Below are 144,179 nucleotides of genomic sequence, written 5' to 3' on the forward strand. Positions count from 1 at the left end.
TAGTAGGGGGTACAAACGGGCGAGAGAGGGACAGGTCCCAAGTCTCTGATGGAGAGGTCGAGTGGGCGCTGAGAGCTTGGTTGCTGCTCAGCTATGTATGATATGATGCGTGGAGTGTTGAATCAATCCATCCCCCTAGTGAGGTACCCCACCTTCCCTTTTATAGACCAAGGGGAAGCAGGGTTTACAAATGGGAGAAAGAAGAAAATCCAGAGGCCAAGTGTAACACCCAAAAATTCTTACTACAAATTAGCAATTAATTCTTATCCTATAATACATTTTCTAGGTATTTTTAACTTAGGCCAAATAATAAATAATGGATAAATAAAATAAACTATAAGGTTTAGAAACTTGTTTGTTCCATTCATGCCGGAGCATATGGTTTTGATTGAGTGTAGGGTTAGATGAATTGAAGTTGAATTCAAATCACATATGAATTTGACTTAAAACTGAAAATAGAGGAAATAGATTTGGAAAATGATTTGATTTTGAAAAATTCATCTTCTTCCATTTTGGCACAACACCAGGAATCGGCCCAGTCCCCAATTTTTCTTTCCTTCCCACGCAGGCCCACTGGCAGCCCAGCAGCGCCCTTTCTTCCTCTTTTCTTTTTTTTTGGCGCCTGGCTTGTTTGCACAAGCCCACTCGACAGCCTGCCCCACGCTGGAGCGCAACGGCACCGCCTGTGGCCAGCCTACCGCACAGGCCTTCTCCCTTTTCCTCGCACCGGCTCGCAAACTGCACCACGCACCCACCACGCGCGGCCCAGCTTGGCGCCCGGCCCGCTCGGCTTTTCCCGTAGCAAAGCGCCCGCTCGTCCGCTCTCTCCCTCTCTCACTGTGCTCTGGCCCCACCTGTTAGCGCCTTTCTTCTTCTTTCCTTTCGTCTTCCTCAGCCTTTCATTCTTCACCGCTCGGCGTTTTCCTTTTCTCCGGTCACCGCCGATGGCAAGCCATCCACGCCGTCGCCCGCTTATGGAAAGCAGCCAATCCACCCGCTTCCCTTCCTATTTCTAGTCGCCGTCCGCCCTATATAACCTCAAGCTGAGCCCTACCTCCTCTCCCATCCTCTGCTCGTAGCCTAGAACCACCGCCGTCGTAGCTTCCCCTCTCCCGCGCCTTGAAGCTCGACGCCGACGCGACTCCGAGCTCCGCCGTCCTTTCCCGCAGCCGAAGGTACCCTTGTCTCATCGATTTGGTCACGGATTCCATGGATTGAGCCTCACCCGCATGCTCTTTCTCTCTCCAGAGCTCCGCCGCCGTTGACCAAGCATCTAGAGTCGTCCCGAACGTCGAGATCACCTTCATAGAACTCGCGGTGAGCTCCTTGACCGTACCCGTGCCTTCTATTCGCGATTTTACGCCCTAGAACGCCGTACCGGCGAACCCTAGCCATCGCCGGCCATGGCGCCACCATCGGGTCCTTCTTCCCTGGTGCCCCGTTGCCACTATACACGTCTACGCCGTTAGATCTGGACAGACGGCCCAGATTACCCCGTACCGGTTCGGTCCACCATGGGCTGTGGACTCGATCCACAGGGCTGCGTCAGCGCCCACGTCAGCGCGCCCATGCATGCGTGGTGCACCGCGCCTACCAAAAGCCGCCACATGGCCACCCAGTCAGCAATCGCAGTCAACCGCGGTCAGCCACGCGCATTTTGTAGAAAACCCCCCTGTTTTCTCAAAATCAACCCGCAGTCCATTCTAATTCAAAATAATTATTTTTTAGTCCCATATTTACTCAATCTAGACCCTGTACTTTCCAGATTTAATGCCTGCAGTCCTATAACCGTGATAATTTATATTTTTAATTGTTTTAATTCAAAAATAGGTTTAGTTTATTTACAGAAATGTCATTACATCTTATTTCATGCATAACTTTCGCGTTTTAAGTCCGATTTGAGTGATTCTTTCGCTCACGTGTTCGTAGCAATGCGTAGAATAGATTTGTAAGCTTTTCAACTTATGTTTTTGCTGTTTGGTGTACTGTTCTAATGGAAGTCTATCTTGTATGCATGAAATGATTGGTATGATGCTTGATTGACGATTGGATCATGATTAGAGGGTGAGCCATTTGAGGTGACTGCGGACCCCCAGCAGGATCAGCAGTACTCTTAGGACGACTTTGAGGAAGGCAAGTATACCAAAGGCCCCTTGTTACCTATGAACTATTACCACTTACATTCCTACATGTGTTTAATTTGAAATGCCTTTAAGGACTTTACCTAGATGAATACTTGTACCACATATCCTTGATACCTGGGATTGTTGGGTAGGCATTTTGGATAGATGCTGCAGCGCTTAACATGAAATAATTGTTAAACATGATTAAAGGCTATATGCAATGTGATAAAATGGAGTTTTTTTAGCAATAGATAGGGGGCTGGAGTACGGGGTTGAGTACTCTAGTGCCTCTCCATAAGGACTTAATCTTGAAGCGACAACCCAGGAAGGACCGTACAACCCCGAGTGTCACATGGCTCTGACTTTAACCTGTTAACTAGATTGTACTAGCTCATATGTAGCTCCAGTAAGGGGTAAGAGGGTATCTTTCCTTTTTCTGTTAGGGTGTGCACCATGCTACGATGCCCACGCGTGCCATTCCTTTGTAGCTACGACCTGTTAGTGCAACTAGCTAAGGGTTTCATAGTGAAACTCTGCCACACTTCTTGGGAAGAGGTGTAGTGGGTCTCGCGAACCCCGGCATTGGGAATCACGGCTCGGTGGGTAAAGATGTATAATTTCTGCAGAAATAATTAACCTGTTATAACAGCTATGCTCACGGATACGAGCGGTCTGGATCCTTCGAGATTAGTGGTTACTGTGGATGATGGATGGTTGGGAATTGAGATAAACTTGATGATACTTTAATACCACTTGGGAATTGGGACTGTTCATTAAAGTAGTGATTCAGGATGCTAAAATTTGATTAACTAAAATTGCGAACCGCAGTCAAACAGTGTCAAGCCTTTTTGAGCCTCATAGATCCCTTTGATATACTTGCTAAGCATGGTGAGCTTACACTTGCTTTACATCCAATGAAAATCCTGGATGGGTAACAGATAATGGATATGAAGAGTTTCCGGAGGATGTCCAGGACTACTAGGGAGACGTTCACTAGTTGGAGTCCCTGTGGCAGTTGGGCTAGTTATTCCGCTGTGATTGTAATAATATTGCCTTTGAGCAAACTTTGTATTTACTTTATGATGAGATATGCGATGTAATAAGTACTTTACTTTGATACTATTGCAATTTGTGATATATGTGTGAGTTTGGACATCCTGGGTGCACATATATGGGTACTTGGTTTTGCTATGCAAAATTGGGTGCGACACCAAGGAGGTCCTTCACAGATGTCGGGTCTTCCTTTTCCTCTGAGCGAGCCCTGCTGACACGGCAGACGGCGCCAGGGATAGCTCCATGCTAGGTGCATGTCCGCTGATCTAATAGGGCCACGCTGGGCGTCTGTCCGCTGATGATGCCATGCTATGGCTTTGTCAGCAAGTGGTCACGTCCCATCCCGCCCCGGAGGGCGACGCGACGGACTAGGGTGTTGATCCGTGACCCTACGGGGAGCCGACGGGGCAGTGACCGCACGTCCGTTGTTGTAGATGAGGCGAGTCTCCTCCTGAACCGTAGTGGTTGTCGTATGCTTCCATCAAGATCCACACGCCGAGGGAAAATGATGGTGCCCACAATACTATAAGACAAATGTCGGCGCTTACAACACTGTTTGGGCTCTGCAATGTCTGGAAGGGCTTAAAGCGCCCGTCTTGTCATATCCTGACGGTACTTTCCTGCAGGCGTGCAGGGTATGGTCCTCGGTATTGCGGTTGACTTGAGTGTCCTGCCTTACCTGCGCGTGTAGTTATGAAGGAGCAGCGCGCAGATGTCGGGCAAAGCGGAGCCAGCCCCCCGACGTCGGGCGAGGCGGAGCCAGCCCCCGGACGTCGGGCGAGGCGGAGTCTACCCTCGGGGGTCGGGCGAGGCGGAGCCAGTCCTCGGAGGTCGGGTGAGACGGAGCCAGCCCCAAGACGTCGGGCGATGCGAAGTCTGCCCTCGGACGTCGGGCGAGGCGGAGTCTGCCCTCAGACGTCGGGCGAGGCGGAGCCGGCCCCAAGACGTCGGGCGAGGCGGAGTCTGTCCTTGGGGGTCGGGCGAAGCGGAGCCAGTCCTCGGGGGTGGGGCGGGACAGAGTCTCCCCTCAGACGTCGGGCGAGGCGGAGCCCACCCTCGAGGGTCGGACGAGGCAGGGTCCCACGGTCTCGGTGACCAGACGAGAAGTGACCCGGCAAATAGTGTAATCGCGCTCTTGACCGCGCCGATGAACCAGAGTTGACGGTCATTAGCTCTTTCTCTTTGGGTACCCTAATATTGGTCCCCGACACCTTGTGCGAAAGCTACGAACATTGAAATTAAAGTTCTTTTTGCATTAGTAAAGCCTCCACTTAGTTGTTCTAGTGTATAGCAGACGTGCTAAGAAATGGTACCAATGGTTGCTTGCCATCATAATCATCATCATCATCATTTATTTATTAGCATCTTACTTACAAGATTCATTGATCTGATCTGGCGCAAGCATATATAATATAGAGCCCCGAACCATTTACATATATACAAGGGGCCGGGTGATCAGATTCACAAAATACACCTCCCCCTTCAGTAATTAAATTCCTAATATCAAAATCCCCCACCGAGTCAGTTAAGCAAGTGTCTACCACTCAAATAAAACTATATATATACTATACAATAATGATCCCGGCTAGGCTGAGATGATGCCTTGTGTCTGAACATTTCCCTAGCTACCAGCAGTGTGTATCGGACCCTAGTTAAGCTTCTTGTGCTGATGCCTTGAGTCACAGAAAAACAAGTCTTGTAAAACAAAAAAAAGAGACTTGCCCATCTTACAAAAGAGCGGCATGCACTCAAGAACAAGTAGCACAACACGGCAGGCACAGCTAGCTCGGAGCACGTGTTAGAGAAGCCGTCAGCAGATACCCTCCTAGTAGTATATATATAGAGAGGGGAGGAATGGAGCAGCTAAATAGACATCATCGATGTCCCGAAACAGCAAGCAGCACTAGAGAGCTGAGAGTTGAGAGCGGCCATGAGCTTCGAGGCAGCCGTGCTATGGTGGGAGGACTGGCAGCTGCGGCTGCTCGTCCTGGCCAGCCTCTTCTTCCAGTACTTCCTCTTCGCCGCCGCCATCGTCCGCAAGCTCCGCGTCCCGTACTGCTTCAGGGCCCTCATCTGGCTGGCCTACCAGGGCGGCGACGTCGTGGCGATCTACGCCCTGGCCACCCTCTTCAACCAGCACAAGGGGGAGGCGCTGGCCAGAAACCCGGCGAGCGCCCACCTGGACACGCTGTGGGCGCCCGTCCTGCTGCTGCACCTCGGCGGCCAGCACGGCATTACAGCCTACAGCATCGAGGAGAACTGGAGACGGTACCTTTTGCTTGCGGTGTGTCAGGTTAGTGCAGTGCAGCAGCCATATATGTTACATTCACGATCATCTGTTGTGTGGACGGTTCAAATTAAGTTGAAAAAGTTATATATATATATATATATATATATATATATATATATATATATATATATATATATATACACACGGGATACGGGAGCTAGCCCTAAAAACACTCGGCAACCTCTTTGCCTGAGTGTTGCACTCGGCAACCGACACCCGGCAAAGATTTTAACGGCAAACGTTCTTTGCCGAGTGTTTTTTGTCGGGCACTCGGCAAAGACTTTGCCTAGTGCCCAAAAAAACACTCGGCAAAGATTTTTCGAAAAAAAAACAAGCACCACCGGCCGCCACCACCTGCCGTCGCCCACCACCGAGCTGCCTCCCGCCGCCACCACCGAGCTGCCTCCCGCCGCCACGCCACCACCGAGCTGCCTCCCGCCACCACCAAGCCCGCCACGCCACCACGCCCGAGCTGCCGGTGCCGAAGCTGGGCCCGCCTCGACCACGACCACCTCGCGGCCGGCCATCGCGCCCACCACCACGAAGCCCGCGCCCACCACCACGGAGTCCGTCGCCTCTCGCGGGGGGGCCCGACGCGAGGCTTCGCCCCGCGAGTCCCCGCCGGATCCGGGGAAGAGGGGCGGGGTGGCGGCCGGAGAAAGGGAGATGAGGGGCGGGGCGGGGCGGCAGCCAGAGAGGGAGGCGGGGCGGTGCAGGAAAGGAGGAGGGGCCGGGCGCGCGGATTTGGAGAGAGGGAGGTGGGGCGGTGCGGGAAAGGAGGAGGGAGGCGGGGCGGTGTGGGAAAGGAGGACGGCCGGGGTGTTATAGCAAAATTTCTTTGCCGAGTGTTCTAGATCTGAGCACTCGGTAAAGTTTTTTTTATTTTTTTTCTTCTCCTTCTTTTCTAGAAAAAAGATTTTATTTCTTTGCCGAGTGTTTTTTTTCACACTCGGCAAACCCCCTCTTTGCCGAGTGTTTTTTTTTTTACACTCGGCAAACCCCCTCTTTGCCGAGTGTTTTTAGCGCATCACTCGGCTAAGAACTTGGTCGCCGAGTGCCCGAGGAAATACACTCGGCAAATTTGAGGATTCCGGTAGTGCCCAGCTACAAAATAAGTTATTCTGTAGCCACCTCCATTTACGATAATTTTATATACTAATTTACGATAATATCAATACATATTTACGATACTTGGGTTACTGTAACACATGTGGATATTTACCATAACGCTATAGTAAACCACTTAGTAAGGAGTTACTATAATCTCGTAAATTAATATAGTAATTATCGTAACTCAAAGTGGCTATAGAATAAGTTATTTTGTAGCCAGCTACAGGTAATAGTTCTATATAAGTAAGGAGTTACTATAATCTCGTAAATTAATATAGTAATTATCGTAACTCAAAGTGGCTATAGAATAAGTTATTTTGTAGCCAGCTACAGGTAATAGTTGGCTACAAAATAACTTATTCTATAGCCACTTTGAGTTACCTGTAGCCAACTATTACCTGTAGCTAGCTACTGAATATACTCTCCCTATATATATATATATATATATATATATATATATATATATATATATATAGCCGAATTAGTATTTTACTCTAAATATCTAGTGGCTAAATAAAGGTATTTTGCATTGGATAATTCAAGTGTACTGGTCACTGAAACTGGACAAACTTCATTATATTATTCTTTAGCTTGCCTCATTTTTATTGCTCACTAATAAAACATAGTTTAAAGGAGTAGTCAAATGTTTTCTTCAGAGGCCACAATTCTTCCACTTGCCAGGATATAAGTACTCCCTTTGTCCATCAATGTAAGGTGTATTTGCTTAGATAATATTAAATTTTACATTTTTTTTCTAATAACTAGTTAAGTTATTATGTGCTTTGTTTCAAAAAAAAGTGATTATGTGCTTTGCTCCAATAGAATAATATCCAAAAAATACTTTATGACAATGTTTATCTTGTAGCTATTGACAATATGGTGAAAGAGAAACCCATGGTCAAAATTTACTGTTGCTGACTTTGTCATTCTAAATATGATAGATTTAATTGTGCATCGACCAAGATTAGGCATTAAAAATTTAGTGCACAAGCCTCGTCATTTTGGAAACATATGAACAGAGATATCATCAGTTCAAACACTTCTTTTCTTTGTGAGACTTATCCTTTTAGTTTTGTGCATCCTTTTATTGTTTATTTGTGATTTGTTAGAATTTATTTTTCACAGGTAAGTGTATAGGTGTGCATACTGCATATACAGATATATGAATGAATCTTAAATATTACTCCCACTATTGCAAATTATAAGTTGTTTTAGATTTTCTAGGTACATAACTTTTGTTGTGTATCTAGACATAGCATATATCTTGGTGCATAACAAAACTACCAAGCTCTGACTTATAATTTGGAACGAACGATGGTTGTAACACATACTAAACTTTGAGGTCATGTACACACAAAATAGTGACCGTGCACAAGAGGTGGATGTTAAGAGAACCATTTATTGGAGTTTTTTTACTTATTATTTTTATAATACTAATAGTGAGTTTATAAGTAGAGGTATTTAGATTAACTTTCTATAATGGCGGCCATAGAGGCAATTTATAAGTAGGTATCGGGGTACTTTGGGTTAACTTTTTCATAATGAAATTGGAGGGTAATATATAATTAATAGTTATGGGGGTATCACGGATTAACTTTGTTTATAATGGCAATGGTGGTTTCTTTTTATTTTCAATGTGGTAATTCTGGGCCTTGTTGATCAAAGATACTTTGAATCTTAAATTACATGCATGCATTATTAAAGAAAGAAAAGAAAGAAGCATATTCATAACCGGAGGAAGTATATTGACTCACATTTGCCCATGTCTCAGGCCGCACTTTCAAATAAGAACCCAGTAATACCACATTTATATGGTAATCTATCCGGTTCAGTTTATCAGTCATAATTTGATATAGCATGGTTTTTCAAATTATGTTTTACCATTTATTTACTTTATATTATAATGTTTATGTTTGTAATTTAAGATTATTGGATAGTAAATTTGCTTACAAAACTAAATGTATCAAGTTTATATTACAAATTTACAACAGTTAAAAATTGTTAACTAAGCAATTAGTAAAATATCTCGTAAAGTTCGAACCTAGGTACATGTGTGCGCCTTATAAACATGGGCGGATCCAAGGGTATTCTCCAGTATTCCTGGGAATACCCAACTATTTTGGTACACCTTTATGTATATATGTATGTATACTTGTATATACATATGTATAATGCAATATTCTATAATACTTTTGCTCATTCTAGCCCAAAACAGCTGAAAAAACGGCCTTTCAGCCTGGCTTCCGCAGTCTCCACTGACCACTTTCCACTTGTCAAGGCTCCATGTTGTTCACCTTTTTGTTTATGCAGCTGCAATTTTCAACCAAAAATATAGATTCTAGAAAGCATTTTTTTAATGTGGAAGTAGGAATACCCAAGTTTAGAATTCTGGCTCCGCCACTGCTTATAAAGTCGCCTGCACGAAGTATAATAATCTGAAAATTTTTAGAATATAATAAGTGTTGACTAAAGATCAAGTTTTAATCTCAAGCTAATGCGCGCTTTGTTATATATTAGAAAAAAATGTAAAAGACAGGATAGTCGGAGGAAGCATACATATGACTCGCATTATTTGCCCATGCATGAGTGTCCCAGATCACCTGGCCGTCTACGTTTTCCGCATGTCATGGTGGTCAGGCGACATGATCCTGCTGCGAGCAGCGATCCTGCTCTTCGTCCCCGGCATCCTCAAGTGGAGAAGCCATGCACTACTGGAGGCCGCAGCTTTGCCGAGTGTTTTTACACTCGGCAAAAAGCTCTTTGCACTCGGCAAAGGCTTTGCCGAGTGTAGCACTCGGCAAAGTCCGCTCGGCAAAATTTTTCTCAACAAAGGGTCTTTGCCGAGTGCTTTTTATTGGGGCACTCGGCAAAATAAAAAACAATTTTGCCGAGTGCTTGGGGCGGCACTCGGTAAAATATTTTCGGCCGTTGCGCGTCGGCCATTAACAGTTATTTTGCCGAGGGCCTGACCCAGCACTCGGCAAAAAAAATATATTTTTTTAAAAATTACTTTGCCGAGTGCCCAAGTTCAGGCACTCGGCAAAGTTTTTTTAATTTTTTTTTAAAAAAAAACTTTGCCGAGTGCCCCTACCCAGGCACTCGGTAAAGTTTTTTTTATTTTTTTTTTAAAAAATACTTTGCCGAGTGCTCCAGCCCAGACACTCGGCAAAGTTTTTTTATTTTTTTTAAATAATTTCTTTGCCGAGTGTCCCTGTTTAGGCACTCGGCAAAGAATTTCTGGATTTTTTTTAAAAAAATACTTTGCCGAGTGCCCCAGCCCAGGCACTCGGCAAATAATTTCTGGATTTTTTTTAAAAAAACTTTGTGTGCCTTGCCCATGGCACTCGACAAAGACCCCGAAACTTGCAATTTTTTTTATATTCCATTATAACAGACAATATATATATATATATATATATATATATATATATATATATATATATATATATATATATATATATATATACACACACACACACATCAATCATCGCATCTATATCACCAACATGCATTATATATCACAAGCACACGCATATTTAATAAATCCATCGAAAATCCATCACAAATGCACCAAAGTTCAACATCACAAGTTTATTATTACAAGTTCAACATCACAAAGTTCAACATCTCTACTGCGGCGACGGAACTGCAGGTGTGGCCCCCTGGACAGCGGTGAAGGACCGTACTGCGGCGAAGGGTTGACGTGATCAGCCACCGGTGACACGCTAGCGGAATTGTTTGAACCCGCCGACGGAGGCTGCACAAAAGAGAAGAGATTACATATGTTAGACTCAAAATTGAAAATTTCGGCAGCACCTCCCCTGCACGGGGAGGTTTCCAACCTGCAAGAAACAACGGCACGAAGGCCGACAATCCCAACGGCACGAAGGCCGAAAATCACAACGGCACGAAGGCCGACAATCCCAACGGCACGAATGCATTAAACTTTCATACTCACAGGAGTGAAGTGTCGAACCGGAGCTAGAGCTGGCAACTGCACTTGGACACCCGATGCTTGCCCAATGGTTTGCATGATCTGATATATGTCCGCCATCTGCTTCTTCGTGGCCTCCAGCTCTGCGGTCAGGTGCGCTTGCGTCTCCCTTGTCTCTGCCAGCTTGGGCTGCAGTGTTTCAATCACATATTTCAGTATTGCAAATCTGATCAATGTGTGTAACGTTCAATGTACGACGAGTGAAACCGGAATTACCTGAAGTTCGTCGACCCACGACAGTGTTGGAGTAGGCCGTGCACGTATGGGAAGGCTTCTGGCCGTGCTCCGTTCCCTCACGTCGGAGAGAGAGAGTGCAGAGCTCGAGGAGTCGGCGTCGTCTGCAATCCACAACCGCCCGTGCTTCCTGCCTTGCCCCAGCCTCACGATCACCTCTGTCTCAAGGGGCTCAGTGCTCAGATTGTGATATGAGCCACGGAGTGCCCTAACCGCCTCCGTGTAGTCTCTGACCTTAGCGTGGACGCTTAAGTCAGAGTAAGCCTGGGCAGGGGCATCTGGGTTGAAGACGACACCGGATTTCACCGGGCCCATGTGGGACACAGCCCATGCCCCAAACTCCGACACCGGCATGTCCGGGTGTGCCACCTCCTGCGAGAAAGACGGCAAGATGATTAGAAATTAGGCAAAATTGAGCGTTAGAATAGATAAATGACATCTCGTACAAGTGCCCGCTTGAATGCGGGGTGGTTGCGGCTGCCTTGGTGGTGAGTTGGAGCGGTCCTCAGTGCCCGCTTCCGCTTGCCTTGCTCGTGCTTTGCGATGTACGCCGAGTCAAGGTACCTGTCCACGATCCTCGACCATGCCGATCTATGCGACATGCACCACGAGGCCGGCACCTACACATCATCAAGTGTTTGACATATAAGAAGATCAATTCTGAACCTACTAAATCTTAAAACGAATTAATATTATTCACCTACCTGAAGGTACTGCTCCTTGGTCAGCGCCACATTTCTTGCGCCGGTTTTGTTGAGGGGCTCTTTCTTGATGGACCTGTAGTAGTCGACGTGGGCCTAGAGTCGTGCCTCGTGAATCATGTTGCCGACGTACTTCTTACAGGCTCTGTGTGCCGTCTGATCCGCCAGGGTCTCTGTACCTTCTTCGGCCTTGAAGTACCTCTGCATACAAACATGATGTATCCGTTCATTATTTCAATAAAAGACTTAAGCAATAGAGGAGATGTATTGAGCTATGTTGTGAGACACTTACCCAAAAGTCCGCCAAAACCCGCTCCTGCTTGTTGTCCTGCTCGTCATCCGAGCCGAGCTTGTACCTATCCCATGACCAGGCCGGCTCCGACCTCCCCTCTTTCAAGTCCACAAGGCCGGGGAAGTGTTTCCTGCACAGACATCCCAGGACGGTAGCGGGGGTGCGTGGGGGGTCAAGAGCACCCGACAGAACTAGCCAGCCCCTGCATAAGTGATTACGAAAAATTATCAGTTTCTCTTTTGATTTTCAACGTAACAAATGAAGTACTAGTGATAACATCTATAGTTACTTACCTTCTTCCCACAGGACGAACCAGTGGGCGTCGGTCAGGAAGCGGAACCGGAGGAAGGCTTGTGGGACCTCGCAGGTAGGGAGCCGAGAAAGTAGAACTGTCCTCCGTCTGCTGAGTCCCCTCGTCCCCCGACGGAGTGTCTGTGGTCGTGCCCATGGCCGCCACGTGGTCCTCCGGGGTAGGACATGGGTCCTCTGGCTGGTCGAGAGCCGGGGGAGGAGGCAGGTCCCTCCTGGGGTGACCCCGGCCCCTCCCCCTCCCCCTCCCCCTCCCCGTGCTGGGACGACCCGGGCCTGCTCTCGCCGCTAGGGGCGAAGACGTCCCCTCGCCTCCATCATGAGGGCGTAGCCTCTGGTACACCGAGAGCACCTGCCTCGGTGAACGGTTGCCCACCATCTTTGTTCTGTCACCTACAATGTACAAAGAATGAACAACAAGCATTAGTACATACATGTCAAATAGTTCAAAATGAATAAACATAACAAAATTTAATAAAAAACATAGTATTACATGGTTTAGGAATAATCTTCATGATTGGGGTCATAGGTCTCATCATCACTGTCAAAATTGTCCAAATGGGCAATACTATTCGAAGGTTCTGTGTCTTCTTCATTGTCTTTGCCTAAATGGAATCGCTCAAGCATTTGAATGTCCTTCGGATTTAGCACTACATCTCCAGGGTCCTCGTCATCAACCGTTTCATTGTCTACTTCCATGGCGGTCGTCACACCGGGTAAGACTATCTCAAAGCTCCCTTATAGCCCATCTGCTTGATAGAACTCTCCATCATATGTGTTTGTGTCGAAGGTGTAATCTTCATCATTTGGAACAGGTAGTTTACCGTGCGAAGATACCTGGTGCACAATAGACCAACCCTTAAGATGGTCTTTGTCTTGGCACGCGTATGGCGTATGATACACCTGCACGGCCTGTTGAGCCACAATATAGACATATTTTCCTTTATAGACGGAATCATGCCTAATCTTGACTAGCCTAAGATGAGGGGTCCGTCTCGTTCATGCAGGATCAAACCAGTGGCACTTGAATATGATAGGAGTAAGAGGTACTCGGCCCTCATATTCAAGTTCATAGATCTCCTCAATTATTCCATAGTATTCGACGCCATTAGTGCCCGGCGTAAAAACTTGGTTGTTGGTGGTTTTCTGACCGGGCCGAGTCTGCTCATGTCTTGACGTGTGGAAGCGATATCCGTTCACGTCATAATCGGTATATGACTTCACCCTTAACTTGAAGCCGTTTGCAACCTGTCTCAACTCGTCACTCATGGACGCATTGGTTTGCGCCTGCAAACTCAAGCATGATACATCGTTATACTATTGGAACGTACAAGCTACTAAGGAATATCGACGAACGTATGACCTTTTGTTTGAACCAAGAAATGAAACCAGGCCTCCCAGCTCCCGCACCCTCTGAAAGAAGGGTATCATGTTCGTGCAGGGTAGGATCCCTTGATTGATGCCACTCTTGACGAACAAATTCCCTGTACCAAAGAGAATCAATGGGGTTCGATACAGAATAGTGACGTCGTATTAAAACAAGTTCGTTGAGAACTTACTTAATGAATGGCGCAACCTCGACAAGGTTGGTGAACACATATAGCGTGATTCTACGCCACTCTTCTAGATCCAATCTCTTAGGGGTCGATCCACTTGCGCTGCCTAGTTGGCATTTGAAAAGGCTGAGGGTCGATTCAACTTCGCCAGCATTGTAACGAGGGGGTAGATTATGCTTGCTAGGAAGGTTCGGCTTGTAGTAGGATGTCGTGAAGTTTGCAACCTCCTCCCGAATGCTTGCCTCTGCAATGGAAGCCTTAATTCTGGCTTTATTTGTACATTTCTTGCGAAGAGACGTTAGACATCGCTTGATTGGATAGCACCAACGGGCCTGCACGGGCCCCCCCAACCGTGCCTCGGTCGGGAGGTGCACAATCAGATGCTGCATCGGCAAGAAGAAGCCGGGTGGAAAGATCTTCTCAAGCTCACAGACCAACTCAGGTGCCATAGTTTCCAATTCTGTAATGACGGTCGAAGATAGCTCCTTGGCACAAAGCTGGCGAAAGAAGTAGCTCAACTTTGCCAACACTAGCCAGACATGCTCAGGGACATAGCCTCGAACCATCGACGGAAGTATGCGCTCAATCCATATGTGGTAGTCATGACTCTTCATCCCGTTGACTCGCAGAGTCTCTAAGTTCACTCCCCTGCTCAGATTCGCTGCATACCCATCAGGGTACATTAAATTCTTGATCCATCGAAGTACTTCCCTCCTTTGATCGATTTTCAAGACATAGGGGGGCCTAGGCCTTCTCCACTGCTTTCCTGTTGCAGGAGGCCGCATCTCTAGGTTTGGCCTATCGCACAACGTCGCTAGGTCCACTCTAGCCTCAGGGTTGTCCTTAGACTTGTCAGTGTCCATGAGCGTTGCCTAAAGTGCCTCGGCGATATTCTTTTCAGTGTGCATGACATTAATGTTATGGGCAGTAGGAGGTCATCGAAATAGGGGAGCCTCGTCAAGCTGGACTTATGAGTCCACATATGTTGCTCACCATATCCCACGAAACCACCATCTTCGTTGGGCATGAGAGCATCTATCTGAGCACGAACCTCCGTCCCAGTCCTCAAGTGCGGTCTAGGGTCCATCGCTTTGACACCTTTCGTAAAGCTCTTGACGTCTTCTCTGAATGGATGGTCAAGAGGGAGGAATTGACGATGTTTGTCGAACGACGAATACTTGTCACCCTTCTTCAACCATATGAACCTCACAGCTTCCTTGCATATTGGGCATGGGAACTTCCCCTGAACACACCAGGCGCACATTAACCCGTATGCCAAGAAGTCGTGCAGGGAGTAGTGGTACCAGACGTGCATTTTAAAGCTAGTCTTCGTAGCTCGGTCGTATGTCCACACCTCGTGATCACATGTGGAGATGTCTGGGTTTTTGGCATCCGACGTCACAACTTGCTCGAAACCTTTACAATTTTTTACCATAGCCTCCACATGTGATAACACGACGCCTCGACAAGTTTCGTGATTTTCGGACTTCGTTTGTATTTTATATAATTTAAAATCACATTTTCAGCAAGTACCTCGACATGTTACGTCAACGAGATGCTCGAGATTTCATGTGACTTCCTGGATACGGCCTAAACATACCCTAAATATCATGAGTATCAATTTTTGGATGACCAAAGTCCATTATTCCATGTACCTGCAGTTCAAATTTAAAATATCCCAAAAAATTAGACGAAACAAAATAAACTAATGAAATATATCAAAAAAGTCAAAATTGCCCCAAATTTTAAAATAGAGTTTGAAATACTGTCACAAGGCCACAGAAAAAAATTTAGGCCCAAAATCAAAAAAAAATTACCGAGTGCCATGGGGGGCTTTGCCGAGTGCCGGCCCAGGAGGCACTCGGCAAAGTTGATTTTCAAAAATAATAATAAAAAATTGCCAAGTGCCAAAAAAAAGTTTTAAAAAATTAAAAAAAAAATTGCCGAGTGCCCAACGCTTACACTCGGCAAAATAAGTTTTTAAAAATAATAAAAAAAAATTTGCCGAGTGCCATCCGTTAGGCACTCAGCAAAATCTGACGGCAGGTGGCCGCCGTCACGTGCCGACCACCTTTTGCCGAGTGGGACTTTTGCCGAGTGCCGCGGCACTCGGCAAAGCCCAGATTTGCCGAGAGCCAGCACTCGGCAAAGCCAACTTTACCGAGTGCTTTATTTTGCCGAGTGCGGCACTCGGCAAAATATTTCTATATCGAGTGCCCCGATAAAAAGCACTCGACAAAATCTCAGACACTCGGCAAAGTACAGTTTCCCAGTAGTGATAGGGCTCTCAAGAACGCGACCGTGACGAGCATCATGAACTCCTCCGATCCACGGCTGGAACGAACCGTCGACGAAGACGACGGGCTGCAGAAGGGACATCTACTCGCAGGAGAAGTATGTGCTGGCCGCAGCAAAGTCCGTCGCCAAGTTCGAGTCCCAGCCTCTGGAGCTCTTCGAGGACGAGGTGGCCGACCAGCCGTACCACCTATTCGTGGACCTCGGCCACCCCTACTCCATCCGGCTGCGGAACCTGCAGCTCGTGGCGCCGCGCAACGCGAGAGCCGACGTGCACGGCCTGGTGCGCTCGTCCCTGTCCAAGGCGTTCAACCGCCTCTACACCAAGCACATGGCGAGCTTCGGCGGCCTGCTGCGCGCCGCCGTCGCGCTGGTGACGTTCGTGGTCATCGGCCTGTTCCAGAGGAGCCACCGCGGTGTGTACGACCGCGCCGACGTCGTCGTCACCTACGTGCTGCTCTGCTGCACCGCCGCGCTGGAGTTCGTCTCGGCGTGCCTGGTGCTGGGGTCGGGCCTGCCGCGGCCTGACGACCAGCTCGCGCAGTACAACCTCGTCGGCTACCTCGCCCGCAACGAGAAGCACCCGCGGTTCTGGGCGCTGGCGCGCCTGCTGGGCGCCAGGCTCCAGCTGGACCGGCTCTGGTGCACGGCGCCGACCCAGCCGTCCCTCGGCACCACCAGGCTCGTCTACGACCACGTCATTGGCGGGTGGAAGGATTACATAGCGAAATCTGAGTACAACGCCGCCGGCGAATGGAAGAAGACAACAAGCGATGTGGGAGCCTACCGGCGGTTCAACGACAGCCGCGGCCAGCGGACACTGGACAGGGAGGGATGCCGCGGCCGGAGGGCCATCGATGAGAGCATGCGGTCATGCGGATGCCCTTCGACGACAGCGTCCTGCGCTCTGGCACCTCGCCACGGAGTTCTGCTACTTCGACCACGTGGACACCGGCCACGACGCCACCCAAAACAGCAGGATGGTGTCCAACTACATGGCGTACCTGCTGGTCGTCGAGCCGGAGATGCTGATCACCGGCGCCAGGCGCAGGCTCTTCGGGGTCGCCTACGCCGAGCTCAGGAAAATGCTCAAGCCGCCGCCGGAGGATGAGCTAGAGGTAGAGCTAGAGCCGACGGAGAAGAAGGCGCCTCCACCAAGGTCCAAGAACGAGATTGTGCGGAAGGTGATCCAGGAAGTGAAGAGCACCATGGGTCTCGGTTCAGAAAATGTTGTTTACATGGCCTGGGCGGTCGCCCACGAGCTCAAGGAATTCGCCAAGAAGAAGAAACAGGAGTTCATCAGTGAACTGAAGGAGAGGGAGGACGAGAGGAAACTACCGGAAACCGACACTTTGCCGAGTGCCGAAGGCTTTACCGAGTGTATTTTATCGGGCACTCGGCAAAGACGGTCTTTACCGAGTGCCAAATAAAATACACAGGGCAAAAAAAAAACACTCGATAAAGATGGCTTTGCCGAGTGTTTTTTTCTGGCACTCGGCAAAGATGTATTTTGCCGAGTGCTATTTTTCTGGCACACGGCAAAATGCGTCTTTGCCGAGTGCCTTTTTTTCTGGCACTCGGCAAACATGTATTTTGCCGAGTGTCATTTTTTTTGGCCATCGGCAAATTATTTTTTCAAAGCAATTTTTGAGGCCCTAAATGAATTCAAATTAAAAACTTTTCAACTACAAAGTTGTATAGCTTCTCAAGATCTACAAAGTTTATTTTGATCATTTCTTCATTTGACAAAGCGACAATAACGTTGTTCATAAAATCTACATCTCTCTCATATCTCTCGTATTAGTTTCATGAAAGTAGAAGAGAGATATATAAGATTTGTGAACAATGTTACTACCACTATGTCGGATGAACAAATGATCAAAATAAACTTTGTAGATCTTGAGAAGTTATGAAAATTTGTAGCTGGCAACATTTTGATTTGAAATCATCTTGTCATGCAAAAACGACGTTTGAATTTGAAAATTTTAAAAGTTGAATTTTTCAAAAGACTTCGGATGGAAAAACTTCCTAAATGAAAATTGTAGATCTCCAAAAGTTATGAAATTATTTAGTTGACAACTTTTTGATTTGAAATTATCTTATCATGCAAAACTACGTTTGAATCTCTCAAATTTGAAATTTGAATTTTTCAAACAACCTCGGATGGAAAAACTTCCTAAATGAAAATTGTACATCTCGAAAAGTTATGAAACTTTGTAGTTGACCACTTTTTGATTTGAATTCGTTTAGGGCCTCAAACAAGCAATTTACTCTCGGTTTAGTATAATATATGAGGATAGATAACGAAATCCAAACACAAGTGACAGTGTAGTGTAGTGGTAGAGCAATGCAGCGACTTCGATGGAGGCAGGCGCACGCTGGCCGGTGGCGGCCTCGCCTGAAAAAAAATTCAGGATTTTTTGCTATTATTTTTGGGTTTTTTCGCATTTTTATTTTGCCGAGTGTAAATCTTTGTCGAGTGCTTTTCCGGCACTCGGCGAAGTCTTTGCCGAGTGTCCGACAAAAAACACTCGGCAAAGTCTATTTGCCGACTAAAATTCGCCGAGTGTCGTTTGCCGAGTGTTGATACTCGACAAACCCTTTGCCGAGTGTTTTGTAGGCTTTGCTGAGTGCCCCTGGCACTCGGCAAACCTCCTTATTCCCGTAGTGAAGGAAGTCATGAGGGTCCTGCGCTGTGCCAAGGAGAAGGCAGATGAAATCATTCAAGTTAATAAGAACAAGGCACAAAATTTCGTTGAGATCAACATGGCAGAGCAACTCATGGCGGCCATGAAAAATGCCAAAGAGAAGGCAGAGAAGTTCATCGACGAGGTGAAAAAGGCGGAGGAGAAGATCAAACAAACCAAGGAGAAGAAGAAGATCACGGACCTCTTGAACTTTGCCAACAAGAAGGCAGACATGTTCATCAGCAAGAAGGAAAAAAAAAAAACCGCGGACGAGGCAGCATGTGGCAGGTCCAGGACCATGGAGGAAGAGCAGGCGATGGTGGTCGCGGTCGAGGAATTCTCCAAGCAGGCAGGGGAGGTCATCCGGCAGGAGGAAGAGGAGGATCGGAGGCTCGGGGACCTCATGCAAATGAATCTTATAACCAACAGGGCCGAGCTGCTAATGATTCGAGGCAGGGAGAACGCGGATGACAGGATGTGGGCGGTGATCCAGGGCGTGTGGGTGGAGATGCTCTGCTTCTCCGCCGGCCGCTGCCGAGGGTACCTGCACGCCAAGAGCCTGGGCAACGGCGGCGAGTACCTCTCCTACGTCTGGCTCCTCCAGTCCTACATGGGGATGGAGACCATGCCGGAGAGGATGCAGAGGCCGGAGCTGCCAGCGGTTGGGGACACCGGAGCCCTGGTAAAGACACCAACGGATGAGGAGATGGACGAAGAACCGGCACAGGGAAGAAGAACCACCGCCCCAACGCCACCGGCAAGCTCAAGACCAGGTGCCACAACGGCAGAGCCAAGCGCCGGAACGGCACAGGCACAGCATCGTCTGGTGGCGACGCCCATGCCAGCGTCGGTGATGACATCGTTTGACGGCCGGGCGGACAAACGGCGCGCCGATGAGCCGTGGAGATTGCATCTTCTCATGTCTTCTTGTTTCTGCATGAATTTCGTTTCCTCAGTGTGTTTTGTTTCTGGGATGTGTGCTAAGTGTCGTCGTTGGTGTGGCTAATCCAGCTCCTGCCACTAATCTTGTTTTGTAAAACGAATAAAGCTATACAGGGTCCGTTGGTTTTGCTTGTACAAGTTACATTCAATGCAGTATATATGCGATATATGTCTATCTGGGTGACGCGTTACCTAAAAGCTCCAAATGTTTTCATTACTATAGTACATTTTTTCTCCATTGATGTCAATTCTTGTACTTTTGTCCTAGGATTCAGAAAGAAACACTAGACATTACAATCTGTATAATTTAGAATATTGACAGTACAATTTAGTTTTGCTTTGGATCACAGTTTAGAATGCAGGTTTTACCTACGCCAGCACAAAACTCAATTTATATTAAACTAATAAAATTCATAGCAAAATTAAATTAACACCGCCTGTCACTACTTGTATTTGCAATCGCACTGTGCACATAAACAGCAGCGGCTTAAGAAAACAAATAAAACATGTTTCAATATTGAATTTTGCTATATTTCTGTCAACAGATTTCTTTGCTTTGTATCTGTTGAATTTTGGACCACTGATTTTTTTTTTTTTTTTTTTTTTGCCTCTTGGACCGCTGATTTGCTTCGAGCTCCGTGCTGTCTATTTCGGTGTTATTGGGTCTGGCACTGAGAGCGCACCCGCTAGCAGCGAATGGACGCACAGACAGCAAACGAAGCGGTGTTCCTCGAGCTCGTCGGGTGGGAGGGGCGATTCTTGTGGTCATTTCCCCCCTCCGCCCCGTGGAGCTTCGTCGGAGTCTCTCCCTCGCCGATTTGGGAGGCTCGCTCGCGGCCGCCATTGCTAGAGATCGGCAGGTACCTTCGTACGGCGCCCGCTTCCCCTTGATTTGAGCTCGGTAATTTGGTTCAGTAGATCTGGTTCTGTAGTTGTTTGATTGATTGTTCTAGGATTTGATGGTATGTTTGATGTATTTGTGGTTCGAGTCCAGGGAGGATGAAGTCGCTTGCTTTCGCCTCACCTGGACGGGCGTCGTCTCGCCGGAGATTTTGTCTTTTGTGTGTTGGATTTGCGTTGTGTGCTGTCGGTTCTTCGCGGCCAACGACGAGCGACCAGGCGCTGATTGGAGCGGTGTTTATTACCGATGCGGGGATGATGTCAGGCGAGGTGGAGGAGGGTGATGTGTGGGATGTCTTGTACGCATGACGAAGGAGATGGGGCGGGGTTGGCAATGGCCATCGCCGGAAGCAAGCCGATGGTTGTCACTCCATCGCTAGGCGCGTGTGTGGATGTGGTGTGCACTTTCAGTTATTGCGTGTGTTCCTGCTGCCAGTTTCAGTTCACTTCTTCTCGAGGTGGTCGGTGGCTCAGCTTCCTTGGGATCTTGCAGCTTGGGGGAAGCAAAGCAAGCAGCCAGGGAGGGAGGGAAGGAGAGAGAGGAACCAGACATTCCAATGTTTGTTTGATTTTTAGCAAGTAATGATGGTATTGACATGATTTTTCAACTTCTGTATTTGGTCCAAAAAGTGAAGTAGGATAGGCTCAACAACTGTAAATGTGATTCAGCTACTGCAAATGTGATTCCTCAACTGTAAGTGTGTCATTGTCAGCGTTGTGGGAGCTTGATGAGGAAATAGTTATTGCTGCTATGGATATGCAGTGCCCTGTGGATGCGAGCTACTGAGTGGAGGATCGGATGGTGTAGGAGCATATCCAATCTACCACAAGTTCAGTTACTGCAGCAGCAAATACATGGTGCTTGTGATTTTTTTCCTTGGTGCTTGTAAGGTGCTTGTGATCTTTTTGCCTGTGTGGTGCTTGTGATCTGCTTGAAATCTCAGTTGTATAGTGTTTATTCCTATATCATTCTCTTTTTGACTGAAGGCTGAAATCCAGGTGGGGAGAATCGCCCACCTGGGTTTCATTTCATTGTTCGGCTTAGTTCAGAGAATCACCAGCAGCTTTTTGTTCCCAGTTCAGTCTTCATTTGATCGTGCTGCTAATCTTCTGTGTTTTCTTCTGGCTGATCATGCTCTTTTAGCAGCTTGCGCTCGTGTCTGTTTTATCTTGGTCTGTCATTTTTACAAGTTGAGCAATATCAGTAGTAGCAGCCATTGAGCAATACAACCGAACTCTTGCTTTTCAGATTGGCAAAGTGCAGTCCACTTCCAGGTAGCAGTTTGCGAATTAAATCTTTGTGCAACGTCCCTTTCTTGCTACATATTCATCTAGTATTTAATTCTTGCAAGCCAGTATCTGTGCTTAGATAGTCTAGTTGCTCAGTTAATCTTGTGTAGTGGTCATCTGGTTTAGTATTGACTGTCTTTCAAATCTTGTGGCTATTCTGGTGCTTTTAGTTTTAGTTTCAGGTAGCACTTTTGGCCTGTCCAGCAGTAGTAGCTTTAGCTTATAGTGTTCTGCTAGTTTCCTGTCTGCAGTTCAGTAGTTTTTCAGTTTCCCTGCAGACTCTGCTTTCCGGACAATTCATTTTATTTTGTCTCAATTTAGCTCAGTCAGTCTTTTTTGGTGCTGCGGGTTTTTCTATAGGTGAACAATTCTTGATTAGTATCTGGTCTGGCTAGAACAGTACTGCAGCAGTGAGCTAAATTTTTAGACTGTTTTTAGCCATGGTTTTCGTTCTTTTTGCTTCATATTACCTTAGATTGGTGTTTCAGACTGACGTGAATATACATTTTTTGTTAGCTCATACTAGTGCTATCCCTGTCTGAATATTCATTTTCTGTGAGGTTTTCTTTTTCTTTTTTCTTTTTTTTTTCGTTTGCCATTAGGTGTGCTTTTCAAAGTTTTCTTTGGGCTTTCTTTTTGTCCTTTTGATGTTTATGACTTATATGAGCACTGTAATGTGCAGATCTGCTTTTCTTTTTCTTTTTTAAATTTTTTTTCTTTTTCTTTTGCCATTAGCTTTATTTTCCAGAGTTGTGATTGTCTATTTAGTTGAGTTGATCATTTATTTTGTAGCTGTATTTTTTAGATTTGTATTGCTGTGATGTGCAGATGTGCTTTTATTTTTCTTTTATTCTTTTTCTTTTTATTTTCTGAGTTGTTTGCTAGAAGTCTTTGCTAGGTGCCTGCTGCTACTGGAAATCGATTGAGTGTGAGTGTGAGTGTGTGTGTGTGTGTGGGGGGGGGGGGGGGGGGGGGGTGGGGGTTCTGTGTGTGTGTGTTTTGTGTCTGTTTGTGTGGGTGTGTGCGTCTTTGTGTGGGTACATGTGTTTTCTAGGGCTGCTGTTGTTTTTGTTTGTGATTTGCATACAGCTAGAGGTAATTGTAAGTATGTACCTGTTTTCTGAAACATGGTTGATTATTTGTCTTTGTGGTTGCGTTTCTCTCTCTCTGTGTGTGTGTCTTTGTCTGATTGATTTATGCCTGGTGAAATGCAGATGTACGATATCTTCCAGCTTCTCCCAGCCAAGATTTGAGGTTGGAGTCTTCTCTGCTATCGTGCAGATGTATTTGATTGTGACTGGTTTCCATGTGGTGAGATTGCTTCTAACTGATTATCAATGGTTGCTTAACATGTGTATGTGTTTGGGTGTGTGTGTTTTTGGGTCTGTGTGAGTGTGAGTGTGAGTGTGAGTGTGTGTGTGTGTTTTGGAATTGCAACGTGTTTCATTTCTGTTCCTAATGTGTCATCTGACATATTCTTTTTGGCAGCACGCCAGGCTCCTCCTCCGGCTCCTGTTCAGGATGGTGGTGGCTCCATGCTTGGAGGAATCGGGTCCACCATTGCTCAAGGTAGGTATTCAAAGCTTGTTCTTTTCAGAATAGCTTCAGATATAAACATTATCGTAATCCTCGAATTAATTTTGAACGAACACTTTGTTTTAGGTATGGCATTTTGGTACTGGTAGTGCCATGGCACACAGGGCTGTTGATGCTGTATTGGGTCCCCGGACCATTCAGCATGAGACTGTTTTTGTCTTAGAGGCTGCTGCTGCTGCCCCTGCTGCTCCAGCGATGAACACTGTGCTTGCAGCATCCATTCTAAGGCCTTCCAAGATGTATGTTTTGCTTGCTACCTATTGCTGCTTAGTTTTTCTCAGTTTGGTGCATCAATCATTTTTGGTTACTCACTTCTGTGATGTGGCAGTAAAGGTTATATTTAGTTGTGGAAGAGCTGCATGTTGTCATTCATTCACATTTTGTTTTATATCCCTTCTACCATGGTGAAAACCTCCATTTTAAATAAAGGGTCTAAATTGGGTAAAGTGTGAAGTGACTGATATAAAACGTGTTCAGTTATTCAGTTAAATATTTTTGTTACTGTTAGGTGTACATTTTTTAGATGATGTTTGGTCTAATGTGAGTGTGCCATTGCTTAGTGACTGTCATTTTCGTCCGAGACACTGAAGCTTTCAGTAGCAAGTGGTTCCTTTTTATTCCTCTTTTTTTTACTAAGTCTGCTAATTACTTGTCATTGAAGCTAGGCTCTCATTCAAAATTAAATAGCAAGGATGTCATCGTTTGTGGGTGTTTGTGTGTGTCTCAGTGTCTGGGTACATGTGTTTTCATGGCGTTGCTGGTGTGTATCTTTGTGTGCTCTCTCTCTCCCTCTGTTTGTGTGTGTGTCTGTTTGTCTTGTATCTGAACAAATTTGTATTGTGCACAAACACCTTTTCTTGCTGTAGTTTTTAGGCAAGTTCTGTTATAAGCTTAAATTGTGCCGTTGTTCATGATTTGGTATACATCCTTTTGATCTAGGTTCCTGATTTTGTTTGGCAGTACCTCCGCCCTGAGAACATCAGGCTGATCAAGCTGATGAAATGCTTTTCTCGTGGTTTCAAGGATCAGGTAAACTCTTCTATTTTATTTCTACTTTCTCTATACTTGATCATGGTACCTGTATTCTTTGCTAGTAAAGTGCAGAGATGAAGTTTAAATTGACTTTGCCACATTTGTTAGTTTCTTTGTGTTTTAACTTTAACCATTGACATGATTCAGTCAGGAAATCTTGTGCCAAACGAGTCGTATAATTCTATTATGTTTTCTAGCAGCAATCTGAAGATCAATTCTACAATGTGCTATCTGTTTTATCCTACTCTGACTGATTTATGCCTGCACCGAGTCCTATAATGCAGGTTTACGACATCTTCCAGCTTCTCCCAGACAAGATTCAGGGTGGAGTCTCTCTGTCGTCGTTCATGTTCTCGGTGCAGTCGAGCACCAGCACGTCACCGTGGCGCCGGGCCTCCACCGCCACCAGCGTGGCGTCCATCGGGTCGGTCACGTTGAAGACGAAGTGGATGTCCACAAGCGCCACGCCCGCGGGCGCCGCCGGCGCCGGCTGCAGCGTGTAGGCCATCCGTATGATGTCCCGCCGCTCCCGCCGGCTCGGCATGGTCAGCACGCCCACGAGCAGGCTGAGCTCCGGCGGCCGCGGCGTCGGCGACGGCGGAGGCCGGAGTAGTAGCCGCCGTCGTCGGTGCCCGCGCCGCAGCAGAGCACGCTGAGGCCCTTGGAACGGGCGTGGGAGGCGCCGAGGCTCGGGGGCGCCAGCAGCAGCAGCAGAGCGAGGAGGCCCAGCGGCACCAGGAGGTACGGCGTGCAGAGCGACGCGGTGTGGAGCCCGTGCGACGAAGTGGTTGACTGTTATTTGGGGTTTGGATCTTTTGTGCTAATGCTAACGGGTTTTGCAAATCTGACAGAATTTTGTATTGCAAAACTGTCATTTTTTTGTTGTCTGGCGTGTTAGCTGTTGATTTGTCAAAAATTTGACAGACTTGTGTTTGAAAAATCTGTCGCCAGACGTGTAGACACACCCTTCAATATTTTTAGTTGACCAAAAGCAGCATCAAGCCTTGCCTGCAAAAGAAAAAAAAAAGGACGTACCCAGTGCAGAGAGCTCCTGCTCTGTGTGGGGTCTGGGGAAGGGTGTTAGTGGCAAGCCTTACCCTCGTCTGTGCAATGCGAGAAGACCGCAACTCGAAACCGGAACCTTCTAATCACAGTAAGACTCTACTGCTTGCACCAGGTAAAAAAATAAAAATTCTGGCATCGAAGATCTGCTGCAGCTCATGTTAGCAAGGCTGTTAATTAAAGTGGCCAGTCCTCATTTTGGGCGCACAAAGATTTTAGTAGTGAATCTTAAACCATATTGTTCCAAAATCATAGAAAACTGCATGCTGAATGCCTGTTCCATTTTTTCTGTATATCCAGCAATTAGTTTGACAGGATGTGTTCAACATTTTTCATGAAATGTTCATTGGCTACTTATGTGCATACTCCATTAGCAATACCACCATATATGCATATATATGTAACTTAATGCCACCATTAAAGCTATGGCATATATTCAAAAAAGAGATAGAAAATTGCGTGTGCTTTATAGCAATTTATATGAATATTACATATAGCAATTTCAGATGAGTTAAAACTTAGATATCTACGTAAAGCAATTTCAGATGAGTTATAACTTATGTGAATAACTAGTAGCAACTTGGATCCTTAATTTAGTGTTTATATACATGAGGCTACTCTGAATGGTTCATAGACATTGATCACAGTACCACCTAAGATTCTAAATATAACCAAGACATTTAAAATTGGTTTCCCATATTACAGTACCACCTAAGATTCTAAATATATCCAAGACATTTCAAATTGGTTCCCCGAATTCTCTTTAAAATAGGATCTCAAGTTTACACCAACTTGATCCAATTGCACTAAAAAATATTGAAAAACCTTCCCACAAAACAAACTATTCAGTTTGAAATTTGCTTTCAACACAAAATGATTTTGTTCCACAAAAAGGGAGAAAAGGTGACAGAGAGAAAAGAACAAAGAATTCTGCTGCTGTGTCAAAACTTTCTACTGCTAATGATTAAAGTGGTCTGTGTTTTATTTACAGTGGGCTTTTCGACACTACTGCACAAAAAGGAATATCAACAATATATGTAGAAAAAAGCAGGCAGAGGAAGAAAACACAAGGATATGAACATTTTAGCTAGATTACCAAAAACCAAATCAACCAAAGAATGCATAGAAAAAAAGGGTTGGAACGATGTGCAACAACAATTGCTTCTTCGCAAAGCCAGCTTTTATGTTCAGAGAACTGCTCATTCGGGTCAGATAATCGCAGAGGCATGACTCAGCTTTCCCTAGGTCGCCTGTAATCAGATTGTCAGAGAGTTGAGGCACTTAACTTCCTTTTAGGAATCTTCTTTTGTCTCTGTTTGGGGAACCTATCCAGTACCAGCATCAATCCGACATTGCTCCCACACAGACCGATGGGATACCTGCCATTATACCAAGCATTGGTGAAATGCAGAAAAAGTAACACCCAAAGATCAGACAATGGAGCAAGATTTGGCAACTTACCTTATGCGATTTGATTTCCTTCGCCAGCAAAAGATAGACATGACCCACTGGATGGCACATAAAACAAACAAGGCAGCAATAAATAAGTTGGTGCCAATGAAACAAATCCTGTACAACACTAATCTTTGCTAGATGCTAACAATCAAATGGTGCGATATTAGTTACATTTAATGTCTCTAGTCCAAGCTCAGAGAAATGGAAGCATGTAATAACTTCACTAAAGTAAATATCCATAACACAATTTGCACAGCAGAACAAGACAACACGCTGGGACCAATACACGTAAATTAAGCGTAGTGTGGTCAAAAGTCAAAACTCATGCTTTTTAGTCAATCATTCATCATTTATAAGTTATAATCCAATCCTGGTGGATGACTACCATGTGGACATTGTAAGATCACATGTTTTCCTTTGTTTCCAACACATTTGGTAGCAGACTGGCAGCTGGCACATTAAAATAAAGGCAATTGAAGAACCTAGTTTCAAATTGATTCCCTGTTCTCAACCAATCCAGGTTGCCCTTTCTTCTGGTTCTGGAGTGTGACAGAAAAACACACATGACCAAGACCTCTAGTTAAGGTACGATGAACACTTGGAATAGTGTGCAACAGATATAATCAAATAACAATAATTAGTAATCAAAGTCAACAGCATAAGTTATTTCCATATTTATATATATGTGCAGTTGAGGGGCATTATCTTGAATATTTCAGGAAGACTTGTAATAAAAAATCAGGAAGATTCCTTGTTAAGAGATACAGAAGGGAGAAGTATTTCGCAAGAGAATTAAGTGAAAGGATGATGAACCATCCATTCACCATTACACAATCTTTCTGCTGCAGCACATCACATCTTTAAGGAATAAACAAAGACCTTAAGTAATTGTGTTAACTCCCTACAGCTACCATGGTAATAAAGATGAACATTATAAATGTTTAGATTTATTCAGAGTTGCAGAATGGCATGCACATGTAACTGGAGAATATCTTTTACTAAAAGAAGTACATTTGTAGTATAGCAGTTTTTGCATCCCAAGAAAACAACGGATTGTCAACGGCATGAATAACCACAGGTTCACAACCCACAAGTTCATTATAAACAACTAACTTTCCCAGCACTATCATAGAATTTAGATATATAAATGTGGGTACATACTGATACTGCCATTTTATTGAACAGAATACATACAGTAGCGATCTGTATCTCTACCTGTGGCACTCGCTAATGTTTTAAGAGGGCAATTATTTTAGAATAATAATGTATAAAAAGTTTAAAACATATAAGCTCCAGATGAGAATCATGGACACTTGAAGACAAGATCAACAAAAACGTGAGCAGTCCATTTTTTTCAGTTTAATCTCCACATAAAACAAGGTATTAGGTATATTGCTTTCAGGGGAGGAAAAAATGGGTATCATGCATATTTCTGCATTTCAATAAAATAGTGCATCCGTTCCAATTCTAACAGCGACAAATCCATTAAATGAGACAATCAATAATTACCAAAAACTCAAATAAGGACAAGTCACTGCCAAAATTCAGGGAATACAAATGAGCACCCATTATGATTTCACATGTTATCAAGCAATAGTGTGTTGCGGATAACTCATTGATTAGAGTCCTGCATATTATGTTATCCTTTCTAGTGCATGTCTAAATTACATCACATATTCCTCCAAGCAAACAGTACATTGGGAACGCAATAACTTGTCAACTCAGTAGAACTATAATGAAGCAACCAAACAGAGAGACACTAAAACACAATACCCCCCACATATTTACCTTGATCACTGTCACAATGAAGATCCTAGCGAAGGATGACTGCCTCTTCACCACCTTCCTCTGTGCCATCACAACTGGTTGTAGCCTTGGCTGTGCCTGCTTGAGCGGAACAGCAGGGAATGGCGCTGCGTCCCTGCAGAGTTGCTGAGCAATCTCCCTGAGCAGAACAACCTGCGCCTTCTCATCTCCCATGGACATGATGGCATGCCGCATGGACTCTCGATCAGCCTCCAACGCGAGCAACCTGGCCTTGAGTTTCTGTATCTCGTCGTCCTCCGCCCAGCCCCCAGGTCCAGCACGAGCGCAGCCCCCCACCTCGCCCTCCCTCGTCGTCGTCCCAAAGTAGCAGCAGTCCTCGGGCGCCATGACGGGCACGCCATGCACCGCGTCGACAGTGTACACCCGGTCAGCCTCCTCGTCGTCCTGGTCCGGCGCGTCCCGGTCCGTGAAGAGAGGGAACTCGTCGGCCAACGCGATCCGGCAGTCGTACGGGACGCCGCCGTCGCCACCGCCGGAGAGCGCGCGGGCGTGGCGCGAGGAACAGCGGCGGCGCGGCGAGCCGAACATGACGACCGCCTTGTCGGAGTCCGGGCTGGGAATTCTGTTGAGCAGGTGGTGGGTGCGCGGGCTTCCCACGTCGGCCACGGGATGGTCGAGGCACTGGACGGAACGGCAGCCGTTGCCGTCGTCGTCGTCGTCGGAGCCGTCGGAGCAGGGGCAGGGGTGGTCGGCCGCGGTCGGGGAGGCAGGGAGCGACGACGGGAACGGGGAAGGGAAGCCGAGGTGGAGCAGGCGCGCCTGGTACGCCCTGAGCCTGGCGGTGAGGGACCGGACGGCGGCGTCGCGGCGGTCGAGCGCGTCGTGCAGCGCGGCGGCCTCGGCGGCGTCGTGCGCGAACCGCTCCTCCGCGTAGCGCCGGTACTGCCGCGCCTCCATTATGGCCTCCGACTTCTCCCGCTGCAGGCGCAGGATCATGGACATGGCCTCGGCTGCGGCGCCAGCCGCGGCGCCGCGCTCGGCCTCCAGCTCCGCCTGCAGGTCCGCGACCCCGCGCCGGTGCCGCGCCAGCTGCTCGCGGAGCGCGGACGCCTCGTCGCCGCTGCCGCCGGGCGCGGCTGCTACCGAGGCGGCGGAGGATACCGCCAGCGCGGAGTCGGCGGGCGGGGCACGCTTGGAGAGGGCGACGCGCCGTGGGGGCCCGGCGCCGCCGCAGAGCGGGCACGCGTCGACGGGGCCAACGCCGCCGCCGCAGGGGTCCTCCCCTGCCATGAAGCGGCGGGAGAGGGGGGAGACGCGCGCTTCCGCTGGGGGAGGCGCGCGCGCAGCCTAGGGTGGGCTCGCGGGAGGCGAGGAGGCGGGGGTTGCCGTAGTCAAGGCGTGGGAGAGGCGCGGCGTGAAAGGCGGCGGCAGGGGAGACGGGGCTCTGTTTTCAGGATAGTTTGGGCTGACCGGTGCTGGTCAACAACAGCCTTGTTTAAACTATCTGGTTTCTTCTCTCTTCGGGCAATTGCAAAGGCTCTCTCCGATCAATCCGGACCAAAAAAAAAAACGAGAGCCGAAAACTTAACCCAGGCCTGGTTTAGATTCCATGAAAGTTCCAAGTTTTTTTACTCTTTCTTCATCACATCAATTTTTAGACGCATGCATGAAGTATTAAATGTAGGTAAAAAAATAACTAATTGCACAGTTTGGTTGTAAATCACGATACGAATCTTTTGAGCCTAGTTAGTCCATGATCGGAAAAAGTTCGTCAAATACAAACGAAACGTGCTACAGTGTCCAGATTGCAAAAATTTGCAATCTAAACAAGGCCCCAACTGACCGGAAAGTAGCCAAAACCTAAATATTCGGTCCTAGCTTCGGTTCCAGTTCCCAGAAATCGAAATTATTACGGTTAATTCGGTTCCAGCACTCAGTTAACCAAATTGATCTGAAATAACCGAACTATGTAAAGATCCCTAGAATACAGGCTTGAACATTAGTCTATGCTTGAATATTTGATAGAACAATAACATATATGTGTTGTACTGTTATTTTATGCTGCATTGCTGTTTAAATTGTCCCTTTTGACTCCATGAAAATCAGGCAAAATGCAGCCGAAATTTGCAATTGAATGAGTTGTTTCTTGGTTCCTGAAAAAAATCAGTTCCATCGGTTAAAACCGAAACCGAACCTAATTACCCGAAACCGAAATTCCTCGGTTCCGTATTTTTAAAATAACCGATCGGTCCCTTCTTCTCAGGTAACCGAATTAGCTAAAGAACCGAACTGATCGGTTTCGGTTAACCGAACGCCCAGACTTACTCTCCGATCAGGTGGGAGCGGAACGGGTTGGGAAGGGCGGCGTTCTCGGGCTCGGCGGCGAGTGGGTGTGGATAGCAGGGGGAGAGTCCCGGGCGATATTTGCAAGCGCCGCAGCAGCCCGGTCGCTGGCGTGGCGAGTGACACGGCGGACGCGGAACGCGCGCGGCTGTGACGCTAGCTGACGGGCATGCCTGCCCACGCAGCCTGGCGGCGGGGGTCACAACCCAGGAGAGGAGAGGAGGGGTTCCCGCCTTCTCGGATCCGCGCAAACCGAGGCCCTGTTTAGTTTTCAAAAATTTTCACTCCAAGGTGTCACATCGAATCTTGCGGCAGTATTAAATGTAGACAAAAAAAAAACTAATTGCACAGTTCTCGGCAAAATCGCGAGACGAATCTTTTAAGCCTAATTAGTCCATGAAAAGCCTTAAGTGCTACGGTACCCACATGTGCTAATGACCAATTAATTAGTCTCATTAGATTCGTCTCGTAGTTTTCTGATGGGTTCTTTAATTTGCTTTTTATTAGTATCAAAAATCCCTCACAACAGATACATCGATGTGACAACAAAAAAAAAATTTGATTTCGCGAACTGAAAAACACACCCTGACACGGGACCGTGGTGGGTTGGCGTGGCGTGCTGCTGCTGCTGCGTACGGGCGCCGGCGCCGGCCAGACCGCTCGCTGGTTGGCCCGATGCCCCGATGTCCAGCCTACGTTCTCGTGATGAATCCAGAATCCGTGTGACGAGGGACGAGGGACACGAGTACACGACAACATGTGTGCTCGTTCAAACTCTCGTCTCGTCTCTTGCACAGAAGTAAATGCTGCCGTGTGGTGTGGGGCCTCGAGAGTGAAATGACTGAGGTTGAGGCGCAGCGGACGGATGGGCGCCACGGAGCACGGCCGACTAGCCACGGTGTACGGGGACGGGTTTAAATTTTAAAAACTCCCGGCGGGTCGTCGTCATCTTTTGCGAATGGACGCTCGGTGGGCATGTTAGGTTTTCCGTCGAGAGGTGACATGCGTTAATTAATTAACTAAGAGCGCGTTTGGTTTCTGTGGGAAACTTGTCTCATCTTACCAAAGATTTGGCTTGCCAGCATAGGCTCCCAAGTAACTCGCCGCTCAACCAAACGTTTGGTTCTCTTGCAATTCCTCACCAGGTAAGGCGAGGCGAGATATAGCTGAGGATCCAAACGTGTTCTAATATTTTTTTATCGTCACTGACCATGGTTTTAATTGATTTTGCCTACCAAAATAAACTAAGATGGCCAGATGAGAGAGTTGCCAAAGCTGAAATTTGGCACTCAACCAAATAAAGAGGTCAATTTTAGCGGACACAACCATAATTTGCCTTTGCATCGTTTGTCGTACACAGGTAACTTGCTTGTTTTAGAGAGTGGGAGTTACTACATTCTAGTGCTAAGCTCTGAGAGATTGATGAAGCGGTACACTAGGTGGTTGGTTCCCAAGTGGGTGTGCTTGTTATTCTAGTAGGTTGACGCCTCCTCGACGGCTTTGAAGCTTGTGGACTCTGTCGAAGAACTACGCACCGAAAATGTGGTAGGTGCTCCGGTGGTGATTTGCGAGAGGCTCTTGTGCTCATCCCTACCAGTGAAGTCAAATAGCAACTCCAGTAGATATCAAAGCATTGAGCAGTTCTTTGGTTCTATTCTGCTCAAAAAATCAAGCATTCATGTTACCGAGATTGGGTTGGAAGTTTGGTATAGGAGTTGTGAACATTGAGCTCACCTCAACATGGATTAGGGGTGACTAGCAAATCATCGATACCACGGGCTAAATTCTTGCGTCTTCATTGTGGTATCCCTTGAGCTCAAGCTCAATTCATTGTTACTTTTTGTTGTTTATCTTCCTAGACTTGAATTGCTTGCTTGTCATCCTAGGTTTTAAACCTCACTAGTTAGGAAGTAGTATATATGGTTCTAACTTAGTTTGTTTAGTGCTTTGTCATCGTTTATTCACCCCACCCCTCCAGCCAGTTCCTTAGGTCCTACAGTCATTGGTGCCAACCCATGATCTTCATAATTACTAATTTATGGCGATTTTTATGGTAATGCTATAATTGTTGAATATTTTTTAAAAAGGAAATTCTTGTATCATCCAAAATACTTTGGTATTATGAACATGGCATTTATTGTCATGATCTATTCTATTTTTCAAACCAAGAAATTACTATATTAATAATGATTTTGACATTTAAAAAAAATCTCATTATGTTTGATGCATTCGTGTGTCACCCTTTGAAATATTTATTTTTTATGTGAAGAAACACAAACAAAACAATATGTTTTCACAAATCTTTGAAATCTCGATCAGTTCAATAGTAATGAATTTCATTACAGAAAATATGATTTTCTGAATTATAGTACATAATTTGTTTGCTACACTCATGCAGTTGCATTTGAGTTTTTAGTGAATTCATAGTGATATACTCTCTCTATGTCGCAAAATAAATATATTTCTAGCTATATATCTAGATAAACATTTGTCTTGATGCATAGCTAGAAACGTACTCCTTCCATTCTAAATTATAAGACGTTTCAACCTTTCTAGATACATAAATTTTACTATATACTTAAATATATACTATGTCTAAATATATATAAAAATAATATGCGTAGAAAAGTCAAAACGTCTTATGTAATTGAAAAGCAAGGGAGCATTTATTTTGGGATGGGTGTAGCATTCCCTATGTTGGAACTCAAAAGTCGGAAAGGACACTACAAATTTCGTGAAAGTGAAATAAAATATTTTCGTACACGTTCACGGGCTGAGTTGGGCCACGGCCTCCGCAAGGCCTGCTCGGGGGCATGCGTGCAAGCCCCGCTGACTGCTAGTTGTGGGCTGATGGCTGTCCTGCTATGTTAGACCGAGAAAACCCATCGAGACCCTGACCATTCTTTTATGTAATTTATCTATATCTATTATATTTTGAGTTAAATGCACGAGAGTTCCATAGGATGCTTCGATGCGGTCCATCAACTATAAAAGTAAAGTTTTAGGTCCATAAACTTTTAAAGTTGTACACTATATGATGAGGACATGACATCCATACATATGACCATGTTTGGCGCATGGTACGGAGGGGTAGGAGGCCAGTAAGGGTGTCAAGTCAAGAAGGAGGCCCGAGGCTAATTCGGTTCGAGTCCCCGAGGTAGAGGCCCAAAGCAACTCAAGTTCGAGTCTACCTCGGCCTTCAGGAACAGTCTGCCTTAAACTGGTCACCCAAGACGCATCGGGACTCCGTTTTCGACGATCCACGTATGGTTGGAAAGCCAATTTGATAAGGAAGCCAATCCAAGTGGTCTCACGTCAAAAGCCCGTCAGAATCAATGGCAATCGTCGAAATAAGTCAGTGTCCAGAATCTGCCAGGGTACTGCGACACCGTCTTTTGGTCCGTTGGACCGTGTATCGTGTTTGGGCCCATTAGGGGGCGCATCCAGGGTAGGCGACGACCCTAAGACCTTTATAATCATACGCCGCCGCCATCATTAGGTTTTGGGGTTTTGCTTAGATTATTCTATCAAGAACAGTTTCGTCGTTCATCGGTTTGTGAGACCCCAACTTCGTGAGAATAATCATTCATCTGCAATTTGGTTGTGTTCTTTCTTGTTCTTGCTTGTGTTCTTCGTTGCGCAGGCAGTGATTAGCCTTCTTGGCGAGGTCAACCTGGTCCGTGACTCGGTTGATAACCAGAGGAGTTGTGGTCCTAAGATTGCAGGGTTAGATCTTTTGATTTAAAGCGGGATCGGTATGTCATTCTCCGCCACAACGATAGTTACCTCTACCTGACGGAAGATCGGGATCCCCGTCCCCATTAAGGGGGCTCGTAGTACCGTGCTTGCTCGCATCGCCGGACCTCACGGACTTCGACCACGTCATGGTGGTCAGCGCACGGTTCCACGCGTGTGGTGGCCTCCCTCAAGCACGCCGTGCGTCGGTGCATGGGTACCCAGACGCCGACTCCATTCTCTACATGAGCACATCTGTACGTATAGGTATATCCAAAGCCATGGTCCTCGGCGTGTACGCGTAGTATGGGCGGTGGCTAAGGAGCTAGCTTCTGGCGCGCTCGGGCGTGCGCATCAACACCATTAGGCTGAACACCATCGCGATGCCACCACTAGTGGCTACTCCGCTCGCTCGTGAGGTTGCACCCAAGTGTCGACAATTAATGAGCAGCTGAAGCACGTGTCTAGTGGAAACGGGCATGAGGACCGCAAGCTCTACGTCACTCAAGACCTGCTCGATGAAATACGGAAGAGGGCTAAGGGAGAGAGAAAAAAGGGAGAGACATGAGAGAGAAGACGTACACGTGGCACGCCACATCAGCATAAGATGCATATGTCGATGGATATGGACCTATAGTGATGAGGACATGACACCCATGCATATGACCATGTTTGACGCATGGTATGGAGGGGTATGAGGCCAGCAAGGGTGTCCAAGTCAAGAAGGAGGCCCAAGGCTAATTCGGTTCGAGTCCCCGAGGTGGAGGCCTAAAGCAACTCAAGTTCGAGTCTGCCTCGGCCTCCAGGACCAGTCTGCCTTAAACTGGTCACCTAGGACGCATCCGGACTCTGTTTTTGACGATCCACATATAGTTGGAAAGCTAATTTGATAAGGAAGTAAATCCAAGTGGTCTCACATCAAAAGCCCTTCAGAATCAATGGCAATCATCGAAACAAGTCAGCGTCCAGAATCTGCAAGGGTGCTGCGACACCGTCTTTTGGTCCATTGGACCGTGTATCGTGTTTCGGCCCATTAGGGGGTGCGTCCAGGATAGGTGATGACCCTAAGACCTTTATAATCATACGTTGCCGCTGTCATTAGGTTTTGGGGTTTTTCTTAGATTGTTCTGTCAAGAACAGTTTCGCTGTTCATTGGTTTGTGAGACCCCAACTTCGTGAGAATAATCATTCATCTGCAGTTTGATTTTGTTCTTTCTTGTTCTCGCTTGTGTTCTTCATTGCGTAGGCAGGGATTAGCCTTCTTGGTGAGGTCAACCTGGTCCGTGACTCGGTTGATAACCAGAGGAGCTGTGGTGCTAAGATTGCAGGGTTCGATCTTTCGATCTGAAGCCGGATCGGTGTGTCATTCTCCACCACAACGATAGTTACCTCTATCTCAACTGATTCACGGACCAGGTTGACCTCACCAAGAAGGCTAATCCCTGCCTATGCAACAAATAACACAAGCAAGAACAAGAAAGAACACAACCAAATTGCAGATGAATGATTATTCTCACGAAGTTGGGGTCTCACAAATCGATGAACGGCGAAACTGTTCTTGACAGAATAATCTAAGCAAAACCCTAAAACATAATGACGGCAGCGGCATATGATTATAAAGGTCTTAGGGTCGTCGCCTACCCTGGACGTGCCCCCTAATGGGCCCAAACACGATACACGGTCCAATGGACTAAAAGACGGTGTCGCAACACCCAGGCAGATTCTGAACGCTGAATTGTTTTGACGATTGCTATTGATTCTGAAGGGCTTTTGATGTGAGACCACTTGGATTGGCTTCCTTATCAAATTAGCTTTCCAACCATATGTGGATCGTCGAAAACGGAGTCTGGATGCGTCCTGGGTGACCAGTTTAATGCAGACTTATCCTGGAGGCCGAGGCAGACTCGAACTTGAGTTGCTTTGGGCCTCCACCTCGGGGACTCGAACCGAATTAGCCTCGGGCCTCCTTCTTGACTTGGACACCATTGCTGACCTCCTACCCCTCCATACCATGCGCCAAACATGGTCATATGCATGGGTGTCATGTCCTCATCTGGTTGACCTCGCCAAGAAGGCTAATTCCTGCCTGCGCAACGAAGAACACAAGCAAGAACAAGAAAGAAAGCAACTAAATTGCAGATGAATGATTAATCTCACAAAGTTGGGGTCTCACAAACTGATGAACGACAAAACTATTCTTGACAGATTAATCTAAGCAAAACCTCAAAACCTAATGATGGCGGCGGTGTGTGATTATAAAGGTCTTAGGGTCGTCGCCTACCCTGGACGCGCTCCCTAATGGGCCCAAACACGATACATGGTCCAACGGACCAAAAGACAGTGTCGCAGCACCCTGGTAGATTCTGCATGCTGACTTGTTTCGACGATTGCTGTTGAATCTGAAGGGCTTTTGACGTGAGACCACTTGGATTGGCTTCCTTATCAAATTAGCTTTCCAACCATATGTGGATCGTTGAAAACGAAGTCCGAATGCGTCCTGGGTGACCAGTTTAAGGCAAACTGGTCCTGGAGGCTAAGGCAGACTCGAACTTGAGTTGCTTTGGGCCTCCAGCTCAGGGACTCGAACCAAATTAGCCTCGGGCCTCCTTCTTGACTTGGACACCATTGCTGCCCTCCTACTCCTCCATACCATGCACCAAACATGGTCATATGCATGGGTGTCATGTCCTCATCTGGTTGACCTCGCCAAGAAGGCTAATCCCTACCTGCGCAACGAAGAACACAAGCAAGAATAGAAAAGAAAGCAACCAAATTACAGATGAATGATTAATCTCACAAAGTTGGGGTCTCATAAACCGATGAACGGCGAAACTGTTCTTGACAGATTAATCTAAGCAAAACCCCAAAACCTAATGACAGTGGTGGTGTATGATTATAAAGGTCTTGGGGTCATCGCCTACCCTGGATGTGCCCCCTAATGGGCCCAAACACGATACACAGTCCGATGGACCAAAAGACAGTGTCGTAGCACCCTAGTAGATTCTGGATGCTGATTTGTTTCGATGATTACCATTGATTCTGAAGGGCTTTTGACGTGAGACCACTTGGATTGACTTCCTTATCAAATTGGCTTTCCAACCTTATGTGGATTGTCGAAAACGGAGTCCGGATGTGTCCTGGGTGACCAGTTTAAGGCAGACTGGTCCTGGAGACCGAGACAGACTCGAACTTGAGTTGCTTTGGGCCTCCACCTCGGGGACTCGAACCGAATTAGCCTTGGGCCTCCTTCTTGACTTGGACACCCTTACTGGCCTCCTACCTATCCATACCATGCGCCAAACATGGTCATATGCATGGGTGTCATGTCCTCATCATTCTACTCTTGCATTGTCAAGTAGAATATTTGTCGGAAATAATTTGGTCAAGAAGTATTGGAAGGCAAGGAAGGCGACAAATATATCTGTGCAGATTGTCTCTATGCGTGAGGGGCCAACTTGATTTGCATTGTGGCTGGAGAATATTTTACTATATATTTGGATATCTGCCTACATTAGTATTAATTAGCTATATTTTAATTCATAGGTTGGGCTGAGTCACGTACGTGTTAGGCACTGGTTACGTCGTGGTCTGAGTCCAAGTTGCATCATGTGCCTGCGTGCACTTATATGGCCTAGGCTGGCTGTGTAAAGGGGGACTGGATTTTATTTGTGGAGTTATTCCTCGTCGAGCCGCCGCTCGGAAAACCCTAGATGGTGTTCCCATCAGGTTCTTTGTCTTGAAAATTATCTTTCAAATTCCTCACTACACCACAACACCGCTTCACCATCAGACATCTGACGCTAAAAATTATATTTGGCGATGGATGATCTGACGCTAAAGATAACTTAGAGACCATCTGACGCTAAATCCTTATTTAGCGATTTAGTGTCTGTCGCTATAGGTATTCATATTTAGCGTTGAACCGTCTGTCGCTAAAGCCAAATGTATCATCAATCTGTTTGTCGCTAAAGAAAATGGGCCCACGTTGAGCTCGCGTGCCCCACCTCTATCTAGCTCGCTCGTGAAGCAATTTCGCATTTAGCCCATCAGTGATTTGGCCCATCTCAGCCCATCTCGGAGCATACTCGCATTTCACCGTCTGATTGACTTTCAATGGCCGAGATACACGAAACGATGAATAAAACACAGCGCTATCTTCTTCTCAGTTGAAACCCTACTGCCCTCTCTTTCTCCCTCATGTAGTCCCCCACGAACTCCTGCTCCCCTGCTCTGGCGACGTAGGCAAGTACGGGATGAGCCCCCCATCCCCCCTCCGACGCCGTGAGCTTGCAGGCTGTGGCCCCTCTGGCGGCACACCACTCCGGTGGTGCGTGTAGGCTGGGGACGGCTCCCTGCCTATGCATTGCCGCTAGTTCCCTTCCCCTGCTCGTCTTCGTCCGCGCTGGTGGTGGTGGGGGGCATCTAACCCAGCGCTGCCGAACCCTCCTTTCACCCGGTTCCACCCCGTCGTAGTCCTCCTCCTCTCCTCCAGATCCTCCATAGACGGCCGCTGCTCCTCTCTCGCTCGAGCGGGCTTGGAGATCCGTCCGTCCCGGTGAGTAGCGATCTCTTCCTTCCTAGTAGTCCTGGCTCGCTTGAATGGGGGGGCAGATTCCTTTGTTGGAAGAACGAGATTGGTTCCGTTCTGGGTCAAATTTGGAACCTCCTTCCTCTCCATTTAGATTTATTGTTTCGGTGTGGATTTGTGTGGCACCATAGTGTTTGTTGCCACTAATGTTCCAATCCACCCATCCATGCGTGGCCCTATTAGAGATTGTAGTATTCCACAAAATATTTTTCGTGCCCAACTGAAAACCACCCCTCTTTGCTGCCCCTTTTGTTTTGTGACACATTCTACCAGGGATCATTTGCTGCGGAGGTTTTGCTTGGGAAGATGGCAAACATACGTGCACTTCTGGTCGGGTAAGATTTTAGATGATTGACGCTGCCGACGAATTTGTGCAAATTTTGATGCTTTTCGAGACATCTATTTGATGATGTGTAATGTTGATTGCCCATAGCTTGTGGGCAAGGAGTACCTTAGCAGAGGCGGGCAGATGTGCGTCCACGAGGTATATCATTGTAGACTTTACCTCAAGGGATTGTTCGGTTTTCTACTATTGTGTTAGTTGTTTGTCACTCCATGGACTTATGCTGCCACCAATTTTAACTCTAGGGTTAACTGATAAATTGTGAACTTGGACCAACACGTGTGTAGCTTACATGCTTTATTTACTTGCAACTGATAATTGTTGGAATATGGTTTTATTTATGAAGTATATTGTTTTTCTGAAGTATGATTTCTTTCCAGGCCATCACTTCTAGCATCTCTGGGCGCACATTACAAGGTAGGGCCAAAATACTAATCCTTTTCATCCATTAAAATTGCTAACTGCATACTTATGTGGCATCCTTATTGCAGATCCCCATGCCAGCCCGCTGGTTCTCATCTATAGGTATAACCACATGTCTATTTGGAATCAGGGTGCATGCATTGGTCTGTATTTTATAAACAGACCCGAGTGGGTTATAGCTGACCATGCTTGTTCTGCATATTCATATGTATCTATGCCACTTTATGACACTCTCGGTATGTTCACAACACAGAATGACTATACTATAGTTCTCTTGTTCATTTATGATTTGTCAAGTGATAGTTTTTGTGTATTGTACATTTGTACTTTCAGGCCCAGATGCTGTTCAATTCATCGTGAACCATGCAGTGGTGGAAGTAATATTTTGTGTGCCTCAAACTCTAAGCATTGTGAGCTTTAATCACTTCTCTCTTTCAACCTTCGACAATTAAACTGAAGTGGATACCCTTATTTCTCAATGTACCTGAACTTAAGGAAATTTTGATACAACTGCATGGCAGCCATTCTCATTGTCATTAATCTAGAATGGCCTAAGTCAGATTCGTGGATGCACTCAACTATAAGTATCCCATGTCCTTTTGGTTCCCTGTTTTCTTCTTGTTCTTTTTCCTTGCCTATGTGCTTCAAGAGTTTGGCCCTTAGAAAGTTGGTGTGATTTCACACCTAAGCCGCACATATGTACTTATGTTATTTGTATTATGTTCCTAGATTTTATACGTGGGATGCCATGATTTCTTTACCATCCTTTGTTGAGTGGAAGTTAGATCTGTGGTATGAATCCAAACTTACATGCTTTGTGAAATCTGGTTTCTTTATATACAAAATATGTCTATGGCAAAGGTGCACAACCTACCCACAACAGTACATAGGTCTGTTTCTCTGCTCACTAGCCAGGCATCTACAAATACAGAGTTTTTATAGCTTTCCCCTCAGTTATATAACACTTGAAAATATGAGATATATTACCTTTGTCTAGCCTGCAACTCCAATGGAATGCAAAACAGCTTTACGTGTACACTTATATTTGTCATCGCCTTTGTCCATGCCAGCTCTGTTCTGTATTGCATACATATGTGCTAATGCCCTTGACACAATTTATATTTTGGTTTAGGTTGGTTGGATCTGTGTTCCATTTCGAGAAATAAATTGATAAGGTAAGCCAACTAAATTAGGAAGTGACATGAACCTATGTTCTCCCATTCAGTTCATCTCAGATTTTAGGCTCTAAGTTAACCTTATATTGTACCGAAGATGGTATGCACACATGAGTATTTAATTCACTAAAATTTTATAAACCTGACAGATGCTTGGATCTGAAATTTTATAAACCCCAAGTGGAGGCTAGTTTGTCATACTGCGAGGTAATTGCATGTCCTCAGCCCTCCCTTGAAGCCTCCCCTTTCTTCTTGCGTGGATCTTTCTTCTTGCATGGATCTGATGACCTCCCCTTTGGCTGAATCAACATACTTTTTAGTGATTAAATAGGAAACCTGAAAAGAGAAGGCTGTGAAGATATAATTAGTGTTGCTCTTGGGTTTATTTTTCCACATGTTAATTAGCTTACCAACATGTTTATGCTTCCTTCAGTGATCAAAAGGCTTCCTTCTGTGGGATACTATTGCTTAGGAAATACTCTAGGTCACTTTGTGGTTCTTATACCTCAATCCTTGCTTATTGATAAACCTGAGAACATAAACTGGGAAAGTTAGGCAACAAATGTCCTCAGAAACATTGTTAGGCAACAATTTTGCTCCGACAAGTGGGATGTGGTGACTCGTGAAATGCTATGAAATTACTCTGAATATGGAGGCCAGGCTCTCTAATGAACCTGACACAATCTTCTACTTATATGAAAATTAACCATCTTCATCTTTGTTCAGGAATTGTGGTTCAGGTGCTACAGTTTACTGCACGTGAAGCTATGGTAAGTGTCCCTATGCTAATTAGGTGTCACATCATGTAATGTAACATCACATATAAATTGTAAAAGAACACATTTTACTGGTGTGCTTCTCCATATATGGTAAAAAGATAAGTCTGATTGGGATTAAGGTGATATTGCCTTGCTATGTTTTTGTTAATTTCAGTTAGCAACATTGCTGCTTTCCTTTCTCTAAGCCATAACGAATCACTGGTATGTCAAATGGATTATTGCTCTGGTGGTTTTGTTAAATCCTTAATTTTGTAAGAAAACAAGTTCCCATGAAACCAAAATCCTTAATTTTGTAAGAAAATCGTATCGGTAAGACGGTAAGCAAGAAAGTTGTGTCAATCATAAACTTGGAACTATTGCATTTCATCTTATGCGTATGATTAGAACTCTCGTGTTAGTGACATTCTTGAAGAAGACGCCACCATGGACTAACAAATGAAATTGCAAAATTGTGGGTGGGTCGTTAATGATGAATTTCTTATTTTGTATCTGACATTCATTTCTTTGTACTTAAGTTTGTTGTACCCCCTCCTCCCTGTAATACCACTCTCTCCTACTGTTTTAATTCACGAAAAAACCCCCTTCAGTTATGGGTTATAAATTATAATCTATTTCCTTTTTTGATACTTGTGCAAATCGATCATTTTTTACACATTACATTTGTTTTTCTCAGTTAAAAAGCTAATTGTTTTCCTAACTTGTCCATAGGTATGATACTTCCCATTTTTTAACACATTACAAGAATTGTTGTTTTTGTCCTTTGGAGAAGGTAATTGCAATGCTAGTTTATGTAGCTTGTCAACTGTATTCTCAGTGCTTTTATGTGCTTTCTTCACAGGATTTCTTACATGAGATGTCACATAAGGATGACAAAATTGATTCCTTAGTGAAAATGGGGTTTCCTGAAGACGAGGCTGCACTGGCTATTACTAGATGCGGTGTGCTCTCTAAACCTTTGTTCCATGCTCCTCTGTTTGCCTTTAGATTCCTGAGCAAAATAAACATCAATTTCCAACCTTGAGGTTCGTCTTAGGTGAACTATCCATACAAGTCTGCAATAAGATTTAGTTCTAATTTAATGGTCTGATAATGGAACTATGTTTGCAATACTGCAGGATAATTCCTATGGAGGGATAAACAAGGGAAGGTTCATGGATGGGAACAAAAAAAAGAGAAAGAGATATGGAGGTCAAGCACAGGGAAGTAGAGGCCCATTAGATGGTAGCGCTGATGAACCCATGCCGCTCCCAAATCCAATGGTTGGATTTAGCTTGCCAGATCAGTGGCCAAGACCAGTGAACAGAGATCTACCTTCACAAGCTATGGGTCCACCATACTTCTACTACGAGAATGTTGCTCTTGCTCCAAAAGGTGTCTGGACTATCATATCAAGATTCTTGTATGATATTCAGCCGGAGTTTGTGGACTCAAAGTACTTTTGTGCTGCTGCCAGGAAAAGAGGTTATATACACAATTTGCCACTTGAGAACAGGTCACCTCTCCTCCCTAAACCTCCAAGGACAATATCCGCAGCATTTCCTCGTACCAAGAGGTGGTGGCCATCATGGGACCCAAGACAACAGTTCAATTGCCTCCAGACTTGTGTGTCTAGTGCAAAACTGTTAGAGAAGATTCGTGTAACCCTTACAAACAGTTCAGATCCACCTCCTCCAAGAGTTCAGAAGTTGGTGTTGGAGGAGTGTAGGAAATGGAATCTCGCTTGGGTTGGCTTAAACAAGGTTGCTCCTCTAGAGCCTGATGAGATGGAGTTTCTACTCGGCTTTCCGAAGGATCACACCAGAGGTATCAGCAGGACAGAGAGGTATCGATCTCTAGGAAATTCATTTCAAGTTGATACTGTTGCTTACATACTTTCTTAAAAATGCATATGTACTTTTATGTAGGCCTTCATAACATATTTATACACTTTTGAATTTATAGCTTCTTCCCAGAGATTTCCACATAGATTTCCAGGCTGTCATATATACATAGATTTCCAGGCTGTCTATGTCCTCATCCTGATATATGTCCTAAACAATGTAGGCCAAGACTTGGGAGTTCCAAACCTGAAACAAAGACCGCCAATTGCAAAGCTCAGTAACTACATATCTACTTTTGCAACAGGTCAACACAAACCTGTTAGGCCTCTTGTTTGTGTATTATATAGGCCATGTACTATAAACTGTATTACTTTAGCTACAAGTAAAACAAGTAGTACCATCAGTACCATGTGTAATATAAATATGCATAAGCTCTTTGGAAACATCAGCATGTGTAATATACAATATATGTGTAGGCGCGCGATGGCGCGCGCCATTCACTAGTGTATGTTTGTTCTTAGTTGTGTAGTGACATTTGTATTATTGTGGACAATTGTTGATGGATTAATTTTTATTTTTTTAATCATTTAAAACTGTCTCGTTGGATTGTCTGTCGCTAAAACCATATGTACCATCGCACAGTCTGTCGCTAAAAAGTAGCAATGGACTATCTGTCGCTAAAAAGTAGCAATGGACAATCTGTCGCTATAAATATTCAGGGCAGCAGACTGTCTAACGCTAAAAGTACTGTCTGACGCTAAAGATTTTTAGCGATAGGACTTACAGCGTCTGTAGAAGTCTGACGCTATAACTTTTTAGCGTCAGATTGTCTATCGCTGTAGCCGCTTTTAGCGTCAGACCGTCCATCACTAATCTTGATGTTGTGGTGTAGTGCTTGTGGATCTGCGTGGAGTGCGTGATCATGCTGCTACGGCTTGAGTGCGTCGCTTGGAATTCTTGGAGTTCCCCATCTTCTGATCGTGGTTCATCGTGGCTGCGGGTGGAAGGATTATCCTAGGATTTGGATTACAACATCTCTTGTAAGCTGATCCCTTTATTATTAATAATACTGCTGCTCATGTTTGTTTGGCCAAAGGAATTATTTGGATTATTTGTGCTACTCAGTCGTTACTGTTATTGTCCAATTCATCATATATATGTATACGTACTTCTTGAGTTGAGTTCAGTATTGGTCTCTTGCTGCATCTTTTGTGATTGGGATTATATCGGCTCCGTGAGACATTACTGCTGGCTGTTAGGATTTGACTAATCTAGTCACGAGGCACACTTCTAATTTAATTGGTGTTGATATATCTGATTTGAGGATGACCTGCTTGTACTCTGTAACTTGCGGACTACCTGTGCTAGCTTCACTACTGGATTCAGGTTCTTTACCGAGTGCCTGAGGCACTCGGCAAAGGCCAAATTGCACTCGGCAAAGCCTTTACCGAGTGCGGCACTCGGCAAAGAACATACGGCAAAAAATTGATCGGCAAAGCCCTCTTTGCCGAGTGTCTTTCATCGAGCATTCAGCAAAGGCTTTGCCGAGAGCCCCGGAGGCACTCGGCAAAGAAAAGAGACCGTCACGGCGCCGGCCCCGTTGACAGTCGTTTTGCCGAGTGCAAACCCTGCAGGCGCTCGGCAAAGATTTTTAATTTTTTTTTAAAAAAATTTCTTTGCCGAGTGCCCTCTATTCGGCCCTTGGCAAAGATGTTTTATTTTTTTTTCTAAAAATTCTTTGCCGAGTGCCCCCTGACCGGCGCTCGGCAAAGTTTGAATTTTTTTTTTTAAAAATTTCTTTGCCGGAGTGCCCTCTAGCCGGCACTCGACAAAGATGTTTTATTTTTTTTCTAAAAATTCTTTGCCGAGTGCCCCCTGGTCGGCGCTCGGCAAAGTTTGAATTTTTTTTAAAAATTTCTTTGCCGAGTGCCCTCTGGCCGGCACTCAGCAAAGATGTTTTATTTTTTTTCTAAAAATTCTTTGCCAAGTGCCCCCTAGCCGGCGCTTGGCAAAGTTTGATTTTTTTTTAAAAAAATTTCTTTGTCGAGTGCTCTCTGGCCGGCACTCGGCAAAGTTTGAATTTTTTTTTAAAAAAATTCTTTGCCGAGTACCATGGTCATGGCACTCGGCAAAGCTAGAAAATGGTTTTCCGAGCTCCCATTTTTCCAGCTTTGCCGAGTGCTGTGACCATGGCACTGGGCAACGAGGTCCTTTGCCGAGTGCAACACTCGACAAAGTGACCCAAAACGACAATTTTTATTTTATTTTTACATTCCATCGTGACAAATAAATTCATACAAACATATATCACATATATATCTCATCCATCACATATATATCTCATTCATCACATATATATCTCATCCATCAGATATATATCTCATCCGTTCACACATCCATCCGCGCATATCACATCCATCACAATATATATCACATATATAATAATAAGTGCTCAAGTCCATCCAAATAAATCCACAAGTCCATCAAAGTCCATAAGTGCATCACAAGTATATCACAAGTCCATCACCAAGTGAACAACAAATGAAAAAAATACAACGTGCACTCATCTCGGCCATTACGATTGTGGTGAAGGTCCAGCTCCATTATTCGGAGGTGCATGAGGTGGATTATTCGAACCACCGTCAGATGGAGACTGCACAAAGAAGAAAAGATTACATGTGAGACAAGATTATTTGTATAGCTAATCTAGGAAGGTAGAGGCCATACAAGCAAAGCACAAGCGAAAGTAAAAAAACTTTCATACTCACAGGAGTAACTGCAGCTGCAGGACATGGAGGTGGAGGTGGAACCAACAGCCCAGCTGGCAGAGAGAAGCCCACATGTTGCCCAAGCCCTTGTAGGAACTCCGTAATGTCCATCAGCCTGTGCGCCTGGGCCTACCGCCCGGCCCGTTCGGCCTCCAGCTGGGCCGCCATCCTCTACTGCACGACCTCCAGCTCCTGACGTTGCCTTATTTCTTGTTCCAGCCGGACCTGCAATATTTCACTCCAATGTTTCAGTAATGCAAAGCTAATTAAGGTGTGTAAAGATCAATGTATGATGAGTAAAACAGGAATAACCTCGAGTACATCGACCCGGTGCTGTGCAGCGGTCAGTCGTGTACAAATGGCCGAGCTCTCGCTCGTGCTTCGTGCTCGGATCTAGGAGAGAGAGGGAGTAGAGGCCGTGTCGATGACGCCGTCACTAAGCCAGAACCACCCATGCTTCTTGCCTTGCCCCGCCCTCATGGCGGCCTCTCCATCGAAGTCCTGGGTGCTCGGATCATGGTCTGGCCCATGGAGCGACCTCGCCACCTCTGTGTACTCACTAATGCGGGAGTGGACGCTCGGGTTCGTGTATGCCTCGGGCGGGTCCTCCAGGTTGAAGGAGACGTCGGACGTCGCCTTGCCCTTGTGGGCCATACACCATGCCGGGAAGTCTGAGCAAGCCTGGCCACTATGTGACGTCGACTGCGAGAAAGACAGCACGATGATTAGAAATCAGGCAGAACTGTGCGTCACAATAGATAAATGAATTCGCGTACCCATGCTTGTTTGTATCCGGCGAGGCTGCGGCTGCCTTGATGGTGTGCTGGACCTTGCATCTGCAAACGATGGTCTCGGGCATCCCTGTGCATCTTGAGGTACTCCTCCGTGAACCACCTCTCCACCATCATAGCCCAGCACTCGGGATACGCTTGGCACCACCAGGGAATCATCTACACGTCATCAAGTATTGGACATATAAGAAGATCAAATTAAACCAACTTAATCTCAAAACAAATCAATATTGATGTTCTTCATTTACCTCAAGGTACTGCTCCCGGGTCAGCTGCATCTCTCTTGCGTCTTTCTTGGTTTTCCTCTCTCCAAGCTTCGACTCGTAGTAGGTTACGATGGCCTGGATGCGCACCTCATGATGCATGTCGGTGACGAGTTTTTTACAGGCTTTGGTAGTCACTTGCTCCACCCTGGCCTCAAATCCCTCTTCGCATCTGTAATAAATCTGCATACAAAAGCGATGTATCCATTCATTATTTCAAGAAAAGTCCAATGAATGCGACATATTGATCAATGTTGTGCGAGGGAGACTTACCCAAAACTCTGCCTTCACCCGCGCCGCCTTGTTGTGGTACTCCGCATCGGGGGCGATGGCGTAGTGGTCAAACAAGTAGGCCGGCTCCGTCTTTGATGCGTACGTGACAATGCTGGTGAAGTGTTTCCTACACAGAAGACCTAGGATGTCGTTGACTAGCCGTGCGCTACCACCCGACACAACCACCCAGTTCCTGCACAAGTGATTAAGAAAAATTATTAGTTTTTTTCATTATATTATATGAAGTAGTGGTGATAACATATAAAGTTACTTACTTTTGCCCTTCGGGGCGAATCACTGGGCGTTGGTGAGGAAGCGGAACCTGTGGGAGGCTCGCGGGACCTCGCAAGTAGACACTTGAAGAGGAGTCGGAGGAAGCAGAACCCGTGCCTGCCGCCTCCCACGACGTGGGAGGAGACTCGTCCTCGTGTGGCCCCTCCTCCTCGTCCATCTGCTGAACCAGCTCCTCGTCCTACTCATCCACGGGCGCCACCTCCTCCTCACGTGGCGTGGGAGGAGATGGCCCCTCCTACGGCTGGCAGTCCTCCTGCTCCTCCTGTTTGATCCCTCTGTCGCCCCCTCCGCCTCCTCCTACAACCGGCGTGGTCTTTGGTAAATCGAGTTCATGAACCTATGATGGTCACCCGCCATCTTTGTTCAATCACCTGCAATAAAAAAGAAAAACAAGACATAATTAGAAATAGGTGCAAAAATGAACAAAACATAATTACAAGTTGCACTTCCGAGTTGCCCTTGGAAAAGGCTGAGGTTCGATTCATTTTCGCCAGCATTGTAACAAGGGGGTGGATTATAAACGCTAGGAAGGTTCTCAGTGTAGTATTTCTCTATGAAGTTCGACACCTCCTCTAGAATGTATGTCTCTGCAATGGAAGCCTCAATTTTGGCTTTATTTCTACATTTTTTGTGAAGAGTCTTCAAACATCTCTTGATTGGATAGCACCAACGGTCCTGCATGGCCCCCCCATCCGTGCCTCATACGGGAGGTGCACAATCAAATGCTGCATCGGCAAGAAGAAGCCGGGTGGAAAGATCTTCTCCAACTTACATAGCAACACGGGTGCCGCTTTTTCCAAGTCATCAATGACGGTCCGAGAGAGCTCCTTGGCACAAAGCTAGCGGAATAAGTATCTCAACTCTGCCAGCACTTGCCAGACATGCTCCGGGACATAGCCTCGAACCATCGCCGGAAGAAGCCGCTCAATCCATATGTGGTAGTCGTGACTCTTCATCCCGTTGACTCGCAGAGTGCCTAAGTTCGCTCCCCTCTTTAGATTCGCTACATACCCAACAGGGAACATTAGCGTCTGGATCCATTCAAGTACTTCCCTCCTTTGGTCCTTTTTCAAGATGAAATTAGCCTTAGGCCTTCTCTAGGTCTTGCCACAACTAGGAGGCTGCATCTCTTGATTTGGTCTATTGCACAACGTTGCCAGGTCCACTCTAGACTTAGGGTTGTCCTTAGACTTTTTAGTGTCCATGAGTGTTGCCCAAAGTGCCTCGACGACATTCTTTTCAGTGTGCATTACATCAATGTTATGTGGCAGAAGAAGGTCATCGAAATAGGGGAGCCTCATCATGCCCGAGATATGAGTCCACATATGTTGCTCACCATATCCCACAAAATCACCTTCTTCATTGGGCACGAGAGCATCTATCTGAGCATGAACCTCGGCACCAGTCATCATCCGCAGTGCAGGGTTTGTCACTTTGACGCCTTTTGTAAAGTTCTTGATGTCTTGTCTAAATGGATGGTCAAGAGGTAGGAATTGACGATGTCTGTCGAACGACGAATACTTACCACCCTTCTGCAACCAAATGAACCTCCAACCTTCCTTGCATATTGGGCATGGGAACTTCCCGTGAACACACCAGGCGTAGAATATCCCATACGCCAGGAAGTCATGCAGGGAGCAGTGGTACCAAACATGCATTTTAAAGGTTGTCTTTGTAGCTCGATCGTATGTCCATACCCCTTCGTCCCAAGCATGGACCAATTCATCAAACATGGGCTCCATGAACACACTCATATTACTCCCTAGGTGTCCAAGAATTATCAACGACAAGAATACATTATGTTGTTGAAAGGAGACACCGGGGGGGGGGGGGAGATTAAGGGGGATAACGAAGATGGGCCAACATGTGTATGGGGCAGTCATCATTCCATAAGGATTGAACCCATCTATTGCCAGTGCAACACGTACATTACGAGCCTTATCTGCTTTGTCACGATGTTGGTCATTAAAGTGGATCCAAGCTTCACCATTGGATGGATGTACCATCTTGTCAGGATTATATCGTTTGCCATTTTTATGCCATGTCATCTGTTTTGCGGATTCCTCGGTCATGTATAGCCGTTGGATCCTCGGTAGGAACGGAAGGTACCGTAGGATTTTCACGAGGATAGTAAGTTGCCTCTTCTAGCCATCATCAGAGTCTACCTCTAGGTACCTGGAGGATTTACACTTTGGACAAAACTTTGCATGCTCGTGTTCTTTCCTAAATAGGACGCACCCCTTCAGACAAGCATGTATCTACTCATACGACATCTTAAGTGCACGAAGGAGTTTCTGTGACTCGTACATGCTCTTTGGCAGAATGTGGCCCTCCAGAAGCAGAGTGCTAATCACGGCCAACATCTTATCGAAGCCTTCTCGACTCAAGTTTAACTCGGACTTCAACCCCATTAAGAATCCAATGGCATCTAGTTGAGACACCATTGACCGATCGTGAAGGGGTTTCTGTGCCGAGTCCATCATGTCATAGAACGCCTGTGCGGCTGCCTCCATCTCCTCCTTCTCACGTCCCTCATCGAACTGTCCTTGGTGAAAGTCATGTAACATGTCTGCTACCCCAGCATCAGCATCAAAAGCCTCCACCCGTGGTCTCACCACCTCCTCTCTCATACGATGGGCTCCACCATGGTGGACCCACCGGGTGTAGTCCGGCGTAAATCCATTCTTCACAAGATGTTTACCCATTTCCACCTTGTTTACCCTTCTCCTGTTTCCACATTTGCTACAGGGATACAAAACTAGGCAATGTCCTTTAGCAGCCTTGCCAAATGCACTGTTCAAGAAAGCATTGGTCTTGTTCATCCATTCATTGGTGTAATCACTCTGACTTCTCCGGCCCGTGTACATCCACTGACGATCATCCATCCTCTAACATATGTATCACCGAGCAAAGTAACCATCAATTGCATCTACATGGTGTTCCTACTATCTAATAGGTGAGGATAGGTCCTAATCCCACCCGTGGATGAGTAGATGAGGTTAGTCTCCATGCTCTACTCCTATCCGAGACAGAATTTCGGTAGCACCTCCCCGCTGTTCTCCAGATACGCGTCCTGCCAAAGAAGAGTGCGTATCCGGAGAACAACAGGGAGGTGATGCCAAAACTCTATCTCGGATCGGAACAGGCCATGAAAACTAACCCATCTATGCATCCGCGGGCTGTCCAAAAAACGTGGACAATCCAAAACAGATATGGTCGTAGATATGCAAAGATCTGCATACCTCCAACCGTATCTCTTTCGAACGGGAGACGCCTAACTGGGTTACGCGATCTACGACCATGATATGGAAAGAGGGGTTATACCTAGGGTGGCGGTGGAGTCAGGCTAGCGAGGCCATGGCAGGTCGGTGCAGTGGTGAGGCGACGCGGTGCAGGCAGACCCGTAGCGGCGAGGAAGACGATTGGGGTCGCCGAGATACTCCGGCTCTTCTCTGCAAAAAAAAGAACATACGGCATGATGGACGACAACCACATATACATATGCATTCAATTCAACATATCATTGCCAAGTCACATTCATCCACCACCACCACCACCACCTATTACTACTACTACTACCACCACAACCACCTACTGTACTACTACTATCACCACCACAACCACCTACTACTACTACTCTACCGAACTCTACTTCTACTAAAACATACTACCACTGCTACTCTACTACTCACCTATGGTGTCGGGGGCTGGGAGGGCATTGGGGCGTCGGGGCTGGCCGAGGCACGTCGGGGACGGGGAGAGGATGGCTGCGGCGGTCGAGGGTGCGCCGAGGATGGCCGGGGTCGTGCCGAGAGGGCCGGGGCGTAGGCCGCGGGGTTGGAGCGGTGGGCATGGGGCGGGGGGCGCCGGTGGGCCGCGGTGTTCGGGGCGGCCGACGGAGGCACGCCGGTGTGGGCGGGCCGGCGGGCGAAGGCGGTGGGGGCACGTTGGCGGGGGCACGCCGCCGTGCGCGGGTGGTGGAGCGGCGGGGGCGCGTCGGCGGGGTGGGGCGGGCGGGGCGGGCGAAGGCGGTGGGGGCACGCTGGCGGGGGCGCATTGCCGTGCGCGGGCGGGGCGGGGCGGGACGGTGGGCCGGCTGGCGCGGCGCGGGGCGGGGCGGGACGGCGGTGCGCGTGTGTGCGTGTGTGGGAGGGAGGGAGGCCGGTTTGTCTAAGTGGATGGGCCGTTTGCCGAGTGCCCCGATCTGGCACTCGGCAGAGGAGGCCGGTTTGCCGAGTGCCAGATCGGGGCACTCGGCAAACGTGTTTTCCTTTTTTTTGAAATCTAAACCCTAAACCACACTGCATCATTTTTTAAAAAAAATACCACTTTGTCGAGTGCCAGGCGGAGAGGCACTCAGCAAACATTTTAAAAAAAATTCTCAACAAGTTTTTAAGCATGTGGAGATGTCCTGGTTTGTAAGCATCGTACGTGATAACGTGCACCAAACCTTCTCAAATTTTTATCACATCGTCCACATACGATATCATGATATCTCGACAAGTTTCATAATTTTCGGACTTCGTTTGCATTTTATAGAATTTAAAAACAATTCGTCCACAAGTTCGTGGTCATATTTCGGGAACAAGATGTTCGAAATTTCGGGTCCGTTCCTGGATACGGCCTCACACTACACTCAATACCATGAATATCATTTTTTAAATCATTAAATTCCATTATTCGATGCACGTGCAGTTCAAATTTGCGTTTTCCAAAAAAATCAATTAAATGAAATAAATTAACTAAATATAGTAAAAAGCCATAAAAATATTCCAAATTTTAACATGGAGTCTCATGTACTGTAGGAGGACTCGAGAAAAATTTTGGAGTTCAAAAGTAGAAAAAAATAGTTTGCCGTTATTCTTTGCCGAGTGTCAGGGTCTGGCACTCGGCAAAGAAGTGGTTTGCTGAGTGCCTACCCGCTGGCACTCGGCAAACCTAGACGGCAGGCAGTGGCCGTTACCTGACGCCGCTTTTTCCGAGCGCCAGGGTTTGCCGAGTGCCTGACACTCGGCAAAAAGGGCCTTTGCCGAGTGTCTGACACTCGGCAAAGCCTTCTTTGTCGAGTGTATATCGTTGCCGAGTGCGGCACTCGGCAAAATAGCTCTTTGCCGAGTGCCCGACTTTTAGCCCTCGGCAAAGAGAGTTGCACTCGGCAAAGGATCTGTTTCCCGTAGTGCTTAACAGAGATTGTTGCAGCGACCTGTTCATACAAAAATTCAGATTATATTAATTATTAATATTTTGGCACCGTGAAAGATTGAGCAAATTTTCGGGCATCGTAGGCGTGTCCTTATCACCCCTGCCCCACGCATCTTCATCTAGGGGGGCTGACCGGCGGAGGGAGGCCATGTTGTTGTACAGCACGTCAGGCACCTGTGGCGCGCCATGGTGTGCTGTGTGCAGTCACTCAGGGTGGCTGCCGAGTGCCGACCGCAGACTGTCGAACAAGAACATGGCTCATGAGAGGTGGTGAGGTCATGTCATGCACGGCGATGAAGAGAACGGAGGACGCCGTGCACTGCTGTCGTGTGTTATAACTCGTATACTACCCCGTAGTAGATTTGGACTAATAAAATTAATTACGTGTTCCACAAAATATCTTATGTTTTCATTGGCCTTAGTCAATACGTACTGCATGCCTGGGACGCATGCATTGTTGATGGAGGAGAAGACAATGAACTAGAGCTCTGGCTGAGCCAGGAACATCTCCTTGCTCAGTCAGTAGCTATTGTTGAGCGCTGAGATCACCTCCGCTGCGCACTCCAACATTGTTCGCTCCATCATCTTTAGCTTGTTCATGGCGTAGTTCACCACCTCGCAGGGGGTGTAGCCCGCGTCCAGGTCGAGCTCGGCGGCCATGGCGCGGCCGACGTTGTCCACTTGTCCTGCATGCCGACTGCCGGCAAGGATGACCTTGGCGCATTTTCAGAGGAACTCGCACTCGCTTGGGCGTTGCACGTCAACGCCATCGCGACACTGCTGCTGCTGCATTCAATCATGAGCCTGCATCCAGGTGTCGACGACAAGCAAACAAGCAGTTGAAGTCGCTGGTGGAAACGGAGCATGAGAATCGAGGCGTGCGCGAGCTCAAGGTCGCCCAGGACCTGCTCGATGAAATGTGTCCGAGAGACCGAGTGGGAGAGGGAAAAGAAGAGGGAAGACGCACATGTGGCACGACACGTTAGCATATGATGTATATGTGGAGGGGTATGGACCTATGGTGAATAACTTTAAAAGTTTATGGACATAGAAATTCACTTTTAGAGTTGATAGACCTAATTGAAACACCCATACAAGTTTATGGACCTCTGGTGCATTTAACTCTTATATTTTCAATCTCCACTGGCACATGCAATTATGTCTTTATTCAAGCTATTTACATCAACAAACCACATATATCATCATTAACATACTCTACATAAAGTGCTACATCATTCACTAACATGCATATTCTTCAATATAAGTAAATATAAGTAGTATGATTTCATCTGCGATTCTCGCAGCAACGAGCATGATATTCTTCTAGTATATATATTTTTTATGCAATTTCCTACTTATTTAATTTGTTTGGGAAAATAAAAAGGGATCGTACCTATATACGAGTTATACGTGAGTAACTATAATCACATAGAGTTAAACAACCTTGGAAGAATTCGCCACTCAACCAATTGTCCAAACCAGTCTACAGTTGCGCGCAGAGCGACTTCTCGCAATAGTCAGGGTATCAGAGACGTCTGTTGTGATCCAACGATTACCCCAACTAAACTCATCTAGCAGGCCGGTCCACTGGCCCATCTCAGCAGCCCAAACATCGCGTTCATCTTCAATCTTTCCCCTCAGCCATCGTCGCCGCCGCAGTGCTGATGGGTCAATGGTCCCTCGGCCCTCTGTTCTAAATTATAAATCCTTTTATAAAATTTATAGTTTTATCCATGCACCAAGATATATATAATATCTAGGTGAGTATACAGTTTTATAACGGTTCGCTCATAGCCACAATTTATTATATTATTCTTGTTCATTCATGCATGTGGTTTACGATGCATGAACGAATCGATCGAGGTGTTGCAAGGAGCCATCGTCAGTAAGTTGAAACAGGGTGGCCGTTCTGATGATCGGTGATGATGCTGTGTTCAGACGCCGGCGGCATCGTTTCTGTTCTTGGCGGCATGGACGCATGGTGCATCGCCGACCGCCCATTTGAAGGGTGTTCCAAGGCATGGGCAAGAGAAGAAATTAAAACACCTCTCGTAAAATGCATGAATGAAGGAAATAAAATACGAGACAACAGAATGAAACACCTCCTTTTCCTTTCATTTAGGGACCAATTGAATATCAAATATTATCACCCATGCATATATATACCAGTGGGCACTCAACTAGTTGAGACATTAATAGTTCCTTCCTCTTCAGATCATAAGGTGTGGTGTGCACTCAATGCTAGATGGTTGGATGTGCCGTTTCATCCTTTCCTTTCATTTAGGGGCAGAGATATAACAATGAAACAGAAAAACACGAGGCGAGATAGAATTCTTTTGCTAGCTCTCCAGTCCTCTAATCTTCTCAAAGCAGCTCTCTACGGACTGGATGATCTCTGCCGTGATACAATCACCGCCAGCCACCTTGTATTGTTCAAATTTCGCTTCATCACACTCCAGTGCAGCTTTCTTGCAAGCCCAGATGCTTCCTAGAAAAAAGTGAATCCGATGATGATTGATGAGATCAACCGTGGCCAGTTCAGCCATAAAAAAAAGAGCGGCTCTTTTCTTAAGGACTACATGTTAGTATTGCAACGTGGCAAAAGTGCTACTTCCTCCATCTCAAATTATAAGTCGTTTGACTTTTTTTACCTCAAGTTTGACCACTCGTCTTATTCAAAAAATTTGTGCAAATATAGTCATATTTAAGTCATTCTTGAAGAACTTGTATTAACAAAATATGCCACGATAAAAGAAGTGATATTTTGCACAAATTTTTGAATAAGACGAGTGGTCAAACTTGGTGTCAAAAAAGTCAAACGACTTACAATTTGGGATGGAGGAAGTACATTATATAATATGATATGAAGGGAGATTTTGCGAGACACTGCAAGAGCAAGAGGCCCCCTCGCGTCGTCTCCCACGGAGGCGACTCCAGGGCGCTCGCCCGGCCGGCCTAGCGCATCGCCTCCTCTCGCCAGCTCGGCCGCCGCCGCCGCGGCACCTCGCCTCCTCGTCGGTGGTGGCGGCGGCCAGGGGGAGGGGCTCAAAAAGGCTTCCTTCCCCGTTCTCCCCCTTCTCTCTCCTCTGCACTTGTCCTACCCGAACCCCAAATTTCTCGATCGGTGCATGTTTCTGCTAGATCCGTGCTTCTAGGGGCTGGATCCGTGCGGGGAGGGACCGGATCCATGCAGCTGCTGTAGGCGTCGGCCATGGGGCTTGGCCACGGGCCGCGCGGGCCTCGGCGTAGGAAACCACCGTAACGCTCGGGGGCCATGCGGGGCTGCCAGAGGCGCCGGCCGCGGGGGGCTTCAGTGCGACGCCTTGGCCGCGTGTGGTCGCGTAAGGGTCTCGGCACTGGGGCCACCGCGGCGCACAGGTGCCGTGCGGGGCCGCCCTCCGCCACCTGCGAGGCACACAGAGGTCGCGCGTGTGGCGGCGCGGCGCGTCTGGGAGGCCGTGCGGGCCTCAGCGTAGGAGGTCATCGCGAGGCATGGGCTCGGTGTTTTGCGGGGCCGCCTGCCGCTACCTGTGGGCGAGGCCAAGGCCTGTCTCTCTTCGTAGAGCTGACGCGAGGGCCGGAGATGCAGCACGTAGTTGGGTCCAGCCGCCAACCGTCGATGTCGCCGCTGCCGTGCCCCCGGCGGGGCAGCGCGGGGCCACTGGCCGCGAACTCGCCTGCCGTCTACGGGGGCTGTTGTTTGCAGCACGTAGGTGGTCGATTGGAATCTGGGTGAAAGCCCTGCCTGGCCTCTGCTCTAGGCTGGCGATGGTGTCGTAGCTTGCGTCACCTACCTTGTTGAAGGCGTTGTCAAAAATTCCATTCTGTCGTCCGCTCGCTCGCAGGCAAGGGACAACGATGGTGGCGTCCGTGGATGTCATCACCCTTCTTGAAGGCATCGTTGTTCTGCACCTACCACATTGCTTCACTCCATCCCTTGTTCCTCTTGCCGGATCTCTCCCTTGCTGTTCATGTGTGTGCCTCATGTTCTTCGCAAAGGTCTGTCCTACTGGAGTGCTTGGCCTAGTCACCTTCATTCGTCATTTGGTCTGAGGCGGACACTTTGCCATCGTTGTCCTCGCTCCCTTCTCTGGTAGATACTTTGTTGCCGAGTGTGTGCAGGCATCTCACCTTGCGGATGCTTTGCCGCCAAGGTTCTCGAGCGGATGCTTGGGCACTGTTGTTGTTGGTTCACCTTGCGGATGCTTTGCCGCCATCACTATCTTGGGCCCCCTCTCTGGCAGATACTTTGCTGCTGAGCTTGTGAGGGCCTCTTACCTTGCAGATGCTCTGTCGCTAAGGTTACTTTGATCCTCTCGAGCGGATACTTTGCCGCCGTTGTCGCTGGTTCTTCGACCTCTCTCGATGGATGCTTTGCCATCGTGGCCTGGTCCACTCTGTAGGCAGCTTTTGCGTTGATGTATCTTATCGCAGGTTATGGCTAGTAGGGTTGTGGGGTTGTGGGTTCTCCCCCTTCGCTGCTCTCTCTCTTTTTATGTGTTGGGTAATCTCTGGATTACCTAGGTTGGTTGTAACTTGTTAAACTCTACTTCTTAATGAAATACATGTCACAGGGACACGAAAAAAATAATATGATATGAAGCAGACCATCCAAATTGACATGTAGCAATATTTTAAGCAGGAAAATAACTGACAGAACTACATTTTGAGTTCAGAAGGAGAAATGTAATTCCAAAAAGCTAAAAAAATATATGAAAGAAACAGAATGGATTTGAGTGACAAATCTATAGCTTTCTACTATAGCTGTAGCTCCTATGTTTCATCATAGATGGCAGAACTGTTGCACCGGAAGTTTAGTAAATTACTCAAATTAAACAGCAAAACACCCCACATGAAGATTATTCACACTTGTTAACCTTGACGGTGGTGAGAGATGGGCATATTGAATCCTTTCTAAATCAAAATCCTATCTGTCAAATTACTACTTTGGCGAGAAGACAAAATCAACTACAGAAATAAGATTATTTTTGGAATGTTCGCGGTGCACCAAATCAAGTGCCAGTTTGTTGGAAAACAACCAAGTAAAAAGGCAATGCAATACTATTGTTTGGTATCATCATCCAGAGTATGAGCCACTTACCACTCATGTCGAGCAAGTTGAATGAAACAGGGATCTTCCCAATGCACCTAACCATTGTAATAGCAGCCCAAACTTTTTGGTGGTCTTCACGTGGCACACAGACAATGCAGAGCTTTGTTACAGGATAAACATACTTAACTGAAAATTTCCAGAGCTTATAAGTACTTTTATACTAAAAAGCCAGTAGTAAACACGGTATAGCAAATACTGATATAAGATTAAAAGGGTTTCAGGAGTAATTGCTGGTAGTACCTTGTAATGATCCAACAGATCCAGCTAGGCCACACTCCCCAAAGTTGAGCTGAATGCTCTCTCTTATAACTTTTGTTATATTAAATTGGGTGAGGATTACAGGGTCCCGTTCACCTCTACCTGCATCTATAAAGACCTCCACCACCATGTACCTATTCTTGAAATGGACCATGGTGACTACACACTTCCTTTACTGCAGAGCTCCAGCATCTAGATGAAAGATCAGTCAATACTTTTAAGAAATGTAAGTAACCGAAGCAACGTCTTATTGTCTAAATCCCATTTTCCAAGATAAAAAAGAATTTGGGGTGGGGGTGGGGACTGGGGAAGGCAGTAATGTAAAAAATCAATCATCTAGAAGGTATGCCTGAGAGAATGACACTTCACATCAAGGGTAGGGGCAAAGTGGGAATGGCTAACAGAGGCCAAGCTGTTGTCAAATCAAGAAACAATGACTGGCAGTTGTCATTAGTCATCACACTCAATTCAATATTAATGTGAGATATTGAACAACATGGGTAGTGCACATCCATTTAATATGTGAAAAATAATTCAGCTAAAGAAACTATGGAAAGGCTAATTGAGTTGCAAGCTATCCACTTGTATTACTGAGACAGTCAAGTAGTGAACAATTCCTAATGAAACTGACCAAACCTGCTCAAGCATTTGCTGGCTTTGTACCAACCCGACAAACCAAAGGTGTTCAAAATTTGTTTATTGGATATCCCTTTAAGACACTCATATCGAGAGATAAGATGCACTGGTCCAGTACGAAGTTTATCCCAACAAAAAATAATCCAGTCTCCAAACCTATTAACAGAAGAACACTAAAAAAAGGAAAAGGAAGCATGGAGATAGACAAATGTGTAAGCTGCTCATAGGGTATCCTTAAATCGTATGAGCATATATCTATCTGACGCGAACAAATAAATAAACCAAACCTATTAAGAGGATGAAATAGAACACTACTAATCCCCGAACAACATCGATAACAGTGAACATATTCAACTTGTTTATTCAGATTTAACAACCTGAACTCCCTGCAGTGGTTCAGGTGCAGAAAAAAAAACTCAGCCTGCAGACAACCCCTGCAGTTTTTGCGCTAGGAAGAAGACCTCTCACGTAGGCCGAGAAAACCCCCGAACCCCATACCCTGCCCTCACACAGGGGCCCGTAACCCTGTGAGTGGGCCGGAACCTTTTTACCTGTGCTTTGGGACACGAGACACGCGATGGGATTTTTTTTTCTGCACAAACTGCGCATTACCGCAGCTGTGCCCACGGAAAATAAACAAACCAAATAAGAAATGAAGCAGATACACCAAGTAAAGGATGTTAAGGGTATTAGTGTAATCTCCCTAGTCTAGGGTTTCTCTCATGTATTCCCATTGTATTCTATATATAGCCCCCTATTAGGCCTCAATATGATAATCCAGTTTAGCCTCCCTTTTTTGGTAACATGGTACCAAAGCTCTAGGTTTAAGATCCAGCCACCACCCTTCGTACTCGCTGCGCTTCCCCCGGGAGGATCAATCCCTACTCCCAGAGGCAGCATCGTCGATCTTTAATTTTTTCTCTCTCTATATAGTCAAGTCCAGTGCGTCATGCAGCAGCAGCAGCCGCCGTCGCATTCCGTCGTCTGGATGGATCTTCATCGCCGCCATCGCGGCCAAGGCTGGGAGTCCACCAATCGTGGACCCTGTCGTCTCCATGCCATCCGTTGCGGATCTTCTCCCTGTCACAGGGTTCATCGTCCGCGCGGTCCTCCATCCGCGCCGTCCACGCAGCCGTCGTCAAGTCTTCTCCGCTTGGGCGCGAGTCATTTGCGCGGGTCCCCATTGTTACCAAGTGAAGGATGTTAAGGGTATTAGTGTAATCTCCCTAGTCTAGTGTTTCTCTCATGTGTCCCCATTGTATTCTATATATAGCCCCCCTATTAGACTTCAATATGATAATCCAGTTTAGCCTTCCTTTTTTGTAACAAAGGATTGCAAAATTATTTCTGAAGGGAGTGCAGATCTATATAAGCTTATGTTGCTCTGTATGTTTCGTGCTAGGAGTGCAAAATTATTCCAAACACTCCTAATCTCAATCTTAATATAAGGTTAGAAACTCAGGGATACACTAATGACCTTCTCAAGTGAACTTGCCAACCATGAAGAAATAATAAAACACTGCTGGATGCATTAATGACCTTGACAGTGAAACATAAGTAACAGGAGTGCTTATCCATCGTACCAGTAAAACTATATTTATACTTCAACATGTGCACACAACCATGCTAATTTTTTGAGCAAGCAGAATACTAGTAATGCCTATTTTTGAGATTTGTTAATGGACAATATCGTGTAGAAGTAGCTACAAGGACACAAAATAAACTAAGATGTTAAAGCTTATAATTTTGAAAAGGAGAATGTGAGACACTATAAGGTACTCTCATTTTGAATTTTGTGCAGAAGTCAATACAAAGCACAGCAAGTAATACAGGACACTCACTAGACAGAGTAGGATAGTTTCAACTAATAGGCTGCAGTAGAGCACACTAGCAAAGGCCCAAATCTGAGCAGAGAACATAGAAGAGGTAGCACAAAACAGAGCACACTAGCAGAGGCCTAAAGCTGAGCAGAGAACATAGAAGCATACTTGTTTTGCAGTAGCTGCAGTAGAGGTAGCACATAGCAGGGCACACTAGCAGAGGCCTGCACAAAAGCTTTTTTAACTGTACCATCAACTGAATCAAACATACAATGTAACAGTAATCTAAAAAAATATAGGAAACAATATAAAATATATATGTAACAGAAAAATCATTACCAGCCCAGTGCTAATCTTCCACGCACAAAAATCAATAGCACCAAAAGGAAAAGCTACTTAGGAAAATAAAAGCTAGTAAAGAAAATAAACTGTACTGTGGATTGTTAATCCCCTATATTCTTGTAGTGACAACAAGCTATAAGATTGTTGTGACTGCTAGTGAGAATGACAGATTCTATGGATCAATAAGAATTCAACGTATGTGAGGTTCTATGGATCAATAAGAATTCAATCACTAGGGCTGCAAATTAATATATTTAGCAAATATACCATTACAGGGTATCAATTACTAAAATTCAAAGACAGATTCATTTTTCTCCCAGCTAGGCGTAATCATTTTCCTCGCAGCTAGGCATTTCTATTAACAGTTGGTGCACAGACCTACTACAGGAAACGGAACAACAACATTAGATATACGAGACTTAAACTAGACTGAAACTCAGCTTAAAAACAGATATGCGAGACATAGTACAGGAAATCGAACAACTACAGTCTTAAGGTAGACTTAAATTGTAGTAAAACTCAGCTTACCACCTCATCATTAAAAGAGCAAAATACAGTAATAGTAATAAACTCAACATGGCGCAGATTTAGTGAACCAGATCCCGAAAACAAAAGTTTTAGACTAAACAGTAATAAAAAATGAATAGTTCAGTTAAGCTACTCCCAAATCCTAGCCATGAACACTACCATCAATTGAGAACCCAACAGCAGCACCTAAATATGAAAAAAAAATCTACTACCAAGAGAATGGCAGTGCCTGTGAAGGATCCTGAAATATAGCATCAGGAACAAACACATGGAGGCCAAGACCGAACGTGAATGCAGTGGTCATAACTGTTGTTGCATACCGGTGGATATTTTTCACTAAGCCAAATACACAAAGTACCACCCTTTGCTTCTACGAAGATAACAGGCTAAAAAACATTACTTCAATGTATTACGAAATTTCACCCAACAGCTTAGCTGCTGACTCTAAAAACTAAACCAAGCGGGCTCTGAAATTAATCACAGTCAGACCAACAATGTCTCTACAGCAATCACAATGTCTGAAAAACTTAAACTATAGTCCTATCTGCACAGTCAGACCAACAACGTATCTACAGCAATCACAATCTCTGAAAAACTTAAACTATAGTCCTATCTAGTTTACGCAGCAACTATGAACCTATGTTGATTGGTAATGATTTAATAAAGAAACACTAGACACATTCAGATTTGAACGCCACCCATCACAGGTCATGGCTGTGAATTATCTGCTATCCTATTACTATCACATTATGACTATCATTACAAACCTTAAGGCCTTTGTTTTTCCTCTCTTTTTATACATGGAAACTGTCGAATGTGTCGCTCAGCTGTCTCCCCTGTTTTCATGTAAACACGAGTAAAACAATATGTTCTATGCTATCCATCTAGATTTGTTTGAGATATACTTAAATGGTCCTATTATAACCTTGTGTAGGTAGCATTCTAAATTAGTCATTCTAACAATTTATTTTCTCTGTATAAATTTCAAGGACATGTACAACAATGTTGTGACTAGTGTTCGAACAAACGATGGTAACACAGATTACTTCCCGATTAAAATTGGACTTCATCAAATGTCAGCCTTAAGCCCGTATCTCTTTGCCTTAGTAATGGATTAGGTTACCAGGAACATACAAGGGGGTATCCCTTGGTGTATGTTGTTCGCTGATGATGTAATGTTAGTGGACGAAAGCCAGACGAGAGTAAATAGGAAACTAGAGTTATGGCGGCAGACCCTTGAGTCTAAAGGTTTTAGATTGAGCAGAACTAAAACCGAAAACATGAGATGCGACTTTGGCGGAGTTGTACAGGAGGAGGGAGATGTGAGTTTGGAAGGTCAAGTTGTGCCTAAGAAGGATACCTTTCGGTATCTGGGATCGATGCTACAGAGGGATAGAGATATTGATGCGGACGTTAGCCATAGAATCAAAGCAGGGTGGATAAAGTGGCGACAAGCTTCTAGCATTCTCTGTGACAAGAGGGTACCAGAAAAGCTAAAAGGCAAGTTCTATAGAACGGTGATTAGACCAGCTATGTTGTATGGAGTAGAATATTGGCCTACAAAGATTCGACATGTTCAACAACGAGTGTTGCAGAAATGCGTATGTTGCGATGGATTTACGGTCACACAAGAATGGACCGAGTTCGGAACGATGATATACGTGATCGCCTAGAGGTAGCACCAATTGAAGAAAAGCTTGTCCAACATCGGTTGATGTGGTTTGGCCATGTCCAAAGAAGACCTTCAGAGGCACTAGTGCATTATGGAGTCCTAAGCCAAGCTAATAATATGAGGAGAGGTAGAGGAAGACCGAAATTGACATGGGGGGAGGCAATAAAAAGAGATTTGAAAGCTTGGGATATACCTAGAGATCTATGTTTGAATAGGAGTACTTGGAAAGCAGCTATTGAAGTGCCTGAACTGTGACTTGGGGCTTTTGGTGGGTTTCAACTCTACCTACCCCAACTTGCTTGGGACTAAAAGGCTATGTTGTTGTTGTTGTTAGGTGCATGCTGTTCGATTGATCTCCACTAGTTGGCCCAACAACCAATTGGACCCTTGATCCGCACCCTGATCCGGGGCGCCCAACCATTCCATGGTTGGTGGGTCCCTGTTGCACAGCGCCGTAAAAAGGGACGTGGGGGTAGGGGCACAAGGCATGAGGTTCACCGTAGTCGCCAGTGCCCCACCGAGGTTCCTAGCCCTAGTCCGATCTAGAAGGGCCTGTTGTAAGCGACGAGAAGTCCACACCGCCTTCACCGTCACCATTGGTCCACGCCTACGCTGCTGCTACCGTCGATGACCTAGCGGGCGCCTACATGGCTTTCCCTACACGAACACGTCGTGGCCACCTTGTTGGTGGTGCCACGGCCGCGACTGCACTCGACGAGGTACATTACCAAGTCTACTTAGAGGTCCTACAAGTCTATCAATGGTATCGAAGCTAGGTTCTCCTAGTGTGTAGATCGAGTCTGGGGTAGAAAAGTGAAAAGAAATTAGAAGGAGATGAAAGATTTTCAAGTTTTCCCAAACCCTAACCCTAGATCACAAGAAGAGAAAGGAAAGGAAGGGGGTTTTCCTACCTAGGAACCGCCCGCACTGTCACCACTGTGCGCCGTCGCCTCGACGCCGCGCGGGAAGTCACCCCGAGCCACCACGGGCGCGAGGAGAAACAATCTAACCTAACCCTAACCCTAGAAGGTTAAAGGACGAAAATGGGAAGGAACCTACCCGAGTTTCCAGCACCGCCGTCCTACCGCCGTTGTGCAAGATGAAGACCCCGAGCACCGCCATAGCATTGGAAGATCACCCGAGCCACTGGCTCACCGGCGCTCCCTCGAGCCGTGCACACACGCTCAGGGTGCCGTCGCTAGACCGCTCGACGGTGGTTTGCTCAGCCTACAATGGGCGCGCGCACCGGCGAGGGGACCGGCGGTGGCGCCACCATCTTCTCTCCGACTGCCACGGTTCTAGGTGAGAAAGGAGAGAGGATGTCGGCCGTCGCGGTGAAGAGAGAGAAAGGGGAGGAGAGAATGAAGCTAGGGTTAGGGGAGGGATGGCCACGGTGGGGTCTTTTTTGTTACACCGAGGCGTATGGACAACCGTCCGATCGGATCTGATGGCCAGCGTTGATCGAGCTGCTTTAGGCCCAGGCTGGCGAATAGATTCCTGGCCCAGGCCCAGGTTGCGGCCTGGGCATGGGGGAGCATGCGTGCGCGCCGCACGAAGCAGGCTGCTGTGCCAAGATTTTCCGCTGGGCCACCGTGTTTCGCTGGGCCGCGCACTACTGTTACGGAATGGATTGCGGACTGTGTTCCCCAGGCCGGGCCAAATGAATAGTAAACACTGATTTTAAGTTTTATCTTTTTTAGAAGCACCTTTTTGATGAATTTGTTTTGATGTTTCATCTCTACTCAAATTTTAGAGAGTAGATAAGTACACAGTGATGCTTCTGAATAAGCATTATTTCAAGATTTTTTTTTCATGTTTCCGCTGCAAAGAAGGTGATGATTATCTTCTAATTAAATTCGAACCAATGGGAGGATTTAATTTGAGGAGCAGTTATATTTATTTAGTAAATTATGATTATGTTTATCCTCTAATTAAATTGGAACCAACGGGAAAATTGAAATTGGAGGAGTAGTCTAATTTGTTTTAAGTTAAATTATGATATTGTTATTTTTTGACCAACGTCGATGATAACAATATTTTAAGTTGATTAATGAGTTTTTCCATGCATTAATTTCATTTCTGCCCAACGGTTATATAGAATTAATGTAGAAGAATATTGTATTTATGATTGCTATTTTTCTGACGAAAGTTGATGATAGCAAAGTTGATGATAGCAATATTATAATATTTTAATTATGAGTTTTATGTATTAATCCTATTTTCTGCCAAACGGTGATGTAGAATTAATGCACAAATACCTTGTATGTTTTTATTTTAACCGACGAGATCACTCAGCTGCAAGCCAATGAGCTGCTGTGCTGGGCTATGTGAAGGAAAAGTTTTTTGCGCCATTCTGCCTTTTGGTTGATACGACAAATGTGAAAAGTGAACTCTACTGGCCCAAAATAAGTTGAGCCAATTTAGGGCTGTTTTGGGTCAAAATGATTTTAGCGATTCTCTCACTTATGTTTGCCCTGTTGCTTAGTTTATTAATTTTTTATTAAATTGGAACCAATGGGAAGATTTAATCGGAAAATGAAGTATAAGTGAATATTTTTTTGTCATCGTGACTAAGTTTTCGTTACTGTAAATAGCATATATATCTTCAATCATTATGATAAGAGTTGCAATAAGTAACATGCATGTCTAATTTGACCAACGTTGGATTAAGCATGTGTGTTACAGAGTATTCGAATTTATTTCTAAATTCAATGTCTTGAATGTTCAAACACTTCCTGTGTCCTAAGAGCTAATTCCGGTATTTACGTCCCATTTAGGGAATTATCCCATATGGGGAGAAGTTCGGCATAGTACTTATGCTAGTCCATCCTGCATGGCGGGAGAAATTTTGTGATGACTCATGTGGTTGTGTGTATCCCGCACAGCGAGAGAAGTTTGGGGTAGCTCTTATGCTATCCTAGTATTAACCATGGCACAATAGAAATGCACCATCATGGTTAATACTAATCAAAGGACAAGAAAAAGATGCAAGCATGACTTGCAAAAGTACAGTTAATAAAAGATCTCGTCGAGTTCTTGAAGTTGAATGAGGATAGTGTACTCCTATATGGATCAAGAAATAACTTTATTTGCATGGCATAATCATGTGAATGAAGTAAGTCATAAGTGTCTCCTCGTTCACAATTTTCTGAATAGTTCTCAAAATTATGCAGTATAGTTCATGCCATATTTCGAGGGGGAGAATTGTGAGATGAATTAAGAGTAAGAATCAAGATCAATTAAGAATGTGTACTCTTCATTAAGCTGAGATACAGATTTTGTAAGAAACTAAGTGAGATAAAGATTTTGATGAATGTGACCGTCGGTCATAACGATGATACCCCTAAGCAGAGAAACAACTAAATTCCTGGATTTTTTTAAAGTTCCGAGAGGAAGATAGCGCAGTCACTATCTAAGATATTAAAGCGGTGCTTAAAGCACTATATAAGGTTTTAACAGATTGAACCCAAATAAGAAATTAGAAGATACACTATCTTTATAAAAGATGGGACGATCTAGGGGAGCATGGTATGTAGAGACCTATGACTTGAAGAGAAGCGGGACTACATGCCCACTTTAGTGATTCAAACAACGAATTTCTCGATACCTATTGATGTTGTATGACTTATACAACACCTGTTGTTGGCTCTTCGAAGAAGATGAATAATGTAAACAAGGATCTTGTGATACAGGAGTCTGTAGAATCAATTGCCTCTTGGCAATGAAGAGCAACAACAGCCCCACATGAAAGTGCCAGTAGCTGAGGCCCCAGAAGGTCTCAAAGAATTAGTAAACTAGTTTTTAGATGACTATGAAGTCTATGTTAGTGAAGAAATTCAAATGAAGGGTGACCCCACCTCATTTGAAGAAGCCATGAGAAGCGTTTACTCGTTTGAATGGCAAGAAGCTATGAAAGTTGAAATGAATTCGATGAATACCAACGATGTTTGGGACTTAGAAGAAATTCCTAATGGAGCCAAAATAGTAAGCTGTGAAAGGGTCTACAAGACAAAATGTGACTCCAAAGGGAATGTGAAAAGATATAAAGCATGACTTGTAGCAAAAGGCTTTACGCAAAGAGAATGAATAAATTACGATGAGAGTTTTCTCTCCAGTCCTATGCAAGGATTCTTTTAGAATCATAATGGTGTTATTGGCACATTACAATTTAGAGTTACATCAGATCGATGTAAAGACGACATTCCTCAATGGGGATTTGTATGAAAACGTTTACATGGCACAACCCAATGGTTTTGTCGTGGAAGAAAAAGAACGTATGGGATGCCACCTGTAGAAATCCATTTATGGGTTAAAATAAGTCTCTAGACAACAATATTTGAAGTTGATGAAACGATAAGAAAGTTTGGGTTTAAAGAAAATGAGAAGGACAATAGCGTTTATGCGAAGTTTTAGAATGGAAAATTCTTTTTCCACATCCTGTGTATAGATGACATCCTACTCACTAGTAGTAATGTTAATCTGCCATTGGAGAAGAAGAAGTCTTTGTCCTCAAGTTTCAATGTGAATGATCTTGATGAAGCCTCATTGGTTCTAGGAATTGAAATTCACCGAGATAGATGAAAAGGGGTATTAGGACTATCGCAAAGGCATACTTAGAAAAGATTCTAAAGAAATAAAGTATGCATGCGAGTAAACCGATGCCTGCTCCTATAGTTAAGGGTAATATATTTGGAAACTTTCAATGTTCTAGGTGAAAGGATCAAGATGCCCAAGAGGGGGGGGGGTGAATTGGGCTAATTCTAAATTTTAGGAATAATTAAACCCTACACTTAGCCCACTTCACCCCTTGTGCCTAGAATGTGTTTCTATTATTCTACCGCACAAAAGTTTTGCAACCTAGGTTCCAATCCTACTCTAGCATGGCAATTCTGTGAATGTAAAGACAAGAAATGAATTTCTCAAATGTAAATGCTCAAAGTAAAGAGAGGGAAAGGAATGTGGCGATGTTTTTCTAAGGTATCGAAGAGTTGTCACTCCCCACTAGTCCTCGTTGGAGCACCCTCGCAAGGGTGTAGCTCCCCCTTGATCCGTGCAAGGATCAAGTGCTCTCTACGGGCTGATTCTTCGACACTCCGTTGTGGTGAATCGCCCACAACCGCTCACAAGTTGAGTTGGGTCATCCACAAGCTCTATTGGATGATCACCAAACTCCCAATCACCACCGAGCCATCTAGGTGATGGCGATCACCAAGAGTAACAAGCACAAACTCTCACTTGACCACGACAAGCCTAATGAGAAGGGTGGATGCACACTTACTACTCTCCTTGTACTAATGAGGACCTTAATCTTAGATTCTCAAATCTCAATCACCTCACTAGACTCTTGGTCTCTCTTGCACTCTCAAGGTGTTTCTCAGCTGAACAAATGGGCAAGAGACCTCCCTTGGATGAGTGGAGTAAGTACTTATACCCCCTCATTCAAAACATAATGTTTAGAGGCTGAGTCAGCATTTTGCGGGGTGACCGGATGCTCCGGTCAGTGTGATCGGATGCTCCGTCAGTTATACCCACCACTATGTCAGAAAGAGCCATTAAGTTCTGACCGGATTCTGACCTGCGTCCGGTCAGCACTGACCGAATGCGTCTGGTCAAGAAAAATGCTCTCTAGAACCTTACTGATGTTGACCATACGCTGGCACCCAGAGTCCGGTCACTTCACTATTCAGCGTCCGATCAGTTACCAGAACTTGACCAGCGTCCGGTCAGCACCAACCGGACGTGTCCGGTCAGAAAATAGTCTCTCTAGAACCTTTCTAGAGTTGACCGGATGCTAGCACCCAGCGTCTGGTCCATCTCCACTCAGCGTCCAGTCAGTACTAGACAACTTTAGTTGATCAAATGAACTGACCGGACTCACCCTCCAGCGTCTGGTCACAACCAGACCAGTGTTTGGTCAATCATTTGACCCTCCATTCACTTCTAACTTGAAATCTTATGTGAATGAAGTTTACTCCAATTGATCTTAGGGCTATCCCTGAGCTACCTAGTGCTAGGTTTGACAAGTGTGCACCACACCTAACCCACTAGACTTACCTAGGTCAAGCTACTAGTCCATACCCCCTTAATAGTACGGCCAAAGGAAAAACAAAGTCCTAAACTACTCTAAGTGTCTCTCCATCACCAAATGACACTTAGAGCTAGTCCGTCCTTAACCTTGTCATCCATCCTTTGAAAACTGAAACGATTTCCATCGACAGGGGCATGACAACCATGATTGCCCAATCAATTGCCATTACCATGACCTAACTCAAATTGCCTCGGCAAAACACACGTTAGTCATAGTAATCTCGTGTCGTCATTAATCACCAAAACCCAACTAGGGGCCTAGATGCTTTCAATCTCCCCCTTTTTGGTGATTGATGACAACACAACCTTGAGTATGTAGAAAAGATGAGTGAGGTTTTCAACATGCTTGATTCATATAAGCTTTTGACAATAAGAGCAAAGGGGTTAGACATGCTTATATGACCCAAGCCAACATGGTGTACTCAATAGATATGCATTAAGCATGAGTACATGAAGTAAAGCTCATTTGAATCAGAGTAAAACGTGGAAGCAAAGCAAATGAGCATAACCAAGTGACATGACATATATATAAATCAATGTAGAGAGCACACATGTCACATAAGTCTCACCATCACATGTAAATAAGATAATGCATGAAAGTAAACGTGAATGCATTAAGTCTCACACAAAAGAAACAAATCACATGCTCCCCCTAGATCTAATGCTCCCCCTAGATCTAACATACTCGCTCCCTCTCCCTCTTTGGCATTAAGCACCAAAACCTAAGGGTCGGATGGTGGGATAGGAGCAGACGAGTCGGGCGCTGAGGTGCAGTGAGAAATCTGAAACTGAGCAGCATCCTCTGACCCTGAACTCTGAGCGGTCTGGCCCTCTATCTTTGGAAGTGAAGGTGGAGCAGTCTGGGTCTGCTCAATAACTGGCGTGGCCTATGACTCTGGAAGTATCACTGTAAGAAGAGGAGCCACATCTGCATCTGGCGCTATCGCTGGAGCCTTAAGTGTAGCAGTAACTGTCTGAGGTGGCTCAAATGGTGCAATAGATGTCAGAATTGTCTCTGTAGTCCCAGTAACTAGAGCAACTATGGTAGGGACAGGGACTCATAACTCTGGAGGTGTAGGCTGCCCTATAAGCTCACTGAAGATAGCACCAAGACTCCTGGAGACTGGGGTGTCCGTCAGTAACACTGAAGAGCTCTGAGGTGGAGTGAAGCCCATAATAATAGGAGTAAAGTGAGGACCCTGAGCTATCACTGGTGAAGCAAACCACTAGGACACATGCTCTGTAGGTGAAGCAAACTAAGTAGCTGGTTGTCCCTAACTCTGAAGCCCACTGGGCTGTAATGTTGGAGTCACTGAAGTGGTGGTGGCAGGCTAGCCTATCTAAGGTGTAGACTGCTGAGGAGCAACTCCAATAGCAGTGAATACATGCTGCATGAAGCCAAGTAACTGATGCTAGATCACAAGCTGCTGCTGCTGCATGGCCTACTGCTACCTCTAAACCTTGTCCTATCGAGCCTAAACTTGAGCAAGTGCAGCTGTGGCCTCCTATACCTGATGTGCCTGGTCCTACCTCATCTGCTCAAGTACAGCTAGAAGAGCTCAGTCTGTCTGCAGTGACTGTGGTTGAGTGGAGCTAGAGCCACTGGCCGCTCTGTCATGTGGTTGAGGAGCCATCTGTGGAATAGGCTGATAGTCATCATCAGAGCTGTCACTCAGTTCACTCTCGACCACATCCTCCTGCTAAGCATCAAGCTGCTCCTCCTCTATCGCTGCAATGCCCCTGATGATCTCATCCTGTTGGGCTGCTATCTCTGGTACCTTTGGGTGATGGCTCAGCTAGTGAGGTGTCCTGGCATGACTGTGACATAGCATCTAGGTCATGTCATATGATGGAAAATCAGTGGTAGCACCTGTGTACTCTGCTATTGTCTCAGGAGGCTTCTGTGTAACTGCCTTTCAGATTAGGAAAGTGATCCAATGAGCATAAGACAACTGACTATGACCTCTAAAGCCCTCTGCTAGTGTATCCACCATCTCGGAAAGTATCAAATCCCAAATATCAAAGACTGACTGAGACACTAGGTGATACACTAGCCACAACTGAATGCAAGTGAAACCCTCATGGTAACCCATCCTCAAGAGCAGAGTCCTCCTCATAATAGCATCAAGAAGCTGAGTTGTAGGAGTAAGGTCACCTAGTGTCCTGCTCGACCCCTCGCCAAATGGCTCTATGAAGCAAGGTCCAACAATATCTATAGGTGGCACAAGTCCACCGTGAGGGCATCTCGGAGGCTCTGTCTGACCATAGCATACCTCATGAAGGCAAATAGGTGACTCTGGAATCCTCAGTATCTCTCTAACCCTTGAGCTCTAGAGCCTGTAGTCATGGCCTCTAAAAGCTAAGTGAATGAATCTGTGCCTCGGGTCAATCCAAATAGAGGAGTAGAACTCATGGACCAATGACAGAGCAAATCAGCTAGTCCGTCCAAGAAGATCTGTCAAGCCTAGCAGATATGAAAGGTGAGGACAGATCTGCTCGCCTGTAGCTGCAACTAGAGACTCTATAGAGCAGACTCTCTGAGATCTGAAGGCAACTCCACTATTAAGATAAGCATTATAGAAATCCTCCTGTAGTACTGTATAGAAGTGCTCTGAAGCACGCTCACCCCGTCTTGATAGAAACTAGTCCTCAAACTACACAAAGCGGAGCTGCTGCACCTATCTGGCTATGGTGGCCCTCAGTTCAAGGTGAACCATGGGAGGCAGACCCTGTGGTTTGGGAGGTGGACGAGAGTCCCTCCTCTGTGTCTCTGGCCTTGGTGACACTTGAGTATGTGTATGACCAGAGCGTCGAAGCTGTGGTTGTGCTGCCTGCTCTGTCTCCTCAACCTACTCTGCCTGCTGAGTACCCTCTGTCTGCTATGCCAACTGAGTCTGCTGCTCAGTCTCCCCCTAAGGCTGAATCTCCTCCAAAGAGACACACCGTCCTCCAAGCATGATAGTCCCAGGTGGACTACCATGATGAGTCTCAATCCTCTCGACGGCGGCCCTCTGAGCTGGTGATAGCTGATCGCCTATGCAAACGCCACTTCTAGATCCACCTCTCTCTGCTCGCTCTGCAGTGGCTGCCACTGCTGCTGCTCTCTCTATCTCCACATCAGCGAACTTCTGCTTCTTCATTGTAGTCTTCTTCGCCTTTCCTTTTTCCTGAGTAGTCAGGTGAGGTGGAGGCCTTGGATCCTCATCACCGGGGCCACCTTCGGCATTCTTGTAATGTGCCATTGCTAAAACTGATGAGAATTGCTGCCTCAGACAAGAAACAACTAACGACTAACACTCATGAGGCTTGGCCTCAATCCGTACTCGCGGGCTTGACCCCGAGTTTACTAACAACTGCCAAATCAAACACATAAGCACCGACTCGCTGCACGATGGAATAGATATGAAATATAAATAATCACTATATTCATCAAGAGGTGCGAAAACCTAAGAAGCAAGCAGTAGATAAGAAATTGAAAGCAATGGCTTGCTACCTGATGAAATCCGACAAACCGGCGACCGACGAGCAAACGAGAGAATCACGGGGCACCACCAGGATCGGCAATCTTACGCCTAGGGTTAGGGTTAGGCAACACGAGGTAGTGCTATGGCCAAGGAGACACGGCACGGTGGGAAGATGTCGACGCTAGGGTAGCTGAGGAGACGTGGTAGCACAGTGAATGGCGGCATGGGCTGTGTTCGGGATGCGCGACGGCAGGGGCCGTGGCGGCTCGGGTGCACATGGGTGTGGTGGTGATGCGGTGGTGGCACGGGCAGGCAGCGCGGGCGTGGTTGGCTGCGCATGGCGTGGCAGTGTGGACGTCAGGCACGGGAGCGTGGGCACAGATGCGGCGGTGGAGGCACGATTAGGGCAGCGACATAGAGGAGATACGTGGTTGGGGCAGCGGCACGGCGTACGAAGGAATATATAGTGCCCCCCATGATAGACAAGGAAAAGGAGTATTAGATCGACTCGATTTCAACTGACCGAACACACCGGTGGCAATGACCAGACGCTGCCACCCAGAGTCAGGTCGACAATAGAGATGTCCAAAACCCCTCAAATCGCAACCGGACGTGTCCGATTACCCTAGACCAGACGCAGACCAGAGTCCGATCGATCCTGACATCGTCTCCTTTGTTTGACTAGACATAGGGTCACCTTCACACCAGATGCTGGAAGAGCACTGTGCAGCGTCCGATCACTCCTGCGCTACATCTGTTCACCTCCTATGAACTGACCGGACGCTAGAAGCAGAGTCCGGTGCAGCGTCCAGTCACTGTTTTTCAGCAGATCATCAAAGTTCCTTCGCGCTGCCTTTTTCCCATCAAGTCCCAACTTCAATAAGACTCAAATAAACACCAATTGGGACTGATGTGAGAGACCTCTCTCAAACCCTCAAAATTTTCAAATATTTTGCCTTAAGTTATAATTCTTTTTAAGAAAATATGCAATAAAAGGGGCGAGGAGCACCATGTGACCACACAAGAGGGTTTTATGACCAATAGAAGCTTCAAGTGCTCTCCCTATTTGTGGACAAACACAGCAGGTGCTCAAAAGATAACCGAAAAGAAATGACAAAGCAACACACAAGCATATGCAATGCAATACTTGAAAGTAAGTCTAGTTGCTTGTCAAGTTTGATCTAAGGTTAAGCTTCTTCACATGCTTTTCGGCAGTTATCTTAACCATCTTAGACAAGCCCTATGTGCATTACAAAAAATTAAACATATTTTATATTACAATGCAATGCAAGGGACAATATGATGAGGACATGACACCCATGCATATGACCATGTTTGGCACATGGTATGTAGGGGTAGGAGGCCAGCAAGGGTGTCCAAGTCAAGAAGGTGGCCCGAGGCTAATTCGGTTCGAGTCCCCGAGGTGGAGGCCCAAAGCAACTCAAGTTCGAGTCTGCCTCGGCCTCCAGGACCAGTCTGCCTTAAATTGGTCACCCAGGACGCATCCGGACTCCGTTTTCGATGATCGACATATGGTTGGAAAGATAATTTGATAAGGAAGCCAATCCAAGTGGTTTCACGTCAAAAGCCCTTTAGAATAAACAGAAATCATCGAAACAAGTCAGTGTCCAGAATCTGCCAGGGTGTTGCGACACCGTCTTTTGGTCCGTTGGACCGTGTATCGTGTTTGGGCCCATTAGGGGGTGCGTCCAGGGTAGGCGACGACCCTAAGACCTTTATAATCATACGCCACTGCCGTCATTAGGTTTTGGGTTTTGCTTAGATTAATCCGTCAAGAACAGTTTCACCGTTCATCGGTTTGTGAGAGTCCAACTTCATGAAATTAATCATTCATCTGCAATTTGGTTGCTTTCTTTCTTGTTGTTGCTTGTGTTCTTCGTTGTGCAGGCAGGGATTAGCCTTCTTAGCGAGGTCAACCGGATCCATGGTTAATTGCAGATGAATCTAAGCAATTAACTTTCTTTTTTTCACTTCATGTATTTTTTTTCACTTTCTTTTTTTCTTGCTCTTTTTTTCTCTTTTTTTAGGGTGTGGCTTTTTTTGCACCTTTGCCTTTTATTCTTTTTTTCAACCAGAGAACCCAAACTGTAGCAATATATTACAACTCAACCTGACAACAAACTGCACTCTACAGGTGAGGAACAGCTAGAAGATTTTATGCAACATGACAGGTTGAACTACGCTGCTCAAACACAAGGTTATAGGCAGTCCAAAGCTTCTAGCACTGAATGTAGAGTTACTGGCAAACGTGAGACAGGCTCCCTACTATGCTTTTTCTGAAAATGCCTCCTTGTCTTTAATTAGTGCATTAGTAGATTGGAAACTTCAACGTAGAGTCAAAAAGATTATATGACTCTCTAACCAAGTAAACTTCTTCTTTTGCAAAAAATACGCTGACCAGCAAACTCAAAGCATGAACCAGGAACCAGATATGAATGAGACCTAAACACGGAGATACGATGACATGCGAGGGACGACCGTTCAATAAAGCAAACTGAAATTAAAATATTGTAACGACACAACGGGTGATAGGATAAGGAGAAAACAAAGATTAACACAAATATTTTTGTGGGGCAATTTTTGGGATTTATAGGACAAAGACAAAACAAAACTAGGGTAATGATAAACCTGACGGTAATACCTAAAGCTTTGATTACCACTTAATGGAAATAGGGATCCTGATCTTCCGTCAGGTAGAGGTAACTATCGTTGTGGCGGAGAATGACACACCGATCCGGCTTCAGATCGAAAGATCGAACCCTGCAATCTTAGCACCACAACTCCTCTGGTTATCAACCAAGACACGGATCCGGTTGACCTCACCAAGAAGGCTAATCCCTGCCTGCGCAATGAAGAACACAAGCAAGAACAAGAAAGAAAGCAACCAAATTACAGATGAATGATTAATGTCACGAAATTGGGGTCTCACAAACCGATGAACGACGAAACTGTTCTTGACAGATTAATCTAAGCAAAACCAAAAACCTAATGACGGTGGTGGCAGATGATTATAAAGGTCTTAGGGTCATCGCCTACCCTAGATGCACCCCCTAATGGGCCCAAACACGATACACGGTCCAACGGACCAAAAGACGGTGTCGCAGCACCCTGGCAGATTCTGGATGCTGACTTGTTTCGACGATTTCCATTGATTCTGAAGGGCTTTTGACATGAAACCACTTGGATTGGCTTCCTTATCAAATTAGCTTTCCAACCATATGTGGATCATCGAAAACGGAGTCCGGATGCGTCCTGGGTGACCAATTTAAGGTAGACTGATCCTGGAGGCCGAGGCAGACTCGAACTTGAGTTGCTTTGGGCCTCCACCTCGGGGACTCGAACCGAATGAGCCTCGGGCCACCTTCTTGACTTGGAAACCCTTGCTGGCCTCCTATGCCTCCATACCATGTGCCAAACATGGTCATATGCATGGGTGTCATGTCCTCATCACAACACAAGCTCATTATTTAGTGAAGTTACTAAAATAAAGCACATTAAGCTCATTCCTCAACCGACAAAATGTAGCCTCATCTAGCGGTTTATTGAAGATATCCGCCAATTGATCCTCGGTCCTTACACCTTCTAGTGATATATCATTTTTAGCAACATGATCTCTAAGAAAGTGATGACGGATATCTATGTGCTTGGTGTGAGAGTGTTGAACCGGATTATTAGCAATATTTACCGCACTCTCATTGTCACACAAAAGTGGTACCTTTTCTAGATGTGGGGGGGGGGGGTATGACCCCGGATACCCACGTCAGACCATATGGGCTGCACCCCTAGGGGCAGCCCAGCCCACAAGACGAAGCCTTGTGGGGCATGACTCTGCTAGGCGCCTCTTTCAAGACATCTGGAAGATATCCTGAAGATACTACGAGATCTGTTAGGATATGTATGATTCCAAGATTCCTGTAATCAGTTATTACTTTCTGGTTATCTCTCAGATCTAACCAACTTGTAACCTTCCTCCCTGGACTATATAAGGCGGGCAGGGACCCCCTCCAAACTCACGTAATATCATACGATAGCTAAGACAAACCAACAGACCACAAGACTAGGGTATTACGTCGTACTGACGGCCTGAACCAGTCTAACTCGTGTGTCTTTGTTGCCTTCTTGTTCTTGATCTCATGCTCCTCTGCCAATCAATCTACCTTCGTGGGATACCCCTTGGAGGACTGCCGATGATATTCTATCGACAGTTGGCGCGCCAGATAGGAGTTTGCGTGCTGTTTCCCTGTCGAACAAGATGGCTTTTTCCATAGGCTCTTCGTCCCTCCCATAGCCTAGCCATATCTTCATGGTCAGATCGATCTCATGGATCATCAATGCCGATGGAGTCGGAGAGCTCCTTGAGCCAGCACAGATCGATTCTGCGCCGATCACCCCCGCACCTGATGAGGATATGGCACCTTCGGATATGAACAATGATTATAAGGTGCGCTCGTTCCTACATTTGCATAGTGGCTTTGGTTATAATTTACTTGGTTCCATATGTACATGTCACTATTTGATTGTAGGTTCAAATGTGTTTCATAATGGAAGTTCATCAAAGTTGAACTTTTGGTTCGTCGGCAGCCCGACAGTGCCTCATTGGGAAGGCCATAACTCATCCATCCGGGGTGCGATCGAGGTCAATGAGCACTTGATGGAAAGCTTGTTTGATAAGCTTTCCAATAGATCTGGTCCCATCTCAATATCACGTCGGCAAGGCCTCCAAATCACCAATATATTCTATCACTATTTCTGGCAGGAGCTACACTGTTGTCATGGGCTTGTTAGACATCCTTGGGACCCAGGCCCAAGTTGGAGCACGCCCCAAGAAGATGGAGAACACCTAAGAGATGGCCTTGGACGTCCTCCTCCTTGGCCACCACCTTAGGATGCCAGCAAGGACGTCCAAGCCAAGCCAGAGGCCCAGTCCAATCCGAGTTCGAGTCTGCCTCGGCAGTCAGGACCAGTCTACAATAAAATGGACGCCCAGGACGCATCCGAACTCCGTTTTCGATGATCCACATATGGATGGAAAGCTAATTTGATAAGGAAGCCAATCCAAGTGGTTTCACGTCAAAACCTCTTCGGAATCAATGGGAATCGTCGAAACAAGTTGACGTCCAGAATCTATCACGGCGCTGCGTCGTCGTCTTTTGGGCCGTTGGGCCTTGTAACGTGTTGGGGCACCTTTAGGACGTGAAGAGGGATCCTTGGACGTCCCTTAGGCTATATAATCAGTAGCCACCACCTACTTTAGGGTTTGGGTTTTGTTTTAGATCAATCTATCATTGAACAGTCGCCGTTATCGGTTTGCAAGACCCCAACTTCGAGTGCTTAATCATTCATCTGCAATTGTTACTTTAATTGAGTTGCTTTTTATCTTGTTCTTGCTTGTGTTCTTCGATTCGCAGCAGGGATTAGCCTTCTTGGCGAGGTCAACCAGATTGTGACACGGTTGATAACCAGAGGAGACGTGGTGCTAAGGTTGCAGGGTTTGGGTCTTTGTGATCTGAAGCCGGATCGGTGTGTCGCTCTCCGAACAAATCGTTGTTTATCTTGAACCTGACGGAAGATTGGGACCCTCGTCCCCATTAAGTGGTATCAAAGCTTCAGGTATACCATCAAGTTCGCATCTTACCCTTAGTTCGAGTGTTTTTGCTTTTATCCCATAGTCCAATGCCATATTTGTTTCCTATCCTATAACCATCCGCGCCGTAGCCTTTGCATGATTCAGTTTCAGAGTCCGCTTTGTTGAGTTTGTGTCCTAGGTCAAAGTCTTGTTGCTGGTTAAGATTGTGTTCTTTTCTAGTTTGTGTTGATCCCTTCATCCGCCGCTATTCCGTATCACCATCGGTTTGCATCTTGTGTCCACTAAATCCCTGATTCGAGCAGCTTCCTTAAAACAGTCATAACTTTTGCATCCGAACTCGAAACGGGAAAAATTTTATATCTACGGAGAACGCCAGAAAATTTTAGATCTATTTCATCCCAGCCTGGCTGGGTTCGCAAAAATTAGATTTGCAAAATTCGATTAGGGAAATTAAGTTTCTGAGCCCACAAGTTTTGGTATGCTTTTTAGAGCACAGTCCTAATTTTCTATAGGCCACATCTTTTATTCAATTGAGCTCAAAATTTTTGTGGTTTATTCTTGTGTGCTCCTTGCTGAGAAAAAATATCAAAAGAGCAAAAGCAAGAAAAAAAGATTGGACAAAAAAAATAAAAGAAAAAAATAGTAAAAGAGAATAGAAGATATCGAAAATGAGCACATAAGGAACACTCAATAGCTCTATTGTTTGTGGTACCTTTTGCCTTGTTCATATCCGTTGCTACCTTTAATACTTGTTTCCTTTCATCCTTGTTTCCTCTCTTGTTTATCACAACTGGTGATAGGAACACGTATAGGCCAGCAACTAGGACAAGTGCTCTGGACATTTATTCAATATTGCTATCTGTCACTGACTTGTGTGCCACATATATATATATTTTTTCGTGCCTCCCAAGCTCCACATATATACTTTAGATCAGTATAGAAAAAAGGTCCTTGCAATCTTGGTACCACTGCCTCACAGGTATCACGAACCAGTCGCTGGTTGTACCGCCCACTGCTTGCATTGGTAAGAACTTTGTAAGAGCTTGGTAAGACGTTTCCACTTGCTGTCAAAAGTGACACCACTGCAACCACGTAGTCATTTGATAGGGATAATATTTTTGTATTGTCTTTTGCTGTCTTCTAATAATGACAGGTTGTTCGTATCCACCGACTTATGATGGTATAGGTGCTGATGAGTACATGGAGTGGGAAATTGTCATCGATAACATATTTGCTACTCGCTTTATGTGTCCAAGGAGGAAGGTAAAAAATGCAGCTAGTGTTTTGCGACATTCTGCTTTATCTTGGTGGGAGTCTTTAGATCCTTCTGATAAACCTCAAACTTGGAATGATATGAAACTTCTTATGCGAGAAACCTTTGTTAATCCACCTTCTGTTTTGATTTCATATGATGAGGTGCACCATTTGGAGGAAGAATCTGTTGTTATTTCTCTTGCTATGACTAACCTTCTGCAGGATAATATCCATAAGCGAGAGGATGACATGGAAGAAAATGAGGAGCTCACAACCTCATATGCAAATTCAGAACCATCACTTCACAATGCACCTATTACTCTTGCTGAGAACACAGGTAATGCCCATGGTGCTACACTCACGGAAGGTGAAAATTGTCTTAATGTACTAAATGTTTCCACAAACCATGCTATCATAGAGCAATTGTTAGTGGAACCCTCTCTTGATTTATCTTTGTCCCGTGATAATTTGCTTGATGTTCCTTGTGATAAAGATGAATTAGTTGATGATGCTTCAGTTTTCTATGTTTTGGAACCAATTACTTATGCTGAACATAAACGTTTGCTTCCCATTGCTACCGAAAAAAAGAAAAGAAATTATTGTATTCTTCAAATACTTTGGGTTATATTGAGTTTGATACTTTATATGCTCTTAGTAGTTTAGAAGAGAAACTTAAATGTGTTGAATTGCCATGGTTGTCTACTTGTACATATCACTTTATTGGCAAATATAATTGTAAAGGAGAGTATATGGTGCATCGTGTCTATATTTGTTCAACTCTGAAATCTCCTTTCATTGTGCAAAAATATGATCAACTAGAGGGCACCAATAGCGATAATGTTGTCATGTCGAAATCCCCAAGTTTTGTAATGAGGCAACAGGTTAAATTTCAAGAAGGGGAGCAATGTTGGCTACTACCGACAACTTGTCCACCAGCTAAGCTCAAACCGAGGACGGTTTGTCGTCAAGAAGGGGAGGATGATGAGGACATGGCACCTTCGGATATGAACAATGATTATAAGGTGCGCTCGTTCCTACATTTGCATAGTGGCTTTGGTTATAATTTACTTGGTTCCACATGTACATGTCACTATTTGATTGTAGGTTCAAATGTGTTTCATAATGGAAGTTCATCAAAGTTGAACTTTTGGTTCGTCGGCAGCCCGACAGTGCCTCATTGGGAAGGCCATAACTCATCCATCCGGAGTGCGATCGAGGTCAATGAGCACTTGATGGAAAGCTTGTTTGATAAGCTTTCCAATAGATCTGGTCCCATCTCAATATCACGTCGGCAAGACCTCTAAATCACCAATATATTCTGTCACTATTTCTGGCGGGAGCTACACTGTTGTCATGGGCTTGTTAGACATCCTTGGGACCCAGACCCAAGTTGGAGCACGCCCCAAGAAGATGGAGAACACCTAAGAGATGGCCTTGGACGTCCTCCTCCTTGGCCACCACCTTAGGACGCCAGCAAGGACGTCCAAGCCAAGCCAGAGGCCCAGTCCAATCCGAGTTCGAGTCTGCCTCGGCAGTCAGGATCAGTCTACAATAAAATGGACGCCCAGGACGCATCTGAACTCCGTTTTTGATGATCCACATATGGATGGAAAGATAATTTGATAAGGAAGCCAATCCAAGTAGTTTCACGTCAAAACCTCTTCGGAATCAATGGGAATCGTCGAAACAAGTTGACATCCAGAATCTATCATGGCGCTGCGTCGTTGTCTTTTGGGCCGTTGGGCCTTGTAACGTGTTGGGGCACCTTTAGGACGTGAAGAGGGATCCTTGGACGTCCCTTAGGCTATATAATCAGTAGCCACCACCTACTTTAGGGTTTGGGTTTTGTTTTAGATCAATCTGTCATTGAACAGTCGCCGTTATCGGTTTGCAAGACCCCAACTTCGAGTGCTTAATCATTCATCTGCAATTGTCACTTTAATTGAGTTGCTTTTTATCTTGTTCTTGCTTGTGTTCTTCGATTCGCAGCAGGGATTAGCCTTCTTGGCGAGGTCAACCAGATTGTGACACGGTTGATAACCAGAGGAGACATGGTGCTAAGGTTGCAGGGTTTGGGTCTTTGTGATCTGAAGCCGGATCGGTGTGTCGCTCTCCGAACAAATCGTTGTTTATCTTGAACCTGACGGAAGATCCGGACCCTCGTCCCCATTAGCACCTGCGATAGCAGATCCAATCTCGGAACCGCCTCCGAAGTCGCCTTCATCGATGACTCACCGCTCGCTTCCTTGCTACCAGAGGAGACAGATTAACAATGAAAATCTGATCGCATCTATCGATTGGGTTGGTCTGAAGCTCACCGATTGCCTCTCCATCTCCGAATTAGCTCTGGAAACTCTGGTCCAATGCTGACACCCCATCGATCCAGATCTACCGGAGGCTGCTCAGAAGACTCCAGGAGATGCGGCTCTGCCCTTCGGGCTCACCAACACCACCACCACCTTCCAAGACGCCCTAAGGTGCAAATTCGCCGACCAGGTGGGAGACATCCATCCTCTCGCCGACCAGATTACCGACCAGCCTCCGTCGGCCATCAACATGCTCCACGTCAGCCGATGCTCTAGAGCGTCCCTCCAGACCATCCAGAAGGAGAATCTAGACTCCAAGTCCCAAGGCTCTATAGAGACCCTTGCCAAAACCTTCACCGAGAAACCTCCTCTCCCTCCTTTCTAGGGTGGCACGATCTTCAACATCAGCATCAATAGCCCCCATCAGAACGGCGAGACCAAGGAGGAACGCACCACTCGTGAGAACTAGAACATCAACCGTGCACAATGCCAAGCAAACGAGAATGTCCTTGCGAGGGCCGAGCAGTAGCTTGACTTGCAAGGAGTACCACTCCACCACAACCTCGATGAAGAGTTTCTCCACGTTGACGGCCACGACGTCTTCAAGACTCCAAGCGCCAATCTGGCAGTGGCCGCCAACGAGCTCGCCCGCCTCCTGTAGACGCTCAAGCTCGCTAAGATAGCCGCCATGCTTGAAGCGGCGCATTGCTAGGTCAATGAGTTCTGCAGGATCAGAGACCTTCATACTCCACCACTTTGATTCGCTGTTCAATCGCCACAAGAACCGATCGCCGCCAAAGTCGCTTCACCGGCTAGCACCGCAACGACAGGCAACCCCTCTAGGGCGGAGCTAGGGGCAACCGCACCGAACATCACTGCCAACATGACCAAGAGGTCGACCAGGATGTCCGGGTGCACCTCAACAATCTCTGAGATGCACAACGACGTATCGATGAACACCACTTTGGTTGCCATGAAGACAAAGTACGCTGCCGCCAGGAGTACGGTAACCCAGTGATGAGGACATGGCACCTTCGGATATGAACAATGATTATAAGGTGCGCTCATTCCTACATTTGCATAGTGGCTTTGGTTATAATTTACTTGGTTCCACATGTACATGTCACTATTTGATTGTAGTTTCAAATGTGTTTCATAATGGAAGTTCATCAAAGTTGAACTTTTGGTTCGTCGGCAGCCCGACAGTGCCTCATTGGGAAGGCCATAACTCATCCATCCGGAGTGCGATCGAGGTCAATGAGCACTTGATGGAAAGCTTGTTTGATAAGCTTTCCAATAGATCTGGTCCCATCTCAATATCACGTTGGCAAGACCTCCAAATCACCAATATATTCTGTCACTATTTCTGACGGGAGCTATACTGTTGCCATGGGCTTGTTAGACATCCTTGGGACCCAGGCCCAAGTTGGAGCATGCCCCAAGAAGATGGAGAACACCTAAGAGATGGCCTTGGACGTCCTCCTCCTTGGCCACCACCTTAGGACGCCAGCAAGGACGTCCAAGCCAAGCCAGAGGCCCAGTCCAATCCGAGTTCGTGTCTGCCTCGACAGTCAGGATCAGTCTACAATAAAATGGACACCCAGGACGCATCCGAACTCCGTTTTCGATGATCCACATATGGATGGAAAGCTAATTTGATAAGGAAGCCAATCCAGTGGTTTCACGTCAAAACCTCTTCGGAATCAACAGGAATCGTCGAAACAATTTGACGTCTAGAATCTATCACGGCGCTGCGTCGTCGTCTTTTGGGCCGTTGGGCCTTGTAACGTGTTGGGGCACCTTTAGGACGTGAAGAGGGATCCTTGGACGTCCCTTAGGCTACTGATTACCTAGACTCAGCTCTCGAGCCACTCGCCGGTGGCAACGCTGTAGACGACAGCGCCGACAACCCTGAGGGGCCCCCAGCATTCACAAGGGCGCTCTGAACACTTCAGTGGCCCCATGGTTTCAAAATCACTAGGGTCGAGCCCTGTGAGGGGAGGATGAATCCAACACAGTGGTTATAGGCTTATGCCACTGCTGTTCGCGCTGCCAGAGGAGACACCAGTGTCATGGTGAACTATCTTCCCATCATGCTCATGCCAACCGTCATGAACTGGTTCACTAGCCTTGCCCCAGACTCCATTGGATCCTGGGAAGAGCTGAAAAAAGTCTTCACCGACAATTATATGGCTACGTGTACGGGACCAGGAACCAAGCTTGATCTCAACCGCATCAATCAAAAGCCATCCGAGCTCCTCCGCAGCTACATCCGACACTTTTCCAAGATGAGGAATTCTATTCCAAACATCATGGAAGTTGAGGTCATCACCGCCTTTATCTGAGGACTCCATCACCGTGAGCTTCGCTCCAAGTTCAACTGCAAGCCACCCACTGGGATCGGCGAGATGATCACAACCGCCAACTAGTACGTCGACGCCGAGGAAGCCGAGGTGCACTTCAATGAGGATGCGGGCACTCATCGACCAACACGTCACTACAACGACCACCCCGACGACCGCTGCCACAACGATCGCCACCATGATGACCGTAGTTACCATCATGACAGCGGCCGTGATCAGCCAGAAGGACCCAAGACTGGTCAAAATCGCCGCTGCCGGCCAGACCACATCATCACCGCCGTTAATGTACCTCGCGCCAAGCACAACTACGATGAGTAGTACAAGAAGATCCTCGATGGCCCATGCCCTCTCCATAAGAACGCCAAGCACAAGATGAAGAACTGCCTTGGTTTGGCTAAGGAGTTCTAGGACAAAAATCTAGACAACGATGCCAACAATGGAGCCAGAGGTCACCGACCACCTGGGGGCAATGATAATGCCTTCTAGGATCATGACAAGGTGGTTGCCACCATCTTTGGGGGCCTCGCCTCCACCGAGAGTAGAAGAGAACGGAAGCTCACCGCACGTCGGATGCTCGCCATCACTATGGAGGACGCTGCTGCCAATTCCAGCTATCACCCATGGTCCGAGGTCCCCATCACTTTCAGCAGGGCCGACTAGTGGGCGAACATTCCCTACATAGGGCGTTTCCCCCTCGTCCTCGTTGCAACAGTCCAGAAGGTGCTTTTCATAAAAGTGCTCATCGACGGTGGGAGTGCTCTGAATCTCCTCTTCGCCAGAGCCCTAAAGGAGCTAGGCCTCGGATTAGCAGATCTCACACCCTCTGACTCCTCCTTTTGGGGTGTGGTACCTGGCAGGGCCTCCAAACTGCTTGGAGGGATCGCCCTACCAGTACAGTTCAGCACGGCAAGCAACTACCGCGTCGAGCACATCAACTTCTATGTCACTGATTTCAACACCGCTTACCACGCCATACTTGGTCGGCAACTCTGGCCAAGTTCATGGCTATGCCGCACTACGTGTATCTGGTGCTGAAGAAGCCTTCACATGCAGGAGTTCTAGCCCTACGGGCCAACGTCTCCATCACCTACGCCTGCGAGACAGAGAATCTTGCCCTCGCCGAAGCCACCGACCTCTCCATCCAGATGGCCAGTGTGGTCATCGAAGCCAAGACGTTGCCCACCGATGACATGGAGATCCTAGAGCTGGAGCATCCCAACGCCTCTGCCAAGTCCAAGGAAGTAAAGGAGGCCGGCCTTGGCCTCGACGACCCCTCCAAGACCGTGAAGATTGGGGCTCACCTTGACCCCAAATAGGAAAGCGCGCTCATCTCCTTCCTACGTGCTAATGCCGATGTTTTTGCTTGGAAACCTACAGACATGCTAGGGGTACCACGGGAGAAGATTGAGCACTCCTTAAATGTCTCGCCGACCACCAAACCGATCAAGCCAAAACTCCGCCGATTCACGCTAGACAAGAAGGAGGCTATTAGGGTAGAAATAAAACAACTCTTAGCTGCCAGATTTATAAAAGAAGTGTATCATCCTGAGTGGTTAGCAAACCCTGTTCTCGTTCAAAAAAAGAATAAAGAAATTAGAATGTGCATTGATTACACTAATCTTAACAAACACTGCCCTAAAGACCCCTTCGGTTTGCCTCGGATAGACGAGGTTGTAGACTCCACCACCGGCTATGAACTGCTCTCCTTCCTCGACTGTTACTCCGGCTATCACCAGATCTCCCTCAAGGAAGAAAACCAGATCAAGACATCATTCATCACGCCCTTCAATGCGTGTTGCTACACCACCATGTCCTTTAGACTCAAGAACACCGGGGTGACTTATCAAAGGTCTATCCAGATGTGCCTTGATCAACACATTGGCCGCAACATCAAAGCTTACATCGACGATGTGGTCTCAAGTCCAAGACCGCTGATGATCTTATCGCCGACCTCGAAAAAACATTTGCCAACCTAAAAAGGTATCGATGGAAGCTGAACCCTTCAAAGTGCATCTTTGGAGTTCCATCTGGTATACTCCTAGGCTACATTATCAGTGCACGAGGCATCGAGCCCAATCCTGACAAGGTCTCTGCCATCACCAACATGAAATGGCCAACATGCATCAAGGATATATAGAAGCTTACAGGCTGCATGGCCACCTTAAGCCGCTTCATATCGTGCCTTGGCAAAAAGGGCTACCTTTCTTCAAACTCCTCAAGGCCTCCAAGCGCTTTTCCTGGTCGGAGGAGGCAGACATAGCTTTGAGCAACTCAAGTCGTTCCTAACAAAGCCTCCGATCATGATGGCGCCACTGCCAGACGAAACCCTCCTACCCTACATCGCCGCTACATCTCGTGTCATTAGCACAACCATTGTGGTCGAACGCGAGGAGGCCAAGCACGCCTATAAGGTGCAACGTCCGGTATATTTCATCAACGAGGTTCTTAATGAGCCTAAGACTCGTTATCCTTAGGTTTAGAAGCTGTTGTACGCTGTCCTGATCACGTCGCGCAAGCTCCCTCACTACTTCAAGTATTACAAGATCACCGTGGTCACCGAGTTCCCACTAGGGGACATCCTCCACAACAAAGAGGCCAATGGCCGTATCATCAAGTGGGCTATTGAGCTCGACACTTACTCCATTGAATTTAGAAGCAGGCCTACCATCAAGTCTCAAGTGCTTGCTGATTTCATCGTCGAATGGACTGAGATCCAAGAGCCCATCACCGCCACCTGCCCTGAGCACTGGGTGATGTACTTTGATGGCGCCCTCAACATCAATGGTGCTGGTGTGGGCATCTTGTTCATTACACCGACCAAGGATAAACTCTGATACGTTCTCCAAATACACTTTCTAGCCTCCAACAACGCTGCCGAATACGAAGCATGTTTCCACGGACTCCGTATAGCCGTTGAGCTCGGTGTTAAATGCCTCATGGTATACGGGGACTCTACGCTGGTCATCAACCAGCTGAACAAACACTGGTCCTGCTCCGGCGAGAAGATGGATGCATATTACGCCGAAATCAGGAAGCTTGAAGGGAAGTTCTACGGTATCGAGTACCACCACGTGGTACGCAATCAAAATCAGCTCGCCGATCACTTGTCCATGTTAGGCTCCTCTCGCACCGCGATTCAACCAGGGGTCTTCATTCAAGATCTTCTGGTGCCATCCGTTAAGGAAGAAAAGGAAATTCAGGAAGTTCTCCCCACCGAGCAGCTGGTAATTATGGTACCTTTGCCGGCCGGCGATTGGAGGGAATAGTTCATCAAGTACCTCTCTAGCGCTGAAGTACCCGTCGATAAGACTGAAACCGAACACCTAATCCATCGAAGAAAACATTACGTGCTGGTGGACGACAACTTGATGAGGAAAAGTGCCAAGGAAGGGATTCTGCAAAAATACATCACCCAAGAAGACGGAGTGAAGCTACTTCTCAAAATTCACTCTGGTTCCTACGGCAACCACGCGGCCTCGAGAAGACTAGTTGGCAAAGCTTTTCAAGCTAGCTTTTACTGGCCCACGACCATCTCTGATGCAGAAGACCTCATCCGACGTTGTGAAGGATGCAAATTTTTCACCAAACAAATACATGTGCCGGCATAAGAGCTATAGACCATTCTAGCTTCCTGGCCCTTTGCATGCTGGGGACTAGACATAATTGGTCCTTTTAAGCCAGCGCCAGGTGGCTTCTGGTATGTATATGTCGCCATTGATAAGTTATCCAAGAGGATCGAGTATAAACCGCTCATCTCGGCTACTGCAAAGAAAGCAGTCGAGCTCTTCGAAGACATCATCCACAGATTCGGTCTCTCGAACAGCATCATCACTGACCTTAGAACTACATTTACCGGCCATCACTTTTGAGACTTCTATGAAGATCGGTGCATCTCCATCAAATACGTCTCTGTTGCCCATCTTAGAGCCAATGGCTAGGTCGAACGAGAAAACGACATGATCCTTGATGCCCTCAAAAAGAGGCTATATCAGAAAGAAGAGAAGCACCTGGGTAGATGGCTCAAGGAGCTACCAGCTGTAGTTTGGGGACTACTCACTCAAGCTAGTCCTAGCACCAGTGTGTCTCCATACTTCTTGGTCTATGGCTCAGAAGCCATACTACCAGCAGATATTGCCTTCCGAGCACCTAGGGTGGTGAATTATGGTAAAGAGCAAGCCGTAGCTATTTGGATAGAGGACATCGACAGGGCCGAGGAAGAACGCCTAATCACTTGTGTCCGCACAGCCAAGTAACTAGAAGGCTTGCGGAGGTACTACAACCACAACATCAAAGATCGTTCATTTGCTGTCAGCGACCTCGTTCTCCATAGGAAATAAAAAACCGAAGGGATGCATAAGCTCTCCTCCCCCTGGGAACGGCCTTACATCGTCAAAGAGGTTACCCGACCATGGTCTTATCACCTATGTGATTTAGATGGAATCGATGTTCCCAACTCTTGGCACATCGAGCCCCTCATACATTTCTATCCTTGAAATGCCCCAGATATGTACTCTCCACTTTATAATGAATAAAGTTTTGGTCTCCATATTTTGTCTCCATTTTTTCTCAATTATGGTTTAAATATCCACTTACGATCGCTGAGCTCTATGCCACTCCATGACAAACTCCAAAACAAAATCGCCATAACTGCGCCGACCACTTTTCTCCAAATCTCCAACGTTTTTGCCGAACGAGTTTCTCCAAATCACCAAAAATGTTTTCTTCAAATCGCCAAACACATTTTCTCCAAATCACCGAAAATGTTTTCTCCAAATTGCCGAGCATGTTTTCTCTGAATCGCCAATGTATTTTGCCACGTGTTTCTCCAAATCGCCGAAGATTTTTCTCCAAATCTCCAAGATATTTCACCGATCAGGGAGCAGCATACGTTCAGTTCTGTTCTCTATGGAAAAGACTCAGTCTCTGATCTCTCCCTACACGTGCTACGGGCTCCGTGCTCTGTGTTATGGGTGGTCGACTACGGTTCCTTGGTCATGCCTATTCCTCCTACACGTGCATGGGCTCTGCGCTCGACGTTATGGACTATGGGCTAGCCAAGGCCGAGAGCTCAGTAAAGAACTAACTGCTTGGACGCCACTTATACTACGTCTATTTCACCAGCCGCCGAGCAGCACATGTTCCGCTCTGTGCTCTATGGAGAAGACCTAGTCTCTAATCTCTCCCTACACGTGCTACGGGCTCCACGCTCTACGTTATGGGCGGTCGGCTGTGGTTCCTTGGTAACGCTTGTTCCTCCTACACGTCCACAGGCTCCGCGCTCGATGTTATGGACTATGGGCTAGCCGAGGCCATAGGGCTTAGTAATGAACTAAATGCTCGGATGCTACTTATACTACATATAATTGCATTAGGGCTATTACTACAATGATTTTTGACACAAATACAGTCAAGCTACATCACATGCACTTTATAACATTTATACACATACGCAAATGTTTTTTGTGCTCTCGCGCATCCTAACTACCCTCTAAAGATGTTGTAGACAATACCCTTCGAGCAGATCATTGTGCTCCGCCATCACCGTCTGTCTCGCTGAAGAGGTCTATATCGCCGGCCAGCTTCTTCGCTGCATCCTCCACCTCATCCTCCAACTGCTAGGTTTCCGCCTTGCTCAGCCCTTCGGTGAACCGGCCCCCTATCGCCTGAAGGTCGATGGCTAGGTAGTGGGACCGAACCACCACAAGGGCATGAGTAGCACACATACACACACTAAACATGATGTTGGGCCTAGATGCGATCAAATATAACAAGCTACCAATCATAGAGCGTTAGAGAGTTTGATCAACCATTTTACCTCCCTCATCTAGGTCGAGATGTCCATTAGATGGCATTGGTGTCTTGATTGTCTTACATTCATCCATTTTGAACATCTTGAGAAGATCCTTGGTATACTTCTCTTGAGAGATGAAAATTCCCTCTCTCATTTTCTTGAATTGAAAACCAAGAAAGAATGTAAGCTCTCCAATCATAGACATCTCGAACTTCTTCGACATCAATTCACCCAACTCTTTGCAACAATCTTCATTTGATGATCCAAATATGATATCATCAACATATACTTGACAAATGAAGATTTCTCCATCAAGCTTCTTGGTGAATAGTGTGGTGTCGACGTTCCCAATGGTGAAGCCCTTCTCAATGAGGAAATCCCGAAGGCACTCATACCAAGCTCTTGGGGCTTGCTTAAGCCCATATAGCGCCTTGGACAACCTATAAACATGATTAGGATATCTAGGGTCTTCAAACCCGAAAGGTTGATCAACATAGACTAGTTCATTTATGAAACCATTTAAAAATGCACTTTTAACATCCATTTGATATAATTTCATTTCATGATGCGATGCATATGCAAGGAGGATACAAATGGCTTCAAGTCTTGCAACCGGTGCAAAGGTCTCTCCAAAATCCAACCCTTCAACTTGAGAGAACCCCTTTGCAACTAGTCTTGCCTTGTTCCTCACAATAATGCCTTGATCATCTTGCTTGTTGTGGAACACCCACTTTGTTCCAATGACTCTTGCACCTTGCGGTCGCTCTTCAAGTGTCCAAACTTCATTGCGGGTGAAGTTGTTCAACTCTTCATGCAAGGCATTTATCTAATCCGAATCTTGAAGAGCTTCTTCTACATTCTTAGGTTTAACATAAGAGACAAAAGAGTGATGTTTAATAAATGAAGCAAGGTTTTGAGAGCGAGTCATTACACCCTTTGAAGGACTCCCTATGATGAGATCTTGTGGATGTGCTTGTAGTAGAGGTGAATTTCTTCTATCAACCACTTGAGGGGGAGGTTGTGGAGCATCAACATCTTGTGCTTGTGCCACCATTGGATCATGAGAGACATGAGTATCTTCATTTTCTACTCTCCCATCTTTATTATCATCTTATGGCACATTTGATGAAAAAGGTGGATCAATCACTTGTACATCATCTTCATCATCTTTGGGTTTGATGTCTCCAACCAGAATGTTCTTCATGGCCTCCCTCAATGGTTCATCACCTACATCATCATGATTCTCATGTGCTCCTTGGGAGCCATTAGATTCATTAAATTCCACATCATATGTTTCTTCAACCAAGCCAGTGGCATGATTAAATACTCGATATGCTTTGGACTTTGATGAGTAACCAACAAGAAAGCCAATATCACAACGTCTTTGGAACTTCCCTAGGTGTTGCCGCTTCTTGTAGATATAGCATTTGCAACCAAACACCCAGAAGAATGAGACGTCCAGCTTCTTCCCATTGAGCAACTCATAAGGGGTCTTGCCAAGAAACTTTTGAAGAAATAGGCGGTTGGATGCATAACATGCGGTGTTGATAGCTTCCGCCCATAGAGCTTCGGGTGTGTTGTACTCATCAAGCATTGTTCTTGCAAGAGTGATAAGTGTCTGGTTCTTTCTCTCTACTACACCATTTTGTTGAGGAGTGTGTTGCAGAGACCTCATGCTTGATCCCAACTTCATCATAATATGCTTCAATGTTTGTGTTGTCAAATTCTTTTCCATTGTCACTTCTTATCTTCTTGAGCTTCACTTTAAATTCATTTTGTGCTCTCTTGGCAAACTTCTTGAAACATGAAGCCATTTCGGTCTTGTCATGAAGGAAGAACACCCAAGTATATCTAAAGTAGTCATCAACTATCACAAGACAATAGAGATTTCCTCCCAAACTCTTGTAAGTTGTTGGTCCAAATAGATCCATGTGAAGGAGCACTAGCACTCTTGTTGTTGACATGTAAACTTTTATAGGATGAGCGTTTGCAACTTGCTTGCCGGTTTGACATGCACTACAAAGCTTGTCCTTCTCAAATTTCACATTCTTCAATCCTCTCACCAGTTCATTCTTCATTAGCTTCTTGAGTGAGCTCATCCCTACATGTGCAAGCCTTCTATGCCATAGCTACCCAAGTGATGTTTTGGTGAATAAGCATGTTGAATATTCTTAGGGGATCTGCATGCAATTGATGTGGGGAGATCACCAGGAGGCAACACATGGAAGTTGAAGGCAGTTGGTGGAGCTAGGGGTGCAACTGCACCCTGGGTGTGGCCACACCTAGATGGTGCCTTCCCACAACTGCCTTCCGCAGGGCAGTTTCTTGTTAGGCCTAGGACACATCTTCGGGTGTTTGGCCCAGGGTTGGTATGATGAGATCTGCTTTATGGGCCTTTTCCCTTTCATGTTATGCGTGGGATGAAATACGCTTTGTGTGTTTGCGCATTTTGACTCTAATTTCCATGTTGTTCATCTGTTTCTCCCTGCACAAGATAAATCACCAAAACTTGTGGAATTTGTTAGTTTATAAACCCTATCACTAAGTTTGGTGTTCATTTTATTATATGTTGGCGGCTAAAAAGTATGAGTTAAGGACCGCCAACAAGCTCCCCCACACTTAGATCTTTGCTTGTCCCGAGCAATGGTTAGGATAAAGTAAAGATGAACATAGCTATTTCAAGATATGGAACTTAGAATAATAGTTATTCCAAAATGTACCTCATACCTATGGGATATGTGGGGTAGCTAACATATTTTCTTGAGTGGTTGAGAAGTGGAACGGCTCCGAAACAAAGTCATCTCATCCTATTTTCACATCTTAGTAACTTGGAGTTTTTGTAAAATTTTTTGAAATGAACAATAGTTCACATATACTCCTCAACTGGTACTCGCAAGTTGCTCAGTGGCATTTGTTTCCTCACCAAGGCACATCATAGCAATGCCTTCTATTCCTTCCTACTTTTTTTAAAAAGCTTATGTGGAGCTCAGGTAGGAGAAAGCATGAAGGCACACTTGCATTGCATATTTTGCTAAGTCAAACAATGGATCCATGGAGAAAAATGCCACACAATCAAATCAAGATGTGCATGTGTGTGGTTATATGGTGGATGTAACACCCTAAATTGTGCTTCTCTTGAAATAGAGCTAAAATGATTTAATTTTGTATTTTTATGCTCATGAAAACATGGGGAAATAATAAATTTTTATTAGATTAAAATTTATCTTAAGGTAGAAACATGTTTGTTGCATTCATGCCGGTCGCACCTTGTGTTTCTATGTGCAAAATGTGTTTTTAAATACATTTAGGAGACGAATATCTATCTCTAGGAATTTTTCAGCTTCTTTTATAGAACTTAATTCCTACCTCCTTCACCTTAATCTTTATGTTCCAAGTTCCCAACAATCTTTTCATGAGCTCCAAATACTTTATTTGGGTTCATCATGTTCCAAAGTGTCTCTGGGAATTTTCCCCAAATTTTTGGAGGTCTCAGAGTATTTTCGTGCCTTAAATATCAATTCTTGACTTTTCTAGAATTATTTTATTCATGAAATTAATTAATTCTGAAAATAAATAATATATCTCATTTTCCAACCAACTCTCAAAGCCCATGTGCAATAATCCTAATAAATCTCAAAGGCCCATGCATTTATTTACTAATGGGCTTTAATGATTATTTAGGTTATTAGTAAATGTGGAGGGTGCAACATCAGTTAGTATCATATTGCTAGTTGATGTAGATGTGGGCAGTTTTCTCCCTATAAATATGTATCAACCCCTTGGGCAAAGCACACCAAAACTACCATATGGGGAGCCCCTAGTTTGAGAAATCCCTCGTGTAGTAAATTAGATTTTTCTCCTCCTCTCGCCGTCGCTGCCGCCGCCGCGCTGCCCAACCGCGTGGAGTTCCATCATGGCCACCTTCCCCAGTCTAAAGTTTGACTATGGCCATATCAAAGTTCCGTGAGCTTTCATCTGTTATTTTTCCTCTTTTTCTTTCTCGTTGCGCTTGATGATGCTTCGGCGTTTATTTTTCTGTTCTGTGTTGTGCTGCTCAGGTACAGGCGCCGTCGCTGGCACTGTCGGGCGGGCCCTGCCAGCTGCCGCCTTGCGCAAGGGTTTGCGCGCGTGCGCGCTGTGCATGGCCGCTGCCCAGCCCGACCATTCTTTCCTTCATGCAACAAGTTGAGCCCACCCCTACGCAGCTGCTATTGCCATGGCCGTGTGGTGGCTGTACGGGAGGCCAAAGGATGAAGACGAGGTAATTACGAAATTACCACCAGTTCATAATATTATCGTTGTACATTCGTTTTAAGTCCATTTTGAGTCGTTCCAATAGCATTAGATTCGTATCGATGTGATCTACATGCTAGTGTCGTCGTTTTTCATGTCAAGTGACTTTTATATATGCTTAAATATTAATTTGATTAATATGCATGCAACTAGTTTTTATAAATAAAAGCAACATAATTATATATAATGCTCTTTTGCAAATAAGTTTTAATATGACTAGTTGCTAACATAAATATGTTTCTACATTATAATATGTTAAGTCTAAACACACATATCAAATTTGATTAGATGTTCTCACATGTCAGTTTGTATTTGTAAGTTAAAGTTGAATTGGCATAAATGATATCAAAATATTTATAAATAAAATATGATTACCTTCAACCTAGTTTTTAAGTAAAAATATGATTTGTTTAATATAAATTAATGCTACTCACATTGTTTTTCCTAATTAACATAAATCAAGCTTATAGTCTTCTCTTTTCTTTTATAATATAAAACCCTGTAGTCGTTTCTTTACAACCGTAGTTTCGATTTGCGTGCTTTTCGTGTTTGTGTGTTCGTAGCGATGTGTAGAACATCTTTAAAACCTTTTTACTTGTTGTTTCATATGTTTGGTGTATTGTTCTAATTTAGTTCTATTGTTTGCTTCGTGTATGATTGCATGGATGCTTGTGCAGTGCTTTATGCTCATGTTCAGTCGATGAGCTTTGCGTTGGTGATATAAAAGAAGTTGGTGATCTAGAAGAAGTCGTTTGGAGGTTATAATTCAATTGAAGAAGGATTTGAGTTTAAGGCAAGTATAGCATGGGATCATCCTTGTTGTCCTATTCACTTTAATAATCTCATCTATGCATGTGTCTACCTTGGCAACCATAGTAATTTTCCTAGCTATTTGGTATCTTGGATTCCTTGTTACCAATGGGCTATTGCATTGGGTAGTATGATACTAGTGCTCAAACTAAAGCCATGATCTTATAACTTGACTAATGGTATATGCTATAAACACTAAAAGATGCTTTTTAGCAACATGGAACAAGGGGGCTTAAGCATTGGGCTGTTTTTATGGTGCTCTAGATTCCTCTCCCTAAGGACTTATCTATAAGCGAACATCCCGGACTTATAGTACAACTGTAAGGGCTACATGGCTCTACCTTTAGCTCAGTATGCGGACCTTTTCTAGATTATTAGTGGTTACCTTTATTGGTGTAAGAATGGCTTGCCGAATTGGGTATAGTGCGGCCTCTGTCCCCTTGTGTATAGGCTGCGCGTCATTATGCCATCGGGAAGGAGGGCTCTACATCGGTTTGCCAAGTGAATCTAATGGCCCTAACTTGTTAGACTAACCTTTGAAAGGCTTCATAGTGAATCCTACCGACCTTCCTAGGTAGTGGGTCATGAGGCTGATCACCTCGGGCAAAATGGTAAATCACGACTCACAATGAAAGTGTACAACCTCTGCAGAGTGTAAAACTGGTATATCAGCCGTGCTCACGGTCACGAGCGGCCTTGGACCCTTACGGAATAGATGATGAACACTGACGATACTAATGATAAATATGCCCAGTAATGGTTAATTGTTTATGCTATTCATTATTCATGTTTACCTGATCATGTGTTTTTATGGGCTTGTGAATAAACTTGTTGCCACCCAATTGCTAAAAGATGACTCATTAAAAGCTAATTGCAGTTAAACCAGTGTCAGCCTTTTGAGTCTCATGAACCCCATGTTATATTTGTTGAGAACGACATGTACTTACGCTTGCTTTACTTTTTAAATCTTTGGAAAAATCCTGGATGGGTACCAGATTGCTAGAGTTTGGAGGAATTAGGCTTGTGATCAACCAGTCAGTTGTCCCTGTGGAATTAGAGTCTTCACCCGAAGATTGGAGTTGTCTTTCCTCAATTTGCTGTCTAAGGTTATATCCTTTATACTAAGTACGTTATATATTGAGCATTGTCTTTCGATATTACCCTTATTTGTAGCTACGATTAGACTTCCCGGGCTCACATATGGTGTGTATCTGGTTTTGTTCTTAAAACTAGGTGCTATAGTGGATAGTTGGATAAACAAATTTTATTATGCTCCTTGAAACATATCTCTCTCCTATTGGAATGTGGAAAGTTTTTGTGAGATCATGGGCTATCTTTATTCTCATCTCTCTTTTTTTATCATTTTTTCTTCTTCTTCTTCTTTTTTCTTTTCTTTCTTTTCCCTTTTTTCTGATAACCCCATGTGTCTTTTTGTAAAAAAAACTTTGAGAGAATTATTTAACAAGGATTTGGAGCATTTATTTTGATGGAACTTAACAAACATGTTTTTTGTTCACTCCCGGTGTAGGAGTAGAACATTTTGGGGTGATTCTAGATGGAAGGCATGCTTTTGCGCCTGCTCCCAGTGTAGGAATAGTGCATATTTTTTGGTGATGTGTACATGATCTTGATTTTAAGAGCATGATAAATTTCTCAACACGGGTCAACAAAGTTTGACAAAGCTCAACACAACAACAAGTAGCATACGTGGATGGTTTTCAACTTGATATTTGGCATTGGTAGGAATTTTTCTCACCATTAAGGAGTATGTGAAGCTATGAATTTTGGCATTTTTATCAAAAAGAAAGTTCTCCAAATACTTTGATTAGAAAAGGTTGGATTTACATGCCAATGCCATATCTCACTTCACAACAACTTAGTCAATATGTTTTTCCTATATGATATTTTTCCCACAAGCACTAAGTACATGTAAGGAATAAAGATTATGCATGCTAATCTCAAAGAGCTGTATTCATAGTTACTTTCAAAATTAACTCTAAGTGTGAGATTTGGTTCTTTTTAATAAACATGTTTAAACAAGTGTAGAAAAAGTGAGATTGAAATTTTTTAGATTGGATCATTAAATTGCAAAAAATCAATCAAGTCAATTTCTTCTAAGTTATGTGGTTTAAGGAAAACTTTTAGACGTTGGCCATTTACCTTAAATACGTTACCTTCATCATCTTGGAGCGTGACGACACCATGTGATGAGGTCTCGATCACCTTTAATGACCCTTCCCATTTGCTCCGAAGTTGTCCATGACCAAAGAGTTTCACCCTTGAGTTGAACATCAGAACCTTATCTCCAGGTGTGAACTCTTTGTGTTTGATTCTCTTATCATGCCATCTTTTTGTTCTTTCTTTGTAAATTTTGGAGTTATGATAGGCCTTTTCTCTCCATTCTTCTAGCCCGGACAGTTGCATTTGATGGTTCTTGCCAGCTAGGTGGAGATCCATGTTCCATTTCTTAATTGCCCAATGGGCCCTAAACTCCAATTCTACAGGCAGATGGCATATTTTTCCATATACAAGCTGGTATGGTGTCATGCCTATGGGCATCTTATATGCGGTTCGGTATGCCCATAGTGCATCAAGCAACATGTACTTCCATTTCTTCCCCATCTCATCCACGGTCTTTTGCAGAATGTTCTTGATTTGCTTATTTGATGTTTCTGCTTGACCGATTGTTTGGGGATGGTATGAAGTTGCAACGTTGTGCTTGACTCCATATTCTGCCAGGAACTTTCGAAAGGTCTTGTCGATTAAATGTGACCCTTCATCACTTATGACCATTGGGGGTGTTCCAAACCGTGGGAATATCAGTTCATGAAACATCTTTTTAGAGTCGGCGGCTCGACATGGTAGTGCTTCTACCCACTTGGACATGTAGTCCACCGCCACCAAGATGTATTCGGCATCTCCAGACTTTGGGAATGGTCCCATGAAGTCAATCCCCCAAACATCAAACAACTCCACTTGGAGGTTGTTCATGAGCGGCATTGTATCCCGAGCGTTGATGTTTCCTTGTTTCTATCATATGTCATGTCTCATGTGCAATGAGCTCCTTCATCATCACATGTGTGAGTTTTGCAACATCTCCGAGCCATTTCCACCTTCATGGCATATGTTGCTCACACACATGTACCTATGGACTAATCACCTGTGTATCTCACATAAACACAATTAGTCCACCTAGGTTGTCACTCAATTACCAAAACCACACAGGGACCTTTCAATCTCCCCCTTTTTGGTAATTGATGACAACTCTACAAAGATATAAAAATTAAGCTCTTTTGGATTCATGTTGCTTGCCCAAACAATTTTACCATGTGTAAATGATTTTGGACAAGTACCACACACCCAAAATGGTAGTATTAGCTCCCCCTACACATGAGCTAGAGTGTTTGGTTTGAAGCTCGCACATATGCATAGATTGGAATTGTGGGAGAGTAACTACTACTAAATGATGCTAAGGTGTATAGAATAAACCTTTAAAGAGTGATACCAATCAGAGTTGCACCTTTAAGTTCATCCTTAGCACCATGGTTAGCTAGATATCACTTGGAAATAAAAGCACTAGATACCTCGTGAGATCAACATTAAAAGCAAGGTACTAGCATTACTTGTAAAGCAAACCAAGTGTCTAGCTATCATCCTATGCGTACTAGTTTTCATTTCATCAATCAAATTCTACAACTAGCATACACCACACAAGCATGCATATTGAATTTAAAAACTTATGCAATGCAAGCAAGCACATGAATATGCACATATCAAATGCAACCAATCAAAGTTCATGAGCTTGCTCCCCCTACTTGTGTGCTTCTCTTGTTCAAGAGTTTTGATCCTTTCACATCCTTCAATGTTGCCCCCCCTCTTTGTTTATGTCCATGTACAAACTCTACTTCTTTGTCAGAGTTTTGATCCTTTCACATCCTTCAATGTTGCTCCCCCTCTTTGTTTATGTCCATGTCCAAACTCTACTTCTTTGTCTCAATCTTTCCCAAAGCTTTCATATCTTTGTACAATCTCTCCCCCTTTGTCATCAATTTCCATAAAAGGTGTGCTTCTCATTGATGCAAAGGTTTGCATTTGGGGTAGATAGTTGAGGCTTTAATCTTGCATTTTTTATGGACATCACTTGATTGTTGGAATGACACCACTTGTAGAGCTTCTTGAGATACCACACATAGGATCTTTGATCTTGATACCAATTTGTGGGACACCTCCCCCTATATAATATCATGGGTCATTCATTTGCTAAACTTGAACTCTTGGAAGTGAGGGATGCATTCTTCATTTTGATGATCACTTAAAGTTGAGGATCACTTGTGGAACCATCGTCTTGCATGATTGATACCACATGTAGATGTGATACCACTTGAAAGAATTTTCTAGTATGGAACCACTTGTTGGATTTCTCAATTTTGACCATTTCTTGAACATTTGCTATCTTCATGAGTACCACTTATAGGATATCACTTGTGAGTTGATCTAGACATCACTTGTGAATTCTTGATAAAATACGTAAGTCTAGATACTTCTTGAAACAAACAAACTAGATATACATTGCATTGTTGTCTTGTGCTTGTACTCTTATCATTATCATGAGCTTCTATGATTGACTTGAACTAAATTGATTTACCTAAGCTTCCAAGTCCAGTTTGAACCCTCTCTAAGCTTCTTCACACTCATTTTGAGGTTATCTTATCGAGGTTGTACTTGTCACTTGTTGGCAATCCAGATTAAATCAAGTACTTGGGTTCACTAGCTCATGAACAAATTCATATACTAACCACTAGATCAACTAATCATTCCAAGCAATAGTGGTAGGCTATGAATTTAAACATTTCATTTGTTATGCATGATCCTATGAAGCATGTACTATATGCACTAACTGCATACTAGTAAGGGATGAAATGATCATGCACATTACAATGATACCTTTGCTATGTTGGAGCAGAGGATAGTCACATAGATTCCAATTCATTACTCCAATAGCAATGTGAAGTCTAATTATAAGCTTGGTGAAGACCAATAGATACCATTTTGAATTCCATTCTTCACCCATATGAAATGAATACCACTTATGATCAAGTGCACTTTCTTGTTGTGGTTGACTTGCTTCATCTTTTGATCAATGCTTGCATGAGAGCATTAATGTGAGAATACCACTTGAAATATCATGATTAGCTCTCTTTTTTGGGTGTTGCTTTCTTTTCTTGATCAACTCTTTTGATTGCTTCAACTAAGCATCTCAAATGTTCCTCGGATCACCACTTCCATGTTTGCCTTCCAAGTACCATGCTTGGTTTACCTACACATAGGCGGCAAGCCCCTACACTTAGGGAGAAGTGACCTCTCTTCAAGAACCATTCTTGACACTCACTTGAAATAACTTGATTAATTGATCCAAGTGATGGACTTAACTTGATGAGTAACCATGATTCCTTCTTTAAGTCCTTTCCTTTCTACCAAATGATTTCTAATAGTCACTAGAACTTAAACTCCATCTTCATCTTAAGTTTGATCTTGATCTTCATCTTGAGTACCAAATGTGTGCAAAGTACACTCCACAATCAAATGGCCTTGTACTCTTTGCTTATCATGCTTCAAGATCATCTCAAAATCAAACTTAGGTGTCTCAATCACTTATAAACATGATTCAACTTGAGGACCTTTCAATCAAAGTGACTCCAAACAAATCCAATAATTCTCACTTTTCTGTCACATTCTGTACTCTTCAAAGAAAAATGCATATATCCCAAAGGACAAATCAAAATACAATGAAATTTGGTGGAGATGTGCTTCACTAAGTTATATAGCATCTGTAAAAATTTGAGCTTAATTTGACGTCTAGATTGCTACCAGATTTCAATTCTTCTACCACTGTTACATGCTGAAAACTGCAGCACTATAGCTGAAAAGATCCCCTCCACAACCAAAGCATCTCTTATTCAATTCTCACAAAATTTGTACAGAATCTTATACCATAAGTCTAGAGCATGTTCACCAATTTTTATGCCAATCCAATAAGTTTTGATCACTCAAACATGGCTAAGATCACAGCTAGCTCAGATTTTGTAATATAGGACAGATTTCAACTATTGAGCTATACTTCATCAAATATAAATCAAACTTGAAACTAACTTGTTTGAATACTTCCACAAGACATATATCCATTCAATCCACTCACTAAAAGTCATCTCATGAATTTATCCAACGCAAATCAATCCAAACTTGATTACTAAGCAATTATCCATTCAATCATCTTATAGCAAGCAACATTGCATATTTATCCAATTCAATCATCTCATGCACCCAAATAAAATGATCAACAAGAGATATACCTTGGTTAGCTCATGATCATCCAACTAGCAAGCTTTAACTCAATTATTTGCAAGCCATCAAATATATCCAATGAATCACCAACAACTTGAATTATAGCACTTGTATGATGTAGCACATTTGGACTTCACTCAATTATCATGACATTGGGTTTGGATGTGCACTAGGCTTCATATCTTGATTCAACATATGATGATAAATATGAAATCAATTGAATCGAGCCTCCAATGCCGATGGTACCTACAATCAATCATCAACTTTTGATGGTACCCAAACAAGTTTGGGTCCTCTCAAGTTAGGAGCAACATACTTAGGCTTAGCCTTAGTATGAGTAGTGGGATATTTTGCAATAGCAACCATAGAGGTATCATTATCATCCTTCCTAAGAATAGAATAATCATCAATTGAAATAGGTTTAGGAGTGTTACCTAGGGGACATGAATGTGCCATGTGTCCCCTTTCCCGGCATGAGTAGCACTTTATCTTTGCTTGAGCCTTTTCTTTCTTGCTCATGTTGTGATTCTCATTGCCTTGCTTCTCCTTGTTTACTTGAGCCTTCTTCTCAAGCTTGTTTGGACAATCCGAAGCTAGGTGGCCCAATGTGTCACAACTATAGCATCTCATGTGAGCAATCTTCTCCATTTTCTCTTCTTTGTTCTTGCTCATTTGCTTTGCATCTTGATTCATCCTTGGACGCATTGCTCTTTCTCTTGCTTTTTCACCCCTTCTAGTTTTCTTCTTCTTTATCATCAAATCACTACCATCATGGTTGATCTTTATTTTCTCTTGGGGTGTCTTTTCTTGCTCAACTTGTGGCTTTGATTGAGGCTTTACTTATTGCTTCACCAATTGCTTGGTTGGGCACATAGAGGTGAGATGACCCCATGTGCGGCACTTGAAGCACTTAACATGCCTTAGCCTCTCTTCTTCTTTCTTCAACTTGAGCTTTTCTTCATTGGGGCAACCATTTGCAAGATGTCCCACTTCATGGCACTTGAAGCACATGAAATGAGAGAGCTTCTCTTGTTCTTGCTTCTTCATCTCTCTTTCATATCTTCTCTTACCCCATCTCTTCCCCTTGATCTTGCTCTTGTTGAAGTCAATGCCACTCATGTCACCATAGCTTCTTTGAGTCTTTAACATGTGCTCAAAGGTGACTTTTGAGTTGTAGCACCTCTCTAACTTGTTGCTCAAATTCTTCACTTTATTTTTGAGTTCATTGTTCTCCTTGAAAAGGTTAGTCTCACAAGGCATAGAAGTAGAACAAGCATCTATTTGTGAAGAACATGGCATTTCTAACAAATCATCACAAGAGGTGGATACATGCTTCTTGCCTACATCACAAGGGCTAGCAACAATATGTGATTGATCAATTGACCCATGTGATGAGCTCTCACTAGTTTTAGTTTTTCCATTGGAAATCTCCTTAGTGAGAAAAGCATGGTCTTGTACCAAGTTATCATGAGCAACACTAAGTTCCTCATGAGCCAATTTTAGCTCATCATGTGAACAAGTAGTAACATAAAGTAGATGCTTTTGTTGTTCACATGTGTTCTTTAGAAAAGAGTTTTCATTTTTCAATTTCTCGATTTTAGCCATCTCTTTTTCTAAAGCTTTGATCATGCAACCATATCTATCTAGAAGCTCCTCATATGAATCATGATCAATCACATTTGCATTAGATACCTTAGTGTCACCTTGTGACATGAAGCAATGTGATGTAGTTGGAGAGCTTGAAGAAACATCACTCTCATAGCCCGAGCATGATCCATCTTATCATTAGCATCATCATTGGCATCACTTGTGGCATCATCATCAATCTTGTCAAGTGATCTTGTGGTATGATCATCATCTTCATCACTTGACCATGAGGTGGAGCAATCTTCCACAATTACCAAATTGTGGCTATGCTCAACATCCTCATTTGCCTCCTTCTTGGGCTCATCCTCATCGTCAGAAACCGTCCCATATTTCTCATTGAGATAACTCCATATCTCATGGGCGGTCTTCATGTCTATGATCTCTCCAAAGATGTTATCAAGCAAAGATCTATACATGATTAGCAGCTTGGATGTCGAGATCTAGGCATTTCTCTTGTGCTTGAGTTAGATTATCTTCATCCAACACATGAGAAAAGCCTACATCTACCATCCACCACATTTGAGGGCAAATAAACTTAAAATTACATATCATCCAATTTTTCCACCGTGCAAAGTGTGTGCCATAAAAATGTGTGGACAATCAACATCTAGCCCATAAGTCGCCATCCTCTTGGGTCAGTGAAGATCACAAATGAGAGACCTAGCTCTAATACCAATTGTAGGGTCGAGATGGTGGACTAGAGGGGGGGTGAATAGTCCTTTCTAAAACTTAATCGCGTCGGCTAACCGAAACAAGTGCGGAATTAAAACTATCGGTTTAGCCAAGACTACACCCATCTATCTATGTTCTCTAGCACCTTGCAAAGATCCTAATTAAGCAACAAAGGTGCTGGGCTAGCTAGAGCTCACCTAACCAATTCTAGAAGCAAGGTCACACAAACCTATGCCACTAGTACTTCAAGCAATGAGGGAGCTCCTACTCATGCTAGTAAGCAAAAGCATAAAGCCACCTAAGCTCACTAGCAATGCTCAATAACAAGGCAACCAATGTCAAATTAGAGAGCGCAAATACTTAGCTATATAAACTAAGCAATGTGACTAACAAGGTTACACAAACCAAATTAGCCACGTAAGGGAGCTACTTCTATGCTACATAAGCAAGAAGGTACTTAGTGAGCTACACAAGCTAACTAATTACAAAAGCAACTACACAAGCACAATATATATGAAAGTAATGACAAGCTTGTGTAATGAGGATGCAAACCAACGGGAATACATGGATGACACGATGATTTTTTCCCGAGGTTCACGTGCTTGCCAACACGCTAGTCCCCATTGAGACAAGCTCCAAGGTTGCTGCCAGTCCTCTTGCTAGTGGTGACCCGCAAGTGACACTCTCCCATGTGGAGTGCTTACCACAAGCTCTAGCACTTGACCCAGCCGGACCACTTGTCGCCCTTCGCATCTCGCTTTACTAGAGTTGCTCTTCGTGGCTCCCGCAGGGCGAGCAGAATGCCCCTCACAAAGCTCTTCTTTGGAGCACCGCACAAGCTTCTTGCGGACTTTGACGGAGACCACCACCAAGCCATCTAGAAGGTGGCAACCTCCAAGAGTAACAAACACCATCAGCTTGCAACTTGATCACCTAGTGCCACTCGATACAACCTCACGATGCAATTGCACTAGAATCGCTCACTCACTCAATCAGATGAACACTATCAAGCTAGAGTGAGTTAGAGGGCCCCCAAGCACTACCACATAAGCCACCAAGGATCTAGTGTGCTCAGCTCTCCCAAGCTTTTTTTGGCCAAAGACTGACCACCACTTCTATTTATAGCCCCATGAGCTAAAATAGTCGTTACACCTTCATTGGGTGTTTTTTGGGATGACCGGACGCGCAGGTCGTGTGCACTGGACGTGTCAAGTGGGGCGACCAGACACGTCTGGTCGCTGAGTCCGGTCGCAGCATCTGGTCATAGCTAGACCTCCACGTGTCCCTTTCAAATTGTTTAGCCATTGGCTCCCAACGGCTATCTCTACGCACAGTGATACCATGTGATCGAACGCACTGTTAGAAAACGACCGGACGTGGGAGATGCAGCGTCTAGTCAAGTCCAGAGAGCTCCTAGAGCCGCTCTGGGCCGACCGAACGCATCCGGTCACACCGGACCGGACGCTCCCAGCATCCGATCAATTATAGCGTCGAAACCTGAGACTTGCTGGTTCACATGGGACACATGGTGACCGAACGCGTTCGGTCGCTACGTCCGGATGCTGAGTCCGATTGCTATCTGCAATCCTGCTTTGGGCTATATCACTTTGACCTGATGCTGAACAGTAACTCGTTAGCGTCTAGTCACTCCACTGAGCCAGAGTCCAGTCACTTTGGCAACTCTGCCCGCGCCTGGCTAGAATACCGAACGCGTCCAGTATCGATATCGGATGCGTCCGGTCACGTCAGGAATACCGGACGCGTCCGGTCCTCATGTCGGACGTGTCCGGTCACCCCGTGACCAGCGCATTCAACTCCTTTTCTTCACCAACTTCTTCTCCTTTGCAAATGTGCCAACACCACCAAGTGTACACCACCATGTGTATGTGTGTTAGCTTTTCACAAACATTTTCCAAAGGATGAGCCACTCAACTTGCCACGCCACTTAATCCTAGCGATGATGCAAAGTTAGATCACTCAAGTGGCACTAGATGACCGATATGCAAACAAGTTTGCCCCTCTTGATAGTACGACCATCTATCCTAAAGCCGGTCATCAACTTCTCTACACACCTATGATCGGTGAAATGAAATGCCCTAGGTTATACCTTTGCCTTGCGCATTCCATTCCATCTCCTCCAATGTCGATGCAACACATGCACCAACTCGATCAACAATGATATGATTCACTTCATATCATCATGTGATCATATTGGTTCATCGATCATGACTTCACTTGCTTTTCACTATTGCCTTCGTCCATCGGCGCCAAGTCTTGCTCAAGCTTCACCGCTACGCGGTCCATCGCTCCAAAGCCTCCAACTTGCCCTTCACGCTTGCAACTGGTCCATCAAGCCAAGTCATGTCTTGATCTTCTCCACCTTGATCACATGACTCAATGTCATGTCTCATGTGCAATGAGCTCCTTCATCATCACATGTGTGAGCTTTGCAACATCTCTGAGCCATTTCCACCTTCATGGCATACGTTGCTCACACACATGTACCTGTGGACTAATCACCTGTGTATCTCACATAAACACAATTAGTCCACCTAGGTTGTCACTCAATTATCAAAACCACATAGGGACCTTTCAGAGTCTCACTACAAGATTCCATACACCCCAAAGGCCATCCTGGTTAAAAAAGTGATGTTAGCTCTGCATTGTTAAGAGAGAAAAGAGAAAAGCTGAAAAAAGAGAAAAAATATATGATACATATATATAAAAAAAGGGAGAAGAGAGAGAAGGAGCAAGTTAGCCCCACATGGCCACCATAAACGCCAATGTCCCGCCTGACTCCATCTGGTATTGCTTCCGCCCACATACAAGCAAGAAGGGTTCTTCTCTTCTAAGCCTTTGCTACTACCACCAAGGCTCATGGTCCCTACACACTAATTGTGTGTGTGTCCTAGCCTTGTTGCTAGCCAGAGTCGATATGGTATGCCTTCCTCTGCTTCAGTGCAGAGGAGTCATCGGCAACCATGCATGATCATGCAACCACTGCAGCAGCATCAGAGTTTTTATCCACTTACACTGCCGGTAAGAACACTCAGGAAGCAAAGGTAACTCGATGTTCACCAACACCTTTACTCAATTTTGTCTCCATGGAAATTCAAACTTGCTCATACAAATTCATGCTTCCCTTGTTTATATCATATGCTCTAGTTTGGGTGCATTCATATGGTGCATTCATAGGTCTTTTTAAATTAAGCATGGTGCTTAGGTTAAAATGGCCTTCTTTAATCAAAATTAGACATGGTGTTTAATCTTGGTTTATGAACTTTGAGTTACTATTTTCATAAACAATGAAAGTAATCCATGATGGAGATAAACCAAGGCCAGGGATGAACTCCAACTTTATCTTGGCCTTGTTTGAGTTATGCTAAAATATAAAAAAAATTGGGTGAACTAATAAAAAAAAATAATAACAATAATAATAAGAATAAAATTTAGGCTCCCTAGTGTTTTAGCTGTGTTGACACCGTTTTTTGCACGTGTCAAAATAATCGGAGTGGACTAATCGGCAAGGGGAAAGTTATTGAATACTTTGATAACCGATGAAAGCCAGCTTGTAAAGATGGTTGCCGATAGCTGGTGATGGTCGATGGAGAAGTTGATTTGGACTCGGACGTTGCCGATGAGGTTGGAGGTGTTGTTGTCAATGCCGATTAAGGGAGGCTGGAAGACTACTGCCGATGAAACAGGGAATATGCCGATGAAGGAAGGCTGGAAGACTACTGCCGATGAAACAGGGAATATGCCGATGAAGGAAGGCTTGAAGACTACTGCCGATGAAACAGGGAATATGCCGATGAAGGAAGGCTTGAAGACTACTGCCGATGAAATAGGGAGTATGCCGATGGGAAGGAGGACAGTGAGGTTTCCATCGTAATTGAGGCGGACAGGGAAATAGATAGAAGTTGATTTCCTTTTCTATATTAGTTAGAGTATGATTCATGTAAGAGTCACGTGTTTCCTTAGATATGGGATTGGTGTCCTAGTTGTGTTTGGTTGTGTCTCTTTAGATCAGGGTATAAATATGGAGTAAGGGGCAATGTAAGAGGGATATGAATCAACATCAAAACCAACTTTTACTCCTATTTGCATCTACTTACTTTTCGGCGACTTCGTCAATTTGCATACTTTTTCTTTTTTACGAGTTCTCATTGAATCGGCGAGCTGCATCGTCTCAGTGCGACCTTCGGCGATTCTCGAGTTCCGCGTGAGCACCTCTTGGCCGTGACTTCCGGGCGTATCGCTGTTGTCAGGACTAAAGTGTTCGTATCTTCATCCTTGTCGATTAACAGGTCAAATCGACTGGCACGCTTTGGATATCGATTCGGGTATTAGCCCTTTGTGTTTGCAGATCCACTTTTGCATCAACACATCTTTTGGCACGCTCGGTGGGACCAATCAATCAATATGTTCAATTCCGAGATCGATTCAGGGAACATTATCGCAGTATCAGAAGAAGATCTCAAGGAAGAACAGAGGCAGGCTATGGAAAAGGCTGTAGAAGAATACAAGCAGCTTTGTCTGAGATCATTTAGCTTGAACAAGAGTGGACAAGTCATCCAGAAGCAAGATTTGCCGTTGCCTCGGCAGGTTACCTTTGACTCCAATCCTGGTAAACTTCAAGAGATGGTTAATTCTGCAGTAAATCATGCTTTGATTAATCACTCCAGTGTGTTGTCCAATACTATTCATAATGCTGTGGTTCGAACTCTCAAAGAAGGACAAGCGGCACCACATTATGTTGGGCCTGCCTATCATCAACCAGAGCCAGCATCTGTCAAAACTCCATCGGCTCCTTCGGCCGTTGTGGGTACAGAAGTTACTTCCCCTCCAGTATTGGCGGGCTCACCTAATGTTCAATCTACACCAATACAATCAGAACAGGTATTACCAGGAGGGCGAGTTCAGCTTAATACAGATCTATCGGCATCAGCTATGTCAGGCCCTGTGTCTCAGAATAGCCAGATTCCTACTAATTGGTGGGGATATGGCATGCCTCCAGAGTCATCTGCTTTCAATCCTAGATTACCTCAGGTGTTTGATGCAGTAGGGAGAGCGCCTATACCATCGGCCGTTTCGCCGATGGCTCAAGTGCCTCAATATGCCGCAACTACTTCTGTGCAACCAACTTCAGGAGGTTTCCAGATACCTATGGTTCAAACATTCAATTCAAGTCCATCGGCGAGCTTACTGCCGATGCAGCAGAAAGTCCCTGCTATGAGTCAAACTGGGGTTCAGTTCATGCCTCAAACCGGTTTTAATTATCCAACAATATCAGCAAATTACCAGCCATCGGTAAGTTTTGTACCGATGAGTTCTAATAATGATTGGTCAGGACAGTTACCTGTTCAACATACAGTTCAGCGAAATCAGCAGGTTGCAGGGATTCAACAAGGTCATATGCAAGCTGGTTTCCAGAATCAAGCATCGGCAGCCCAGCCGATGAATCCTTTCCAACAGGCTAATGGACCACAAGTAACGGCAAATATGCCGATTGCTGGAGATCGTGGGCCACAAAGATATGTGGAGGGATGTCAGCAGGCACCTGTAGAAATTCAACCGGTTCGTCAGCAGGAGGCTGATGCTTTTTGGGCCGATAAGATAGCAGAAATTATGAAGGATCAGTTTGGGATAAAGCCCAAGGTCAATACTTATTCTTATCGGACTCCATACCCTCCTGCATACGATTTAATTCCTCTCCCAAATCGGTACAAGGTACCGGATTTCACTAAATTCTCTGGGCAAGATGATACATCAACAATGGAACATGTCAATCGCTTCATTATTCAATGTGGAGAAGCAGCTAACAGAGATGAATTAAGAGTTCGATTATTTTCATCATCTTTGTCTGGATCAGCATTTACATGGTTCATTTCATTGCCACCAAATTCTATTATTACTTGGGTTGATCTAGAAAAACAATTCCATAAGTATTTCTTTGCTGGAATCCATGAAAAGAAGCTTACCGATTTAGTAAAATTGAGACAGCGTAATAATGAATCGGTAGAGAGCTTTGTGCAAAGGCTACGAGATGTAAAAAATAAGTGCTACAGCCTGGTGTTGGATGATCGGCAGCTTGCCGATCTGGCTTTCCAAGGGTTATTGCCACATCTTAAAGACAGATATGCTTCTCAGGAGTTTGAAAGCCTCAGTCATCTTGTGCAAAGGATCTCTGATCAAGATACTAGGGTTTTTGAACCTAAAAAGAATTGGAGTAAAAAGGTATCATTTGTTGAAGAAGTAGGAGATTCTGACTCTGATGAAGAACCAGTTATCGGCTTAGCTGAGTGGGTTAAGAATAAAAAGCCAATATCATGTCCCTTTGGTCAAAAAGAGCCAGAAAAGTTTACCTTTGATATCACCAAGGCCGATAAAATATTTGATCTTTTGCTTCAAGAGGGCCAAATTAAGCTGTCACCTAATCATGTGATCCCATCGGCAGAAGAGTTGAAGAAGATCTTGTACTGCAAATGGCACAATGCAACTTCACACAGTACAAATGAGTGCAAGGTATTCAGGCAACAGTTACAATCGGCTATTGAATCTGGGAGGATTAAGTTTGGTACTTCCAAAGCCCAGAAGCCGATGAAAATTGATCAACACCCTTTTCCAGCAAATATGTTGGATGCCAAAGGAAAGACCAAGGTTTTGACGTCAGAGGCTGCTGAGAAAAACGCGTCAGTGGACCCCCAACATCGGATAACTACCGATGATGCAAAAAGTAAGGGTTTGCTAGGAGAAAGCAGTAGTTCCAAAAATCCTCCTCGATCTGGCATTGTGATTACTCATCGGAGGCAGCAGGAGGGTTGGCGTCAACGTAATGACCGATATCGACAACAGCAAGAAGTGAGACGTCGGGAGGAATGGAATCGACATAAAGATCATTGGAGATGTCCGTTTTTCATCCATTGCTGGGAAGAAGGTATTAAATTGCCAACTGTTGAAAATTGCCCTGAGTGTAATGGTTATTACGGAGTCAATCGCTCAGGAAGGAGGTTTCAACTTGGTAATCAGGGTTCGTCTGTCAATGAGCCGATCAGAGGCAGAGCATCAGTGCATGATCGGCTGGGGGGCAGACTTAGTGTACATGAGAGGCTTGGTAAACGCGCTGGATATTTTCCAAGGAATCAAGAGGAGCTTGAGGAGATGGCAAACGCAAGAGTTCCCGATGAGGAAATATTCTACAGGGACCCTAATATACGTCGTGTAGAATCAACTAGGACTTGTTATCAGCCGGTTTGGAAAACCAAGTTTCCTCGATGGTGCCCAGAGGGTCTGACAAAGACGCAGAGGAGGAGGATGCAACGTGAGCGTCAGGAGGATTTATACCAAGAGGAAAATTCCTCCAATGAAAAGCCTGGTCGTCAGCAGTGGCAGGTAAAACACAAAAATAAGGGTCCATCGGCAGATGTTAATATGGTATTCATGTTGCCGATAGAGTTTTTGGCACTATCTGATAATGAGGAAGAAGTTGTTCTCTCTGATCAAGTAGCTCAGTTAACACTAGATCCAATGATGGCTGTTTTCGAGAAACCTACCGATGACGAGAGACAGCATCTTAAGGCTTTGTTTGTGAAGGGCAGAGTTGATGGGCAGCCTGTGTCTAAGGTACTTATTGATGGAGGGGCTGCGATTAATATTATGCCTTATGTGATGTATCGGAAACTTGGTAAGGGGGATCAAGACTTGACCAAAACCGATATGATGTTGAAAGATTTTGAAGGCAATGTGTCGCCGGCTAAAGGGGCAGTGTGCGTGGAATTAACCATCGGCAGCAAAACCTTGCCAACAACGTTCTTTGTTATCAACGGCAAGGGTGCATATAATCTGCTTCTAGGGAGGGATTGGATTCATGCTAATTGTTGTGTTCCTTCTACAATGCATCAATGCCTCGTACAGTGGATTGGGGATAAGATTGAGGTCGTCCCTGGTGATTCTTCTTATATCATCGCATCGGCAGAATCAGATACTTATGAGCGAACTAAATGCATATCAGGAGAAGCTTGGGAAAAAGAGTTCCTTAGAGTTGCTGATTATGAAATTCCACCGATCCAAGCAGTCGGTTCTGAAGAGGAGTTTTAATGGATAGGTTTGCCGATGACGGAAAATTAGGTCAAGGGTTCACATCGGCAGATGATTTAGTAGAAGTAGATATTGGTGATGGTGATAGGTCAAGACCTACTTTTATTAGTGCTAAGTTAGATTCCAAGTGTAAGCAGCGAGTAACAGATTTGTTAAAAGAATATAAAGATTGTTTTGCTTGGGATTATACTGAGATGCCTGGATTAGACCGATCGATAGTTGAACATCGGTTACCTATCAAATCTGGATTTCGGCCACATCAGCAGCCAGCGCGCCGATGCAACCCTAATGTACTTCCTGACATTAAGGCCGAAATAACTAAATTAATTGAAGCAAAGTTTATTCGGCAATGTCGATACGCAGAGTGGATCTCTAATGTGGTTCCTGTTTATAAGAAAAATGGAAAACTTCGTGTTTGTATTGATTTCAGGAATCTCAACAAAGCCACACCAATGGATGGCTATCCAATGCCGATTGCTGATTTGTTGATTGATGCTGCGGCTGGACATCAAATTATCAGCTTCATGGATGGTAATGCAGGTTACAATCAAATATTCATGGCTGAGGAAGATATTCCCAAGACTGCTTTCAGATGTCCAGGTCATGTGGGGTTATTCGAGTGGATAGTCATGACGTTTGGTTTGAAAAATGCCGGTGCTACTTATCAAAGAGCTATGAACTTTATTTTTCATGAATACATCGGCACATTAGTGGAGATCTACATTGATGATGTAGTGATTAAGTCTGGAGATATCACAGCGCATTTAGCCGATCTGCGAAAGATACTGGAGTGCACAAGGAAGCATGGATTGAAGATGAATCCTAATAAATGTGCATTTGGTGTATCGGCAGGACAATTCTTGGGTTTTATGGTGCATCAGCGAGGCATTGAAATCAGTAGGAAGTCTATTGATGCAATTAACAAGGTGATTGCTCCTGCTAATAAGACTGAATTGCAATCTTTGATCGGTAAGATTAATTTCATTAGAAGATTCATATCTAATCTGTCGGGTAAGATCAAGGCTTTCAGTCCACTACTTAAATTAAAAGCTGATCAGGAATTCGTATGGGGAGTTGAACAGCAATTAGCCCTTGATGAAATTAAGAAATATTTATCAAATCCTCCAGTGTTAGTTCCACCTCAACATGGGAAGCCTTTCAGGTTATATTTGTCAACTGATGATGCAGTTATCGGTTCAGCTCTTATTCAAGAATTTGAAGGGAAAGAACGTGTTATTTATTATTTGAGCAGAAGGTTAGTGGATGCTGAGACGAGGTATTCGGCCATCGAAAAATTGTGTCTGTGTTTATACTTTTCTTGTGTCAAATTAAGGCATTATTTGTTAGCTGCCGAATGTACGGTCATATGCAAAGACGATGTGGTCAAGTATATGCTGTCGATGCCGATGTTAAGTGGTAGAATCGGCAAATGGATTTTGGCATTATCAGAATTTGAACTACGTTACGAATCAACTAAGGCAGTTAAAGGGCAAGTGATGGCTGATTTTGTCACTCAGCATTGTAATACCGTGGACTTTCTGGGGATTGCTCCCTGGACACTTTTCTTCGATGGGTCCACATGTGGTGAAGGAGCAGGTATCGGCATTGTGTTAATTTCACCTCTAGGGAGGAAGTATGAGTTTTCATTGCCGATTGTTGCTACAGCAACAAACAATCAAGCTGAATATCAAGCCTTGATAAAAGGGTTAGAATTGCTGAAGGGGATACGTGCCGATGTTGTTGAAATCTTTGGTGATTCTATGCTAGTTATAAATCAATTGACTGGAAGTTATGAATGCCGAAGTGAAGCTTTGATTTCGTATTATGAAAGATGTTTGCAATTGTTGAAAGGATTTAGAGGTTTTCGTCTTGAACATATCTCTCGATTGCATAACGAGGAAGCTAATCAACTAGCTCAGCATGCTTCAGGGTATCAGCCTATTCAGGAAGTGCTAACATCGGCAGTTGATACCGATGACTGGAGGAAAGAGATTGTCGATTATTTAAAGGATCCACACAGAAAGGTTGAGAGACGTATAAGGTTCCAAGCTACCAAATATGTGCTCCTCGATGATGAATTATATTATCGAACTATAGATGGAGTTTTACTTAGATGTGTTAGCAATGATGAATCGAAAAGCTTGATGGGTGAAATTCATGAAGGAGTATGTGGGGCACATCAATCGGCTTTCAAGATGAAATGGATGATCAGAAGGAATGGATACTATTGGCCGACTATTCTTGAAGATTGTTTTAAGTATTTTAAAGGATGCCAGGGGTGTCAAAAGTTTGGTAATATTCAAAGAGCGCCTGCATCGGCTATGAATCCTATAATCAAACCGTGGCCGTTCCGGGGATGGGCTATTGATCTCATTGGTCAGATTTATCCGCCATCGAGTAAAGGACATAAATTTATCCTGGTTGCTACCGATTATTTTACAAAGTGGGTTGAGGCAATTCCTTTAAAAAAGGTGACATCGGTCAATATGATTGATTTTGTGAAAGAGCATATTGTTTACCGATTTGGTATTCCTCAGACTATCACTACCGATCAGGGCACTATGTTTACATCAGGAGAATTTGATGAGTTTGCTGTAGGTATGGGAATTAAAATTTTAAATTCTTCTCCATATTATGCTCAAGCTAATGGTCAAGCTGAGGCTTCTAACAAAGGGATCATCAAACTCATTAAGCGCAAAATTGAAGAAAATCCTAGGAGGTGGCATACAGTATTAAATGAAGCCTTGTGGTCATATCGGATGTTATGTCATGGTGCAACCAAAGTAACGCCTTATCAGTTAGTATATGGACACGATGCAGTATTGCCTTGGGAAATTAAGGTTGGCTCTAGACGAATACGTTCTCAAGATCAGCTGACAGCCGATGATTATAATACTCTTATGAAGGATGAGTTGGAAGATGTGGCGGGTCATCGGTTAAGGGCTTTAGTTAGTATCGAAGAAAATAAGAAAAGAGTAGCTAGATGGTATAACAAGAAGGTGAAAGTAAAAGAGTTTGCCGATGGAGATCTGGTCTGGAAATTGATTTTACCGATTGGGACTAAGAGTTCAAAGTTTGGAAAGTGGTCTCCTAATTGGGAAGGTCCATATCGGATAAATCAGTCTGTTCCTGGTAATGCATATATTTTAGAAACCCTCGAAGGGGTTGTGTTTCCCAGAGCGATAAATGGAAAATATTTAAAGAAATATTACCCTAGTATCTGGATAGATGCATAAAAGTATAAAGTGCCGATACAATAAATAAGATTACACGTTCAACAAGGATTGGATAGCTAATATCGCACGCAGGCGAATCTGGTCGGCTTCCTCCATTTCCTTGATATCGTCATCGGCGGTACCCTCCACAGGCTTGAGTTTTTTCTTCATGGCTAAAGCTTTGCGAGCTTGGATATCTCTTTCTTGCTGAAGGGTCTTGATGGCATCGGGTAGCTGGCTTTCTTCTTGTTGGGCATGAGTTAAGGCTGCCTCAACTTCTTTCAGTTCAGCCAATAGAGCCATCTTCCTTGCTGATAAATCTAAGATTTTCTGCTTAAGTTCAGCGCCCGAAGTCTGCAAGTTGCCGATGCCCTTGTGCTTCTCATCGGCAATCTGTTTCAGTTGTAGCATCTCTTCTTTGAGTTGAGCCTGAGCTGCTCTATCGGCAATGCGCTGAGCGGCCCGTTGATATTGCAGTTGGCGGCTTTCCAGGTGAGCTGCTGGGAAGAGTACTTCTTCAACATCGGCAGGGACCTGGCCCCGAATTGTTTTGAATATTGCCTTTGCGGGGTCCGAGTCATCTACCAGTTGGGCGGTACCTTGTTGTAGCAAGTTCAGGAGGGTTTCCAACTTGGATTTAGTCTCTGCCGATATTGTTCCCAGTGCAAGGGAAGAACTTGTCTCCTCTCCATCGTCGTCAGAAATATCAATGGCAAAGGAAAATAGGCTGTTCGGGGAGTCTTGTTCCTGAGAGAGAGAGAGGGAGATCAGTTAGGGGTAAGTATGAGTATTGTAAATCAACTAGGCTGATCGGTTTACCTGTTTCAAGGCAATTTCTTGTGCTTGACTGGAGGAAGCAACCTGGAGTATGTCGTGTGGGGGATCGGCTGAGCTTGCCGATGGGATATCCTCTGTGACTTCATCGATGGTGGGCTCTTGAGGTATGACGGCCGATGACATTGGGGCAGATGTAGGGATCGGCATAGACCTTTGTCGTTTTGGCTGTGCTTCAGTATCTGTTGAAGCTTTGCGTTTTGCTTGGGCATCGGCAACGATGGGCTGGGGGGCATCGACACTTGTTGGTTGTGAAGCTTGGACATCTGGTACGTTTGCCGATGTACCCAATTGTTGCTGCAAAACAAGTATAAGAGATGATATTTAACAAGTAAAATGTAAAGTCAAGAAGCTACCTCTGAAGGTTCATCGAAGGAAGTGGTGCTTGATATCGGCGGAATTGCCGATGACGATCCAGTAGTAGCTCTTACCCCCTGATGATTAAGGTTAATACAGTTTGTGATCGGCATAAGTAAAAATAAACGAGGTTGTTACCTTAAATGCTTTGACCAAGGTTGTAGCAGCAGCCGATGGAGTAGCCCTGGATGTAGCCAATTTGGACTTGGAAGTGATGGTCTTGGTACGAATCTTCTGGTGGGTCAAAGCGGCTAAGGTGGGAGCGTTGTAGCCGATCAGCGATGTTGGGAAAATAGGCCGGAGATTGAAGGGTTTCCCACTTTTGCTCACCGATGGTGCTGGGTTGTTAACCTGTTACAAGAGAATCGGTTACTGATATATGAAGGGAAAAGCAGAAGGGAGTTAAAGGAAACTTACCGCGTCGTCAGGGATGGCGTATTCAGGGTCGATCATGTGCCGATATGTGTGAGCAGAAGTTGCGAACAATTGTTCTTTCCACTCTTGCCACCATTGCTTATATGACTCGGTGATGAAAGATATTGGTGTCCAGGTGGATATATCAACATCTGTAGTATCGGCATCGGGGGAGAGTTGTACTACCTTGTTCCAATCTGTTCCGCAGGTGATTGTTTCCCTGGGTTTGATCACATCGGCAAAGCAGAGTTTGATTGGCAATTGCCCAAAAGCCAATTGGCGGGATACTGCCGATGGGTTGTAAAATTCATAAGTAATGTTGGTGTTTTTCCTGCTGCCGAATGTGTTTACTAGAATTGCCCTGGGAGTAATGATAGCCATCATGAGCTCATTATCTTGATTCAGAGTGTTATCGGCAAAGTTGAAAAGAAGGGGGAATCTGTTGTCTTCGTCAATATAAGGCACCCAGGCCCTATGATCACGAGAAAGACCATTGTAGAAGCTTTGAAAGAATCTGCCGATTTGGTCTTCGTTGGCTTCTGTTCCAGGAAGGACAATTATGGCTTCACCAAAATTGAGGGGTGAGCGTGTTGCCGATTCATCATCCCCAAGCACATAGTCTTCAGCAATTTCTCGTGGGAATTGTTGAGCAAAAAAGTCCCATTGCAAACGTTTGTGCATATGGGCATTCAGCCACATGTTGATAAACCACCACGGGCCTCCTAGATTGCCGATGGGTTCGCCGAGCAAAAGTTTCTGAGACACTTGATGAAGAAGATGATAAGTGGAGCTCAGAAGGTATCGGCCAAGAGGAAACCTTACGCCATTAGCCAAAAGTTCAGCTGCAGGGAGGAAGGCGTTGGTTGGTCCTACTGATCGACCACAGAAGATGAATTTTTCCAACCACATATTCAGGAATGTGGCATGTTCCCTCTGGTTAACTGTCCCGGTCTTTTGGTATTCTTGAATGTATCCTGTCCAACCGCCGATGTTGCGGGTATTTACCCTGTATTCAGGCTTTCTACCATAGATGGAGCCTTCATCGGCAGTTGAGATGTCCAAGCCAGTAAGCATATGGATATCGGCAAGGGTAGGAGTGGCTGGGCCATGTCCAAACATAAAAGTATTGGTCGTGTCTGACCAGAAATAAGCAGCTGCAATCATCATTGATTCATTTTTCTGCATATCGGCAATAGATAGCCTAATGCATTGGTCTAATCTTCGTTCTGCCCAGTGTACTTGCATCGATCTATTAACTCTCAAGTACCAATCTTTCCACCCCTTGGTGGTTTTGGGCCAAGATCGGAATGTGTCTTTCCACAAATTCAGAGAAAAATTTTGGGCTCTAAAGGGGATTCTGTTAACCTCTGCATTGATCAGATCGGTTGGATCTGGGTTGCCCATTGGACCGAGGCATTGGACGTGCGGTTGATCGGTTGGGATAATTAATTTGTTGCGCAGTTCCTAAGGTTATAGAATCCAGAGAACAGAAGAAAGGAAAAATCACCGACTGAATGAATTTGCGAAAAAGATTAAAGTAAAGGGTAATGGAAGTGGAGCGAACCGCGGGGACGTCGAAGTTGATGGCCATGGTCCTGAGGAAACTTGAAGTTAGCGCCGGAGAAGGGTTCTCCTTGGTTGAGGTCGCGCGGTTGTTCGTCGGAGTCGCCGCCGGAGAGAGAAAATGCCAAGGATTGGAGGCTGAAAGTAGAAAATGAGGGTTCCGGAGAAATCTATTTATAAGCCGCCCGGAGTAAGGGTATTTTGGACTTATCTCTATATCGCGCGCATATAGGTCGAGACGGTTCAGAAGGATATGGTAACTGTTCGCACAATAATCAGGGGATTGTACAGATGAGTTGATGACAAGTAATCATGACTTGGAAGGGATATCGATACAGGATATTTTAATTCTGAAAATGGCAGCATTATCATGTTAAGATCTTGCCGATGGGTTATTGCTTCGGTATCTTAACCATAATCAGGGCAAGAGTGGTTGGCGATTGTGCGATATTTACTGAAGTGCGTGAATCAAGATTAGATTTGATTGGATTTGATAACAAATCAAGTTTTGGCTTGGAGAATGAGTTACGGTAATCGGGCGAAGGCAAGCGTTATCTGGAGTAAATTTCGGAGCATTAATGGTTTTATACTCCGAAATTGGGGGGCATGTGTTGACACCGTTTTTTGCACGTGTCAAAATAATCGGAGTGGACTAATCGGCAAGGGGAAAGTTATTGAATACTTTGATAACCGATGAAAGCCAGCTTGTAAAGATGGTTGCCGATAGCTGGTGATGGTCGATGGAGAAGTTGATTTGGACTCGGACGTTGCCGATGAGGTTGGAGGTGTTGTTGTCAATGCCGATTAAGGGAGGCTGGAAGACTACTGCCGATGAAACAGGGAATATGCCGATGAAGGAAGGCTGGAAGACTACTGCCGATGAAACAGGGAATATGCCGATGAAGGAAGGCTTGAAGACTACTGCCGATGAAACAGGGAATATGCCGATGAAGGAAGGCTTGAAGACTACTGCCGATGAAATAGGGAGTATGCCGATGGGAAGGAGGACAGTGAGGTTTCCATCGTAATTGAGGCGGACAGGGAAATAGATAGAAGTTGATTTCCTTTTCTATATTAGTTAGAGTATGATTCATGTAAGAGTCACGTGTTTCCTTAGATATGGGATTGGTGTCCTAGTTGTGTTTGGTTGTGTCTCTTTAGATCAGGGTATAAATATGGAGTAAGGGGCAATGTAAGAGGGATATCAATCAACATCAAAACCAACTTTTACTCCTATTTGCATCTACTTACTTTTCGGCGACTTCGTCAATTTGCATACTTTTTCTTTTTTACGAGTTCTCATTGAATCGGCGAGCTGCATCGTTTCAGTGCGACCTTCGGCGATTCTCGAGTTCCGCGTGAGCACCTCTTGGCCGTGACTTCCGGGCGTATCGCTGTTGTCAGGACTAAAGTGTTCGTATCTTCATCCTTGTCGATTAACAGGTCAAATCGACTGGCACGCTTTGGATATCGATTCGGGTATTAGCCCTTTGTGTTTGCAGATCCACTTTTGCATCAACAAGCTGGTAGAGCCCTTGTTTGTTTCCATCTTTGTTTTTTCTTTGTCAAAAAAACAGGTACAAGAATAAGTGTGGGGGAGATCTCTCAAGCATAACGAACACACATTCGAGATCTCCCACCAACACGTTGCACAAACATCAACCAATCCAACATAAAGAAGGACAGAATAGATGGATCCAAAGAGGATTGGTTGAACCTCTGGTTCAGCTAAACCACCTCTGACTTCCCTCAGCACCTTATTCTTCTTCAAGCGATGGTTTGTGCAACATTACCCTCAACTCCCTAAATTCTTGAGTTTAAACAAACATAATCTTGATAACTAAAATTAAACTCAACAAACCAACTATGCCTCCATGCAATTTTATAAACCACACTTCGTTCAAAATTTCAAAAGGTGACATGATCATAACATTTTTGAAATAGAAGCTTGCATAAAGTTTGTTCCATATACATATACTTATGCTTGTGGTAAAATATTTTGATAGGACAATCATGTTGACTAAATTGTTGAGAGTTGTGATATAGTTCTGACTTAGAAATCCTACCGTTTCTAGTCAAAGTACTCAGAGAATTTGTTTTGATAAAAATGCTATAAAACCATAGTGTCACATACTCCTCAAATGGTGAGCAATTCCTACCAAAGCCAAATATGACATCTTGCAAGATTTAAGCTTTCTACATATGCTGCTCGTTTTTGTGCTGAGTTTGGTCAAGTCTTGTTGACCCTTGTTGAGAGACTTATCATACTTCCAAGATCAAGATCACATACACGCCACATATATATATGCTACTTCAACACTGGAAGTACGCAAAAACATGCCATCCATTTCCACCAAATAAATACTCCATGCTCTAAAAAGTATGGTCTCTCTCCAAATATTATTTTTAGTAATAGAGACATGGTCCATGCAAAAATATGAAAAAAAATATATGGACACTTGAAGGTCCATGTATAAATAAAATAAAAATAAATGATGAGCACATGAAGGCTCATGCTTAGTAAAAAAACAAAGAAAGAGAAAGATAGCCATGTCTCAAAATAATAAGTTATAGAGGGAGATCACATCTACAAAAGGAGTATATTCATACCCTTTTCTGCACACATGCACATCTTGATCTAAGAGTATGACACTTCTCTCCTTCGATCCTCGATTTGATTTTACAATATATGCGATGCAAGTATGCTATCATGTTTATCCCTACCCAAGCTCCACATAAACCTTTTAAAAAGTAGGGCAAAGCAAAAGAATGCAAGACACTACTATGCCTTGGTAAGGAATTATACACCCCTGAGTGATTTGAGAGTACAATTGAGGAGTCTAAGTGATATATGCTTTCTTTGAAAAAACTTTGAAAACTCCAAGTTACTAAGATGTGAATTAGGGAAGATGACTTTGTTCCAAGAGCTGTTCCTTTTTTCAACAACCCAAGGAAACATGTTAGCTAATGCCACATATCCCTCCTGTGTAAAGAATGTTTTCGAATCACTTTTATGCTAGCTATATATCTCGAGATGTTATGCTCGTGATTACTTTTATCTCTAAGCTTTGCTTGAGGACGAGTAAAGGGGTAAGTGTGGGGGAACTTGTTGGCAGTCCTTAACTCTTATTTATAACCACCAACACTCGCATAAAATCCACTCAAAAGAACACCAAACATAGAATTAGGGCTTATAACTAATGAATTCCACGAGTTTTGGTATTTGACCATTTGCAGGAGGACATGTGTGGAAATACACATAAAAGGCTAAGAAAGTGCAAAGGAACAAAGCATAAATACCATCCTACACAAGCCCTAGAGAACAAGGCCCACTACTAGGCAAACCAGGGCCCAAACTAGGTGGAAAACAAGGCCAAACCCAAACCAAACCATATCCAAATGGCATTAACACCAGTAGGCATGGCCCACACATCCCTAGAGGCCTGCCAGACAAAGATTGGGCCGAGATGGCTCCTCCAGGGTGTGGTCGCACCCAGGGGGTGGCTACACCCCTATGGACGTGCTTCGGGCCAATCTTTTGCGAGGCGGTGCACTTAATGCCTTGTAGGATAGAGTGGGGTGGATGCCTCAAATATTCCTTCGGAAACCATCCTTTAGCTGCTCTAAAAGGAGGGGGAGAGCCCCCCAAAGGACAACAACACAACAAGGAGCAAGAGCAAGACCAAAGAGCACCACTCCAAGGCTTAAGCCATAGCTATCTAGAGTTGAGTAGTAGGGAGAGATGTGAGGGAGAGTACAGGAAAGTGTCAGACTTATCGGTAGTCTTCCTCTGCTTGTACCTCGACGAACACTTGTACCTCAATGTATTCTTTTGCTAAGTTAGTGTTCATGATTCTTATGGTATTAAGTCTTTTGTTTAGGCAAGCTTTACTCTTATTTGCTTGCGGATTTGTCGTCCGCTCTCATAGCGGATACTCTAGTAGAGGGCTCCTGATAGAGACGAATAACCCTGTACGATGCTAGACTAGTAGTCAATAGCATAGACGTGGTGTCTAGGCTAGAGGCTACCTTTGTTTGCCTTATGCCCCATGGTTGAGGGGTAGGCGGCAGGTGGTGACAGCCCTGTCCATCCCTTGTAATCCCCCACGTTCGGGTTCAGCGTAAAGCTACAGGCCGACATCGCTTGGCAGACCAAGTGATCACTTGTGCCCCAAGTAAGCAAATAGAAGTAGAGTTTATCTATCCATAAACGTGTCAATGTGAAAATCTGGATCCCGCGCCTGTGGACACAATGGCAAGCCTGAATGTCCTTCCGATGTAGGATAAGCCAGTTTTGGATCCGGGGGCATGTCAGTCAATTTGATCTGCAATTGAGAAGGGAGAGATTGATAAGTAATTTAAGGTGGAATGTGCTGGTATTGCTCTAGACAGTTCCGAATGTGTGGCTAAATAGCCAATGAGTAAGGCCATCGACTACAGAGTCGACACCCTGATGATGTGATATTCGTGTAAGCACAGTTCTTATCAGCTAATTAACCAAGACAAAAACAAAAGATTAATAAACTGTCTAGATTCACCCTAACATCCCTATCAAACTGTTCAAACTAATGCAGCCTTGATAGAAACAGTAAAATAAAGCTATCAGATTTATGAATCTAATCATAGTAATGATAAATGCTCATAAACATATCATAGCATGAAAGCACTATCCATCGGCTATCTTAGAGAAAGAGCCGATGAGGAAAAAGCAGAGTATTATAATGTAGCGAGCTATCGGCTATAGAGCCGATGTGATGTAAAAGGATTATAACATGCAAGCAATCATTCATTTAATATAAATAAACCTATAAACTAGCCAGATCAATCTATCATTGCTACCAAATAGGTCAAAATGATGCAGCGTTGGTGTAAACAATAAACCGAAGCCAAATAACCTATAGATCTATTCATAACTCAACAAAATCATGAGAATATGTCATATATATGAAAGCACGAGCCATCGGCTATATAGCCGATGTAAGCATAGCAAATGAATAGAACCATGCTTTGCTAGTAAACAGATCTACAAACTAGCACACTCACGCTAGCGTCTCCATCAAATAGGTCGATACGATACAGTGATGATGGTAGCCGATAGATGAGAGACTACCAACCGGTAGGCCTCTTTACAGCAAGGCAAGCCTCTAAATACACACTATGACTGGTTAAGGCTAAGAAACAATCAGCCGATAAAGTGTAATCTGACATCAGAAATGGTAGCTTATCGTGACAGGGCAATAAGATGACAGATTAATATGATAGAGGCCGATGAATCTTAATCTTATCTGGGCAAATTGGTGATATTGCAATATTTAATAAATTAAACACCGTGATATCAATAACTAACCTATACCAAACCATGCAAGAGATCAAATGATTCAGCCTTGCAAGATTAGATACAAGTCATAACTAACTAGAATTAAATCACGCCAGAGGTCAAACGATGCAGCCTAACGGGATAAAACACTTGTTGTGACGGAACTTACAGGCAAACCGGAGATCGAAACCGATGCAGTCCTGCTTACCGAAGAACTCGCCGGGTTCTATAGTACTCCTACTCCTAAGGTGTGGCTTGACGCTGAAAGGTTTGTATTTGATTGATTTGATATCTTCTTTTACAATAGCCGGGGTCTATGTTTATACGTTGGGCTTAAACACGAATCCTAGCCAAGTAAAACTTATTACAAAACTTGGAAAATAAGAAAAATACTCTAGCTAAGGTAAATTGGACTCTACACTTTCCTTTCTAGTAGAATCCGACACATTTTATGCCTTAGCTGACCTAGTTGGCACCTTATTCCTTGAATCGGCTGAGTCCGCCCCTTCACGTCTGGGCTGATGCTGACGTCATTTAGCCTAATCTAGTGATGCTTCTAGGTGTTTTCCTCGAATCTCGATTCCTGCATTCCATTCCAAAATTTGGTGTAAACACATGGCCCCAATTTTGGGATAAAATAATTTTATTTCAAAATTATCACTTGTGATCATTACGCTCGCTGTGTTTCAACCATCCATTCTGAGTCTTCACGTATGGCTCCTCGATTCTCGGACCAGATTCTATAATTGCGCCTTGACGCCTCCATTTTCTTTATCCTGCTTTTCTCGCTTCCTTCTTCCTTTTTTCGAGTGCATCTGTCACTGTAGCTATTCGCCTTGAGTGAAGGCCTAAAGGAAATCTCCACCGACTGGATCTGATCTCTAGGTCCTTTGATCTATGGCGACTTCAACACATGTTCCAGAGGTATGTTGGATCTTTCTTTGCTCTCAATCTTTCAAGATTTTGGATCTCAAAACCATCTCTTTTGATTTATTTTCCTCCTTTCCTCTTAGGATCTAAGGGATGACATCTTGATTCCTCATGCCAAATATCCTGGAATGCACTTCTTGGGCCCCATGGGAAATCCTGATCTGATCGAGTTTATCAACTTGGAAACCCAGCGGCTTCCCTTTAAAATGTCTCATATGAGTTTGTCTGATTGGGCAAATACTTTTAGATCATGGCCGACCCCAACTATTGGCTGGAGAGATTGGTATCGTCATATATCAGCTAAGAAGCAAGCTGATTGGGACCGGATTAAAATAGGACAATGTCTCGCACTCTCTTTGTCCGATCTGGAAAGGAATGAACCTTTATTGATAGCTGCATCTCACTTCTGGTCGGATGCCCTGAATGTATTTCTGTTCAGAAATGGGCCAATGATGATAACCTGAGCTGATGTAGTAATGATAACCGGCCTTAATATTACTGAATTCATTTCCACTTTCAGAATGTTTGACCAGACATCGCATAAACTCCACTCGAAAGAGCATGGTGGATGGTCTGGTTATGTCTCTAGACACACCAAAATTGGGTCCATTGGTGAAAGAGAACACACAACTTTTCTGAACATGTGGTTGGAGAAATTCATTTTTTGTGGAACGAGTGTTGGCCCTACTAGCAACTATCAGTGCATGGCAGAACACTAAGTCTGTGGTCAGAAAATTCCACTTGGAGACTACTTGCTTGGGTCAGCTTACTCTTTGCTACACCAAGTTTTAGTAAAACTGTTAAAAGGGGAATCAATTAGTAATCTTGGTGCCCCTTGGTGGTTTATTCATCTATGGTTGAATCTGTATATGCAAAAGGCGATGAACCGTGACATCAGGATAAACACTTTTCCATCCTTTGACTATGCAGAAAACGAAGAACCAATAAGGCATCGATGTATGTCATTTGGTGAAGCAGCATCGGCTTTTTCTTGGCCACCATCATCTCCAACCGATACAGCTGATTTCTTTAAGATTTTCTACAACGGTTTTACCATTGACACAATGATATGGTTCATCTATGAGGGTGCTGATGATTTTGAGCTTCCAGCCTTTAGATTTTCTAAGGTCTGTAATGACAGTACTGAAGTCTTTCAACGTATCGTCAGTCCTGGGATTCTTCCAGTTGATTTTCGTCAAGGCCGGACTCCGCAAACCGTCATATGAATTTTATAATCCATCAGCAGCAGCTCGTCAATTGGGGCTTGGGCAACTGCCAATCAAGCTCTATTTTGCTGATAAGCTCAGACCAAGAGATATATAAAGGATGGCATAGAATGCAACAAGATCAGTCAGCTTGCATTGGCAATCCCTCGTGTTGACCCATCAGTTGTTGTGTGTGGTCTTTTCAGTTCCAATTTGTTCAACTAATGGTGGGCAGAATGGAAAGATCATCTTTTTTGTCATGCTGTCAAAACTTTCTGCCAGCGTCTTTGCAATAGTTATGAAGCTGATAATGAAGTAAGAGACTTCAAAAAACTAACTGTATGGTTTGATTTCCAAAACATCTAACCATTTTCTTCATAGGATGTTGATATAGATCCACCCATGGTCAGTAGGAGTGGCCAGCCGATTGGTTATGCATTGTGGTGTCCTGAACCACGTTTAGGAACTAACACCCCATCATTAGCCAAGGTGATGAAGAGTTTAGACCCGATATTGATTCCAATGAAGCACAAGGCTATTGGGGCTCAGACATTGAAGATGACAAACAAGAAGGTGCGTATGACTCCATCGGCTACTCAGGTAAAAATACCCAATGAATGGGTTTCCCATTTTCATCGGGTGTTTGTTGTACTGGGCATCTTCTGATTCTGATTGATATTTCCATTTAGCCAAATCCATTCGATAGTGTGGGAGGATCAAGTCTTCAGACTTCTTCGACTGGCGCTACTAAGGTAGTTGCACAATATATATGGACCATATGATCATTGTTAGCTTATTATTTCTTCTTTACAACTAATAATTAGAGAATCAGCCAGAGGAGATCAAAATCTTCTTAATTTGCCGATCATTCAGGTGGAGGATGATAGCACTCAGAATGCTAATGAGTCGATTCCTAACCTCTTAGAGCTGATTTAAGATGAAATGGCTGGTGAGGCAACTATCGATGGTCAGGAGATCCACCAGTCAAACAATGGTATGGATTTTACTATATCGACTTCATCTCTTATTCCTTTTCATTCATCGGCTAGCAATAAATGATTATCAGTTGATGTAGAAACAAACCCTGGTACTTTTGAGCCGATTCAGCCAACTGTGGATATGAGCCTTGGTGCAGAAACGGCTGTTCCTTCACTTCGGCAAGAGGCTCGGCTGAAACAGGTATCATTCTTACTTGTTTGTATTTATATTGGTTGATGCCTTATTCTCTTTCAAAACTTGTAGGCCCAAGAATCTCCTCCTCTTAGTTTGCTTGAGCTTAATCTTGAAGATTACTTTTGCGAGACCGAAGTATGCTCAAGAGACACATAGACACACCTGACAGTCAATCCTTTAGCCGATGACATAAAGGACTGGTTGCAAGACATGTTGTTCTATTTGGAAAAGGATGTCGTCGATTTGGTCCGAGATGCAGAGCCAATCCATAATGTCTTTAGAGCTATCAAGGATAAACTAAGTCCAGAACTCCTCTTGGCTCTTTCACCGGTGGCTTATATTGAAGCTCATGAACCCAAAGTTATAGCAGCCCAAGGATGTTTAGCTGATTGGCTATCCTATCAATGATGGTATTGTACCGGTTGGATGACAGTCTGAAATCAGTCTAGGTGGGGCGCTCCTGATGATGGTGATCTTGTGGGTACAAATGTATACCATCTGTAGAGGTGATCAATATATACATATAGCCGTGTACACGGTCATGGGCATTCCTATGATTCACGCTTCACTTGACTAGAGAGTGGTGTCTTCTTCTCTTCCCCCTGGGTTTGGATAAGGATCTAGGCTAAGGCCGTTGAGGCTAGGATGAGTGGGAGTTGTCCTTGTCGACTAGAGAGAGTGGTGGTGAGATGTGAGAGTGTGGTGTGACTGTGTGGATGATGGGATGGGATGAATGGATAAATGGGTTAAAACTTGAGAATAACTACAACTTTATGATGAGATTTGCATAGGAAACCCACAGCCAAATAGTAGGTTCTTTCTTTACCCTTGCATACTACGTTCCACATAGCAAAGCAAAGTGTAGGGTGGGAAATAGTGGTCAGTATGAATCGTACTGAAAATTGTTGATACATGTGAGGAGCCTGAGTACGACTACACCGCTGACGGATGGGAGGATTAGAGGGTCTCTTCCTACGCTCGAGTCTGGCTGTGGAGATGGAGTCTTCACCCGCGGAGATGCTATTTTGGATGTTGCGTGTGTGATGTGCGATTCCGGCATGTGGTGATGTAATAATTATGGGTAAACCTCTCTATTTGTACCCTTCTATGATAGGTATTCGCAATGTATGAACTGTGGTATCATCTAGATCTCAATAATGTGATGGCATGATCTCTTGGGACTATCACATTATGGTTTGTTTTGTGGATTTCCCTTCGAGGGAATCATGGATCGTTTTAGAGAATATCTCCAGGTCTATAACTGGGGTTTATAGACCATGATCTAACTCGGATAAAATTACTTTCATTCACGGTGTCAACATGTGTCCATGTCATCCTCAGACTGATGATTATCAAGTCCTCATCGGCCAGCTTCTTGAATTGGTCTTGATCCCACTTTGACTTTGGTCAATGTTGTCTTTATTGCCTTCCATATGCGTGTTTGTTCCCCTTGTGCTTGGTGTGGATCACCCATGGTCCTCTTGGCCTTGGTCCTTCAATCCAAGCCTTATGTCGTCCCTTCAGCACCCATGGTACATTGGCATGACACGCTGTTTTTCCTCTATCTATCTATCTATCTATCTAGATAGATAGATAGATAGATAGATAGATAGATAGATAGATAGATAGATCTATCTATCTATCTATCTAGATAGATAGATAGATAGATAGATAGATAGACAGATAGACAGACAGATAAACAGACAGATAGACAGACACACAGACAGATAGACAGAGAGATAGATAGACAGACAGATAGACAGACAGATAAACAGACAGATAGACAGACACACAGACAGATAGACAGACAGACAAACAGATAGATAGATAGATAGATAGATAGATAGATAGATAGATAGATAGATAGATAGATGGACAGATAGACAGGCAGATAGATATATAGATTGATAGATAGATAGATAGAAAGATAGACAGACAGACAGACAGATAGATAGATAGATAGATAGAGACAGACAGATACAGACAGATAGATAGATAGATAGAGACAGACAGACAGATAGACAGGGAGATAGATACAGAGAGACAGAGAGACAGATAGACAGATAGATAGATAGATAGATAGATAGATAGATAGATAGATAGATAGATAGATAGATAGATAGATAGATAGATAGATAGATAGATAGATAGATAGATACAGATAGACAGAAAGACATACAGATAGATAGATAGATAGATAGATAGATAGATAGATAGATAGATAGATAGATAGATATTCTATAGTAGTTATCGTCAGCGTGCCCTTTATAAGGAACGCGTAGCATAGCATGGGTAGGCCAGCCCGTAGCTCACCATCGCTGGACGCCACACCGTGGTGATCCATCCCTGTTCCGCATTGTCTTTCCAGTTCTTCCCTAGATCACGTACCTAGATCAGGTGAGGCTACATACCTCTCATGGATTGTAAATTCGCTTCTAAACTAGCCGCAGACATTTTTTAGAAAAGATTCTAAACTAAATGCATTCACTTGCTTGTTTTTTGTTTGCTCTCACTCTTGAATAGTCTTGCAGTGCAGTACTCTTCTATTACCAGGCTGCTTGGTTCTACAGGTTTTCAATCAATATATGTAACTGCAGCATGGACATGGTAAACAGTAGTGCCGTGCCATTCTCCATTGCACTTGTTTTCATCGCTGCAGTAATCACCAAGGTTGCCTGGGCAAAAATAACAGCTGTTTCGGCATCATCATGCAATAATACCCAGTCTCACCCCCCTGAGGTTATTACTGGCATCACCTCAGCCATTCGACTTCTACATACACTTGTAACCAAGGGTTTCACATCCATGCTTCAAGAGCAATACACAAAGTTAGGAAGTGTGTTCACAATAAGTTTCTTAGGGATGAAAACAACATTCCTGGCTGGGCCGGAGGTCTCAGCTCATTTTTATCAGGGACTGGAGTCTGAGATCAGTCATGGTAATATCCTTGAGTTCACTGTCCCCATGTTTGGCAAAGATGTCGCCTTTGGTGTGGATATCGCCACCCGAACTGAGCAGCATCGCTTCTATCTTGATGCGCTAAAACCGGCTAAGTTGAGGTGCCATGTTTCTCCCATGCTTCATGAAGTGGAAGTAAGTAACATAACATGCATGCATGCCTACTTTCATTTGTTCTTCCCCCACCCCCCCCCCCCTCTTTCTCACACACACATGTGATGCCTTGTGAGAAAATTAATACAATTAACAAGATATAGTTATAATGTTATATACACATTATCTAAAAAGTAGCCAGCTTTTAGTAAGAGCAAGAACAAATAATGAAATTAAAACTATGAGGCCGTGTTGTCTCCGCGACCTCTGAGCATGGCCACGTTAGTTTGCTCTGCTAGCTCCATCTGATATGATTTGTATGGCTTGGATCGCTGAACACACAAACATAGCAAAATCTGATAGTGCACAGCAGCCTAGATTCTGTTGCATGCTGCCGGTGGTTTAGATAGTCCATGCGTGCATGCATGCATACTGCAGTGGTCACTATCTCATGCATGCCTACCTTCTACTGCAACATGTCCTTATGGCTTCTTCTTGTGGAATACATCAACGCTATAGGTTATATAAAACATGCATGCCAAAAGTAGGTGCTTATATGTGTCTATCGGTGATATCTAATATTGCGCTAGTATTGTTTATTGATAGGAGGCCAAAAAATAGCACTCTACCTAGAAATGACACATTATTCTAGCATTGAAAAAAATATGAAAGTCTGGCCATGTACTTGATTGGCCTTGATAAATTAATATGTTTAATGAAGTTAATTGCACTGCAAATAACAATTTTATATGACCAGAGTAGAGCCTATGCATGTTCAGGTACAAAGAACTGTGGCTATTCAGAGTCATGATCACCACATAGTAATACATGAGAGAGAAAGAGAGTATGATGGTGACATTTCAAGCATGCATCCCGTCTGATGCCCTTTTGTCTTCTTCGTGTGGAAGTGCATGCACGCTAGCACAGCAACACATTGAATGCCATACCTGTTCATGATATTGACCCTTCATGCTACAATTTCCTACCTTCTCGCAATATTGATGCATCGATGCAATGAACATGGATCAAGTATTATATTAGTCACTCTTATGATATTTTCTTTGTATAAATGATGCACTATAGCATGAAAAAAACTGATCAGGCATTCAATTATTATCTTTGGTATTTTTGAACGCCGATCATTGTTCTTGAGAGTTTAGTGGATACAATCAATTTATTTGCACATCATGCAACAACATGGGCTAATAAGATTTGAACCCATGGTAATCTCCAAATAATTGCATATATGTATGTGTTGTCGCATTACAATTCGATGCTGCTTACAGTGAACCGAGAAGCATAGAAATAATCGGGACGACAGTCTCATTAAGCCATGATGATACTTCACTTTCATTACATCAACTCTCCTACACCAGACATGAAAATGAACACGGCCTCCTTCACATGAATATGCTCTTCACACGCTCTTGGTAGGAAAACTGTGCATAATCATAACATTGAGCCACAGAACAACAACACAAAGTTAACTTCCTACTGAAATGAAGCATCTTGAGCGAGCCGCGTTCCGCCCGTCTTACCGCGCCACCACACTTGGCCATGCTGCCCACGCCACCACACTTGACCTCCTAAAAATAAACATAATAGCAACTTTTTGGTGCTTATTAATATGGATAATTGCACAATTATGGGGCATGGACAAATGCCACTAGCAAAAAACACAACAAATTAGATATGCTTGATTAACCTAATCTAATACTCATGACATCCTACAATTGTTGTAGTGTCAAATATCTAGAGATTTTGGATACCGCAAATCCTAACATTGCTTCTTGATCATAAATAAACTATATATTAATAAGAAAAACTTCTAGGGTCATCTTATTGATAAATTACCTCCATATAGTTGAAGCAAGGCTCTAATTGATTATCCCATAGTCATGCATGACCCTTAATTTGAGGAATAACAAGGAAAAATAAGTTTTAAAACTATTTGTTTAAATATGAATATGGACTAACAAAATTTTCTCCAACATTTAAGCTAAATAAAAATGATATATGGTCATTAAAACTAAGCAAACAAAATGCATTACAAATTGTCATAGGTACATAAAAATGGTAAACAATTTTTTGATAAGATACAGATGCCTTTATTGATAGAATAGGAGGGACAAACCTGTTCTGATTAAAAAAAGATGTAAATAGAATATATCCCAAAAGAGTTATCCGCATCGAAGCGTGGGCACCAATGGCTAGTAAGTTTCGTTGACAAAACAACCATCAAAATAGGTTTGGCTTTATTTGTACTGATTTTGGAGTTTTCTCTCTCATGTAAGTGGATATCATGTTGTGTTTCTTTCCATTATCTAGTGTTATTGCATTATATATAGGCGAGGATGAAAGTCAGAGTTTCATTATTGTTAACTGGAAAATTTTGACATATTAATTCATTTATAGTGTATTCTTTCTGAAACACTTTCTTTTTTTCCGTAAGACGGATAAGTTGATTCATGAAAAAGATTTAAGATGACCAGTGAAAAGGACATATAAAATAATATCAGCATTTATTAATACTCTCTCCGTCCTATATAAGGTGTCCAATCATTCAAAATTTGTCCTAAATTATGTGATTTAGGAGAAATAACTCTGTATAACTCAATTTAAAAGACAACATCCACATGCGTTATGCATACCATTAATGTCTATCACCAACTTAAATATATGGGTAATCACAATATCTTAAAGGAAGATTACATGCGTCATTTGCTATATGTCCTAGAATTCCTAGTATACCTTGTATTTTAAGACGGAGAAAGTAATCTTTAACTACGTATATATCGTTATTCAGAATTTTCCATTTTATGTTGCATGAGCATATTTTTTACTTACGAATTATTTAGCGTGAGTAGGCTTGATAATCTCCTGTGCAACTGTCTAGCTGTACTATATTGCTGTATGGTATGTGTGTGGACTAAATGGGTGTTCGGATCAAGGGACTAAAGTTTAGTCCTTGTGTTTGGATGCTAATTAGGAGGACTAAACATGCGCTAATTATATAACTAATTGCAAAAGCCGTGCCTAATTCGTGAGACGGATCTATTAAGCCTAATTAATCCATCATTAGCATATGTTTACTGTAGCACCACATTGTCAAATCATATACTAATTAGGCTTAATAGATTCATCTTGCAAATTAGTCTCAATCTGTGCAATTAGTTTTGTAATTAGTCTTGGTTTAATACTTTAAATTAGTATCAAACATCCGATGTGACATGGACTAAACTTTAAGAGGTGGAAACCAAACACAAGATAAATATGACAGATCAAGGACCAATGGATGTGTGTAGAGCATACCAGTGTGGGTGGTTTCGTATCACTATCATTTTCCTAATGTTGTTGCTTCGTCTAGTGACAAATAGAAGATATATTATATTAAGCATTTCAGTTGCCCAACTTCTCAAATATGACTATAAAGATATCTTTCAAAATATTTATTTTAGAAATATGATAATGATATCATAGATTTGCCTTGAAAAGTAAAGTAATAACACCACCAATTAATCTGATAGCGTTTTTTTAAATGTAGTGTGGGCATAGCTAAATATTGAAGACTGCATCATTATTAGGAGTATCTAAGAAATAAAGTTTTTTCTTGTCAGGAAGAGTACATATATGTTTATAAATGGTCATGCATTTTGGTACACAGAAATACTTTGCGAAATGGGGACAGCATGGTACCGTTGATCTAAAGCAAGAACTGGAGCAGTTACTCATGTTGATCTCAGCCCGTTGCCTACTTGGGAAAGAGGTTCGGGAGAAGATGTTCGACGAGGTTTTCTCTGCATTCCATGAACTCACAGAAAACAGCTTGCAGCTGACCAGTTTGCTGTTTCCATATGCCCCAACGCCTACGACTCGACGTCGCGACAGGGCGAGTGCTAGGCTCTCAAGCATTTTCGCTGAGATTGTTCGATCGCGTAAGAGCACCAACCGAGTCGAGGAGGATGTTCTGCAGAACCTGATGGACTCCAAATACAAGGATGGCCGCCCCACGACTGAAGCCGAGGTTACCGGGCTCATAATTGCCATCCTCTTTGCTGGGAAGCACACAAGCACGACCAGCAGCACGTGGACTGGAGCTCGCCTTCTAAGCCACACAGAGTGCTTGGAGGCTGCCCTTGAGGAGCAGCAGCAAATTGTCAAGAAACATGGGGACAACATAGACTACGATACCCTTCTGGAGATGAGTTTCCTACACTGCTGCATCAAGGAGGCACTTCGGATGCACCCTACAGCACCAATATTTCTTCGCAAGGTGCGCAAGAACTTCACCGTGCGGACTAGAGAAGGCTACGAGTATGAGATTCCGAGTGGGCATACCATAGCAAGCCCTCTGGTGATAAACCACAACATTCCTTATATTTACAAGGACCCTGATGTGTATGACCCGCACCGGTTTGGTCATGGAAGGGAGGAAGACAGAGTTGGCGGAAAGTTCACTTACAACGCGTTCAGTGGTGGAAGACATGCTTGCCCTGGCGAAGCTTATGCCTATATGCAAGTGAAGGTGATATGGAGCCATTTGCTAAGGAACTTTGAGCTCAAGTTGGTGTCATCATTCCCCGAGACCAATTGGCTAAAGCTTTCCCCAGAACCTAGAGGGAAAGTGGAGGTGAGTTACAAAAGACGGATGCTACCTAGGAGCATGTTGGAAAACTGATGATTACTTTTGTATGAAATGTTTTATATGTGCTTGTTTGTGTAATAAACATGTTTCTATGCCCACACTTGTTGTACACTGAGGAAGGGATCGCCAAAGTCTCGTACAAATATACATTAACAAAATGAAAAAAGTGTCCGTCTTTTTTATGCCACATGAAAGCTTTTACTGAACACTTACATTGAGTAGCAATTTTGGAGAACTGGCTTGGCATAATAATTAAAAATATGAGATCATTTCTTGGTTTCGAAATATCACCGTCTCATAGTAATGATTTTTAGGTAAAGGATATTGAAAGGATGAAGATGCCAAGAACAGGGTGAATTGGGCTAATCTAAAATTTCTCACAACAATTAAGTCCTACCACTTAGCCCATTTCACTCCTTGTGCTTAAAAGTGATTTCTATTGTTCTACCGCACAAAGAGTTTAGCACCCTAGGTTCCAATCCTACTCTAGCATAGCAATTCTAGTATAGTAAATACGAGAATGTAAGTGCTCAAATGTAAAAGATCAAAGTAAAGAGAGGGAAAGGAACACGGTGATGTTTTTTCGAGATATCAGAGAGTCGGCACTCCCCACTAGTCCTCGTTGGAGCACCCGCGCAAGGGTATCGCTCACCCTCAATCCACGCAAGAACCGAGTGATCTATATAGACTGATTCTTCATCACTACGACGCGGTGAATCGCCCACGACCGCTCACAACATGAGTTGAGTCATCCACAAGCTCCGCCGGATGATCACCAAGCTCCCAATCACCACCAAGCCATCTAGGTGACGCCGATCACCAAGAGTAAGAAGCACAAACTCTCACTTGACCATGACAAAGCCTAATGAGAAAGGTGGATGCACACTTGCTACTCCCTATGCACTAATGGGGTCCTTAATCTTGGATTATCAAATCTCAATCACTCCACTAGACACTTTCCCTCGCTTGAACTCTAAGTTGTTGTCTCAGCTGAACAAATGAGCAAGAGAGCTTCTTTGGACAAGTTCAGTTGGTATAAATACCCCCTCCAAAGAAATTAGCCGTTGGAGCCAAATCCAGTAGAAGTCGGGAGCATCGGACACAACAAACCCGGGCATCGGACAAATTCAACTTGTCCGATGTGACTCAGACAACACAGTGCTGACATTAGCTGTCATAACTAGCCGTTACAGTGCCAGTGATCCAAACATCATTTGATGCACCCCCACCGGACAAATCCGTTGCGTCAAGACCGTCTCTATGCTCTCCGGATGACATCGGACGGTGACCAACTTTTGTCTGATGTAAATAGTGATTATCATCTAATGTGTTCTGCAAACCAAACGCTGAGATGAACAGCGCGGCTGTTTTATCCGATGCATTGCTTCAACATCGTCCGATGGTTATCAAACCCTCATTGCGCTGCTCTAGCACTCATTGAACGCTCGGTAGTTTGTCGGATGCTACCTGCATCAGCGTCTGATGCATGTTTCAACACCCCATTCACTTTCGATTCGAAATCCTTTGTGAATGAGGTTGACTCCAAATGATCTTTGGGCTAACTCTGAGTTACCTAGTGCTAAGTTTGACAAGTGTGTATCACACCTAACATATTAGACTCACCTAGGTCAAGCTACTAGTTCATACCCCCTTTATAGTACGACCAAAGGAAAAACAAAGTTCTAAACTACTCTAAGTGTCTCCCAATACCAAATGACACTTAGAACTAATCCGTCCTTAACCTTATCATCCATCCTTTGAAAACAGAAACAATTTCTATCGATAGGGGCATGAAAACCATTGACTGCCCAAACAATCACCATTATTGTGACTTAACTCAAATTGCCTTTGCAAAACACACGTTAGTCACAATAATATTATGTCGTCATTAATCACATAACCCACTAGGGGCCTAGATGCTTTCAATCTCCCCCTTTTTGGTGATTGATGACAACATAACCTCGAGTATGTTTGTAAAAGGGATGGGTGAGGTTTTCAACATACTTGGTTCATATAAGCATGTGACAATAAGAACAAGGGGTTAGGCATGCTTATACGAACTAAGCCAACATATGTACTCAGGGAATATGAATTAAGCACGAGTACAAGACATTAAGCTCATTTAGAATGGAGTATAACACGGAAGCATAACAAATGAGCATGGAAATGAACCAGAGAAATGATCTGACGTCAACAAAGATACGATCAAGTTTGAAGGACAAGAAGATAGATTTATAAGATATGAGCCGATGCATCTTAATCAAGGCTGTCGGTGTTGCAACCTAATGTTTTGCTACGGCTGTAGGTGTGGCAACAACAACTAATGCAACGCCTTAGGCGTTGCTGGACCTTGCAATGGCAACTTGCCCATGTCGTAGCAATTGGTGACCTAGCAACGACGAATGTGTGTTGCAAGACAATGTATTGCCACGTATAACGCGTGTGGCAACAAGGATTATGTCGCAACACCAAGAAGTGGTGGCAACATGTGCAATTGCTACGCCTAAGGTTTGGTTGCTATAAGGTGCAACTTCTATTGCATCGCATAACGAGTGTGGCAACAAGGATTATGTTGCAACACCAAGAAGTGGTGGCAACATGTGCAATTGTCATGCCCAACATTTGGTTGATATAATGTGCAGTCACTATTGCTATGTATAACGAGTGTGGCAACAAGTATTATGTCGCAACACCTGGAAGTGGTGGCAACATGAGCAATTGCCACGTTCACATTTGGTTGTTATAAGATGCAGCCTCTATTGCTACCCGGATTGTTCGTTGCTATAGATGCCACAGAAAATGTGGTTGCCAATGCCGCTTTTACAACGCTTTTGGTTTGGTGCCACCAGACAATATTGCAGCGCCATTAATTAATTAGAAACTCAATAGGCATCAACAAAGCATTTGAATAAAGCCACTAAACCAGAATAGACAAGCATTCATTAATTAAATAGACAATCCATTGAAATAGTATATACAATCACAAAGTTAAATATGCTACGATGCGAGCTTCATGAAATCTCAAAACTTGAAGCACTACAACATTATCTAACATCTCTACAACACTTGCAGCCTTCCTAGCCGTGCTTGCACATAGCTTGTTTGGCAATTTATAATTGCTTCAGTTGATCATGTCATGACTCCAGCTACTCCATTAAGTTGCATCTTCCTGCTAAATAAAAACATTCATATTGGCATGTGGATTAGAAAATTTTATAACTTAGGCGTACATAGAAAAGATCAACTAAATAAGGTAAAATTGGTTAAACAACATGATCAAAGTTCACTTCTTGTTCGTAGAACATAGATGTTTAGAGAAATAGTGATAGTTCTACGTTATGAAAAATAAAGAGCTAAGATAGACTCGGTCTAGAGCATCCATAAGGAAACATTACTATGCAGATGACTGTGCAAAAGAATAGTTATTGAGACCACAACCCATTGATAGTTAATATTTCTTCTCTAAAAATGCAATGACGCTGTATGGAAAACAAAATTGACAACTGCTGCAGAAGGTAAGATGTATCCGTGAAGACAAGGTATTCTGCTCATCCAAAAAAAATCAAAGAATACAGAAAGAATTTTTTCAATCCATTCTAAATACATAGTAAAATGCATGGGTACAAGAGGTTTATACGACAATATGGTGCAATCAAGAATGGGATACTGAATTTACCTCGAATAGTCACTCACGTCCCATCATCTCATACGAGAAAGTTGGGCAACCTGAATCAATAGAACATGAGGTTAGTAGCAGACTTCATAGTGATCTGATACAGCACATCACAATTGCAAGCTAGAAACAATCAAGCGAAAAAAAAATATCTCTCTTCATAGTGATGGTAACCATAGCTGACTATATTGCTGCAACACATGTATTTCTGTTCACTAAAATTGCAGCAAGGAAGCTATGCTCTCTTCTCACTATATTGCACCAGTGCATCTATTTTCATTGTTAGATATGATTGCCAAATAAGCCAAGCACAAGATATCATATTTTAACAATTATCAAACTTTAAAATATGAAATGGAGAAGCTAAATAGAGTCCTTAAATTTCTGTTGATGGGATTTCTATGCTGCTAGCATGCTGGGCAAGAGGTGATGCTTTTTGACCTGCCAGCTCAACAAATGATAGAATGTATACCTCAAAAACAAAACAAAATGATCAAATCCCTTAAAAAATAACCGAATCCCTGCTCTAGCCATACCAGCTGACGACATGATTGACCAACACAACAGCATTCCAAAAGGATGCTGTAAATTATATTTTGATGTGGATATGTATATGTATTAAATTTTCAGCAATGAGTTAAGCTGAATTGATTAAGTCACTAAACAAGCCATGGTTCAATAGAGCAATCAAATCAAATCAAATAATCGGTACTTGACTAAGTTACTGCAACCCCACAAGCATATTTGCTAAGCTATGTCAATGAAAAATCAAGACAAATGGCTTAAGATGTCTACGTCGTACAGTAAAAAAAGAAGAAGCAGTGACATACCACTAGGATGCGATTGTTAACTATAATAACCTGCTGAGGTCAACTTCATTCCCGCTAACAAGCAAAAGACATTTGTTAGAATCCCTCTTCAAAGTCGGATCCTGCGGCATCTGCTCTTCAATCAAACTTTTATGCCCTCGCATCCCAGGTCCGTGTGATCTTGTGTGCAGCACTGGCCTCCTTGTCCACCAACTTTCAATGGTCGACGGTCCAAGTTATCCTCAAAGCCCTGAATCAAATCAATTATCGGCCAACACGAAATCAAACCCAGCAATTCAAAAGAGGGGAAGGATCCATGGAGAGCACCGTTCTTCAAGGCAGGGCACGCGAAAAGGTTGCCGGCCTAGGTCAACACGAGCATCAGATGCCACCGCCGCATGTCCTCCTCGACGCATACGGCAGTGGTTGCCGGATCTCGTGCCGTCCTCGACGGATCCGACCATGGCCACTAGATCTCGCGCCCTCGACAGACCCGACCATGGCTACCGGATCCCACGCCTCCGCTGCTCCGCGACGTTGAGATGGGTAGGCGCACCTGAATCGCCCATGGGCAGGCGCCCGGATGCAGGCAGGCCAACGCCGGGCCTCGACGAGGATGACGAACGCCGTCAAGAGTGTGGTGGAGGCCGCACCCAACATTTGAAGAGCAGGGGAGAAAGGTCTCTGCGTGGCCGCGAGGGCAAGAGGAGAGGAGGCGCCATGGTCAAGAATGTGGGAGAGAGAGAGAGCGGGCGGCAGCGGCTGTGGGAGGAGATACGTGTAGGGTTTGTCTTGAGCGGGTTTTGGGCTTAGATTTTTAGGCCTTTGAACTACACCGGTGCCTATTTTTGTTGCATTATTTCATCCGCCAGTTCCTCTCAAAAAATATATATATTTCACCCGCTAGTTTTTGCCGCCGCGTTTCCCAGAGTTTAGCTCTATCTTATGCTCACGGTTGGCTGTTTGTTGTTTTCTAAATCTAAAAAACAGTTGTAATTAAAATATACTTGTCGGGGACCAATACTAGGTACCCGAAGAGGAGGAGCTAATAACCATTAACATTACTTCGTCCGAGCAGTCAACAGCGCGACTATAGCTCCAACCGACTCCAGGTGCGCAAATAGGCATTATAGATATAGATATGGTACTAACCTCGCATAACAGTCCCCTGTGCTATACTGTCTGCAGCTTGCTGCAAGAAAAGGGATGCCAAGATGCAGAATTGTATTGTTAGATGCGGTCTAGACATTGAAGGTGTGACATGCCTGAATATTGGTGGGATGGCTTGTTCTCCATCTACACTACATTGCCAAGCATCCAGTCTGCAAAATTAAATATGCGCGCTTGTGGTCTTGCATCACTAATATAAAAATGACATCGCTTAAGCTGCTACTTGCTTGTTTCACTTGTTTCCACAGAAAGTATTGGTCATTGAAACCAGACTCAGTTGATGAAACTCAGTCAATAGAAAGAAAAAGAAAGAGGATCTAATCTGATGTAAACTACTGCAGTAGTAGTTAATAAGTGGCAGCCAGCAGCACCTATGATCAGGTAGTTAGGCTCATGGCTTAACTCCTATATGATCAGCTAGTTAGGCTTAGTAGTTAATATAAGAGGATCTCTTTATCTAAAAAAGTTAATAAGAGGATCTAATCTGATGTAAATACACCTTTCCTACAGCAGTAGTAGTTAATAAGAGCAGTAGTTGCTAAGTTCAATAAATGTTTTGCTACATTTCCAAATGATTCATTACTTTACTTCATTTGTAGTTGACGTCAGGTCTGGCACTTTTTTGTCACTAGGTGTTAAATAATGTCTTACACTACTGATTTGGATACATAAATCTTATCTGTTTTACATCATAAATTACAGCAGGAGCAAGACCGGTTTTAGCGAGCCTATGAAGTAATTGTAAGTACATGTCTAGGTTTTGTTTCTACTGTGGTTGATAAGCATTATTAAAACTAAATGGAATGTTCTAGACCTGAAGCTATTTTGTTGTTTCATTCTTACTCTATATAGGTATTGTGGATGCTGTTGCTCATGTTTTGCCATCAAGTTTTTTTTCTCTCGAAATGTTGGCTTTGAACCAGCAGCCCCCAAGAGAAGTGCTACAGCTGCTACATGTGTATAAGAGTCGGAGGTAGAAGTTGCGGTATAGAAGCAAGGTGCTGCAGCACTTAGAGATCAACTGCATGGCTAGCAATATGAGATGAAAGTGTTGAAGGTTGGGGAATCAGAGGAAGCAATGAAGAAACAGGCAGATGAGATCGAAAATTTAAAGAAACAAGCAGAGGAAACCAATGCTTTTCTTTGTTGTTTGTTCACCTTGAACAAGGACTAGGTCACTCCTTAGTCCTTACCTTTTCCTCAACATGGTTTGCTACTTGGTTGGACCTGGTAATGACTTTGACAGGTGGTGACATGTGGCAATTATTTAGACATGTAACTATGAATGAATTTGATTTCCCAATTGTTGTAATGAATGTGGTCTTTTTCAATTTGCTTGATGCTTATAAATTAATTTTGTGGGCTGCAATATATATAGTGGGCTATAATATATTAAATTGCCACATCATATTACTAATATTTCACGATGTTTAATTATCTTGCATGGCACCTGCATAGACATGCATGATCAATGGTTTTATGACATTTTCTTTGCTTGATAACAATGATAATTGAGCGTCGTAAATCAATGATACAAGTATGAACGTCGCAAAAATTACGATGAGAATATCAATTTTGTCGCAGAACACTTTTAGCTACAGGGATAGGCGACGAGCATATTTTTGTCACGTGCATCGTAATTAAATTGTGAAACATGACATAATTTTTTGTTTCTACGAAGGACATATCTCTTGTAGTGTGCCAATGATGGGCGTCGTTTGCATTGGCGTTTCCACGTTCCTTGCTAGGGCACCAACGTCGGGAGTTGGGGGCGACAACAGTGATAAAGGATCAAGTATGTCATATGTAGGAATCGATTCCTTTGCAGACCTGGGCCCTTTTGCCATACCCAAAGCCCATGAAACACATGTTACAATGACACTTGAATTTTATAGCAACCAAACACACATGTGGCAATAGCAACATACTATTGCATCGCTTTAGGTATTTAGTTGCAATAAACAACTAACTATTGCAATGGGCATGAGAAATATTACAACCAACAATAACTGTGGCAATAGCAACAAACTATTACATCGTCTTAGAAATTTAGTTGCTATACACGGTCTACCTATTGCAATGGTCATGAGAAATATTACAACCCAATAACATTGTGGCAATAATTTCTAACAATAGCAACACTATTCTATTTGGTTGCAAGAGCACCAGACAGTTGCAATGCCAATCAATACTAAATGTCATCATGGCAATATTTTTAACCTATAGCAACACTTTTCAAAAAGGGTTGCTATAGGTCTCACCTCTTGCAACGTCGAATGTAAAAATTGCAATGTACTATTTTTGTGGCAATACAGTCCCCTGTTGCCACCTTTTTGGACAAATATTGCAAAACACACCCCTATTACAACACAATTTGTGGCGATGCAAATGGCGTCACGTGGCAACAGGGTCAAAATCTAGTATTGACATGCCAAGACCTGGCAAAGCGGATTCTTCTAACCAACAATGTACCAAGATACAAAAGAATTTGTCAGAAGATGCATCAAATGACAGAAACATGGAAACATCAATGCTCGGGATACAATGCCACTAATGAACAACCTCGAAGTGGAGTTGTTTGATGTTTGGGGGATTGACTTCATGGGACCATTCCCAAAGTCTGGAGATGTCGAATACATCTTGGTTGCGGTGGACTACGTGTCCAAGTGGGTAGAAGCACTACCATGTCGAGCCGCCGACTCCAAAAAGATGTTCCATGAAGTGATATTCCCACGGTTTGGAACACCTCGAATGGTCATAAGTGACGGAGGGTCACATTTCATCGACAAGACCTTTCGAAAGTTCCTGGCAGAATATGGAGTCAAGCATAACGTTGCAACTTCATACCATCCCCAAACAAGCGGTCAAGCAGAAACATCAAATAAGCAAATCAAGAACATTCTGCAAAAGATCATGGATGAGATGGGGAAAAATGGAAGTACATGTTGCATGATGCACTATGGGCATACCAAACCGCATATAAGATGCCCATAGGCATGACACCGTACCAACTTGTATATGAAAAAATATGCCATCTGCCTGTAGAACTGGAGTTTAGGGCCCATTGGGCAATTAAGAAATAGAACATGGATCTCCACCTAGCTGGCAAGAACCGTCAAATGCAACTATCCGAGCTAGAAGAATGGAGAGAAAAGGCCTATCATACCTCCAAAATTTACAAAGAAAGAACAAAAAGATGGCATGATAAGAGAATCAAACACAAAGAGTTCACACC

At 44.3% G+C, this 144,179-nt stretch overlaps 4 protein-coding genes, 1 long non-coding RNA gene and 1 pseudogene across 5 annotated transcripts; 3 read left to right on the plus strand and 3 right to left on the minus strand.

Moving 5' to 3' along the window:
* The first annotated feature begins 20,243 nt into the window (after positions 1 to 20,243).
* LOC136484011 (uncharacterized) lies at positions 20,244 to 25,395 on the plus strand (annotated as a pseudogene).
* Positions 25,396 to 25,532: 137 nt separating this feature from the next.
* Positions 25,533 to 30,131, minus strand: LOC136484010 (myosin-binding protein 7-like). Its single transcript, XM_066481175.1, has 3 exons — positions 28,710 to 30,131; positions 26,928 to 26,974; positions 25,533 to 26,845 (listed from the first exon to the last, which is right to left on the minus strand). Exons 1-3 carry the CDS (start codon positions 29,976 to 29,978, stop codon positions 26,731 to 26,733), a joined length of 1,431 nt encoding a protein of 476 aa, XP_066337272.1. The 5' UTR covers positions 29,979 to 30,131; the 3' UTR covers positions 25,533 to 26,730.
* Positions 30,132 to 41,709: 11,578 nt separating this feature from the next.
* Positions 41,710 to 43,954, plus strand: LOC136480397 (DNA (cytosine-5)-methyltransferase DRM2-like). Its single transcript, XM_066477951.1, has 4 exons — positions 41,710 to 41,845; positions 42,022 to 42,065; positions 42,913 to 42,996; positions 43,190 to 43,954. Exons 1-4 carry the CDS (start codon positions 41,710 to 41,712, stop codon positions 43,952 to 43,954), a joined length of 1,029 nt encoding a protein of 342 aa, XP_066334048.1.
* Positions 43,955 to 55,824: 11,870 nt separating this feature from the next.
* On the minus strand, positions 55,825 to 59,010 carry LOC136482465 (probable ribonuclease P/MRP protein subunit POP5). The gene is made up of 3 exons (XM_066479680.1): positions 58,839 to 59,010; positions 58,587 to 58,724; positions 55,825 to 55,973 (listed from the first exon to the last, which is right to left on the minus strand). The coding sequence occupies exons 1-3, from the start codon at positions 59,008 to 59,010 to the stop codon at positions 55,825 to 55,827; spliced, it is 459 nt and encodes a 152-aa protein (XP_066335777.1).
* A 57,371-nt stretch (positions 59,011 to 116,381) lies between these two features.
* On the minus strand, positions 116,382 to 117,124 carry LOC136483205 (uncharacterized). The gene is made up of 3 exons (XR_010765349.1): positions 116,994 to 117,124; positions 116,623 to 116,934; positions 116,382 to 116,550 (listed from the first exon to the last, which is right to left on the minus strand). It is a non-coding gene; the product is annotated as an uncharacterized lncRNA (long non-coding RNA).
* Positions 117,125 to 130,194: 13,070 nt separating this feature from the next.
* Positions 130,195 to 135,325, plus strand: LOC136482466 (obtusifoliol 14-alpha demethylase-like). The gene is made up of 2 exons (XM_066479681.1): positions 130,195 to 130,689; positions 134,312 to 135,325. Exons 1-2 carry the CDS (start codon positions 130,195 to 130,197, stop codon positions 135,323 to 135,325), a joined length of 1,509 nt encoding a protein of 502 aa, XP_066335778.1.
* The last annotated feature ends 8,854 nt before the right edge of the window (positions 135,326 to 144,179 follow it).

Source organism: Miscanthus floridulus, chromosome 9, assembly GCF_019320115.1.
Source record: "Miscanthus floridulus cultivar M001 chromosome 9, ASM1932011v1, whole genome shotgun sequence".
Lineage (NCBI taxonomy): Eukaryota > Viridiplantae > Streptophyta > Magnoliopsida > Poales > Poaceae > Miscanthus > Miscanthus floridulus.

Bases quoted from the DNA above. Each gene is read 5' to 3' on its own strand.
- LOC136484010 (XM_066481175.1), bottom strand. From the start codon at position 29,978: ATGGCAGGGGAGGACCCCTGCGGCGGCGGCGTTGGCCCCGTCGACGCG. The intron at 26,975-28,709 runs GTAAATATGTGG...TGTGCCATCCAG, and splicing joins TCATTGTGACAGTGATCAAG to TGGGTCATGTCTATCTTTTG. The intron at 26,846-26,927 runs GTAAGTTGCCAA...GTATAATGGCAG, and splicing joins AGGAAATCAAATCGCATAAG to GTATCCCATCGGTCTGTGTG.
- LOC136480397 (XM_066477951.1), top strand. From the start codon at position 41,710: ATGTTTATGCTTCCTTCAGTGATCAAAAGGCTTCCTTCTGTGGGATAC. The intron at 41,846-42,021 runs GTTAGGCAACAA...ATCTTTGTTCAG, and splicing joins TGAGAACATAAACTGGGAAA to GAATTGTGGTTCAGGTGCTA. The intron at 42,997-43,189 runs GCTATTACTAGA...GCAATACTGCAG, and splicing joins CTGAAGACGAGGCTGCACTG to GATAATTCCTATGGAGGGAT.
- LOC136482465 (XM_066479680.1), bottom strand. From the start codon at position 59,010: ATGGTCCATTTCAAGAATAGGTACATGGTGGTGGAGGTCTTTATAGAT. The intron at 58,725-58,838 runs GTACTACCAGCA...GGAAATTTTCAG, and splicing joins ATCTGTTGGATCATTACAAG to TTAAGTATGTTTATCCTGTA. The intron at 55,974-58,586 runs GTAAGTGGCTCA...ACTTTTTTCTAG, and splicing joins CAACTTGCTCGACATGAGTG to GAAGCATCTGGGCTTGCAAG.
- LOC136482466 (XM_066479681.1), top strand. From the start codon at position 130,195: ATGGACATGGTAAACAGTAGTGCCGTGCCATTCTCCATTGCACTTGTT. The intron at 130,690-134,311 runs GTAAGTAACATA...TTTGGTACACAG, and splicing joins CCATGCTTCATGAAGTGGAA to AAATACTTTGCGAAATGGGG.